Source organism: Phocoena phocoena, chromosome 18 (genome assembly GCF_963924675.1).
Source record: "Phocoena phocoena chromosome 18, mPhoPho1.1, whole genome shotgun sequence".
In the NCBI taxonomy this organism is placed as follows: Eukaryota; Metazoa; Chordata; class Mammalia; order Artiodactyla; family Phocoenidae; genus Phocoena; species Phocoena phocoena.
This window is the reverse complement of record NC_089236.1, coordinates 65360001-65504179: the sequence shown is the minus strand read 5'-3', so window position 1 is coordinate 65504179 and position 144179 is coordinate 65360001. Positions and strand designations below refer to the sequence as shown.

At 39.9% G+C, this 144179-nt stretch overlaps 2 protein-coding genes and 1 non-coding gene across 3 annotated transcripts; 1 reads left to right on the top strand and 2 right to left on the bottom strand.

Annotated features, from left to right (window-relative positions):
* Positions 1 to 64545: 64545 nt before the first annotated feature.
* On the bottom strand, positions 64546 to 90671 carry GPR180 (G protein-coupled receptor 180). The gene is made up of 9 exons (XM_065896225.1): positions 90453 to 90671; positions 87868 to 88026; positions 81327 to 81527; positions 74513 to 74693; positions 74321 to 74370; positions 71114 to 71271; positions 68006 to 68197; positions 65980 to 66057; positions 64546 to 64735 (listed from the first exon to the last, which is right to left on the bottom strand). Exons 1-9 carry the CDS (start codon positions 90595 to 90597, stop codon positions 64577 to 64579), a joined length of 1323 nt encoding a protein of 440 aa, XP_065752297.1. The 5' UTR covers positions 90598 to 90671; the 3' UTR covers positions 64546 to 64576.
* Positions 90672 to 94305: 3634 nt separating this feature from the next.
* On the top strand, positions 94306 to 111078 carry TGDS (TDP-glucose 4,6-dehydratase). The gene is made up of 12 exons (XM_065896219.1): positions 94306 to 94391; positions 96360 to 96426; positions 97386 to 97454; positions 98658 to 98748; positions 101820 to 101962; positions 104167 to 104265; positions 105231 to 105290; positions 106630 to 106673; positions 107278 to 107443; positions 108868 to 108926; positions 109680 to 109777; positions 111008 to 111078. Exons 1-12 carry the CDS (start codon positions 94306 to 94308, stop codon positions 111076 to 111078), a joined length of 1053 nt encoding a protein of 350 aa, XP_065752291.1.
* Positions 111079 to 129373: 18295 nt separating this feature from the next.
* On the bottom strand, positions 129374 to 129446 carry TRNAF-GAA (transfer RNA phenylalanine (anticodon GAA)). Its single transcript has one exon. It is a non-coding gene; the product is annotated as a tRNA-Phe (tRNA).
* Between the last annotated feature and the right edge of the window lie 14733 nt (positions 129447 to 144179).

Below are 144179 nucleotides of genomic sequence, written 5' to 3'. Positions count from 1 at the left end.
GTAATATTCCATTGTATATATGTACCACAGCTTCTTTATCCATTCGTCTGTTGATGGGCATTTAGGTTGCTTCCATGACCTAGCTATTGTAAACAGTGCTGCAATGAACATTGGGGTGCATGTGTCATTTTGAATTATGGTTTTCTCTGGGTATATGCCCAGTAGTGGGATTGCTGGGTCATATGGTAATTCTATTTTTAGTTTTTTAAGGAACCTCCATACTGTTCTCCATAGTGGCTGTATCAATTGACATTCCCACCAACAGTGCAAGAGGGTTGCCTTTTCTCCACACCCTCTCCAGCATTTGCTGTTTGAAGATTTTCTGATGATGGCCATTCTAACTGGTGTGAGGTGATACCTAATTGTAGTTTTGATTTGCAGTTCTCTAATAATTAGTGATGTTGAGCAGCTTTTCATATGCTTCTTGGCCATCTATATGTCTTCTTTGGAGAAATGTCTATTTAGGTCTTCTGCCCAGTTTTGGATTGGATTGTCTGTTTCTTTAGTATTGAGCTGCATGAGCTGTTTGTATATTTTGGAGATTAATCCCTTGTCCGTTGATTCGTTTGCAAATATCTTCTCCCATGCTGAGGGTTGTCTTTTCGTCTTGTTTATGGTTTCCTTTGCTGTGCAAAAGCTTTTAAGTTTCATTAGGTCCCATTTGTTTATTTTATTTCCATTACTCTAGGAGGTGGATCGAAAAAGACCTTGCTGTGATTTATGTCAAAGAGTGTTCTTCCTATGTTTTCCTCTAAGAGTTTTATAGTGTCTGGTCTTACATTTAGGTCATTAATCCATTTTGAGTTTATTTTTGTGTATGGTGTTAGGGAGTGTTCTAATTTCATTCTTTTACATGTAGCTGTCCAGTTTTCCCAGCACCACTTATTGAAGAGACTGTCTTCTCCATTGTATATCCTTGCCTCCTTTGTCATAGATTAGTTGACTGTAGGTGCGTGGATTTATCTCTGGGCTTTCTATCTGTTCCATTGATCTATGTTTCTGTTTTTGTGCCACTACCATATTGTCTTGATTACTGTAGCTTTGTAGTATAGTCTGAAGTCAGGGAGCCTGCTTCCTCCAGCTCCGTTTTTTTCCCTCAAGACTGCTTTGGCTATTCAGGGTCTTTTGTGTCTCCATACAAATTTTAAGATTATTTGTTCTAGTTCCGTAAAAAATGCCATTGGTAGCTTGATAGGGATTGCATTGAATCTGTAGATTGCTTTGGGTAGTATAGTCATTTTCACAATGTTGATTCTTCCAATCCAAGAAAATGGTATATCTCTCCATCTGTTGGTATCATCTTTAATTTCTTTCATCAGTGTCTTATAGTTTTCTGCATACAGGTCTTTTGTCTCCCTAGGTAGGTTTATTCCTAGGTATTTTATTCTTTTTGTTGCAGTGGTAAATGGGAGTGTTTCCTTAATCTCTCTTTCAGATTTCTCATCATTAGTGTACAGGAATGCAAGAGATTTCTGTGCATTAATTTTGTATCCTGCAACTGTACCAAATTCATTGATTAGCGCTAGTAGTTTTCTGGTGGCATCTTTAGGATTCTCTATGTATAGAGAATGCATCATGTCATATGCAAACAGTGACAGGTTTACTTCTTCTTTTCCAATTTGTATTCCTTTTATTTCTTCTTCTTTTCTGATTGCCGTGGTTAGGACTTCCAAAACTATGTTGAATAATAGTGGTGAGAGTGTTCATCCTTGTCTTGTTCCCGATCTTAGAGGAAATGCTTTCAGGTTTTCACCATTGAGAATGATGTTTGCTGTGGGTTTGTCATATATGGCCTTTATTACGTTGAGGTAGGTTCCCTCTATGCCCAATTTCTGGAGAGTTTTTATCATAAATGGGTGTTGAATTTTGGCAAAAGCTTTTTCTGCATCTATTGAGATGATCATATGGTTTTTATTCTTCAATTGGTATTCTTCAATTGGTATACACCATATTCTTAATATGGTGTATCACATTGATTGATTTGAGTATGTTGAAGAATCCTTGCATCCCTGGGATAAATCCCACTTGATCATGGTGTATGATCCTTTTAATGTGTTGATGGATTCTGTTTGCTATTGTTTTGTTGAGGATTTTTGCATGTGCATTCATCAGTGATATTGGTCTGTAATTTTCTTTTTTTGTAGTATCTTTGTCTGGTTTTGGTATCAGGGTGATGGTGGCCTCATAGAATGAGCTTGGGAGTGTTCCTTCCTCTGCAATTTTTTGGAAGAGTTGGAGAAGGATGGGTGTTAGCTCTTCTCTAAATGTTTAATAGAATTCACCTGTGAAGCCATCTGGTCCTGGACTTTTGTTTGTTGGAAGATTTTTAATCACAATTTCAATTTCATTACTTGTAATTGGTCTGTTTATATTTTCTATTACTTCCTGGTTCAGTCTTGGAAGGTTGTACCTTTCTAAGAGTTTGTCCATCTCTTCCAGGTTGTCCATTTTATTGGCATAGAGTTGCTTGTAGGAGTCTCTTAGGATGCTTTGTATTTCTGTGGTGTCCATTGTAACTTCTCCTTTTTCGTTTCTAATTTTATTGATTTGAGTCCTCTCCTTCTTTTTCTTGATGAGTCTGCCTAATGGTTTATCAATTTTGTTTATCTTCTCAAAGAACAAGCTTTTAGTTTTATTGATTTTTGCTATTGTTTTCTTTGTTTCTATTTCATTTATTTCTGCTCTGATCTTTATGATTTCTTTCCTTCTACTAACGTTGGGTTTTGTTTGTTCTTTCTCTAGTTCCTTTAGGTGTAAAGTTAGATTGTTTATTTGAGATTTTTTGTGTTTCTTGCAGTAGAATTGTATTGCTATAAACTTCCCTCTTAGAACTGCTTTTGCTGCATCCCAGTGGTTTTGGATCGTCGTTTGTTCATTGTCATTTGTCTCTGGGTACTTCTTGATTTCCTGTTTGATTTCTTCAGTGATCTCTTGGTTATTTAGTAACGTATTGTTTAGCTTCCATGTGTTTGTGTTCTTTTCCCTGTAATTGATTTCTAATCTCATAGCGTTGTGGTCGGAAAAGCTGCTTCATATGATTTCAATTTTCGTAAATTTACTGCAGCTTGATTTGTGACCCAAGATGTGATCTATCCTGGAGAATGTTCCGTGTGCACTTGAGAAGAAAGTGTGATCTGCTGTTTTTGGATGGAATGTCCTATAAATATCAGTTAAATCTATCTGGTCTATTGTGTCATTTAAAGCTTGTGTTTCCTTATTAATTTTCTTTCTGGATGATCTGTCCATTGGTGTAAGTGAGGTGTTAAAGTCCCCCATTATTATTGTGTTACTGTTGATTTCCTCTTTTGTAGCTGTTAGCAGTTGCCTTATGTATTGAACTGCTCCTAAGTTGGGTGCATATATATTTATAATTGTTATATCTTCTTCTTGGATTGATCCCTTTATCATTACGTAGTGTCCTTCCTTGTCTCTTGTAACATTCTTTATTTTAAAGTCTATTTTATCTGATATGAGTATTGCTCCTGCAGCTTTCTTTTGATTTCCATTTGCATGGAATATCTTTTTCCATCCCCTCACTTTCAGTCTGTATGTGTCCCTAGGTCTGAAGTGGGTCTCTTGTAGACAGCATATATATGGGTCTTGTTTTTGTGTCCATTCAGTGATCCTGTGTCTTTTGGTTGGAGCATTTAATCCATTCACATTTAAGGTAATTATCGATATGTTTGTTCCTATTACCATTTCTTAATTGTTATGGGTTTGTTTTTGTAGGTCGTTTTCTTCTCCTGTGCTTCCCACTTAGAAAAGTTCCTTTAGCATTTGTTGTAGAGCTGGTTTGATGGTGCTGAATTCTCTTAGCTTTTGCTTGTCTGTAAAGCTTTGGATTTCTCCATCGAATCTGAATGAAATCCTTGCCGGGTAGAGTAATCTTGGTTGTAGGTTCTTCCCTTTCCTCACTTTAAATATATCGTGCCACTCTCTTCTGTCTTTTAGAGTTTCTGCTGAGAAATCAGCTGTTAACCTTATGGGAGTTCCCTTGTATGTTATCTGTCGTTTTTCCCTTGTTGCTTTCAATAATTTTTCTTTGTCTTTGATTTTTGTCAGTTTGATTACTATGTGTCTCAGCATGTTTCTCCCTGGGTTTATCCTGCCTGGGACTCTCTGTGCTTCCTGGACTTGGGTGGCTATTTCCTTTCCCATGTTAGGGAAGTTTTCAACTATAATCTCTTCCAATATTTTCTCGGGTCCTTTCTCTCTCTCTTCGCCTTCTGGGAACTCTATAATGTGAATGTTGGTGCATTTAATGCTGTCCCAGAGGTCTCTTAGGCTGTCTTCATTTCTTTTCATTCTTTTTTCTTTATTCTGTTCTGCAGCAGTGAATTCCACCATTCTGTCTTCCAGGTCACTTATCCGTTCTTCTGCTTCAGTTATTCTGCTACTGATTCCTTCTAGTGTATTTTTCATTTCAGTTATTGTATTGCTCATCTCTGTTTATTTGTTCTTTAATTCTTCTAAGTCTTTGTTAAACATTTCTTGCATCTTCTCTGTCTTTGCCTCCTTTATTTTTCTGAGGTCCTGAGTCATCTTCACAGTCATTATTCTGAATTCCTTTTCTGGAAGGTTGCCTATCTCCACTTCATTTCGTTGTTTATCTGGGGTTTTATCTTGTTCCTTCATCTGGTACATAGTCCTCTGCCTTTTCATTTTTTCTATCTTTCTGTGAATGTGGTTTTCCTTCCACAGGCTGCAGAGCTATCGTTCTTCTTGCTTCTGCTGTCTGCCCTCTGGTGGATGAGGCTATCTAAGAGGCTTGTGCAAGCATCCTGATGGGAGGGACTGGTGGTGGGTAGAGCTGGGTCTTGCTCTGGTGGCCAGAGCTCAGTAAAATTTTAATCCGTTTGTCTGCTGATGGGTGGGGCTGGGTTCCCTCCCTGTTGGTTGTTTGGCCTGAGGCGACCCAGCACTGGAGCCTAACCAGCTCTTTGGTGGGGATAATGGCAGACTCTGGGAGGGCTCACACCAAGGAGTACTTCCCAGAACTTCTGCTGCCAGTGTCCTTGTCCCCATGGTGAGCTAGAGACACCCCTCGCCTCTGCAGGAAACCCTTCAACACTAGCAGGTAGGTCTGGTTCAGTCTCCTATGGGGTCCCTGGGTCCCAATGCGCACACTACTTCTTTGTGTGTGCCCTCAAAGAGTGGAGTCTCTGTTTCTCCCAGTCCCGTCGAAGTCCTGCAATCAAATCCCATTAGCCTTCAAAGTCTGATTCTCTAGGAATTCCTCCCCCCGTTGCCGGACCCCCAGCTTGGGAACCTGATGTGTGGCTCAGAACCTTCACTCCAGTGCGTGGACTTCTGTGGTATAAGTGTTTTCCAGTTTGTGAGTCACCCACCCAGCCGTTATGGGATTTGATTTTATTGTGATTGCGCCCCTCCTACCGTCTCACTGTGGCTTCTCCTTTGTCTTTGGATGTGGGGTATCTTTTCTGGTGAGTTCCAGTGTCTTCCTGTCGATGATTGTTCAGCAGTTAGTTGTGATCCCGGTGCTCTCGCCTGTAGTAAACTTTTATGAATTTGTCTTGGCAAATAAACAGAACACAAGTGTCTTGCCTCTCAATTCAAGTTAATTTTTAAAAATTTTCAAAAACTATATGGATGGGCTTCCCTGGTGGCACAGTGGTTGAGAGTCCGCCTGCCAATGCAGGGGACACGGGTTTGTGACCCGGTCCAGGAAGATCCCACATGCCGCGGAGCGGCTGGGCCCATGAGCCATGGCTGCTGAGCCTGTGCGTCCGGAGCATGTGCTCCGCAACGGGAGAGGCCACAACAGTGAGAGGCCCGTGTACCGCAAAAAAAAAAAAAGCAACTATATGGATGAAGACAACATGGTATGAATGGAAGAGAACAAAACTAGAAGCCAGAGATCTGGTTCCACAAATTTCCATTTATGTTACCTTGGGCAAGTCACTTGCCCTCTCAGAGTTTTTGTTTTCTTATCTATAAAATGTTGACCTTGACCTTTCACTGATCCTCAGAATAGACTAGTATTCTCTCCCCTCCCAGAAACACTTTCTTCAATTTGCCTCCAGGACTCTGCTATCTCTTGGCTTTCCTCCTGTCTACTCCTTTCTGTATCTTTTTTTTTTTTTTTTCTGGCTTTTCCTCTTTTTGCTAGCTTTAAACATTTCAGTGCCCCAGGGCTCAAGTCTTGAGCCTCTCTTGGTCTCTGTCTACACTCACTGCCTTGGTGATTATACTAGTTTTTTAAAATTACAGCATAATAAACTACCACAAACTAAATGGCTTACAAGGACACACATTTCCAGCTCAGAAGTCCAGGTATGGTGTGGCTGGGTCCTCTGCTCAAGTCTCAAAAACTGAAGTCAAGGGGTCAGTTGCTCTGAGTTCTCATCCAGAGGCTCCAGAGAAGAATATGCTTCCAAGCTCAGTCAGGTTGTTGGCAGGATTCAGTTGCATGAGACTGTGGGACTGAGGCCTGGTTCTCCTGCAAGCTGTCAGAGGGGAGCTGCTTTCAGCTCCTAGAGGCTGCTCATATTTCTTGCCACATGGCTCCGTCCTCCAACTTCAAAGCTGGCAATGGAGAATTTCTTATGCATGCAATCCCTCTTACTTCAGATTTCTCTCCTGTCTCTGCCCTCTAGAGCCAGATTCAAAGGACTTATGGGATTAGGTCAAGCCCATTTGATTATCTCCCTTGATTTAACTAAAAGTCAACTGATTAGTAACTGTTATTGACTGAATGTTTGTGCCCCACCCCTTCATATGTTGAATCCCTAACCTCTAATGTGATGATGTTTGAAGATGGGGCCCTCATGATGGTATTAGTGCCCTTATAGAAAGAGATGCTAGAGATCTTTCTCTCCCACAACCCCTCCACCTCTCTCACTGCCATGTAAGGACACAGGGGGAAGGTGGCCATCTACAAGCCAGGAAGGAGCTCTTCCCATGTCGGCACTCTGATCTCAGACTTATTTCCTCCAGGGCTTTGATAAAATTGATGAGAAAATAAATTTCTTTTGTTTAAGCCACCCAGTCCATGGTATTTTGTTATGGCAACCCAAGCAGACTAATAAAGTAACATTAATTACACTTACAAGATCCGTTTTGACATACACCATAACATAAGCACAGGAGTGAAGTCTCATTTCACAGCTTCCGTCCACAGTCAAGAGGAGGAGACTTCAAAAGGGCTATAGCATTGGGGTGATGTTAGAATTCCATTTACCACAGTAATCTCATCTAGTCTTATGGCTTTAAAAATCAGCTACATGCTCATGATTCTCAAATTTATTTCTCCAATCTAGACCTGTCCAATACTTAGACTAATCTATCTAACTACCTCCTAGACATTTCTACTTGGATGTTTACAGGCCCCTCAAACTTCACATAGATGCAACCAAACTCTCCATCCTCCCACCCAGACTTGCCCCTCCCACAATCTTTCTCATCTCAGTTAATGGCAACTCCATCCTTCCAGCTGTGCAGGCCCAAACCCTTGGAATCATCCTTGATTCCTCCCTTTCTCTAATGCCCTACGTGTCACCCATCAGGAAATCCTCTGGGATCTAGCTTCAGAAGTCCAAACCATCATCACATCTCATGTGAATTACTGCAACAACTCCTGCCTTAATTTTCTAGTGCTGCCCTAACAAATCACCCCAATGTATCAACTTAAGACAACATGCATTTATTATCTCATAGTTGCGTAGGTCAGAGGTCTCAGGGTTTGGCTGGGTTCTCTGCTCAGGGTCCCCCAAGGCTGAAATCAAGATGTCAACTGACTTGGACTCTCATCTTCCAACTCCCTTAAGATTGTTGCAGGATTCAGTTGCTTCTCATGGTTTCCCATCAACAGCAGATGATCAAGTCCATCTCATGTGCTGTATCTCCTTGACTTCTCTTTCTGCCACATTTCTCTGACTCCCACTGAAGAAAACTGCTTTTAAGGGCTCATGTATTTAGATGGGGCCCATCTGGACAGTTCAGGACAATTTCCCTATTTTAAAGTCCATAACCTCGGGACTTCCCTGGTGGTCCAGTGGGTAAGACTCTGACCTCCCAATGCAGGGTGCCCAGGTTCGATCCCTGGTCAGGGAACTAGATCCCACATGTATGCCACAACTAAAGATCCTGCATGCCTCAACGAAGATCCCATGTATCACAACTAAGATCCAGCACAGCCAAAATAAATAAATACTAAAAAAATAAAAGTTCATAACCTTAATTGCATCTGCCAAGTTCCTTTGGCCATGTAATATATATAACATATTCCCACTTTCCAGGGACTAGGGGGTGAACATGGCGGGATCCTTCTACCTGTCCTGGCTCCTAAACTTCCTGCTCATACCCTTGTTCCCTTACAGCCTGTTCTCCAGACAGTGGACAGACCTGTAATGACGTCCCCTCTCACGCAGAGCAAATCCACGTCTTCATAATGCCTCACCTGCCCTACACAGTTTGGCTCCCCATTACCTTTCTGACCTCATCTCCCTCACACCTAGCATGCTCCGCCTTCTGGGCATTTGCCCTGGGCCTTCCTCAACTGCACATTCTCTTTCCCTCAATATCTGCATGGCTCACCCTTCATCTCCTCAAAGTTAGTGCCAAGATTCAAACTTAGTGAGGTCCTTCCTGACCACCTACTTAAAACGGCAACCTCCAAATTCCCCAGGACTCTCTTATTCCCTTTCCAAGCTTTATTTTTCTTCATAGCACTTTTCACTTTTGAATGTAGTATTTTATCTATATTTGTTTATTGTAAGCACCAAAGCAAGCCCCATAAAATAGAGATTTTTTTGTCCATTTTGTTCACTGCTTTATCTCCAATGCCTAAAACAGTGCCTGACACACAGAAGTCACCCAGTAAAATTTGCCAGTTGATTGAATACAGGAGTATAAAATGAGGATAGTAGCCTGCCCTGCATAGAGGGTTGGGGACTAGGGGAAAGGGGTTGGACCTTACATGTTATGGTGTGCCCTCTGTCAGACAAAACTGTAAGCTCCATGAGGACCATGCTGGTGTCACATCTGAGGACCTGGCGCAAAGCAGATTCTCAGTAAATGTTTGCTGAATAATGTTGATGTCACTATGCTAGATTCTGCAAGTCCATTATCTCAAATGACCCGCACTCCTGTGGATTATTATTAATTTCATTTTACCACTTTAACCATCTTCATAGAGTGAGCCAAATGAGACAGTGTGAGAGTATGTTGTGAGGGGTCAAAGTATCTGGGTCATCCAGTCCACCTCTGCATCACAGGCAGGCTTCCCCTCCACAAATGTGCATATTTTTGAAAGCATTAACTGTTGAGAAGACAGCATGGCATGGTAGCAGGACTGTGGAGCCAGCCAGGGAAAGGTCTGACCACTGCCTCAGCCATTGACCACCTGTGTGAACTTGGGGTGGTTACATAACCTTGCTAAGCCTCCATTTCCACTTCTTTAAGTAGTGCTAATCATTGTACCTTGTAGGGATACTGTGAGGATTAAATGAGGTAACACAGGTGAAATACCCAGCAGAATGCCTGCTATTAAGCAGGTACACAACAACGTGAGTTTTCTTCCTTTACAAGCCCAAATCCACCTCTCTGTAACGTTTACCCTCTGACGCGAGCGCTGCCCTTGGGAGCAGTGGAGAATGAAACGGCTCTCTTCCAAATGGCTTTTGAAGGCAGTTATCATGTTCTTCCTCAATCTTCTCTTTCTAAAGGTGAAAATACTCAGTTCATTCAACCATTCCTTCTGAAAACTGGTTTTGACTTCTAAATGTGCACTAGTTTGACAATACCGCTTCTAAAATGTCCTAGGAAAGTCTAGGGAAGACTTACGTTAGAATCTAAGTTCCATGGAGGCAGGACTTTTTTTGCCTGTTTAGCTCCTGATGTACCCCCCAGCACCGGGAAAAGTGCCTGGCACACAGTAGGCCCTCAATAAATATTCATTTATTTAAATGATGGACCTCCAGAGGTGGTCTCTATGGCCCTGTTCTGGGCGTCATTCTGCTTTTAATGCCAGCTGTGCTTCTCAAGCCTCAGTGGGTTCTAAGTAAGTGGGAATCCACTTCAAGCTAGTGTCTTAAAGATCATTTCTTGGACAATACCCTCAAGGTTTATCAGTTAGAAAACGTGAAGCTTGTACCACATGATTCTCAGGGACCCTACTAATTCTACGTTTTGGTGGTGGCCTCTTTTTTAAAAATTGAAATATAATTCCCATAACATAGGATTCACCATTTAAAGTGTACAATTCAGGAGTTGTGCAACCATCACCACTATCTAATTCCAGAACATTTCCATCACCTCAAAAAGAAACCCTGTACCTATGAGCAGTCGGTGTCAGTTACCTCGTCCTTCCATCCCCTGGGCACCACTAATCTATTTTCTGTTTCTCCGGATTTGCTTATTATGTCCATTTTATATAAATGAAATCATGCAATACATGGCCTTTTGTGCCTGGCTTATTTCATCTAGCATAATGCTTTCAAGGTTCATCCCTGTCACATGTTTTCCTTTTTATGGCTCAATAATATTCCATTGTATGTATATATCATATTTTGTTTATCCACTCATCTGTTGATGGACATTTGGGTTGTTTCCACTTTGGGGCTTTATTAATAGTGCTTTTATGAACATTTATGTACAAATTTTTGTGTGGATTTATGTTTTCAATTTTCTTGGGTATCTCGGAACGGCACTGATGAGTGATAAGGTAACTAACTATATGTTTAACCTTTTGAGGAACTGTCAAAACTGTTTTCCACAGTGACTGCACCATTTTGAATTCCCACCAGCAATATATGAAGGTTCCAATTTCTCCACAGCTTTGTCAACACTTGTTACTTTCAGTTTCTTTGATTTTAGCCATCCTAGTGAGTGTGAAATGGTATCTCACTGTGACATTTGATTTGGTTTTCTCTTCTAAGTCAGAAAGTTTAAAGATGCTCCCTCCAGGGGCTTTCCTGGTGGCTCAGTGGTTAAGAATCCGCCTGCCAATGCAGGGAAGACAGGTTCAAACCCTGGTCTGGGAAGATCCCACATGCCTTGGAGCAGCTAAGCCCGTGCGCCACAACTCCTGAGCCGGCACCCTGGAGCCTGCGAGCCACCACTACTGAGCCCGCGTGCCTAGAGCCTGTGCTCCGCAACAAGACAGGCCACCGCAGTGAGAAGCCCACATACCACAATGAAGAGTAGCCCCTGCTCGCCTCAACTGGAGAAGCCCTCGCACAGCAACGAAGACCCAACACGCCAAAAATTAATTAATTAATTAATTTTAAAAATAGATTCTGATTTCAAACTCCACATGATAAAAAAAAAAAGATGCTCCCTCCAAATGTCCATATTATCCTCTTTGCCTTAATAGTAGTCACACATTTGTTCAGCAATTCTTAAAGTTAATTTATGTCTTCAACCTGCACCACTTCTTAGAGTAACAAGTTTGTTGAATGTATTCTCTGCCTAAAATAATGCTTGCTTTTGTCACTAAAAAAAAAAAAAAGAATTAGTTCAACTTTCACCAGTTATGCCTTAGTCCTAATCATACATTAGTTGAGGGTTTTATACTCAATACCTCCTTACTCGTCAAGGTTCTGGGGATATGATGTGTCCCTCTAGGGTTTGTCTACCAAGAGCTCTGAGTTTTTCAGTGCACTGTGAGCTCTGGCTGCAGGGAGAGGTTCTAGGTCAAAACTGAGATGAGAAGAGGGCAAAGAGGTGCCATTCATCCCTATATAACTTCTTTTTGTTTGTTTGTTTTTTAAACATGTTTATTGGGGTATAATTGCTTTACAATGGTGTGTTAGTTTCTGCTTTATAACAAAATGAATCAGTTATACATACACATATGTTCCCATATCTCTTTCCTGTTGCATCTCCCCCTACATAACTTCTTGTTGAGATAAAAGCCAAGCCTCAGCCAAATAATCCTGGACCACAAATTCACAGCAGGGAAAGAGCAACCAAAGACCACACACAATTAGCGTGACACGGTGGCTTTCAACTGGGACAACTTTGCCCCCCCCCGCCCCCCCCACCCCCGGGGAGCATTTGGCAATGTCTAGAGACATTTTTGGTTGTCTACTGGCATCTAGTGGGTAGAAGACAGGGATGTCGCTAAACATCCTGCAACGCACAAGTCAGCTTCGGACAACCAAGAGCTACCTGGCCCCAAAGGTCAACAGGGTAAGGTTGAGAAACCCTGGTGTAATTAATAGGATATCAAAGAGGACTTCTCCTAGCTTTGATTTTCAGCGTATTTCGCAGGCTTTGGTTGACCTATTTGGTTCAGCCTCTCTAGTTGAGGCCCCAGGTGATAGTGGAAAACAGATTTTTATACTCTTATTAACAAGCAGTACTCAAAATCCTGTCAGTAAAATTAAAAGAAAAGAAGAAAAAGAAATCCCACCAGTGACTGCAGTGAGCTCCGGCCATCTAAGAAATACATATTGATAGGCTCTACAGGGTAAGTAGAGAGGTTTACTTGTGTGTGTGTGTGTGTGTGTGTGTGTGTGTGCGCATGCTATGTAAAAATCACTATCATGTAAAGAAGTGTATCTAGACAAAAAAAGAAGGAAAAATATTATAGAGGTACACCTGGCATTTAATTAATAAAAATGTTATTTTTCTGTATTTTGTTGTGCGTGGGATTTGTCAGACTTTTAAATTTATAACTTATTTTATGATTTCTCATTCTAAATAGATATTTACATTCACACCTACTTTGTATTAACTCTGCATGATTTTTCTGGAAAAGAGCCCCCAGTGGTAGAGTCCTCAGGTCCCACAGGGATCTTCACCACCACCACGTTCTGCCTTTCCCCACCCACCGGCCACTGACTTGCTTATCATTAAACGCAATCCTCCCCTGCCCGAGCTCACTGCACACCAGCTGTCCTCCCCACTCCACAGATGCTGCTCCAAGGATTACCAACAACCTCAACCTGGCACCTCCAAGCGATGGTCAGCTGCCAGTCCTCGTGCTGCCCAACCCTCTGTGGTATATAGTACACGTTGCCCGCTCCCTCCTTCTCGACCCTCTCCTCTTGGCTTTCAGACACCACACCCTGCTGGTTTCCTTCCTCCCTCTCCATCAGCCTTGGAGGCTGCGTCTCCTCCCTCACACCTCTACTGCATCCTCTTGTCGCCTCCCTCTGCCATCCCTGTCCAGATGATGTCATCCAGTCCCATGGCTGCAGGAATCCACACAGATTCCTGCAGTCCTCAAGTCACCAGCCCTGACGTGTCCCCAGAACTTAGACTTGTTTATCCAGTGTTCTGCCCGACATTTCTCTCTCTCTGCACAGCTCATAGGCGTCTCAAGCATCATGTCCAAACCGAACCTTTGATCCCCTCTCCCACCTCGACCTGCACTTCCCTCCAGTCTTCCTCATCACAGTAAAAGAAACTACCATCAACAAGTACCTGGCTGCTCAAGCCCCAAATCCTAGGGTTCTCCCTTTCTTTTACTCTCTAGATCCAAATCCCTTAACAACTTCTCCTGACTCTTCTTCCCAAACGTATCCAGGATCTACCCACTTTTCTCTGGCTTCTCTCTCCTCTTACCTGGGTCACTGCTGCAGTCTCCGGACTAGTCTCTCTGCTTCCACTCTCCCACGCCCTGCCGCGATCCACTCTCCACACGGCACAGTCAGTGTAAATCAGATCATGGTTTCCATCATACTCAGAGTCCAATGCCCTGATCTGCCAGACACTAGCACCCCCATCTGAGGCCCAGCTTCCGCATCTGCTTGCCCACGTGCTCCAGGCGCATTGGCCCTTCTCTAAGTGGGACACACCAAACTCATTCTGCTGTAGAGTCTGTACCTGCCGTTCCCTCTGCCTGGAAAGCTCTTTCCCATGATCTTCTCATGGCTGACTTCTTCTCACTCTGGTCATCTCTTCAGAGAGGCCTTTGCCAAGCAGCCATTTGACACTCTGCCACATAAACCTATTTTAATTATCTTCAATGCACCTATTACTATCTGATACATCGTTATTTATTTGTTTATTTATTTATTTGCCTTTCTCCCTACTATAATGCAAACTCCATGAGAGCAGAGACTTTGTATGTTTTATTTACCCTGTGCCTAGAACATTCAATAAACATTTGAAAAAACCAATGAATGGGACTTCCCTGGCGACGCGGTGGTTAAGAATCCTCCTGCCAATGCAGGGGACAGGGGTTCAAACTCTGGTCTGGGAAGATCCCACATGCCGTGGAGCAACTAAGCCCGTGCGCCACAACTACTGAGTCTGCACTCTGGAGCCTGCGAGCCACAACTACTGAAGCCCGCGTGCCTAGAGCCCGTGCTCCGCAACAAGAGAAGCCACCGCAATGAGAAGCCCTCACACTGCAACGAAGAGTAAACCCCGCTTTCCGCAACTTGAGAAAGCCTGCATGCAGCCACGAAGACCCAACACAGCCAAAAATAAATAAATAAAATAAATTTATTAAAAAAAGAAAAGTGAATGAATGAATGAATCCCTGTTTTACAGATGGGAAAACTGAGGCACAGGGTTAAGTCCCAAGGTAATGGTACCACGACTATAGGGGATAGAGCCAGGGTTAGAACCCAGGCAGTCAGTCGTCAGAGTCCATGATCTTAACCACTAGAACATCCCGCTTTTCACCACCCACTAGGCTCAGACCTGGTTATAGAGACCAGGAGGGCAGGAGGACACAGGGTGGGTCTTCTGTCTTGGAACCAAGGGAGACACTTCCTGGAACACAAGGAGATGAAACAACCTATTGGGGTCTCTTCTTAAATACTAGGAAGTGGAATATGAGTGAATTTACAGAGCCATATGCAATCCACTCCTGTCCTGCTAGAACCGTAAAGCCTGCGGCTGACTTTGACAAACCTGCTCATCAAGGCTTCCCAGGGATTCCAAGCAGACATGAAAGTCACCCTCATCTTCATCAAACTCAAAGCAATATAAAGTCCACTTCACAGCAGCAGTATAAAGTCGCCTTCGGGAGCCAGCTGGGCCTGCCTAGAGGCTGCCAGTTTGGGATTTATAAGGTCCTCTCCCAAGGTGAGTGTGAGGGAGCTGGGAAGCCAGGGGCCCGTTCCTTGCTACACCGTCTGCGCCATCGTTCCCTGAGAAAGGAATTTCCTTCCCCTTCAAGCAGCACACACTTTCAGAAAGTGGTCTTAGGGTTCCTGAGTCTGAGGTAATTTGTTTTTGCTGTATTTGATGAAATGTTGTGGCCTATTCTTCCCAGTGCCTAAGTCACTTCCTGAAGTTAAATTTGCCCATGGAGCAGCTTTCTCATAGAGTTAATGTATAGAGGCACCACTGGGGAATTAACTTTTGTTAATTTAAGTACTTAACAGTATCTTCATCCCACTCCACCTCCAATGTCCCCCCCACCCCCACCCGCCCCCTGCCTGCCGGTAACTAGTTGGTTGGGGTTTTTTTTTCCTTTTTTTTTGCTGATACCTAGTAAAGTAGAATGCTTTTCATGTGTTGTAGACATTCTCCTTGTGTTTTCTGCTCAGCGTTTGACAATAGTAAGGAAGAATGAAAGGCTTATATAGATCCTTGGAATTGAGTATTTTCAAGCTCACGGCTTGGAGAGATTACCAATCATTTTAGCAAAGGTTATGTATTTGGAATCTTTTGATTTAAAGACACATTCCTCCCTTTCAGATGTAACTTCTGTGAAATGATAATAATTCAGCAGTTAGTAGAAAGAGCAGTAAAGCCATATATCAAGATCACATTCCAGCCCTCTATGATTCCTATTTCTGACATACAATAAAGGACAACATATTAATAAAAGAAATTCAGAATTTATTTTCAACCAAGAGCTACTGAAAAAAGGTTATTTTTTGACCTTTGTCTTTTTTTTTTTTTTTTTTTTTTTTTTGCTGAAGGAGAACTAAGACCAAACTATCAACCTTGGTAAACTTGAATGTCTTCTATATGTTGCTTAGGAATGATTATTAGAAAGCTAAAACACATACAGGTGTATGTACTTTAATACTGGAATTTAAAAGTCATTATTTAAATATGGAGAAAGTTAAATCTTAGGCATATCAGAAAATTTGGGATCAACTGAGTTAAATTTAAATTAAATGTGTGTGTGTGCAAGTTTCCCCTATTTTTTGAAGTTTGGAGCATCCAGCGTACATTTACTGATAAGGGCTTCCGAAAATCAAGGGCTGAGGTCATTACTGGGAGGGTCAGAGGCAGTGTTTCAGTTGAGTAGAGAGACCCACGGAATAGTGCACAATGTGTAACTATATTCATCTCAGTCAAAAGACAACATGAGATTTCAGACTTGGAAGGGCCCTTAAAAGTCATCTAATCTCACCACCTTGTATTCAAAAAGAGGCTCTACTGATAATGTGTTATCTTATGAGGGTGGAGGAAGGAGTGCCTCCCGAGCTGATCCAGTCTGGCTGGGTTGTGTGGTAAACTTCTTGATTACTTAATATTATCTGTTATCTGCCAGCGAAAAGGTCTGATCACAAATAAAGCAGAATTCCTAGATGGGATCCTTTGTTAATTGCTTCAATTTAATGCATAGAATTGAGAATTTGAGTGTTTGCTACATTCAGATGCTTCTTGAGTAAGGAGGGGTAGGGGGTGGGCAGATGGTGCGGCCATAGAGACCTCAATGTTCCCTTCCAAGTTTCCCGTGGGTCTTGGGCAGCTGAGCTCAGTTAAAAGCTCACATCGTCACTTCCCTAGTCCAACTAGAAATGACTCAAAATGCTGACAGTCTCCTGGAGCATCAGTGGAGTGTACCTCCGCACGAGGGCAGGTACAAGCTCTGCGGTGGAATCAACAGAAGTGGACAGGAGTTCAAGCTCTTTGTGGCCAGATAATAACCAGATATGGTGGTCATAACTCCCCTGATACACAAGGATCCTGCTCGTGAGATGCCCTCACGTTAAAAACACCACGGGGCTCCTAAATTCACAGATGGCAGCAGACACTTCAAATCCCCCTTTGTTAAGTCTCATGCAAGCCCTACTCAAATAAATGCATTTGTGAATTAAGAGGAGTCATTCTTCTGGACTTGGAAGCCAACTGTTTACCAGGTATCAGGTTAAAAAAAATGTTTTTCCCTTGATTTTCAGATAGTGGCTGATTTGATTGACTTGTTCAGTCCCTTGAATTTCATAGCAAAACTCAAACAATGACCACTAACGTCTGAATTGTGTGGGGAGGATTTTGGCAGCTGACTCCACACACCCAAGAGTGAAGTCCAAAGCTGTTTTATTTCCGCACTGGTCACATTTTTATCCATGACGTCCTACTTTTTAAAGGAAAGGGCCAGTTGGCATTTAGTCTGGTGGAACTCCAGGTGGCCACGTGCCATTGGTTATGTAGCACACATTAAAAGACGTGTGTGTCTCCTCTTTCTGATTCCTTTTGCCAGAAGGATGCACTTTCCTGATAAATGAAATTTGGGGACCTCTCTTCCCTCTAATTTGCATGAGAGAATTAGGCAAAGGGCCTACAAGGATCATGAGGGCTCTTGTGCCATTCATCTGGAGTCACAGAGCAGCTACAGAGCTCCACGCAGATAGCGCAATCGCCACCACGTTCGACACGGAAATTACTCTGTAATTGAACTCTATTAGACACTAAGGCTGAGCCTCCCTGAAGGAAGAAATTTGAACATTTGGGAATATTATCTGGGAAATTTAGCTTTAAAAAATATTCATTTGAAATATTGGAGTGATTTATTTAAAAGTACTTTCCCAGAAGTTTAAAATATTCAAAGGATGACCTGGATTCTTCCTTCCTGTTGATACGTAGGGACACATCTTATAATACACACATTCTATCCTAATTGCTTAGTCATTGAATTTCAGTTCTCTCTGGAGAAAGAAGTCAGCCTGCATCATAAAAGAGGAAAGTCTAGGTTCCTAGCCTGGCTGCTCTCCAGAGCCTCAGTGTTGCATCTCCACCTGCCTGCTGGACATTTGAACTTGGACGCCCTGTAGATATCGCAAGGCTTGGCTGACTCAGAGCCCCAACCTCCGCTCTGCTCCCAAATGGCTCCCCCTCCCAATTCAGTGCTCACTGCCACCTTCCTTCCTTTTGTCCTGAAGAGCCATGAGCCCCCAAGGCTCACTGGGCATTCCCTTGCACTATCTCTCACACTCCACCCTTCCTTTCAATTCCCATTGCCCCCACACCCCTGCTGCTTCAAGCCTGGATGATTATAATAGCCTCCTAACTAATCGCTTACTTGTTTCTCCCCCTCCAATTCACTGCTGCCACAGTAATCTCCCTAAAACACCACTTAATCATGCCAAACCCTTAATTAAAAATCTTCATTATCTCTTCATTACCACCAGGATAAAGTCCAAGCGCCTTAGTTTCCTTCCACTATCTGGCCTCAATCCACATTTCCAGTTTATTGCCCACTCTTTCCCCACAGTCTTCGTAGACTCAGCTAAAACCTGTCTAGTCACACCATTCATCCACCTGGAATGGTTTCTCCAGCCTGTTGCTGAGATTTCTGTTCATTCTTTGAGGCCCATGTCAAGTTCTCCTGACTTTTTTGTGAGGTTTCTTCCCTGGGCGACTGTGTCCTCCTAAGAGTTCCTAGAACACTCAATGTCCCAAGTCAGAGCCTACTATGTGTCATTATTTAGTTCTACTTTGACTATATGTGTCTTAAAATCAGGAATAGTTCCAGATACATATTTACATCTCCCTCTCATTAGAATCACCACCACCACTTACTGCCTGCCATCCCCAATAAATACCGATTATGGTGTGATCTGGGTATAAGATATTTGTAGTTTGATGGCCAAAGGAAACAACTGTTGTAGTGTGTCCATTGTGGTCCTTTATATTTGCGACAGCCCATATGGGTGACTGGCATGCCAGGTTATAAAAGGAATTTATTTGGTGTGGACGGGGCCTCAGTTAAATTCAACCAATCCCAAAGAGATACAGTAAAGAAGGAAAAACGCTGGGGAAATCATTTTCAGGGAAAGATTGCACTCCTCTCTACCTATAAGGACTAAAGAATACAATGGAGGAGACCCTCATGCACAGCTGTAGAATGGAAGAGGCTGAAGGGAGAGCAGGCACTCTGCCTGTCCTTGCATTTGTGCTATAGACTCACCGGAGGAAGGCACAGTACAGCAGGCACGGAGAAGCGTCAGGGGATTCTCCGGATTCTCTTCTGCATTCTAGTTCTGATTACAATATAGATACCTTGTCCTGAAGAGGCTTTAGTGGCTTTTTAAAAAAACAACCATATCGTGTCTTCCCTGCTCTGTGCAGCCAGGAGTGCATTTCATCTCAAGGGCCTTTCCCTCTTATGCTTCACCTCAACTCACTGTACCCCTGCAGGAGTGAAGTGCTCTCCTTGTCTCCGTGGAGTCCTGAGAATGGGCACTCAAAATCTCACATGCCGGCATCACAGGAGTGAAAATTTTCCTTAGAGTCATTTGAATAGAGAATGCCTCCTTCCTGTCTTTCCTCACTTCCCTCCCACTTTTCACAGGGAAGAACCATGGGAAAAAAAAAACCCAAAAAAACCAAAAAAAAACTTCACAAGGAAAGCAACACCAGATAGTTGAGGATGTTGGATCTTCTTTTTTCTTTTCTTTTTCTATCTCCACCCCCAGCCTTTCTTCTCTTTAAACACATTTCACTGGGGAAAAGGAATCTGGGCGACTTGGGCATTAGCATTGTTTCTGGAAGCCAGAGGCGCAAATGATCACCTCTACAATTGGCATGATCCTGTGGGCACTAGCCAGAAGCTTTCCCATGTCATCTGTGTCCCTATGGACAGCTGTCACTCAAAGGGGCCCCCAAGGATGAGTTGATGCCCTCTGATCCACTTGTCCCATGTTTCCCAAAGGGTCTTAGAACAGGCTTTTTTTGTTTCTTTGTTTCTCCTAATAAAACATCAAAAATGGTATTTCAGTCAATGAGATCTGAGGTCACATTATGTGTGCAAGAGACCCAGAAGACATCATTTTCAAGAGCTTGAAATCATTCCAAGCAAGTGAACTGACACTCTCATGACTTGTCCCCAGGTTAAGGTGACTATAAACACTTTTACAAATTACAAATACAATAAAGTATGTGGCTTATGGAAGTAACCTGTGTTAGGAGGTGTCTTAAAAGAGGTAAGTTTGAGTGAGATTTTGATGTAGATGAGAGAAAGTGGAAGAGAGTGGTGTATGAAAAGATAATGTGGTTGAGTCAGAGTAATTCCTATAAGGATGACGAGAGTTCGATTAAGACAAAATTCTGGATGAAAGTTCACTTTCTCATCAGGCTTGAAACACAGATTTAGTTGAATCTATCTTTACATCCATGGTGACCAGCACAGTGCCAGGCACAATAAATGGGCAGCAAATGTCTGGTAAATTAATGTATGAAAAATTAATTGTTGCAGGATTAAATACATGTAGTAAAAAGTTAACTAGAATATTTCTAACTTTCTTCTATCTTGGTAAAAGTTTTTTTTTCCTTCCCCTATTGCCCGCTGCTGAACTTTTTGACTTTATGACAGGGTTGAGTGGCAAACAGAAATGCCCAGATTACTATTATAAGCACATCCATAATGTTCTACTTGACTCATGGAGGGTGTGTAACCAGAATGCATAATGCACTTTGATCCCTTCATAGTAGAGAGGCTATGTTAATGCTTAAGAGAGATAATAATACCACTAAAGCATGTTTAAAAGCTTTTTGTTATTGGACGGACATTGATGTCCTCAGAGACCTTCCAGGCATCTTCCAGATCATTTATGTTCTATAGGGAACTGCTCCGTAAAAATTCAACTTAGGGACTTCCCTGGTGGCTCAGTGGATAAGAATCCGCCTGCCAATGCAGGGGACACGGGTTCGAGCTCTGGTCCGGGAAGATCCCACATGCCGTGGAACAACTAAACCCGTGCGCCACAACTACTGAGCCTGTGCTCTAGAGCCTACGAGCCACAACTCCTGAAGCCTGTGCGCCTAGAGCCCGTGTTCCGCAACAAGAGAAGCCACGCAGTGAGAAGCCCACACACCGCAACGAAGAGTAGCCCCCGCTCGCTGCAACTAGAGAAAACCTGCACGCAGCAATGAAGACCCAAAGCAGCCGAAAATAAATAAATTTTTTAAAAATTCAACTTACCCAGGGTTTTTCCCAGGTCAAAGTAACAGTTGTCATGACCCCTTCTTGTCTGGGTACAAACTTTATATAACGTAACCTCCCAGTCTAAAGAGAAAACTACAACAATTTCACTCCACTTGGAAGGTCATACATAGGGTGCAGAAAAGAAGTATGAATAGAACAATCATTCATTAGAGGGGAGACAATATGGAGGCCTTTCCCTCTGTGTGACCTTGGAGGTCTCCACAGTAACTGTGTGCTAATTGGCAAACTACATCTGCAGGTGAGGGGCGGCTGCCCCCATGACCTCCAGGAACACGAGCGCCACCTAGTGAGGAAATCCCACTTCAAAACTTTCAATCCTAACTTTATTCACTTCCCTTGAAAATGATTACTAAGTTCACACAGACAGGTATATAATTTTAAGTATTTTTAACAAAGAATCCTAACTCCGGAGTCAAAAGACTGAGAGTCAGGAAATTTAAAACTCCAACCCAACACTTTGTATCACGATTTAAGATTTCTTTTCACCCATGTATACTTTCAAAAGTGCTGATATGCTGTTTTCCAAATCTAAAGAACACTTTCAAAACTCTGGAAAAAAACAAAAGAGGCATGGATGAGTGGGTGATAATAGGGTGCTGGGTGGCAGAAACGAGGCCTTTTACTATAGACTATGTTGTTTGTTTTCAAACTACATGAATGTATTGCTAATCAACAAATTAGGTTTATAAAGAACAGTCAGTGTATATTCATGTTACAAGCAGCTGTGTAGTTTCAGCAAAAACAGTATTACTTAGTTACATTAAATTTATTTGCTAATTTGCAAAGAAAAATAATGCCTCCTCCAAAAAAAAAAATAATGCCTCCTCATGTGGTTAAAGAATTTTCTCCATGTAAAAGTACTTGCCTGCTAAATGTAGGAGGTACTCATAGAAACTTCATCTCCACACACACACACACACACACACACACACACACACACACACACCTCCTCAGAGTTTCTTACATCTTACATAAGCACACATCTCAGCTACTGATTTTTTAAAAAACACTTGTGTCAATGGTACTCAATTTTCTTGAACAAGCTCTACCAAGTACTTTACCTAACTTGATCCTTGGACATACTAACTAAAAAAGTAAATGGATGTTAAAAGTTACAAAGCAACGTTTCCCTGGTGGCGCAGTGGTTGAGAGTCCGCCTGCCGATGCAGGGGACACAGGTTCGAGCCCTGGTCTCGGAAGATCCCACATGCCGCGGAGCAGCTGGGCCCGTGAGCCACTACTGAGCCTGCGCGGCTGGAGCTTGTGCTCCGCGACAAGAGAGGCCGCGACAGTAAGAGGCCCTCGCACCGCGATGAAGAGTGGTCCCCGCTCGCCGCAACTAGAGAAAGCCCTCGCACAGAAACGAAGACCCAGCACAGCCAAAAATAAATAAATTAATTAATTAAAAAAAAAAAAGTTACAAAGCGAAGTTCAAAGGACATGTCCTTCAGGTGGCCACAACGGCTGAAAGAAGACTTCCATTTATCTCCTGCAACTTGGAGAGAAAAGACGCATGGAATCCCGAGCCCAAAGCGGCTTATTGTCATGACAAAGACGGGAACCCAGAAACATCAGGCTGGCCTTGTCAATGTTCCTGTGATACCAGGCCACCATCAGTGTGTTCAGGATGGCAGACCACTGTAATGTCTTCCATCCTGCCTCTAAAAGAATGACAGCTTACTTTGAGGTTATTTTATAAAAACCAGAACTGTCTGGTTAAAAAAATGTGAAAAATATCACATAGTCCTGAAGATGTTTTGTCTCTATTTGTGATTTAATTTTTTCTGTCTATAGACCACTTTATGATTAGGTAAAAGACCCTGGAGCCTCCACAATTGTTTCCACAAAATTAAAACAAAGCAATATACAAGCAAACTCGACAGCTTCTGCTAAGCAACTGGGTGCAATTTTTTTTTTTTTTTTTTTTTTTTTTGCGGTACGCGGGCCTCTCACTGTTGTGGCCTCTCCCGTTGCGGAACACAGGCTCCAGACCCGCAGGCTCAGCGGCCATGGCTCACGGGCCTAGCCGCTCCGCGGCATGTGGGATCCTCCCGGACCGGGGCGCGAACCCGCGTCCCCTGCATCGGCAGGCAGACTCTCAACCACTGCGCCACCAGGGAAGCCCCGGGTGCAATTTTTTCAAGCTCATTTTGGAATTCTGAACCAGATCTTCAGCGAATAAAAACCACAGAACCACTATATTTTAGTGTATTTTGCATTTTAGATGAATATTTGGGAAAAATGCATTTCTGTCCTATTTAAAGCATAATAATAGAAAATAAAAATACAGGTTTGGGATTTTGCATATTTTAACTATATGGACCACATATTGTGGCCTAAACATAATCTAATCTTTTTTCTTAAATTAATTTTTATTCGAGTATAGGTGATTTACAATGTTGTGTTAGTTTCTGCTGTACAGCAAAGTGAATCAGTTCATAATCCAATCTTAATAGCATTTGTTGGTATACCTAATGCCAAGTTTAAGTACTATCTTTATATACATATATATAAACTATAGAAAATATTAATTAACTTCAGCAATTATTATGTGGTATATGTTCACAATTTTTCCTTACTCATATTTCCTTCAGGAATTACACTAAATAGAGGCTGATAGCTACAAAAAAAAAGTTGAAGTAAAGGTGTTTGGAGATTTTAGATACACGCATTTCTGTCTTTTACTGTATAAGGTAGTGATTTTAGCAAAAACTATAAAATGGGTAGAATCAGTGATGAGGCCATTAACCTGTAAAAATGGACTAAAATGAGAGATTTTTTTTATTTAACTGAAAGTTATGGCATTATTTAAAAAAGGGAAAATATGTACAACGGCAACTGTTGAATGATATCCAATTTATAGCCCTAGTCACACGGCTACAAAGCTAAAAAGAAGTGAAACTGAACCATCTTCCAGTAAATTAAACTCATGCCAATGTCCCATGGCAACTGTTGGCCCAGCCATTCTCTTCATTCCATCTGGGTTGGTCCAGCCCGAAACCTGTCTGTTCTAAAATTGTTCTTACAGCAAGAACCGCAATCCAATATTTGGTAACGAGTCATTAAGAAGGGAAGAAAACTCACAAAACAGTCAGAACTTTTATTGGATTCTCAATTAGTAAATATTCGTCTTCTACACAGATCTACTAGAGAATGGACCTGAGGACATGGGGAGGGGGAAGGGTAAGCTGGGACGAAGTGAGAGAGAGGCATGGACATATACACATTACCAAATGTAAAACATATGGCTAGTGGGAAGCAGCCGCATAGCACAGGGAGATCAGCTCTGTGCTGTGTGACCACCTAGAGGGATGGGATAGGGAGGGTGGGAGAGAGACGCGAGAGGGAGGGGCTATGAGGATATATGTATACGCATAGTTGATTCACTTTGTTATACAGCAGAAACTAACACACCATTGTAAAGCAATTATACTCCAATAAAGACGTAAAAAAAAAAAAAGAACATATTCGTCTTCTAGAGCTATTGGCAATATGGGAAAATTTATGCTATTTTTGTATATATGTGATTTTGAAGCTATTTCTCTAAAAGTGCAAGCCATTTTGGTTACTTAGTTCTTACAGCTGAGGAGAACCTAACATTCTCCATGAAACATTACACCTAGTTTCTTTTTAAAAATTACTGTATAAGACATATTTTACCACTTAGTAGATGGGTTTACATGTCCAACTGAACGAGCCATTTGCAGCTCACTCTCCAATTAATGGATAGGAATGGTGATTGTTTCAATTTGACCATTTTAACAACTGGATTGGAGCTAATAACCTTTCTATTCAGAATTTTACCTTAAACAAACAGCAGAGCTATTACCAAGATTATCTGAATGAGATAAATCTCTGGTTCATATATAATTCTTTGAACGTCTACTTTCTAACATGTAATTACATACTATGGGATCTGAGATACTTCAACACTATTCTCAACATATTCTGTGAAAATTCCATTAACTTCCTAAAGAATCTCATTTTTCTCTGTAAACTTGTTTAAACGGTGACATTTAAATCAGCTGAAGGATGAACCTGAAGCAGCCAGGTGATGAGTGAGGTGGGATTGGCTTTTAATAAGCAACAGGTAATTTTTTAATATAAGTTTGCAATACTTGGAAAACTCTTCAACTAAGAAAGTATTTGTTGTTTCTCTGAAATATGAATTTAACTGGGCATCCTGTATTTTATCTGGCAATGCCAGGTGGGCACCTGAGCACAAAGCGGGTGGGAAGGCTGCCACCACTTGAGAGGAAGTGAGGTGGCTGACATGAGGTGATGGAAGGGGCAGAGGGTGAGTTGAGATGGGAGAGCCAGGAGCCCAAGTACTCTGTATGACCTATAGGTATCATTCTGTCATGCCTTCTATTCTGCCTAAAGCAAAGTTTTACAGCACACTAACCACAGGCTAATTTCAATTTAATATAACTTTTCAATTAATAGAAAAACCTGAGAAACATTCTCAGGAAATATATGTGCTGTAAACTCCAGAAAGATTTGCTTATTTTCTTGAAAGAAAGGTTAAATGCGGCTTCAGTGGATAAAGCATGTATATGTTCAGTCTCGGCTTTCCACTTGGCTATTTCATCCTGAACTGGCCGAGTCTGTCATGGTACATGCAGGGGGTCCTGAATGATGCTGTCTGGGGAAACCTATTGTACTGGTGGGCTGAGGTGTCCTGCAGAGGAATAGGATTCAACTCTTGTCTATTAAATGCTGTCCATTTCTGCCCCCTTAGGTATTCTCACATAAACCTCTCTTAGTAGCACATGTAATTTGGCCTTCTCAGATCTCTGAGTCAAGTAAATATGTTAGCTTCTGTTTTACAATTTCTACCTGGTGTTAGAAATTATATCATTATGTAACCTCCCCTGCCATCTTCCCCCATCCCCTCAAAAGTGTGTACAAGTGTCAAAAAGTTTGTTTATCATATATTCTACATTCGTTAACATTTAGCTGGTAGCTTTTTGTCAATATACAATTAAATAATATAACAAAGTCTTTTGCCCCAACCCTGAAATATTCTAGAAAATAAAAGAAAACTCTGCAAAGAACGAAACTGTCTCTACTCTGCAAAGAACTAAAATACAATGATGTTAACATTAGCTGCTACAAAGTCTCCTGGCTTGTCATGTGTGCATGCGTGCCTCTTCCGTAATTCATTCACTCAATATAGATAAAGCTCTCATGTGCTACACAAAGTATTTTCTGGCGCTTTCAAAAGGAAGGTCAAAGAGAGCCTTATTAAATTTACTAAATAAATCAGGCATTTTTGAGAGTCTATCAAGTTAAAAACTAAGCACAATGACAAATTCTAGGGATACTTATTGAATCACATTTAGAAAGAAAGATGAAATAATACTGGAAATTCAAAGAGTCCCTGAAGAATAGGGTTTAAATAGTTGTAAACTAAGGGTTACAAATCTCATTTCCTTTTAAGATCACCAAGAGTGCCTTTCTCCAAATACATTTAAGACCTGTAACCTCAAAACTGCCTTCAGCAAAAGAAAAAAACAAACATACATGAAGTAACCCACAAAAAGAAATCTGCATTTCATATTCCTTTTGGGAGGTATGTTAGCTTTCTAAGGCTGCTGTAACAGAGTACCACAGACCGGGTGACTCAAACAATAGAAATACATTGTCTCACGGTCTGGAGGCCAGAAGCCTGAGATCAAGGTGCTGGCAGGTTTGGTTCCTTCTGAGGCTGTGAGGGAGAATCTGTTCCAGGCCTCTCCCCTGGCTTCTAGTGGTTTGCTGGCCATCGTTGGCTTTCCTTGGCTTGTAGATGTGTCACTCCAATCCTCTGTCCTAACCTGGCATCCTTCTTGTGTCCTCACATCCTCTTCCTGCCCAAATTTCCCCCTTTTATAAGGACACAGTCATACTGGAATAAGGCCCACGCTAATGACCTCATCGTAACTTGATTATCTGCAAAGAAACTATTTCCAGATAAGGTCACATTCACAGATACTGGGTATTAGGCCTTCAGCACCTTTGCGGGGAACACAATTCAACTCAGAATAAGGGGTATTGGACAACAATCCAAATACCTCTGGGTTTAAAAAAAGGAAACCACGCTAAGCTAGTATGATTTGCTTAGCCTCAATTTTGATTCATGAACAGTTGATGTTTGGGTTCAAGAGCATCTTAATCTAGACAGTCACAGGAGGGCAAGTGGCACACCACAAGACACAACACAAGATGCTATTAGGTCAGACACCCATACGGGAGATGATTACAACTTATTTTCCTGACCCAGTGACAAAAATAAATTATCAAAAGTTTCAAAAAGATTGATTTAAAAAGCTACTAGTAAGGTCTGATTTTGACAAGTCAAGATTCCTTATAAAGACATTGCCTAGTTATGTGGTGAAAAGGGACACAGGACAAAGTAAGAGGCAGAGTTTTGCTTTCCAGTCATGGTTTCCTCAGATAGCTGGTAGCTTTAGGCAGATAATTACATTGGCCCTTGTATTTGTGGGTTCCGCATTCTTGGATTCAACCAACCATGAATAGAAAACACTCAGCAAAAAAAATTCCAGAAAGTTCCAAAAAGCAAAACTTGAATTTGCCGCTTACCAGTAACTATTTACACAGCATTTATATTGTATTAGGTATTATAAGTAATCTAGAGATGATTTAAAGTATATGGGAGGATGTGCATAGGTTATATGTAAACACTATACCATTTTCTATAAGGGACTTGGGCATCCACAGATTTTGGTATCTGCGGAGGGTGGGGTGTGGGAGGATGGAACCAATCCCCCTTGGATACGGAAGGATGACTGTAGCTTTTATTAGTCTCAGCATCCTCATGAGGGGGTTGGACAAGTGAGCCCTAAATTCCTTCGCTGACTTTTGTATCCATCACCACTGCACACTGAACGACCTGATGAGATACACCCATGCATCCCTGAGATGGGGCAAGAAGTAGCCCTTTCCAGCGCTCCAAGGTGAGATCCTCAGGCCCTAATCCATGCTGTGTGCACACTGTGTGCTCCACTGATTTAACTTTGACCTGCCAATAAATGCTATTTTCACTCCCACACACAGTGAAAGGATGGGGTGATGGAATTATCAAGGCCTTGATCACATGAAATGAAAAACATAGAGCAACTCTTACTAGGCAGCATGTCCAGGTGTTCCTCTCATCTCGTAATAACTAACTTCCTCTCCACTCGCTCACCAGCACTGGGGAGTCACTCTGTGAACAGTCCTACCAGGGAAATGGGAGCTAAGGCCTTTGCCTTTGATAGCTTGGTTGACTTATGCAGAAGGTTCAACCAGCAAAGACATCGTAAAAGGATCACGAACACATTAAAAAGTGTCCACGTAAGTACAGAGGAAGAGCCGTTCTACAGAGCGGTGAGGTCTGGGGACACTGGCCACTTTCACCAGGATGATTCAGAGATGCCTGACGGCGAGGTTGAGAGGCTGACTTCTGTCTTTTCAGAACAACAGTCCTACAGAGCAGTTGGTAGCACATGCATGTTTTTGTGACTGTGAACAGACTGATGGCGGTCATTAGCCGAATGACTGCTTTAACCGGTTTTCACAGGGATTCCAGTTCCTATCGACTGGAAAGTGTCTTGAAAGCCTCAGAAAACTACCCCAAATCTGGCTTCCCTTTGAATCCTTGAACACCTCCTCCAAAACACACAGAATAGAACTGGACCCATGGACACCTATGGATGAAGACTTGGCAAGACCCTCTCCTTTTCAACATCTTGGCGAGGCCAGTTCCAGGATTTTTGTACAATGGTCTGGAAAACTGTGTCTTTTCACTTTTATATTCCCGAACATCATTTGCCGAGGAAGGGTAAATCAGGCTTCTTGATGTCAATTACTCCAGAGAGGTGGAACCAAGTTAGGTTTGGTTTGGTGAATTTCTCTGAATTTCCAGAGGGGTGATATAAGAGCCCTCTCATATCAGAAGTAGTATTTGCTGTTGTCCTATCCAGTACCACGTGTGATGGGGTAAGGAACCTATTTCCAGATAGGAAGCTTCATAACGCTTCCAGCATTCCATGCAGGGAAATGATTCTTCTTTGCCTGGAAGTTTAGACTGACTCCTTGGTTATGAGGATGGAACAGAGATTTTTCTCCGAGAACAAGTTGTTGGTTCCTGCTGGGTGAGAACATTGGAATGGAATGTCACTACTCAAAGCAGTAAGGCTGAGATTGTCAAGTGATTCGTCCCCTCTCACTGAGATAGCACACTGATGCCTCTGTCAGGACTTTTCTGGCATATGACACATTGGAGAAATCAGAGTGGTGAGCATATGTGTATTTTTACAAAGGCACATACCATACTGTTGATAGAAAGGCACACGTTGTGGGAAAAAAAATCTGCTGGGGGGACTCAGCGCAGTTTCTACTCATTGAAAATCTTGATCAGATGCTGAGCAATCCTGTGTCAGGCGTGATTTTGGATTTACAATGCAGCTCTAGGCTTCATGGGCAGAAAACAGCCACACCAATACACACAGGAGTCCTTTATGAATCTCTGCGAATACAAATCCCTAGTCCTTTACTCCCACCAAGCTGGTGATGTGCTTCCTTCTTCAGTTGTCGTAAATGACTCTCAGCTACACGTGTGTGCGAGTTACCACCTGCACCTCCTCATTCCCTCAGCTTTTACCACAGCAGCGTCGGCCCCTGATTGCAAATGCAACTTAGGGGGTGTTTTGTACCTAGAGAGAGCAGCGCCCCAAATGTTGCTTTAGGGAGGAAGAATTCATGATCACTAATGGCAAGGCTAATAACACTGGGTATAAAGAAAAGCTGAGGTGAGGGAGGAAATAGTCCTTTATTGCCAGCTGATCTGCCCCGTCAGAGATAAGGGGATCCTTTGGGCTGGACAGTTGCATCAGTTGTCATCTTGGTTGCAGCTCACCCCTTGCCTGGTCCCATTTATCTTTCCCCTGATATTGTTCATGACTCAAAGACTCCCATCCACAATAGAGACTTCAGATAGGTGGGGAGGAGAATTAGGGGCTTGTAGACACCTGGTGATAGGCGACTTGGATTTAGGCTTAGACGTTATAGGATCTCCATTTTAAAACATCCAAATGTTCATTTTGTGCAGTTTGAAATGTGACTTTCAAAGATGACCCTAATCTCTGGGGAGTAGATAGTCCGTCCAACCGATGTGAATTTTGCTAGACAGCCCGTTTTTGCTTCCCCGTGAGGAATTAAAGTAGATATGCTAAAAGGTTGTACCTCTTTCAAAGCCGATTCTCCCTGCAAGAAAGTGCTAAACCTCAGAAGGCGATGGAAATGGCCGATAAGGCGTCTGGTCGGTGCCACCGCCTCCGTGGGTGGCTGCTCTTTTGACACATCTGAATTCAGAGCGAGAGGCTGTTGGTAACAAAGTCTTATATACAAAATATCCACTGTCAGAAAGGTTTGCGGTATAATGAACACCCTTATCATCACGCGAATCTTTACAACAGCTTGGATGACTTTCTAATTGTGGCTTAATATAGTTAATTATGGCAACCCTTCCCCATTTTCCAGGATGATGCACTAATATTACAGATCATTAACGTTACTAAATTGGCATAATGATACAGTAGATTTAACGTCCTAGTTACGTTAAGACCTGCTTTATAATTTGGCTCCTTTGTTATTTGCCTTACATAGGAAAAGTATGCAAGCAAGCCTCTTAACAGTAGGCTGCATGTAACTACTTGTGTCATTTTCCCTAATAAATTATTGATATAGAAAACCCCAAACGGAAGACTTCTTCATCTTCAGACTGTATGGGAAGCCAACATTTTCTTTCTAATATCCTCTTCATCAGTATAAAAGTTAGAAAGCTGCAGCTCTTGAGCCAGGTTTTATAATTAGACAAGACTGTATTTTACATCTGCAAAATACTCATGCTTAGTGGGGAAAAAAATGAGAAACGCGATATGTTCCATTCTGTTGCAATGGTTATACCATTTTAATCTCTTAAGTTCAATATATATCCTCTAGCAGGCTAGACTTCTAGGATTTCATTTTTAGATCCTTAAGGCTGCATATATCTGTCAAACCAACATAATGAATTTAAAGTGCTAATGCCTAGAAGACCAGAAAAACATTGAAATATATCCTTGGTTGATTAAATTACCACCTCCAGCTACTTTACATTCTTATGTCCAAATAGATTTTCTTTTTACTTACCAAGTGCTGGATCTGGAAGATGTGGAAGATGTAATTTTATGGTAAAAACATGCACATGTCTTTAGACAAGAGCGTTTTATTTAAGCATCTTTTTAAAGTCTGTAGAGTATTTCTGTGATAGGGCTTGCAATTTGATTACGGGGCCTTTCAATTATGCTCAACCTGCAGGTTAACCAGTAACTTTCAAGCATATTCTTGGAATGGAATTTATGTTAAACATCTGAAGTACTAATATTCAAATGTTCATGACAACAATATCTAAAATAATGTGAACTTGTTTTGCAAAAATATACAGCAACCATGAATACTAATCTTTATGTTAAAAAAGTTGTGTCTTCAGGAACTGCTTCGATTGACAGACTGACAACTCGAGATAGCAAAAATGACTCAGAGATATTCCCTTCTCCTAAACAGGGTGGCTTGGTCGTTTAAGTAGTCTGTCACTTAAAAAGATGAGACCGGGTGCAAAATCTTATTCCTCCTTGTAAAATGGGCAGTCAAAATCATCCTAGAAATAAAAATGCTGTGGACCTGAGTGGGGAGAAAATATTGGTTTTCCACTCAACTTTTACTGCTGGAATTTAAAGTAGAATCAAATCTGAAAGATTAGTCATGTCTTTCTATATGCCTGTACTCAGAGACTTAAGAGTAGTACACTGCCTTAACCTGTACACACTTACCACGTGGTCTGGTTCAAACACATATATGAACACACACATACACACTCAATCACACAATCACAGAACTCAAATGTACGCATATTTCAGTAATCGCCCTCACACAAAAGAAAAGTAGCAGCAAATGTAGCTGCAGGATGTGGGGCTCATGTTCTAGCGGAAGATGGCTCATTACAAGCATCCACTGTTGGACACCTTGTCCTGGCCACCAGGCTCTGGAAGGACCAATTCTGACCATACGTTCACCGTTCACACCCCTCCGAACCTGACCAAGGGGGTGAGAGAATGGTCCTGCCATTCCAAGGGGAAGTTTCTAGAACCTTGCAGTACTAACACATGGTGTAAAGACAGTGGGTATCAGTGGTTAGACATTGGGGTGCTGTGATGTCGGGGGGTGAAACTAAAGACCGAAATGAATGCAAAATAAAATGACAAGTATCAGAGGAAACAGGGGCAGGCACCAAAGGCAAGAGAGCAGATTTGTAGTGCTTTGAAATGAAACATTATAATCCCTCCGACAATCCTGTTGACTATGAGCTATAGCACTAGGAGTACAACACAGGGAAAAAGATACATTGTGGGATAAACAGCTTCTTATAAGGTAAAACTGAATGGCCAAAATAGATGAATAAGGACACACAATGGAGAGAAAAAAAAAAAAAATGAGTCAGTGGCAATACGAGGAAAAGGCAAAAGTGAACAGAGGACAGAAAGGCAGAAGAGAAAAAAAATGTAAATGAGTGAGACAAAAAAGCCAAAAGACAAAAAAGAAAAAGAGAACAAGAAGGGGAAAGAAGTAATATTTTCCTTGATAAAAATGCACAAAAGGGAAGATGAACTTTGTTCTTTCTCTCTTTCTACTCTCCTCTCTCTTTCTGCTCTTCGCCTCGCGGCACGCCAGCCTGAGCTGAGAGCTGTAATGTCATTAAATTGCAAATGCTTTCTCATTTCCGACACACACTGTTTACTTATCTGGCAAAAACATATGTTGGAAGGAATCCGTTAAATTCTGCCCATTGCCTTGGGTAAAAGTGCAATGGAAACGGACCCACCGAGCGTCCTCTTTCTTCTTCTTTAGCACTCCCCTTATCTACAAGACGGCTTCGCAGAAAACTGGCTAGTTCAATGAAAAATGAAGATACAGCGGGAGATTAGGGAAGAACACTGAGCACAAAATTCCTGGAGAGAGGGTCACTCCATTGCAAATGATTTCACTCCTCTAGATCTGCATAAATTACTATTTTTAAGGCATCTCCAAAGTCTGTATATTTTTCTCACTCTGTCAAACATTTAATTTCACGCCCCGTGTTCTGAATATGCTAAAATGCATATCTCTGATGCACCTTTAAGCCAGAAAAACGAATGCAAAATTGAAGATAAAATGATGTGATTTGCACTACAAGCCTATTACTTGAGGTATTTACATATAGTTTACCTCTGCAGTTCTGAGGATGATTTATTAAAAAAAAATCTGGATTAAGCTCATATAAATATGTATAAATCTTTGTTTAGAAAATAGATTTTGCAGCTGTTGTGTCGAAAAAGTTCTTTAAGATTCTGTGAAGAATTTTCCTTTGAGCATGCTTTGAGAGGGAAAAAAAAGGGGGACAGAATCTGACATTCTGCTTTGGTTGGGGGGAGAAAAGCGTATTCCACCATCCGGCAGTTATAAAGACTCCTTTATTGCCCTTCCTGGCCCAAAGCAGGTTGGCCCCTCCTCGGTCTTTTATTATACTTATTTAATTTTCTTTTTTTCCCCCTTTTTTGCTTGGGCCCAAATAATAGTGCCCTGGATTACTAAACTCAAATGAAATATTGGTGTTTAATGACTGAAACAATCGTGAGCCTTTAGGATCTGCCCCCTCACGCAACCTCGGCCCCTTCTCGCGCCTTTTGTTAATACGCTCTCTTCCAATGCATCCTCACTGACACCAAGCCCGGGACCTGCCGGGAGCGACTTCCAGCTACCGCTCTGAAAATGATTATTAACACACTGCAAGCAAGATCTCTTATCCGATGGGAAAGCAACTCTAAAAATACGATGACTGCTCTAAACAATCCCCACGTGTGTGTTTTTGCCCCTCTTCCTCTCTCTCTCTTTCTCCCCCTCCCCGCCAATCGCGAGTTTTGCCTCTTTGTCTGAAAAATGCTTTATTTAGTCCGGGCTCTCCCACACCCCTCTGATCCCTGTCCCTCTGTAATCGTTGTGGGGGAATTACTCTTTGCTATTTTCTTGTGAGGCTTTGGGTTTAGGAGAATTTAGATAACAAAGTTGACTAATTCAGAGCTGAACACACGTTGGACTCTGCAAATATACCTCCTGCCACGTGATAAGGGCAGGGCCAGCTTCTGGGCTGTACCTGCCGAGATGCTGTGGGAACAGCTGCTTCTGGTACTGGGTACAGGGAACAGCTATTTCTTCAAAGCCTGCATTAATCCTTTCGCAATTAAACAAGAAAGGGATGTTTACAGGCATCTGATCGCTTTCAGGGGGGAGATACGAGTTTGCTTACAAAGACTGAATTCCAGTTCTGGTGTGCGGCGCCGCTTAAAGTTGACTAATGACAATTTAAAAGAGCGAAACTGCAGTCATTTTCAAAAGTTAAGTCATTCTTTTTGCACAAAATGGCTGAACAATCCCCCCTAGTGGTCTGTTTCCTGTTACTGTGATTTATGAACACTCTCCTTTCCAAAACTGCCCACTTGGTTTGTTTATAGGTTCATAGCAAAGAAATTGGAAGAAAAAAAACAACCACCAAAGTCAGACTATTTGGAATTCAGATGAGCTTTCACTGAATTCGTCCTTTCGACACCCAGACAGAGTCGAATTTCCCACAAAGTGATGGGGCTAAACCCTACTGTAAAGCCAGCTTTCTATCTCAAGGGTTTTCTCAAAACTGACAAATAACCTCAGAGCTCTGGTGTTCACACTCCCCTCACTGAAATCAAGGAATAGACCAGGGGTGTGATGCACTCAAAGTGCTGGGTTTGGGTTTCTGAAGGGAAAAGGAGTAAATCATGGAAATGGCCTGTGCCTTTCTTTCTAGAAGGTTTGGCCCCAACTGGATTATTTCAATCCTTTAGGATAGAATTACCTTTAAATGATTAAAGAACCCTGTTTCTCAAGTGTAACTGCTAAGAAAGTGCCTGGTCATTGATACCATCCATTGTCCCATCCTTCTGTTGACTCTGTGCACGAAGGTGGGGAATCCTGCTTCCGTCAGTGTCTGCAGGCGAGATGAACTGCCTAACATCCTCCACTGCTTCCCTCTAGGCCACCCAACACACGAGGCCAGCTCTCACTGGGTTGAGGTCACCCAAGCATTTCAAGCTCTGAACACTGAGATGAGGAGACATCCCATTCCCCTGAGCGCTGGCTTCCTTTCCGTCGGCCATGTTCCCAGTCACGCTCCTTTTCCAGACTAGATAGAAATGGAATCTAGCACATCCACTGATCATGGAAGAGACTAGATCGCATTGCCCCTGGACAGCTCAGATGGGGAGAGTATCAAGATTTCTTATATTACTGGACATCTTAGTCTGTTCAGGATGCTACAACAAAATACCCCAGACCGGATGCCTTATAAAGAGCAGAAATTTACTGCCCACGGTTCTAGGGGCTCAACATCCATCACGGTAGGGTTCTGGTGAAGGTCCTCTTCAGACTGCTGACTTCTCACTCATGGTGGAAGGGGGAGGGCTCTCTCTGGAGTCTCATTAATCCCATTCATGAGGGCAGAGCCAGTCACCTCCCAAAGGCCCCCCCTCCTAATACAATCACACTAAGAGTTAGGATTTCAGCATATGAATTTGTCGGGGGGTGGGGAGGACACACATCCAGAGCACAGCAGTGGAACATGGGAGAAGAAGAATATTAAATATTTACTAAATATTCATCTAGCAAAAACAGTGCAAAATAATCCTAAAACCCTAAGCCCTGACTCCCAAGAAGCTTATGACATAAGAAAAAAGTAACATCAAAAAACAAATCCATTGCCAACCTCCTTGCACTTCAGCCTTAAAGCTTGCAGACTTTTAAGTCTGGTTTTCTCCCAAATGTCTAGACTATTTTTTTCAATAACACTTGGACTTGGCTTCATTTCCTTCCTTTCAGTTTCTTCAGTCTCTGTCCTGGTCTACAAAATCATCATTTCTTGCTAGAAACATCTCTGGGAGCCCCAAGGCCTCTTTTTATTTATTTATTAATTCATCTTAACCCCAGTTGCAAGATAAGATCTACCTAACCATGTAACTTTCCTTCTCAGAAGTGTGCTCCAGTTCCCAGCTACATCATCGTGAAACTTAATCTCCTTAGCTTTGAGGCCCCCTTAAAAGGACTGTGGCCTTTTCAATCAACCATTTAGTAACACAACTGTCACCTTCCTCTATACGTTAGACCATAATTGGATAAACCTGTTTGCTCTTCCTTGAACCACGACTTAGATTTTTACATGTACACATACCCCTCCTGTGGAGACAAATTCACTGTCAGTCTAATGAAGCTTAGGCCTCAGGGCCTATCACCTCGGTCATTTCTAAGAACTTACACCTAATTTTGCCTTTGTTTCTTAAAGAGGATCCTTCCCCACCAAATTACATAACTTTCAGGCTCCACAAAATTGGTACCTGCCCCAGCCCCTCATCATTGCACCTGGATGTGAGCATGCACTCAGTCCAGAAGCTTCTTGAGACCTACACACATGCCAGCTCATCCTCTCTCTGAATTACATGTCTCACTTGTGCATATTATCAGTTTTAGAAGGTTGAGGGCTTTTCCCTGTGATTATGTTAACTTTTCCATAAGATGATCTAGTGAACGACTCCACAGTAGAGACTATCTTTTTTTTACATTCTGTACCAGAATATCAAAGTGTTGGTTTACTATGTGTAATGTACTGAACAAACATTTGGCTGACTGTTTCTGAGGAAGTTGGAAATTGTTTATTTATAGGTATCAATATTAAAGATTATTAGAGGCTAAAATTGTAACTTCCCAATCCCAAGGTCATTCAAATCAAAATCAAAATAAGCAGGTATTTCTGGAGCATGTTCGTTGCTGCATCTTTAAACTTTGAATGGGTGGGTAAAGAATACTTCTTGAATAAGTCATACATAAGTCAGGACAGGGGTGAAGGGTGAAGACTGTTACCCATTGGCTTATCACTAAAGAAGCCAGGGGAATTTAATTGGCTTCTGGCACGGGCTAGACCCAGACATCAACCTCTTCCATCATTGGTTCCACTGTCTTCTGTGTTGGATTCACTCTCAGGCAGGTCTAACCCATGCACTAGCACGACCTTCAGAACCTCTAAGCATATATCCCATTAGCACAGAAGCCCCAGAGTAAAACAAAACAAAACAAACAAAACTCCTTTTCCCCAAAAATTTCCAACAAAAATTGTGTCACTGGGCCAACTTGAGGCACAACCTGAGTCACCTGTCCCTCCTGACCTGTGCCTGGGGAATGGGCCAGGCCTGGGCCACATATGTGTCTGGGTAGTGGGATGGGGGCCAAGCCCCCATTGTTTTTTTCATTATGATTGAAAAAACAGCAGGAGGTGGTTTCCTAACAGAAAATTGAGGAGGCCACTTTCATTTCTTTATAGAAAAACATGAAGAATAATTACGAAGTGACAGAAATCTTTATAAACTGGTGGTTGAAGTATACGTTGGCAGAACTGCTGTAAAATATAGTTTGGGATTGTCTTGTGAAGTTGAATATGTGTGTTGTCCCTGACCCAGCAGTCCTGCTGGGTCAGGGTGTGTCCCAGAGAAGTGTGTCCAGAGAAGTGCTTCCACACGCACAGGAACATCCACGGCAGCAGTACCCACATTACCCCTGAGTTGTCTGGAGTTGCTAGGTGGTGGCAGTCCACCACCCCTCATTTATGAGCCAGAATACTTGTATAAAGAGAAACGTCCCCTCATCTACTGGTACAGTTTACATAGGTAAGACAGGGTAAACATTTGATTTTTTTCCCTTTTATCAATTTTCAAAATCAAGATTTCGTTTCTTTCAACTTTTTGGTATCCTTATGAACTCACATGTTTAACTGTGTTTGATGCATTTTAACCCATTGCAGTTTCTGTTCTTAATAATATCAAATTGTTCCATCTTTGGCTGCTGGAAACCTTTTCAAGTTGGCTCCAAAGTCCATTAGATAAGATCCTGGTCATCTTTAATAGTTTCCTTTCTTTCTGGCTTGACAAGATGCTCTGACATCATCTTAGACATTCCCTGCCCCGAAGCAGCAAATTCTGCAAGAAGCCCTAGCTCCTTTGAGTGAGAAATGATATATGCAGATGGCACTAGAGGTGCTCATTGCTGCTGGGTTCACCATCGTTTCTGGGTTTTTCCAGTGGACAGTACTAGGCGTGAATATATACTAAAGATAAACTATATCAAGAGTTCATAGTGATAGTTCTAATTTAAATTCAGGGCTGCAGGGTTTTCCTTAAGCCCTTCTATATTACATTGTATCTCTCTTCTACATTGAGAATGCTGGTTCTCAAAGCACTTAATATTTGATCCAAAAAACTTGCTTTTAGTAGTTGATCATTTTTACTAACTGGACAATTTAATTGACAATGTTTCAATTGTTCTTACAGTTTTAATAGTTTACTCAAAGAAAATTATCTTAAAGATATTATTATTTTCCTACAGAAAAATTTAAATTGCAATATTTTACATTTTAACTAGTTCAAAACATTATGGGGGGCTTCCCTGGTGGCGCAGTGAGTGGGAGTCCGCACGGGTTCCTGCCCCGGTCCGGGAAGATCCCACATGCCGCGGAGCGGCTGGGCCCGTGAGCCATGGCCGCTGAGCCTGCGCGTCCGGAGCCTGTGCTCCGCAAGGGGAGAGGCCACAACAGTGAGAGGCCGGCGTACCGCAAAAAGCAAAAAAAAACATTATGCGATATCCCACTTCTCTTCTAGTAATGTTAGTGATATGTAATGTTGGCAGTGTTAGTATTTTCCTGTTTGGGGCTTGAAATTCAAAAAACATGACTTTTGACTTTTAGTCAAATTTAGTCAGATAAGTCTTCTGTTCACACATTCCACATGTCTTTCTGTGTAAAACATGTGATACTAAATTAGAGCAATGATTATTTAGTTTTGTATTAAAGAATGTCTTGTGAGAGAGCCTGGAAATGGCTTACCATGGCGTCAACACATAAAAAGACAGGCCCAAACTTTCAGTTCCTCGCTGGAACGATAAAAATTTTATCAACCCTCCCGAGCAGGTTAGTGGGGAGGTAGGCTTAAATGCCAGTCTAGGATTAAATGCCTGAAGGGTGGGTTCCTTCCTAAGCAGGCCCCTCTCCCTTCCTTCAGGAAAGTTAAGAATTTAAATGTATACAGAGTTATATCACTAAGTGATGGCAATGAAATGATCCTTGAGCTATAAGAGGCCAATGTCCACACATGTTCTTTCCACTAAGATAAACTGTTATGATTTTTAAATACGTGAACTGGGACTTCCCTGGTGGCCCAGTGGTTAAGAATCTGCCTTCCAATGCAGGGGACGCAGGTTTGAACCCTGGTTGGGGAACTAAGATCCCACATGCCACGGGGCGACTAAGCCCACGCACCACAACTACTGAGCCCACGTGCCCTGGAGCCTGCACCACAACTAGAGAGAAGCCTGTGCGCCGTGAAGAGCCAGTGCGCCGCTATGAAAGATCCCACATGCTGCAACTAAGACCTGGCGCAGCCAAATAAATAAATATTTTTTTTTAAGTAAAAAATAAAATAAAATATGTGAACTATCCACATGCCTAGCTCTCTACATACTCACATTGTATCTTGTATATATTTGCATATATATGTACACATGTGTATATGGCTATAAACTCATATATACACATATGTGAACATGTACATATATTATACATACATATATTCATATATAAATAAAATAAAGGATAAGTATGTAGGAAGTCAGGCATTTCTACAATTCATAGATATATCCAATACATATATATGGCTGACACAGCCTCTTCAGGTAATGAGTTTTTTATACTAACTACGTGTTTTAACAGCTTGTCTTTAAAGTATATGCTTATTTTAGATCATAAATCCAAGCACCAAGTTTACCTTCCAGTCTTGAACCTTGTTTAAATCTCAGCTTGTGCTCAAGAAATATTAAATTGTTACCATAATGTTACAGGAAACAGAGTGAACAATTCAAAATCAAAGGTCATACCAAGGAAAAAATTAAACTGGTCATTTATGGAAAAGCAACAGTCATTGTGATCTTAACTTTTCTAACCAAGATAGACTATTAAAAAAAAGAGCAATGTTCCAAGTAGATTACACACGAAAGGAAGTGTACTGATTTCTGAAATCCTTACTTATGTAGATGTTTAATAGTGCAAAATCTGGCCGCTGAGGCAGGGTGGGGCAACTTAATTTTAGCATTTCAACCATAACTTTAAATTTCTCACAATTCCAAAATCAATCAGGCAAAAACAAATGTTATTAAATTTTGTGTCACTTGGTGGATGTAAGGAGAGTGAACTAAACTGTATACTTCCAACACACAATTCCACAAATGTGGAATCCAATGAGTGAATACATAATAAAATGAAATGAGACATATCTGAAAAGTAGCTGCTGTACTTATGTGCTAATCACACCTCAAAGCATAACATTGTTTGTTTTTTTTAAATAACAGAAGCAATAAAATCCTATTACGGATTAATCTTGTGCCAAATTTTGTTTTTTAATCAAATCTTTTCTGAGCTAAAGAAAATTCAAAAATGCAAATGAAGGGCCTGATCCTTCAGATCTTGTGAATATGTAAAGGCTGATACACTTCAAAGATTCTTTTTTTAAACTCAAAAATTAAAGTTATCGTGAGACAGAGCAAAACATACTTATTTGTAAACATTTTAATTTTATATTCCATGTGAAATTTCACCCTAATAAAAGTCTTCAGGAGGGAGGGTTTAAAAATCCTGAAGCTAGATGTTTACTGAATAAATACTGCTCTAGTCTGATTTCTCACATATGTACCACACTTTTAGACTGCAAGTGAGAATTCTATTGTTTCACATGGCAAACCAAACCAAACAAGAAGAAAACCACATTCGAAAAGAGTCAGTGCTCTCAAATGTGCAGCCCCGTCCTCTCCGGATACACACACCACTTGAACACAAAGGGTGGGTGAGTTCATGGAAGGGTTGTTAGTGCGGCAGTCCCCTGTGTGTTCCTTCCACCGGGGATGAAATATTCATTAGTAGACCTAAACAAACTCTTCAGAACATTTTTATCTCAAAGTGAGAAAATGCTATTCACACAGGCTGTTAATGAAGCCATCCACCATCTTGTTTGATGTTGTTCTTGTAGTTAAAAGGAGCTCTGAAAGGCCTCAGGCAGTGCCTACTCTCAGTTGGCAGCTGTTTTATCCTCTGTGGGGCAACTGTGTAGCTGTAACACAGACTCTTCCCATAAAATGCCAACCCACATGCTGCAAATGCAAAATATACCAGTATTCATGGACACCAACTATATAATATCAGGTATCACATAAACTACATTTTACTGCATGAGATCACAGTCTGTAGAAGGACATAATAACATATCATTATAAGGATGCTTCTTCTTAGAATTCAAAGCATAAGAAAGAATGTGTTTTGGTGTCTGTCCTAAAGCCAGAGAACCCAGAAAATATTAGGAAATAAATGTATACTGTTGGTGTAATACATTAAACATGTGGTTTGTGCATCCATTTTTCATAAGAATATCTCACACTACTTAGAAGCAAATATATCATGGGAAAGAACTTCACGTTATTTTGAGATATGTGTATATACACATATGCACAAAACTGTAAGTAAAATGTATAAGATTGAAAATTTACATCAAGGTTGTAATGACACAGTCAAAGAAATTTTAAGATGCTCTTATCATTCACGCAACTACTACTTCTGTCCCATTGGATGGGTACAGTTATTCAGAAGATGGTTTTGCAGTATTTGTAATGGAGTGGAATGGTTGCCAAAGTCCATGGGGACTGTGGGGAAAGTCACCAAACACAGTATTCTACACCCAGGTGACACACAAGCATTTCAAACTCAATGCCTCAAATATTAGACTCAATATTTAACCCCAATAAAATTGCCCATCTTCATGTATTTTCTATTTCAATGCATGACACATTACCTGTGCTGGGCAGAATCCTAAGGTGAACCCCAATGACCCACACTCTTGAGTGTGGACAGGACCCGTGAGTATGGTGGGATAGCACTCACACTCACTGTGTGTCAAAGGTGAAGGGATTTTGCAGATGTAGTTAAAGCCCCTAACTGGTTGACTTTGAGTTAATCAAAAGGAAGATGAAACTGAATGGGCCTGATTTAATGAGGTGAGCCCTTTAAAAGAGGATCTAGAAGTCAGAGAGATTCTCCTGCTGGTTCTGAAGAAGGAAGCTACTTCAGATGTAATACATTGGGAGAGGACCACATGTAGATGGTCTCTAGGAGATGAGAGTGACCCCTGGCTGACAGCCAGCAAGAGAATAGGAACCTCAGTCTTAACAGGTGCAAGCGACTGAATCTTGCCAGCAACCACATGAGCTTAGAAGAAGACCTTGGGCTCCAGGAAGGAAGATGGCCCGGCTGCTACCATAACTGTACCTTTATAAGACTCTAGGCAGAGGACCCAGCTAAGCCATGCCTGGTCTCCCAACCCATGGAAACTGACATAATAAATGTATGTTGTTTTAGGCCACTAAGTTTGTGATAATTTGAAAATTGGAAAACTCGATACAGTATACTCAGGCAAGAACCTGTAAGCAGAAGCATAAGCGGGGAACATCTAACACAGCCTGGGAGAAGGGTGAGCCAGAGAGGCTTCCCAGAGGAGTTAACACTTAAGATGAGCCCCAAAGATCAAAAGTCAGGGGATTCTTATTAGTAAAAAAATCATTAACAAACACCTTCCTTTATTCTGTAGTTCATGAGAACCGAAATGAATGAGGGTGTGTACAGACTTAGGGGTTTCCTTCCTAAGTTCAGTGTTGGTACTTAGGGGTTCAGTACCAACACTGAACTTTTAAGGCTCCAGTGTCTAACCTTTGGCCGGTGCGAACATGTTCAATCACTAAATTCTTTCTAAAAGTCTAAACTAAATTGCTCTTACTATAGTTTTGAATTATTGCATATAATTGTCATCTGTGAAATATAAAAGAGCTATTTCCTCCATCGACTCTTTTATTCACATTGTTTATTTGTTTTTTAAGAAGCCCCTCTGCCATTTCTTGAATCTGTAACTGTCACTCATTCACATTTTCTCATAGAAACAACTACACATTGCTTTGTTTTCTACACTCTTCAATATATCCATAGTCCTCTCAAAATACTAAAATCCAATTGAACTGGTTTCAGTAACAAAATAATGCATTTCCAGCTCTTCCATGTAATGTTTCTAAACATTTAGTACATCCAGGCTTTGTAGAGTAAAATATACTCCATTGTTTAGTAATATTCAACAGTAGTCCAATATGAATTTTTCTTTTATACCCTGTGCATACTTTTTTTAAAAATTTAATTTAAAAAATTTTTGGCTGTGTTGGATCTTCGTTGCTGCGTGCAGGTTTTCTTTAGCTGAGGTGAGCGGGGGCTACTCTTCATTGCAGTGCACAGGCTTCTCATTGCAGTGGCTTCTTTGTTGCAGAGCACAGGCTCTAGGTGTGCGGGCTTCAGTAGTTGTGGCTCGCAGGCTCTATAGCACAGGCTCAGTAGTTGTGGCTCACAGGCTTAGTTGCTCCGCGGCATGTGGGATCTTCCCGGACCAGGGCTCAAACCTGTGTCTCCTGTATTGGCAGGCGGATTCTTAACCACTGCGCCACCAGGGAAGCCCCTACCCTGTGTTACTTAGTTATACCCCCATTTTATGTGAAACAACTTTGTTAGCTACATTCATAGCTATGAATACAATGGCATCTTTTAAAAATATTTTTTAGGTAAAATTTATATAGAGTAGAATGCATGGATCTTAAGTGTACAATTTGGTGAATTTTGATGTGTGTACATCCATGTAACAAACATCCAATCAAGATAAGAATATGTCTAGTACGCCATAAAGTTCTCTTTGTCCCCTTCTAATCATTTCTCACTGTTCATGTTTCTATCACCACAGATTAGTTTTGCTTGCTCTAAACTTCATATGAATGTGAGCATACTCCTTCATGTATGGCTTTTTCTTTTTTTTTTTTGCGGTACGCGGGCCTCTCACTGTTGTGGCCTCTCCCGTTGCGGAGCACAGGCTCTGGATGCGCAGGCTCAGCAGCCGTGGCTCACGGGCCAAGCCGCTCCGCGGCATGTGGGATCTTCCCGGACCGGGGCACGAACCCGTGTCCCCTGCATCGGCAGGCGGACTCTCAACCACTGCACCACCAGGGAAGCCCAGCTTTTTCTGCTTAACATAATGTTTTTGTGATTCACTTATGTTGCTGCGTATATCATAGTTCATTCCTTTTTATTGCTGAGTAATATTCTATTACATGAATATAGCACTATTTTTTAATTTCCCCTGTTTACAGATATTTGGGTTGTTTCCAGGATTTGGCCATTCTGAACATTCTTATTTAAGTCAAATGACTTGTGGACATAAGTTTTTTCCTTCTGGATAAAGACCTAGGAGTGGAATTGCTGGGTCTAGGATCAATGTTCATTTAACCATATAGGAAACAGCCAATAGGGAATTTCCTGGCGGTCCAGTGGTTAGGATTCTGTGCTTTCACTGCCGAGGGCACAGGTTCAATCCCTGGTTGGGGAACTGAGATCCCACAAGCTGCGTTGTGTGGCCAAAATAAATAAATACATAAGAAACTGCCAATAAATTTTCCAATGTGGGTGTATCAGTTTACACTCCTAACAGCAATGTATATGAGTTTGAGCTGCTCCACAGTCTTACTATTTAGAAACAGCCTTATTAATTTCAGCCATTCTACTGGGTGTGAAGTGGTATTCGGCTTTGATTTGTATTTCTCTGATGATAATGATGTTGAACATATGTCCATGTGCTTATTAATCATTCATATATCTTTTTTGTGTTCAAGATTTTTGCCCATTTTTACAAATTAGGTTGTGCTTTTCTTATTTGATTATAGGGCTTCTTTAGTCTGGATAAAGTCCTTTTTTGGATATATGCATTGTGAATATTTTCTACCAGTCTGTGTCTTACCATTCATATTTTCATGATATCTTTTGAAAAGCAAAAGTTTTTTTTTTTTTTTTTTTTTGTGTTACGCGGGCCTTTCACCGTTGCGGCCTCTCCCGCTGTGGAGCACAGGCTCCGGACACGCAGGCTCAGCGGCCATGGCTCACATGGCTCACGGGACCAGTCGCTCCGCGGCACGCAGGATCCTCCCAGACCGGGGCACGAACCCACGTCCCCTTCATCGGCAGGCGGACTCTCAACCACTGCGCCACCAGGGAAGCCCGAAAAGCAAAAGTTTTGATTTTGATGAAGATACTCTCAACTTTCTCTAAGCTTCACAAAAAGCTTAGTGCTTTTTGTGTCTGAAGAAATTTTTTGCCAACCTGAAAGTCACAAAGTTTTCTTCTAGAAGTTTTGTAATTTTAGTTTTTATATCTTAGTCCTATTATTCCTCTCAAATTAATTTTTTGGGTGTGGTATGAGGTAGGTGGTTCAAGGTTCATTAGTTCATTATTATTTACATACATCTATCCAGTCATTTCAGTACCATCTGTTGCAAAGACTTTCCTTTCCTCATTTAATTGCCTTGACATGTTTGTTGTAAAGCATTTGATTATGTAAGTGTGGGTCCGCTCTGGACTCTATATTCTGTTCCACTGATCTGTCTGTCTTTACACCAAGACCATATCATCTTGATTATTGTAAGTTTATAGTAGGTCTTAAAATCAACTCATGTGAATCCAATTTTGTTCTCATTTTTCAAGAATATTTTGATTACCTCTTTAAAATTATATACTGTTTAATACTAATAAATATAATTTTTGAAAAAAAGTCACTTTTTTTAAATGAAACATTTCAAAATGGATCTTTTGGCCAACAAAACAATAGCCAACACAGTCCCTCTCTGCCGTGAGGGTCTTGACAAGTCTGTTTAAATAGATTAGCAGTCTTATATCTTATGTTGACATGTGTACATAAAATCATTCAAGGAGAGATTTCTGCACTCCCATGTTCACAGCAGCATTATTTACAATAGCCAAGACCAGAAACAACCTGAGTGTTCATCAATAGATGAATGGAGATTTCATGTATATATACTTAGAGTATTCAGCCATAAAAAAGAAGGAAATCCTGCTATTCGCAAAACCATGGATGGACCTTGAGGGCATTATGCTAAGTGAAATAAGTCAGACAAAGACAAATACTGTATGATTTCATTTATATGTGGAATCTAAAGCAACAACATGACAACAAAACCAAACTCATAGAAAAAGAGATCAGCTTTGTGGTTACCAGAGGCAGGGGGTGGGGAGAGGCGGAATTGGATATCAAGAGGTACAAACTTCCAGTTTTAAGATACGTAAGTACTGAGGATGTAATGTACAACATGATGACCATTGTTAGCACTGCTATGTGCTATATTTGAAAATTGTTAAGAGAGTACCTCCTATGAGTTCCCATCACAAGGAAAAAATAATTTTTTTCTTTTCATTTTCTTTATTTCTTTTTTGTATCTATATGAGACGATGCGTGTTAACTAAACTTACTACGGTAACAGTAATCATTTAACAATATATGTAAGTCAAATTATTATGCTGTATACCTTAAACTCATACAGTGCTATATGTCAATTATACCTCATAAACCTGGAAAAAAATCATTCAGGAATGTGTGTGAACAGAACAAACTTTGACTCAAATTTTAGAATTTCATTTAAAAATTTTTTTAAAGAAAATGTTGCGATGACAGAGGGACATGTAAATGCTACATACTATTCCTGAAGAAAGCATTTTACAGCTCTTACCAATGACATGCCTATTTTTGAGGCCATGCTTAATACATTTTTTATGGAATGTATTTGCAAAGGGATGAAAACACGCTTAAAAATTACAATTGTTAATAATGAGATGAGTAAATACACTACATAAAACATAATAACAAAATAAAATAAAAGATTCTTATTTTCTTTAACACACCTCAAAAAAGCATAATAGTTAATAAAAATGAGCAATAATCTGGTTGATGAGAAAGATGCTATGCTACTAATAAAAATCAGCCTATGTGGCTGATTGACCTAGGAGATTCGAATGCTTTTCTTTCCCCTCCCCACAAGTACAGCACAACAGCAACAGTGAAGGACTCCTCCCAACAAATGCCCTTCCTATTCTTCTCCTGGCTGGGGCTATGAATGTTTTGGCAAGTCTGTGAAAGTATCTTCTGCAAACGTGAGAGACCCAGGATGTCCATCTTCTATGCAGTATAAAACACTTCACTTGAAGTTTGCTTTAATCAAAAGAAGGGAGTATCATGGGGCAGCTAATAAGCTTTAGAGCTTGACACACTCTCAGTTCTGTCACTTAACTGTGTAACGTTGGGTAAATTACTTAATCTATTTGAATGCATTACCTCTCAAGGTTGTTGAGAGGATTACATTATAGAAAGTACTTGGCCAATGCCTTGAACTCTGTAAGTGATAAGTCACCACTGCTGGTTTCTCTTTTAGATTTTCCCCAGAGTAGATGAAGCAAACACTTACAAAACAAATATGTCCAAATAAGCATATGATTTACAAATTCAGTGCATTTAAAATTACTTAAAAACCACAATCACCATATCCCTGAATACTGGGAATGTGTAACAGTGGGAAGTGCATATTAGACTGGGAACCTGGGCCTAGATTCCAGTCCTGAGTCTGCCTCTATGTGACCATGTGACCTTGAGCAAATTATTTACACCCCCTCGCCCCTGCCCAGAGCCTCTAGATTCCTTATCTGCAAAATGAGGGGATTGTTTTAAGAGAATCTCTAAGACTCCTTTTCAAATCTGTGATTGTAAGATTTGACTAATTAATATAATTGCCACTCTGTTCAGAGTCAAACTAGTCAAATATTTATGATAAAACGTTTCAAATCCCCTCACTCCCCTCTAGCACTTAGGGAAGATGTCAAAGCTATGGCAAAGAGGGAGCCTGAGTCATTTAACTAATTAGAAAGCTTTTGCAGAAGAACGCTTACTAGCAATAAGACTTTACACTTAATATGGCAGAAACAAATGTCTCCAGTGTCACTTCGATTGGTAGGAAGACGTGGCCTCTGATCCTTCTCAGGCTGACCTCCCACAATAATACCTTTATCACTTGGACTAGTACAGCTCTTAACAAATTATCATACAAATCCTTTCTTCACTAATCTCAGTTATAACTTCTACAAATTAGTTGTCCTCATGGTATAGAACATTTGAATATTAAAGTTTAAATCCTGGATGTATTGGAAAAGAAAGTCTCCTCATCTTTCTGTATTCTCATTTGAAGAGAAAAATGCCTGTGTTTCGATTCTAAGATGCATCTATGTTTCAAATTTTAAGATCTTGAAATTGAATGCATCTAATAGTCGATGTGTTTGGAAAGCATTGTGTCATAATTTGGTTAGCAGTAATTTGTTTCTTAGTAAAATTAACGGTGAATCTTAAAAACAATGGAATCTTAGATTCAATTACATACAGTAAAATCTCGCCAACTGAATACAGGAACTTGTGTAAGGCGCCAATGTAATAAATGGTCTTCAAAAAGTCTCGTCAATTGTCAACATAAACAATAGGGACCTACTGTATAGCACAGGGAACTATATTCAATATCGTGTGATAAACTGTAATGGAAAAGAATCTGAAAAACTGAATCACTTTGCTGTACACCTGAAGCTAACACAACATTGTAAATCAACTACACTTCAATTAAAACAATTTTTTTAAAATTGTCAATAGGAGAATGGACTGAATGTTGTCTAAAGTTCTTAGTTCCTAATGTCTACAGAAGTCCTACATGAATGCAAGGTCTTAGTATTAAATTGAATCCCTTCTGCAGAATGAGGAAATGTGCCAACACAAGCTAAGATAAAACCATACTGGCCACTATGATTTCCTCATTGGCCCAGAAATCAGATGCTGAACTCTACAGATTCTTTTTATCAGTCTTCCCCAAACTGTATTTTATTCTCAGAGATAAGTTGATGTTAAAAAGTAAACATTTTGGGGTTTCCCTGGTGGCTCAGTGGTTAAGAATCTGCCTGCCAATGCAGGGGACACAGGTTCGAGCCCTGGTCCGGGAAGATCCCACATGCTGCGGAGCAACTAAGCCTGTGCGCCACAGCTACTGAGCCTGTGTGCCACAACTACTCAGCCTGCATACTGCAACTACTGAAGCCCACACGCCTAGAGCCCATGCTCCGCAACAAGAGAAGCCATCACAATGAGAAGCCCATGCACCGCAATAAAGAGTAGTCCCTGCTCACCACAACTAGAGAAAGCCTGCACGCAGCAATGAAGACCCGATGCAGCCAAAAATAAATTAAATAAATAAAATTTAAAAAAGCAAATATTTCATAAACTTAAAATCAGTTATAATGTCTATAAAATAAACATGTATTTGTTTATAAAAATATAAGCAGCAAACAGTAAAACTTATGTATGCAAGTGCAATGTCCTCATTTACAAGCCACCTTCCCATGTCACAGACCTAATCTAATGAAAATTGTCACAGTTGAAACATTTCTCCTATTATCCTACGTACTGTTTAAAAAATAATTAAGACTAGAAATTAATCTTTTAAAAAATCTTTTAAAAAATTAAATAAGACTAGAAATTAATCTTTTTAATTTTTCTTATTATAAAGGGTAATACATGCTCCTTGTAGAGAATTTGGAAAATGCAGAAAAGAATAAATTAAATAATTTGAATTCCACCACTCTGAGATAATCATCACTAAGATTTGAATGCATTTTTTCAGCCTTTTGTATAGTTCTATATACATTAGTGTAAAGTTGGATTCAGAGGGTATTGGTATATGTGCCACATATGTGTAAAGTTTATGTCAATTTTTTTCACTTATGCTTATTTTATCATGACCATTTTCACATTAGTAAATATTCTTCAAAAACATCTTGGTAAGGTGGATTGGAACAATTTGGAAAAACAAAACATTGGATTCATACCTGACTCTTTAAACAGTGATTGTTGACTCTGTTTGCACACCGTCAATCACCTGCAGAAATTCTAAGAAAAATACAATGTCCAGACCCCACCCTCAGAAAGTCTAAATGAATTAATTAGTCTGGGATGGCATCTAGACACACAAATTTTTTTCTCATGTAATTCTAATGCGTAGCCCTGGATGAGAACTATTGTTTTACATCTAGATAAACTCCAAGTAAATTTAAAAATTGTGAAAAAAAGAAACCATGGAATTAGTGAATAAAAATGTAACTGTATATATAATCTTAGGGTACTAAAGAACTCTAAAGGCAGAAACATCAAAGGAAAATATTCATATATTTAGCTGCGTGAAAACTTTACATTTCTGAATGCCAAAAAAATCACAAACAAAATGGAAAAGCAAACCACAAACTAGTAAAAATATTTCCAATATGCATTATAGGTAAAGCTCTTAGGAAGTATAAAGGAAAAGATGAAGAACTAAATAGAAAAGGTCAGGTATAGGTAAATCACCCAAGAAAAAAAAAGTCACTACATATATGGAGATAAAGAAGCATTTCCTCTTTAAATGAAAAAAAAGCTGATCTTCACTTCAGACTATATTCCTCCTTTCCTGACTCCTCACCTGCCACTCATAACTCAGGGGCTATACAGTAGCGTTTACATTTATACCCTGAAGCTTTACCTCATTAAAGAAAACCAAACTCTAAGCAAATATATTGAAACTAAAATACGAATACATAAAGAGGAGAGTCACACTGACACATAAAGGTCTCATAAAATCAGATGCAAAGGAACATAACACCGCTTTATTACTGAGTCCAGCTCTGCACAGGTTCAACTCTCAATCAAAGGAAGTCTTTGCAATCTGCTGCAGTGCCTTTACTCTTATTAGAATGCATACTCATTAGTTTCTGATTGCTCCTCTACATAGAACATGCCATTTTTGTACCTCGGTTTCCACATCTCTTGTACAGTATTCATATTTTATCTCTAAAGATTGTAATAAATCACTTCAAATACAATAACCCATTTAAGAGTTGATTTTATAGGCTGAAAGGCACACCTTTGGTGATGTGATCGCAATCATCAGATGCTCTGATTCTCCTCAAGCCCGTATTATACGGTGTGTACATAAATGATGCAGCAAGGATAGGAGAGGTGATTATAGGCGAATGAGTCAACTCAACCCAAAGTGTACTTCCTGGTTTCAGGGTGTATCCATAGAAACCCTTTGAAATGTTTTGTTTTATTAATTTGGCTCCTTTCTATTTTTCACTTGTGCCAACACTTTCAAGATAATGCGGTTTAGACATGTCATAGCTGTTGAAAGTCATAGCGTGAGCTTGAGCTGACAGTGGTGTATCATCAAGAACTAGAAACAGCAAAATAACATTATGGTAAAGAGTATGAGAAAAAAGAAGACAAAGGGCAGGAAATATTGCCTTACCGACTTAAAGCAGAGCCCTGGGGGAAGACACCTGGTTCGGAGCACAGTGATTCTTTCAACACTGTGAAGGGGTCCTACTGGATAGAGTGAGAGAGATGGGTTCCCGGAAGCTGAAGAGCAGGCTGTGAAATGTTGCTCTCTGGAAAGGAATTTATATTTAAAAAGGTGAGAGATCCATGACCTTGAAATCTAGATATGAGCCATAATTTGTGATTTTTGATATTGTTCTTAAAGCCTGACTTTACTACATGTAGAATGCTTTCCATCTAGAATTCTCAAATTAAGCTTATGAATCACTCTATATGATTTTAGGAACAATCAAAGATAGAATTTACAGGGGCTTAAAAGGATTGTTAGTTTGGAAATAGTAAACTTTAATAACTATTGAATGCCATTTATTTCTCCAGACCCTGATATCTTTACAAAAGGAAGAAAAGAATATTATAGTTTACTAATCTGATAAGGAACTTTGGTCATAGAAATTGGTGTATCTGAGAAGAAACCACTTTCTACTTTAACACCCCCCTCCCCCCCAAAAAATCTTTTACAAACACTCTAACTCTGGATAAGTCTTAAAAGCTAATCTTCTGAAAGATCTATGAGGCTCACAGGCTAGGCAAGAGATTTTAAAGTTTATTTTGTGTGGGTGTATGTTGGAATGTAGTCACGTGTGAATTAGATAGAATCTTGAATATATTCCAGTCAAACCTACTTTCTGTTCTAACCACGTATGTACAATTATTTAAAACAAACACTTTCATCTCATGGACATTTAAATATTATCTCTATGAATGAATAGATTAGGAAGAACCTCTGGTTCGCTGAAAGTTTTGCACACAACCTTCAGGTCTATAAATAAAGAACATCGCACTGAGTAGGCACAAGCACCATCCATAATCTTTATAACAATCCTATGAGTTAGTAATATTAGAACCCATCTCTCACTTTTGGACACTCCTTACTCTATTCAGTAAGACCCCTTCTCCATGCTAAAGGAATCACTGTTTGCTCCAAAACCAGATTACACAGGAGAAAATGACTGAAAAATGGCAGAGCCAGGATTGAAATCAGTCTGCCTTGTTAAAAAGTCCCTGTTCCTTCTAGTAGGTAATACTACCTTCTAAATATGAAAGATTTTGGCACCTTTTACAACTAACCAGCTATACTCTAAAGCATCTAGTGGCAAAAACCCTGAAATATAAGTGATGCATAAAGCAAAAATTCAAAATAATACAACTGATTTTAAATGCACTTTTCAGAACACATGACTCTTGTCTTTCAAAGACATTTACAATAGCCAGGACATGGAAGCAACCTAAGTGTCCATCAACAGGTGAATGGATAAAGAAGATGTGGCACATATATACGATGGAATATTACTCAGCCATAAAAAGAAACGAAACTGAGTTATTTGTAGTGAGGTGGATGGACCTAGAGTCTGTCATACAGAGTGAAGTAAGTCAGAAAGAGAACAAATACCGTATGCTAGCACATATATATGGAATCTAAAAAAAAAATGGTTCTGAAGAACCTAGGGGCAGGACAGGAATAAAGACGCAGATGTAGAGAATGGACTTGAGGACACGGGGAGGGGGAAGGGTAAGCTGGGACGAAGTGAGAGAGTGGCATGGACATATATACATTACCAAATGTAAAATAGATAGCTAGTGGGAAACAGCCGCATAGCACAGGGAGATCAGCTCGATGCTTTGTGACCACCTGGAGAGGTGGGTTAGGGAGGATGGGAGGGAGACGCAAGAAGGAGGAGATATGGGGATATATGTATACATATAGCTGATTCACTTTGTTATACGGCAGAAACTAACACACTATTGTAAAGCAATTATACTCCAATAAAGATGTTAAAAAAAATAAGAAAAGACATTCTCAAAGAATGAGAGAAACTGAATGTTTTCATTCTCGAAACTGCTAAAGTTTATACCCTATTAACTATCCTAGTTTTTAAAAATCTCATTAGTTTGGGATGGTAAGACTTTCGAAAATATATGGTTCTTCATCAGGAAATCTGATACTACTACTCACTAGTTAATAGAACAATAGAGAAAAATCCTATCATCATATTCTTGGATGCTGAAAGGCATTAGACAACATCCAACATCCATTTTTAAACACTTATTTTATTCTCTAAATTATGACACAAAATTGATATTTTTAGTATGCAGCTTTTTGACTTTCAGCACACGCATAGATTGATGTAGCCACAAGTCAAGACACAGAAAAGTTCCAACACCTCCAAAATCTCCTTGGTGTTACCCCTTCATAGTCTTACCCTTCTCCCACCTGTAATTCCTGGCAAATACTGATCTTTTCTCCATGACTATAGTTTTTGTTTATTTGAAAATGCCATCTGAATGGAATCATGTAGTATATAATCTTTTAAGACTGACTTTTTAATTCAGCATAATGCCTTTGAGACTCATCCAAGTTGTGTGAATTAAGTTTGTTTCTTTTTATTACTGACACTATTCCTTTGCATGGATATATCATACTTTATAAATTCAGGACATGTGGGTTGTTTCCAGTTTTTTATGATTGTGAATAGAGCTGCTATAAACATTTGTGTACAGATTTTCGTGTGAACATAAGTTTTCACTCCTCTAGGGTTATGACCCAGAGGTAGGATTGCTGTGTCATATGGTCATTTATTTAACATTATAAGCAACTGCAAAACAGTTTTTCTGGAGTGGCTGTGCCATTTTGCATTCCCACCAGCAACGTAGGAGAGTTCCAGATGCTCCACACCCCTGGTAGGACTTGGTGTTTTCAGTATTTTTATTTTAGCGTTCTAATAGGGGGTATCTCACCATGATTTTAATTAACATTTCCCTAATGGCTAATTATGTTGAACATCTTTTCATGTGCTAATCTGTCATCTATATATGTTCTCTTGGTGAAGTGCCTGTTCAAGATTTGGGTCCTTTTTTTTTTTTTTTTGGCTGTATGTGCAGCTTGTGCAATCTTAGTTCCCCAACCATCAGACCCGGACCACCAGGGAATTCCCTGGTCCATTTTTTAATTGGGTTGTCTTCACACTGTAGGGTTTTAAGAGCTCTTTACACATTTTTAAGTATAGAGCACTTTATTGCATAAGTGATTTAAAATATTTTCTCCCAGACTGTAACTTGTCTATTCATTCTCTTAACTGTGTCTTTTGCAGAACAAAAGTTTTCAATTCTAATGAAGTCAAATTTATCAATATTTTCTTTTGTAGATGGTGCTTTTGGTATGTCAGAACTCTGACTAACTTTAAGTCACAAAGATTTCATCCTATGTATTCTATAAAAGTTTTAGTTTTGTAGTTTTACATTTAAATCAATGATTCATTTTGAGTTCATTTTTGTATAAGGTGTGGGGTTTATGTTGAGGTTCATTTATTTTGCATATGGATGTCCGATAGTTCCAACACTGTTTGTTGGAAAGACATTCATTTCTCCACTGAATTGCCTTGGCATCTTTCTCTCTTTCCTCTTAGATTTCTCCGGAAGGGACTGTGTAGAATGTGGTATTATTTCTTCTTTAAATGCATGGTAGAATTTACTAGTAAAACCATCTGGGCCTTGAGATTTCTATTTCAGAAGCCTTTTAAACCTTTTAAACAAGAATTCCTTAGTCATTATAGGACAATTTTGGATATTTAGTTCATCTTGAGTAGGTTTTGGTGGTTTGTGGTATTGGAAGAGGTAATCCATGAGCCCAGTGAATCCCTGCATATGCCTTTGCTGGGTATGTCAAGAATGCAAGGCTCCAAACACTCTCTGTCTTGGTCTTTCTCAGGATTGTGTCTGCAGTGAGAAAGGTGAGGTAACTTCTCCCTCTCAACACAAAGCCAGTTACAAAAGAGAGAAATTCCCCAAGTTCAGAGTTCCTTGGGGGCTACACAAATCCACTGCATGTGTAACATCCATCTAGTCTTACCAGTATTGCCCCCATGGACTTAGAGGTATGTGTAACCAATGCAAAACAGCCTGAAGCTCATGGTGCTTACTGTGTTCTGAGTAATAAAGTCCTTTGTCTCTGACCTAGGAGTCTGATGTGTTCTGCAGCCTCCATGAAGCAGTAACAGGTTAACTAGTTAGGTAGTAAGTAGGGTAAAATCTCAGACCCTTCATAGTTCTTTACATATGGTTTTCAGGAAATGATTATTTAAACTAAATTGTCATAGTAATGTCAGCAGAGATTTTGTTTTTGGTTTTGTTTTGCAGTATTTCCTTGTTAGTCTGTAAATGTCTGCCGAGTCTGATATCTCTTTTTTTCCTGATAACAGTAATTTGTGTCTCTTCTTATTTTCTTTGTCAATTTTATTAGCAGTTTATCAATTTTACTGATTCTTTTCAAAGAAGCAGTTTTGGTTTTATTGATTTTCTTCATGGTTTTTTGGTGTTCACGTTCATTGATATCTGTTCTTATCATATTATTTCCTTCCTTTTGATAGCTTTGGGGTTATTTTTCACTTCTTTATTTTCTTCAGTTGGAAGCTGAGATTATTAAGACTTTTCTTCTTTTCTATACAAGCATTATTTTTTAAGTTTTCTTTATGTCTTTTCATGCTTGATAGCTCATTTCTTTTTTAAATTTTTATTTAATTGTATTTATTTACTTTTATTATTTTGGTTGCGCTGGGTCTTAGTTGCAGCAGGTGGGCTCCTTAGTCGTGGCTCACAGTCTCCTTAGTCGCGGCTCACCGGCTCCTTAGTTGTGGCATATGTGCTCCTTAGATGTGGCATGTGAACTCTTAGTTGCGGCATGCATGTGGGATCTAGTTCCCTGACCAGGGATTGAACCCACGTCCCCTGCAATGGAAGGCGGATTCTTAACCACTGCGCCACCAGGGAAGTCCCTATACAAGCATTTGGTGCTATAAACTTCCTTCTAAGAAATACTTTTGCTTCCTCCCACAAATTTTCATATGCTGTATTTTCATTTTCTGTCAATTCAAAATATATGTGGTAAGCCATGGTTCATTTAAAAAGTGTTTGGTTTTCAAGTGTTTGTAGATTTCCCAGTTATCTTTCTGCTCCTGATTATGATCAGAGAGCATATTTTGTATAAATTCAATTCTTTTAGACTTGTTATGGTTTATGACCCAGGATATAGTCTTTTTTTTTTCAGTCTATTTTAATGAATGGTCCATGTGCACCTGAAAAGAATGTATATTTTTCTGCTGTTGGGTTGAGTGATCTGTAACTATCAACTAGATCTGGTTGATTGGTGGTGGTGTTCAATTCTATATTCTAGCTGATTTTTTACTAGTTCTGTTGATCACTAAGAGAACTCAGGTCTCCAACTATAATTATGAGTTTGTCTATTTCTTCTTTCAGTTCTGTCAGTTTTTGATGTATGTATTTTGAAGATCTATTGTTTGATGTATACATTTAGGATCGCAATGTTGTCTTACTGAATTGTCCCTTTTATCTTTTAATCCTTTCTTTATCCATGGTAATTTTCATTACTCTGAAGTCTATTTTGATCTTAATATAGTCATTCCAGCTTTTAGTTGATTATTGTCTGCATGTGTATATCTTTCCCATTATTTTATTTCAACTTACTTATATCATTATATTTGAAGTGAGCTTCTTACAGATAGCATATAGTTGGGACATTCAAAAAAATCTATTCTGACAATCTCTGTCTTTTAACTGGTGATTTAGAACACTTACAGTTAACATAATTATTGATGTGTTTGGATATACGTCTATCATTCTGTTGTTTTCTGCTTTTCTATTTTTCTCTGTTTTCAATTCCTTTGTTTCCCCTTTCCTCTTTTTCTTTTCTTTTTTGAACATTTTTTATTATTCCATTTTAATTTTCCTGTTGCATTTTCGAAAAAAAATATATAGTTTTTTTCTTAGTTCTTATTCTAGGGATTACAGTATAAATATTTAACTTTTCAAAGTCTACTTGGAACCACTTCATGTGGAATGTAGAACTCTTACCACCATGTTACCAAAACGAATTAACCTTGTTCTGGAGATACTAGCAATAAGGAGTAAAAATGAGAGGTGTAAAAGGGAAGAAGAGAAGTTAAATGGTCATTATTTGCAGATGACGTGACTGTTTATCTAGAAAGTACAAAAGAACCAACTAGAAAGTTATTACAACTGTTAGGATATTTCAGCTGGGTGATTGAAAGCAAAATTAAAATACAGAAACCAACAGTCTTCACATGTAAAACAAAAGCCATATACCACATATAATGAAAGAAAACATTAAAATATCTTAGGCATTATCAAGAAATGTATAAGTTCTATATAAAGAAGTCTTTAAAAAGTAATTGACAAACACACACTCATATTAAAAAAATAGAAAGGTATTTCATACCAGTTTCATGAATCACTATGGAAGCAACCACAGTTCAGACAGTTGATGACATGCTTGGCTAAGGAGCCAAAAGGACAAGCTACCATCTGTGAAATTAACATCCAACATGTTAAGGAAGTCAAATCCCTAAGTTGATACGGAAATTTAATACATCCCACTAAAAACAGTAAACAGGATTTGTTTTTCTTTTTTAAAAAATCAGAAAAAAAAGGATTCTAAAGCTCATATGAAAAAATTGGCAAGAATAATAAAAAAAATTATGAAAAAGGAGAGCATTAACAGGAAATTACCCCTATCAGACTGTAAGGCATATTTTAAAGCTACAATAATTAAAATAGTGTGGTATTAGACCATGACTCAACAGTTTATTGAAAAGGCTTAAAAGTCCCCAAATAGATTAGCTACAAATCAATAAATAAAAGGTGGATTATACAATATATGATGTTGCAATAAGGGGGCAACCATCTAAAAAAAATTAGGTTGTATCCCTAGTTCACATTTTACAGCAAAGCTAACTCTAGGTGGATCAAAACTTTAAACATATTAAAAAAAAAAACGACTGTTAGAAGAAAATATGAGGGGTTAAACATAATCTCCAAGAGGTAAGGCTTTTCTACCTATGACACAGGTAAAACGCAGTGGCCATTAAAAAAAAAAAACTTTTAATTCTACTTGTATTTTAAAAATCTATAAGCTCAACTGAGCTTCAGTGTGCAGAGTGTTTGTTGGGGTTTCACTACATGGGCATGATAGAGTCTCTCACTGACCACAGGGTTGAACTTAATCCCCATCCCCTTTTCCCTCCCCAGAGGTCAGGCTGATATCACTGTGATTCAAAGCCCCAACCCTCTAATCATATGCTTGGTCTTTCTGGTGTGGTCAGCTTTCATACTGAGTCATCTCATTAGCATAAACTATCAGTTTCCACCATGAATAACAAAGACACTTCTAGCACTCTGGAAATTCCAATGATTTAGATCCTAGAAAGTGGGATGGTGGGGGGGGCAAGCAGGACAGTCTGGGAGTAGGGGAAGAGGGCCAGGCAAATTTTTTATTCCAAGAGTTAAGAGGCTACCTGTAATAGCAAAAGGCTGGAAACAAAGTCTAGTAACAGAGGACTGATTTAAAAAATTAAGATTCATTCATAAAATGGAATTGTAAGCAATCGATGAAAAGATGGGGCAACTCAGTAGTTATGGATACAAAATAAACTGCTGAATGGGATGCTCCGATCTGTGTTCCACATATGTTTATATATACATGGGGCCATCTCTAGAAAAATATACAAGAAACTGGTAACAGAGGTTGAATCCAGGGGAGGGAAATAAGTGGCTGCAAGGACTTGCTTTTTTACCCTTTTCAACCTTCTAATTTTTGTACAATCAATGACATATATTACCAATTTAACAAGAATAAAACATTAACAACGCATTTGAACATTTCTATGAGGATACTGAACATAATTTATAATTTAATCTTTGAATACTAAGGGCTATTGTCATGAGCTATATTGAACAATAAAGCTCTAAGTGTCTATCGAGGCACACAGGGCTGTTTTCACCCACACTAAATGACCCCAGGCTGCTGTGATTTGAGTGTTAGGGTCATTTTTAGTTTTTCTTTCTCCCAGCTGCTTCTGACTACTGTCAACATTCCTTTCTCTAGCTACCTTAAACGTCTTTTAAATTGGTGCTTTTAGTGCGGTAGGCTAAAATGCCAGTCACATGGTCCCAATACAGTCTATTTAAAACAAAGGGAAACTGGCTCTTTGACAACTTGAGGAATCCTCTTAAAATTGATGAGTTTTAGAGGTTAGACTTTATTTAACAACTACTTGACCACTCAAGATTTTTACACATTCTCAGTTCCATATAACTTAATAAAGAACAGCAAGGCATTATTGAAGTCGCTATATAGGAGGTATTGCTAAATACATGCCTGAAACTTTTCCAGAATTGCTTTTATCCATTCATTCAAAAGTATTTTTGAGCATCTAGTGTGCACCAGAGAATGTTCTAGGTGCTAGGGATACAGCAATGAACAATACAGACCATGGCCAAACTCCCTCAGAATTTACATTCTAGTTGGGGAGAGAGGCAAGAGGCAAAGATAAAGCGGTACTATAAAGAGAAAAGAAAATACTGTAATAGAGTGATTAGGATGGGGTGCAGCATTAGACAGGATGGTGTATCTATAGGGTCTGTTCAGAAAAGGAAAACCACTAGGATCTCTCTCCCTCTCTCTCTCTCACACACACACACTCCATTTTTAATATATAAAATAAGGCATTTATTATAGGGATTCTAGGGGGCTATTCCTTTTGTGTCTGGCAAGTGAGAGGGAAGATGAACGTGACGTGGGGAAAGCAAAGATGCACTGGGACCTGCCAGGATGAGCAAAACCCATGGGAATTGGGTGGAACTCATGAGAATGGACTGCAAGTCTCCAACCTCGATAGTGGGGTTGTCCTGCACAACCCAGCACCCTTTATCATAGAGTAATACACACATCTGGCCCAGGAGTCAGAGAAGCTGAAGGAGGTGACCCAGTAGGAGCTGGTGTTCTGTGGACCTGGCTGCTGGCCCACACACCAAGAAGGTGAACCAGCAGATAAGCAATAACCTGGGTGAGCAGCAACAGTGCATGCCTTGCTTGGACCTTTCAGTTTTAAAAACAATCTGGATCTGGCTACTTTAATTCAGCCCACTAAATCTTACTCCAAACATCTCTTTGACCCATGCTATTCTGGCATTATGCAGAGGTAATTCTGAGAAACATATCTCCAGCTTAGCTACATTGGCCTCATATAAATCCACCACCGATGGTCAGAGGTCTCCGAAAGATATCTGAGCTGACAACTTGAAGGATGAGGATTCAACCATACAACCACATCAAGATTTGGAAGAGAATATTCCGGGCAGAAGAAATAGCTAGTGCAAAGGCTCTGAGGCAGTGATATAAATGAGGTATTTTTGGATGATGAGACAGGGGCATAGTGAGAGGGACAGTGGTATGAAATGAGATCAGAGATAGAGGGAGGGACAGATCACGTGGGGCCTTGTAGAACATGGTAATGAGCATGAGTCACTCTTTTCTAAGTGCAACGAGAAGCAAGTGGAAAGTTTTTAATAAGACAGCAGTAGTTTGATCTGATTTACATTTCTAAACTATTTTAAAATAATTTCAAATAGGGCTTCCTGGTGGCGCGGTGGTTGGGAGTCCACCTGCCGAGGCAGGGGACGCGGGTTCGTGCCCCGGTCTGGGAGGATCCCACATGCCGCAGAGCGGCTGGGCCCGTGAGCCATGGCCGCTGAGCCTGCGCGTCCGGAGCCTGTGCTCCGCAACGGGAGAGGCCACAACAGTGAGAGGCCCACATACCACAAAAAAAAAAAATAATAATAATTTCAAAAATAAAAGGCATCAGGTTAGCACAAAGAACTCCATCATCCAGGTGATTTCCCTTTGCTTTGTGGAGACTGGGCTGTAGTGGGCAGGACCACCCCTTCCACAACTCCAAGCTTCTTGCTCTTCTATGTAACTGTCACTCCTAGAGCACAATGTGCGTGATGCCCTTGGAGTTGTGCAGAGAAGGCACCCAAGTGTGGAAGCAGCAATATTACAGAACTACTGCACAAGTTCAGTTTTCAGATCTCATTGGAAAACCAATCTCATTATTTTAGTCTCAATTCATAAATACATGTTGGAACAAAAATTGCTATTACCTCTTCAGATCTAGTCTCAAATTTATTGGCTATATCAAATCACTTCTCAAAAACAAAGAACCTTAAAGATTTGACACCACTGAAGCTATTTAAAGTGAACGTGTCACAAATAATTCCAGATTTCCAAAGAATTTCCAGAGAATATGCATAACTGCCTAAAGGAAACATGGTGAAGGGGCCAATGTTTATGCTGATGTATAGATTCTAGTCTCCTTATGTTAGAATTGGTCTTAGACTTGTATATCTCCCATTTTCATCAGACATGGCTTATTTTCCTCGAGATCATGAAAATTTTTCCTAAAGCAAGCTCTTCTGCCTGGATTATCTCTCCCTGCTAGCAATACTGTATGGCTGAAAGCCAAGTGTTCAAATATTGAGGGTACAGATATTCAAGCTCATTTCTGATTTTCAGCACAATTCCAGGTTTAATGTTAAAAACCAACAGCTAAAATTAACTATGGATAGCCATTCATTCTCACTAAAATTTAACACAACATCTAATAGGTGCTAATTAAATCATGAGGGTAAAGTAGAAAAGTGAAGGAAAGTCAGGTGACCATGGGGAATCATTTATCCTCTCTCGTATACTCAGTTAAAGGGGAGTGTGGTTACAGCACTAGAGCTTAGGGATGAGTGTGAAGGGCCTGATGCACAGTAAGCACTCAATTAAATAGGGGCTAATATTATTATACATGTCAATAAAAATAAACACCACTATATATATACCTTCCTAAAAGAAGAAACACGATGCTTCTGGAAAAAAAAAAAAGGCTCTCAAGAGACCACTCACCTTCTTTAAGAAAAAATGTAAAAATAGCAATATATTTTAAAAAAAGCATTATCTGACAGAGAAAGAAAAGTAGAAAACTTTTGATCTTTAATTAGCGCTTGCAGTATACACTTATCTTTCTGTAATCTGTGGTGACAAATCTCCATGTAAACATTCAGAAAGAGAAAAAGAGGGGACACTGTGTCATGACTTATGAACTATGAATTTTGAGCTCGGATTACTAAGCTTTATTCACAACTGCCTTATATATTTACTAACTGTTTTTCTTCATTTAACAGTGGCTCTTAAATAACAAAATAAATTATCAGCAAGTTCAACCATAACTTAAAAAATAGAGTAAAAAAACCCCTGTTCAAGCCTCATAAATGCAAGCACAGCAATATATTTCATATATGTTGATTACAGTTTCCATGTTCTTTGTATAAATAACACAAAGATTATTCTCTTCCCACTGCTGCAAGTTCACAAAATTTATGAAAAGCCTTCACTCTTTTTCCCCAGCTCAGTTAACTGTACTTCAGTTGAACACAACAGACAATAACTGGGGTTATTAGTGAGATGTGGTAAAAGAAAAGGTCATGACCACTCAGAACAACACGTAAACCTAAGATATACCTCAGATTTTCTAGTCTCAACCTGTAGCTCTCATTTATTAAATAATTTACAAAGAACTGTTGAGGATTTAATGAGCAGGCTGAACTCTGTCACTCTGCCATTTTGCTAGTCATGAACACACGTATCTTCCCTTTAAAATGAAGCAGAATACTATTCATTTCCAATAAGACTAGATGTAAGGGAAAAACAGACAAAATCATAGAGATTTTTAAGTTGTGCTATGTTGCTTTAACTGTTTAATTTTAAAAAGGTTAATTACCAGATCAGTGCACCATCTCTTGCTTAAAAACATAATACCTTTGCAAGTAGATAAAAAAATATCTTTAAAATAAGCCAGAGGTAAAAATGTAAAGGCCTGAATGACTTGAAAAACAGAAACAGAATAATTTCTGATCAGTGACTATTAATGGGCATAGTCATTTTATACAGCAAGTAACGACAACAATTTAGCAATTTTTTAAACAGGCACTTGATAGAGTGTATACTCAATACTGGGGCATCATACGCAAAAATATGGCTTTATTACAAAGGATTCAAGATGGCAACTACTTAGAATCCAGTGCCAACACGGATTATAACAAATCCAGTGAGTATTTTGTTTTTCAATTATTCATAGAAAATTTAATCCTGATTAAGTATCCTTGGGCAGGAATTCATGGGTAGTTGATGACTGAAACCAGCATTTATATGAAATGCTTCTGTTAATTTAATCTGTGTATACAGCTTAATTATGATTGGGGATTCAGTGTAAGAGAAATGAATTATATCAGGATTAAAACTTTAGTACCATAGCACAGAGTACTTTCTCCTTCTTTCTTTTTCAACATGTAAACCAGCTTGTCCCTTCACCTAAGTGCTCAGATTTTAAAACCCTTTGTAAAACCAATGCAATGTATCTAAGTTTTTCATAAACTATGTCAAAAACGCTTTGCTAATCAAGCTAAAACCTAGCTAGAGCTAAAATAGAAGAAAATGGAGAATAACCCCACCCACAAATAAACAAAAGCTTATTCACTTAACTATGAATATATTTTATACTGATTTTCTGAAGTAACTTCATTTTCAATTTCTTTAACTCCAATACAAAATGCATAAATGCATAAAAAGAAGCAGTTTTTAACCAGTGTATTACACTGATTTCATAACTGGACTTGGTTTAGACATGTATAAGCAAGTAATCATTTAACTGATTACTTTTTATAAGACTATCAAACCTGAGTTAATTATTGATATAAGATGAGGCATTATAAGTGGTGAATCTCTTACCAAAATATCATATAATTCTTTTCATCTTTATTTCCATATGGAAATTGCATAAATGACCTTATAACAACACTCTTTCTTGAAAGTTTATTAAGTATATTTCAAAACATTTATTACCTTTTTTTCAGTTTGGTACTGCTTAAATGCAGTTGTATAAATAACATGCTCTGCTTTCTCTGTTCAATTTTTCATACCAAAAGTATGAAAAGAAAATTCACTGTATTTGAATCCTTATTGCACTCTGGTAAATAAATTTACTTTTCCTCTAAAGAAAATCAAGTATCAGAAGTGAGGCCGACTTTTGTGTCCAGATGATATGGTCAGTGGCAGTGTTACTGAGGAAAGTGAAGAAACTTCCCAGTATAGACTGTGGGATAGAAAGAGTCTGTAGAGAATCACCATGGAAACAGACTGGCAAAGGATAACGCCTACTGTAATGACCTGAAAAGAAAAGAAAGAGAATGCTTTACTGCATGCAAAAACAGAAATTATATTCATTTTATCATGGACCTATAAATACTTTATACATATATAAACTTATATATACATTATATAAATATATATAAATAAAAAACTGTATCTGTCCCATCTTTACTGTGGGTACATTTTGTAAAAGAAATTTTCAATAGGAAAATGAGACTAATGTTCAACTATAATTGTTCAAAAGTAAAATTCCTTTAACAGTTAGTTTATAGATGTCAAAATAAGACACAAAAGAATAATTTGCTAAACCATCTTCTCAGGGTGCATGCACTAAAGAAAGTAATAGGAAAAATCAGACTCCTGGCTAATCTAGTAATAGGAATAAAGCATGCCCCTACCTGAAGCCTGGAGAGTGCTCTAAAAGCCCTTTCCGAAATTCTCGAGTCACTTCTCTATTTTTGTAGACTACCTTCCTATCTATTTGCCCTTTGTAAATACCTCAGGTTCAAGAAACATTTGTGTGTTCAACTGCACACTGCATGACTTGTAAAGGGCTCCTGGCAGAACTCCACTTCGAAATGATGGAGTAATTCACCTAAGAAGGTAGGTATCAATACAACCAATACAACCAAATTCACCTAAGAAGGTAGGTATCAATACAACCAATACAACCAATAAAGGGCTCCTGGCAGAACTCCACTTCGAAATGATGGAGTAATTCACCTAAGAAGGTAGGTATCAATACAACCAATACAACCAAATTCACCTAAGAAGGTAGGTATCAATACAACCAATACAACCAATAAAGGGCTCCTGGCAGAACTCCACTTCAAAATGATGGAGTAATTCACCTAAGAAGGTAGGTATCAATACAACCAAAATGTGGCATACTTGAGCATGGCATTCCAGTCTGCAGGCTGTTAAAGCAACTAGACTGACTTTTAGAAAGCTTTCTTGATTTTTAACATTATGTAGCAAAAAGTTTTAATCATTTTTTCCTTAACTACAAAGATGAGTTATAAATTTTATAATTTAATTTATAAAACAGTATTATGAAATTGGCTAAAATAAGAATAACAAAAGCTATTTTCCATCATTCTGCTTATAAACTAAATTTAAATACTCACTGGTTCAAGATTTTGTTTCAAAGTTTTATTTTAAAGAATCCAAGAAACCACTGAATGGATAAACAGGCCTTTCCTACTTTAATAATTTCCCAATAAAGACTACAAAAAACTATTTTGATCATGTATATTATTTACCTTATCTCTTTGGTAGTCATTAAAAATGATAGAAATGCATGCAAGACCTGGATGGCACAAAAACCACAAGATACAGCCCTGAAACAAATGAAAGATAAGTCAAGTAAGCGCAGCTATGCTTTGTTTTCAGAATGTACCAGATAAATAACATTACTAGCATATTTAGGAGGTCTTGATTGATCTCAATTGGCCTGTACAGTAGGACTTGCAATAAAATGTGGAAATATATTTGCTACTGTTGTGACAATGATATTCTGTTTCTAATCAAATGGGTGTTTTTGGAGTATTTAAAATCTTACATCTTCCTCATACATATATTTTGAGGTTTTGATATATAAGTAACAAATCTGAGAAAAACAAGGTACAAATGTGTACTATTTCTATAAAAAACAAATAAGAATATACATTCATATTTGCATATAGATACACAGAGAAATTCTGTAAGAATACACAAAGACCTGATTAGCAGCGGTTACCTGTTTGAGATTTAGTACAAAAGACACAGAATTAGGCGAGTAGGAATGGGAAACTTTTGAACACTATACTTTTCAAATATATATGTTCTATTTTTCCTAGAACATGGCAACTTATCCTTTTCCAAAATTAAATTTGAAATAAAATAATAAGTTAATACTAGTAGCTGTTGAAATGCTTGGTATATTGAGGTTATAAGAAAAAAAAACAAGATATAGAAAAATGTGTTCACAATGCTACTATCTGTATAAAGGTGAAGGGAAATATATATATATATATATTTTTTGAATTTTATTTATTTTTTTATACAGCAGGTTCTTATTAGTTATCCATTTATACATATTAGTGTATATAGTAATATATTTTAAATTCTCTAAAAAATAAATCAGGAATTAATAGCAGTGATTATATGAGGAGGTGATAACTGCATAGATGGGAGAGAAGTTTGCTGCTTTTTAAATACTTTTGGATGTTTGAACCTATTCAAATAGTTATATTAAAACATATAAAAATTAAAGTTTAAGAAAAATTTTTGTACTGTTTTAAACATAGAAGAAAAGAAGAAATTTAGCTTTTAAATACCTGAAGTATATACTAACTTTTGAAACAATAAGCACTACTGTCTCTGGGAAGAATTCCAAAGTGAAATGGCATATCCTTGCCTGTTTGGTACTCAGAGGCCTGACATGGGTTCCTAGGGCTGCAGCAGCAGCTTTAAAATGCTCCACAGCTGGAATAAAGAAGGGATTTGGCCCTCCGTCTGGAATAAACAAGGAATTTGGCCCTCCTCCGTCTCAGCCTCGTTCTATTGAGACTGTCAGCTAGGGTGGGTTGACCAAACAGCTTATCAGAATGATGCTTTGAGTTGCCAAGACGATGGGTTACGGATTCTCTCAATCTGACCAAAAAAATGTAACTTTCTAGGAAGGGAGGCTTCTGTAACGTTACTGACTCAACCTGTCTCCTGATCTTTTCCTTTATTAAATGGGTACAGAAAAAAAATCCATTTGCCTTTAGATCTCACTAGCATAAGAAGGACACAACAAGGGGGAATGAAGTAAACATGATCTCATACGGATGACATGAAATGGCTGAAACATAGTATGTACTCAGCCTCCTGGCTCCCTCTGCTTATGCTGAAGGACGGCTCTTCATAGTTTGTTATAAAACATTGCATAATTCTGGGAGTAACAGTTCATAGTCCATTAATGACTGTTTTTTGAGACATGCAAACCGTATCCTAATTTTTTTATTAAAAAATTCTGATACTACAGAAAAAATGTAAAATCCCTATTGATAAAGAAATTATAATACAGGCAAAACGGACCTGCCAAAGATTACATGGAAACTACTGTTTCATGAGTTCTGCAAAATGGGGATAATATCATCTATATCTCATAAGTTGTGAAGATTAAATGATCTGAAGCACATAGAGTACCTGGCACGTAATAAAACCTTACTAAATATTAGCATATGGTTGCTCCTTAACTTCCCAAGTAAAGCAAAATGAAGTTGATAATGTGAAGAAGTCATTTTCTAACCAAACCCATACTTTGGCAAAAGTGATATAGAACTCCCTCTTGAGTGTACTTCTTTCCACTGTGATGATCTGGTAGAGTCCACAGCCTAATGACAACGCTAGGCAAATTCTTAAAACAATTAGAAGGATCCCTGCTAAGTTGTGGTGTGAATGGTGGCTGTGAGGACTGGTATCTTCAAACTGTTCCCAAAGTAGCAAAATACTCTGTAAAAAACAATATTTAGAGAAAAAAGTCATGTCTACTTACAATAAGGTACTTTTTTCAACTCTTTTCTATATCCCCTTAACCAGTATATAAACATTCCTAAGAGGCTCTAAGATTTATCAGACTATATAAGGTGTTGATTAATAAAGCACAAGCAGTTTTTCCTTCACTGATACCCTCAGCTGGAGAAAAGGGATTATAATCAAATGAGACCACATGCAAGAGATAAAAAATGCTACTGTTACAAGGATTCAAGTAAGACAGCTCTGATGATGAAAATAAGTCGAAAAGATGAAGAGAATAAACATAAAACTTTCTTCTAAATCTCTTTCTTACTTCAACACCTTATTAGGAATCAAACCGTTCTGCATTCAAGCCCACTATCTCAGGATAAACTTTCAAATATCTCAGTATCCTTTGTAATCCAGAAATTAACAAGTCAGAATTGTTGATTTCAGACCTCATTCTTTTCCCAGGGTAACTTCCCTTCAATGTCCAACATAGCATCCAGGGCACAGTTACTTATCCTTATTTGTCTGTTCACCTTTTTTACCATATTGTTACTATCCCAGTGTAAAGCTCGCAAGTTCTTCATTAAGCTGTTCTGTTTACTGCTATTCAGTAGAAATCAGTGCCCACATTCCCTCCACCTTTACCAAACAGCAATCACTTCAATTACGATAATTTTCACCATCACACATGTCAGGAGCCCTCTGTGCTCCCTTCATTTGCCAACTCAGCCTTCAGAACTGGGTCTTCAGTGGCTTCCAAAGAATTTAGGTCGAAACTCCATTATTAAATCCAATTTTAGGCTTTATGGGGTTTACCAGCAACCACTTCCTTTCCTCATTCTCAAATCTTCCACCCTAATTTTACTCCAGCTACCATTCTTGCTAGGTGAACTCTTTTCTCATCTTGCACACATAAATTTCCTTCTTGAAACAAAAATTAGATCTTTATTACAGAAATTCATTCCTCTACGCCAAATTATATCCGTCTGATTCCTTAACTTGAATTTCTAAACGTAACTCTTTACAACAAAGAAGTGCTATTAAAGAACTATCATTTCCTGCTATGTGAGGTAATGGATATGTTAACTGGCTTGATTGTGGTGAACATTTCATAATGTATAAATATATCAAAACATCAAGTTGTATACCTTAAATCTATACAATTTCTATTTTTCAATTATAACCCAATAAAGCAAAAAAACCCACAAACTACTATTTCCCATGATTCACATTTTTACATATTCATACTCCCATATTTTCACATATGTATGCTAATGCAGGACCTGTGGAATACACTGTACACATTTACGTGATCTCTTGTTGCCTGTCTCGTCCACCTAGTCTGGCTGCTGTTGAGAGTCAGGGCCGTGTCTAATAACATTCTTCACAAATGCTCACATAAACTCTAGGGTAGTGTTATAACTCAATTTGTATTTGTTTATGATAATGAATTTAAATTGCAATGAAATAATGAAAATTCAATTTTTAAAACAGTTATTGAGAAATGAGAATTTAACTTGATATTAACACTACTCTCCATAAATCCTGGATCAAAAACATTAAGTTGGCAGAACTTACCCTTATTTTAATCACCTCTAATTCAGTTCTTTCTCACTAGCCCTCCCTTCCTGGCACCATCTCCTTTTTAAATATCAATATCTGTGATATGGTCTCTTTCTAAATCAATCATGTAAATTCAATAAACCTTCACTCAGCACCTAAGGTACTAAAATAAGTACTAGAGGTAGATGGGCACAGGCCTTACCCTTCACTAGTGAGTTTTTCAATTTATTTAATGCATTAAAACTTAGATTATGATTCCTTTACAGAGCCCAGATGTATATTTCATTTTCATCTATAGCTGATGGTCACAAACTCAATACAAATTTTTATGTTTATATCTTTCTTCTTAATTTTTATAAATCCATTGTACATAGGCATATGGAGATCCTAGAATAATGTCTATAGGTCACTATAGAGAAAAACAAAAAAAAGGCATAGAGGACTCTTCTAAAAGACCAAGTTTGTTTTTACATTTGTTTTCAAAAACAAGATCCTATTCTTTTTTATTCTACATTTTGTTTTTTCTTTAATCTGATAGTCACTTGAATTCTTTCATGTATAAAGTAGATTCTGGCCAATGAATGAATCTCAAATTCATTAACTGACTCATTTAATATTGAGTACTTACTAAGTGTTAGAAAATACGAAAGAAAGCTCTTAATTAGGAAATAAGAATCTAACTGAATATTAAATATACTGCACTGAAATAATCTGATAGGAAGCTCAGATTCAGGTAAATTACAATGAAATTCTACAATATACATATATCAGCACTCAGAAAATTAACAGGTTATTTATCTATCACTCTTTTTTTCCCATTTTTTAAAAATTGAAGTATAGGTGATTTACAATGTTGTGTTAGTTTCTGATGTACAATAAAGTAATTCAGTTACACACATATATACATATTCTTTTTCAGATTCTTTTCCATTGTGGTTTATTACAGGATATTGAGTATAGTTCCCAGTGCTGTACAGTAGGACCCTGTTTATCTATTTTATATATAGTAGTGAGCATCTGCTAATCCCAAACTCCTAATTTATCCCTCCCTCTCCCTCTTTCCCCTTTGGTAACCATAAATTTGTTTTCTATGTCTGAGAGTCTGTTTCTGTTTTGTAGATAAATTCATTTGTGTCATATTTTAGATTCTACATATAACTGACATCATATGGTATTTGTCTTTCTCTTTCTCACTTACTTCATATATGATCTATCACTCTTTAAATTCATAGTTTAAAATGACACAAATTCCTCATGGGTCCCAGGTTTCTTGACATGAGATATGTTCAAATTTGCATTTCTCAATATTGCAAAGCAGAAACATTTAGTATCACTACTAACCTGTGTTATGACAATGAATACAGCAATGCCAGTGGATGCAGGAGTAGAATCCCACTGGAGAGGTCTGCTCTGAGACTTCTTCATTCTGACTATTGTCCAACCCATGCATAGACTCAGAAGTAAGTATAACATTTGAATTTGGGAAGCGATGTCAAAAACTAATGGGAAATGAAAAGCAAAGTCAACTGAGTTTTCACAATACAAAGAATTTTATCCTTTTTTTTTTGGTCACACTGCGCAGCTTGTGGGATCTTAGTTCCCTGACCAGGGATTGAACCTGCGTCCTCAGCAGTAAAAGCATGGAGTCCTAACCACTGAACCACCATGGAATTCCCAAATTTTATCCTTTTTGCATTGAGAATATAATTATTTTATTAACCACAAAAGACAGGCATTTTAAAAAAGAAACTGATGAAATTCAGTAAGAGATATTCATGTATAATAATTCTAAAGAATTAAAATTTTGCCATTAAATTTGTAAACTTTCTGAAAATAGTTAAACAATGGCAATACTCCTATTTTTAAAAATATATATGTGTCCATATCATATCTTTATTAAGGCCAACTTTAAATCTCTTTGTGTTTCTTATTCTTCTTAGTTTTTCTAATTACAATCTATAACTCACTGCTTATGAAAAGAAACAAATTTTAAATATAACTTCTGCAATGTGGAGAATACTTCTGGGTTGTTAATTTTTTTTGGTGGCTGACCTATAATATGAAGAGTATTTTCTAAACCTATTAATAAGAAATAGCATGACAATAAAACGCAGAGCTGCTGTAACATCCAATTATGTTGGCCCTAGTGTCAAGAGTCCTGAAGACGAATGAAGCGCTCCATGCATTAGTGTGATGTGCCACCCGGTGGCCATCGCTTACACTGCAGGGGAAGCTGGCTGCGGTAGAAAAGACGCAACGAAACCGCCTGCACCCAGTTCAGTGCGACAAGAAAATAACAAGCAATAATACTTCAACTGCCATGTGTATTCATTTTAGAAGTTCTATTTACTGATTTTTTAAAAAATTATTACTTTTTCATCAGAGTGTATTTTGATGTGGATTTTGGAATAAACATGTGATCACAATTCAACAAAATAAAACTTTCTTCAAATTGCCATTTATAACTTTGATGTCTATGACTTTTATTTCTTTTATATAAAGATATTCTTAGAGAAACAGATAAAACTAGCTGTAGTATCAAACTTATATTAAAAGTTACAAGCCAAAAACTTATTAATAATAGACCTTTTCAGCTTTATTTTGCCATATTTTTCTCCAGCTCTGCCACCCAAATTAAAACCGGATACTTTACATTTATGCTTATATACTTGTAATAGCGAATTCTAATACTGAACTCTCACTACACTTTAATGATATAAAGTGTCATGGCCTTTCAGAACAAGCAACAATTTTCTTACACCATAGATTTTAAGTGACTGTGATGCTAATTATTTTTATTAAATATTTCACAAATACATATTCAGTTATTTAAAGAAGTTAGACAAAGGAATATCCCTACATAAGTTGCTAATTAGCAAAAACAAATACTGGGGAGGAGGGAACACTGATTTTCTGGCTCATTTCTTTACACACTAAGTAATGCACATATTGATATAATACCATAACTGTGAGGGTAGGTAGACACTGCTTATCTGTTCTTGAAAAATAACTAATGTAGATAAAATACACAGATGACACAAAAACCCCATTCTGTGGAATTTGATTAAAAATCTTCATTAACCAAACCTGTTGTCAGAACTACCAAAAATGATCAACATTGATTTATTGCAGTTTTTTTAAAAAGACTTTTGCTTTTAACTTACCATGAAGATGCCAGACAGCCTAAAACACTGTTTTGAATACAGTAGACACTCACAAAACTTCAAAAGTCCTTGATTTTAGTAACAGCTTTGCTACTGATGGGCCTCTGTGTGCTTTGCCTCTTTGGACCACAATTTCTTCATCTAAAATGCATAAGCTAAATTATTTCTATGCTCTGTCCGGCTTTAAAACTCTAGGATTCTCTTAAACATCCTGAGTCATCTAAGAGAAAACAGGGGTTGAAACCAGGGTTCTAGTAATGTCAAAAAAGGAGAAGCAACTCTTGTTCATGCCCAAGAGGTAAACAGTATCCATCCTCTTCACAAGGAAAAGAAAAGGTTCTAGAAGTTTTAGAATCTTAAAATAGGCAGCAAGATCAGGATAAGTGGGTCCTGAGATGATTATAGAGATTACCATAAGACACCCTATTAAAGAGTGAGGAGACTAGAAGAGAAATATGGAAATATAAGGAAAGTAAATCCTAGAATGTCTTCATATTCAGAATCTGCTTTTTTAGAGCAAATCTTAACTTGTTTTTCAGGATTGAGAATGGCATATGACCTGATGTCCCTCTAAAGTTCCCTTTAAAAAGTCATGATTATAGGAATTTTTAGTTTTTCACCATCATATTTAATTGAAAAACTACTTCACAAAAGTTCCTCTTTTAAATTAAAGAACAAAGCTGAGAGGTCAGCTCAATTATAGGTATACTCTATGGCTCTGGGTTAGAAATAGAGACAAAAGAGTCACAAAAGGGGTGAAAAAGGGGAAAAAAAACTTTAGCTTTGTGGTCAGAAAATTTGGGTCTAAATCTTGGCTCTACCATTCACTAGCTGACTGACATTTGGGAATGTACTTCCTGTCACTGAGCCCAGATTCTTTATCTGCAAAATAGGGATAAGCATATCTACTCCACTGAGTTTTTACTGAGGATAAAATGAGAGAATGTGGGAATCTCCTGGTGGTCCAGTGATTAAGACTTGGCCTTCCAATGCAGGGGGTGCGGGTTTGATCCCTGGTCGGGGAGCTAGGATCCTGCATGTTTTGCAGCCAAAAAACCAAAACATAAAACAGAAGCAATATCGTGACAAATTCAATAACGACTTTAAAAATGGTCCACATGAAAAAAAAAAATGGTCCACATGAAAAAAAAAACGAGAGAATGCATATAAATATGCTCTAAAGACAATGAAGAGCTCTACACATTACCTATGACTAAGAAGAAACTAAATAGGATATGTGGAAACTAAATGTATAATCTTGTTTCCAGTTGAGCTGAATCTGACCAACCTTGGATAAAGAAACTGTATTATGACAAAAAAGGAAAACATACAAGAAGCAGACAGCAAGTTTATGTTTTAAAAAAATGCTCAGTAAGATACTCACATTCTGCCAAACTTCCCATAAAAGGTACCCCTATTCCATCTTTGGAGTAACTGAAGAATTGAAGAGGAGAATATTAGCATCAATTACAAATGTGAAAAAAATCATTCATAATCAAAGCAAGCATAATTTTGGTGGACTAATTAGGATTAATTAGACGTAACGATGAACACAGTTTTAATGGTTTTGAGTTACCTGGAGAAATGAATGTAATTAGCGAAAGCTGAACCAGCTTGTAACAGCAATGCAGTTGTCAGAACCTTTAAAACCACGTGCATGGGTCCTCCTTTCTTAATAGCCTGCCACAATGACTGTGCATAAATGCAAGCAATCACAAAGTACACTAGGACTAGGAGGAAAAAGAACTCATGTAACCCTGTGAAGAGAAGAAAGGGACAAGCCAATTATAGTGTTGGGTTTTATAGTGTTGTTTTTTAACTGAAGTCACAGCATTTACTTTTGTAAAAGAAAAAAAAGGAAAACTGTTGAAACAAATAATTTTCTACTTTAGGATACAGTCTTAACTATAAGAACACAGATTAAACTGAAGTCAATCTATAAGAAATCATATTGGTCAGGGAATAAGCCCAAAGACTAACAACAAGATCATAGTTTTGGTCGAAACAGTAAATTAAAACAATGATTTCAGCATTCAGTTAGATATGCTTTTTTACCCCCCAAAGTGGATTTCTTTTATAAGACGTTTAAAAATAGATTTAGTCAGTCAATAAGAGTTTTATATACCCTGACAATGATTCTCAAAGTGTGAGCCCTGTGCCAGCAGCACCATCAGTAGGGAAGTAGTTAGAAAGGCAGATTCTTGGGACTCAACCCATATCTACTGAATCAGAGATTCTGGGAGTGGGACCCAGCACTCTGGTTTTAATAAGTCCTTCAGTGATTCTGATACAGCTAAAGCCTAAGAACCAAGCTCTGGAATGTATCATAACCTTAAATTCCCATTTGGACAAAGCATCAAAATACCTGTCACGACCAGGCCTCCTTCTGAAGTAAATGGCATTCAGCTCTGTCAAAGAGGAAAACCTATGGAGACCATGGGACTCCACTCCACAGGTGACTGAAACTGAAACACCTGACCAAGTGGCTACCAATCCAAAGACTAGTCACTGGCCAGCAGCATCACTTGGTTCTCAAAGATACGAAGCCAGTCATGTTCTCTTGGGACATCAAGCCACAAAACATAGAAAGGATGAGGCAAGAGAAACCGGAGTTGAAAAGAGTTGATGACGGATAAGGCCAAAGGAGTCAAACCAGGCCATGATGAAATCAAAATTCTGGGCAAGCAGAAATTCTGAATGAGCAGAGGGAGCTGGTTGGTAGAGACAAGAACAGAGCATAGGAATGTGCAGATTTTATATTAAAAATGGTCCCAAAAAAAAAAAAAATGGTCCCAGTCATTAAGCAGCCTCCAGTTTCTACCAGCAGCTTTTCAGTAGTCTTCACACATCCTCAAGATAAACACCCCTTTTTCTGTGTTACCTGGAATCTTTTGACTGTGTCTTCATTTTTCGGAAATTTCAGAAAATATTATAACGAACCAGGGGCCAGCTTTGAATTTAATGGCTTACATTTACTTGGTTACATCTAAACCTAGTCCCTAATATTAGGGCTTTTATATTCTATCTAAATAACACTGGATATCGTGACAGTGGCTATAGCTGTCTCCATTGAATCTGTGGATAAACGTCTAAACTGTACTCACTTCCATTCCAACTGTGACCCCTGAAACTGCTCTGGCTTCCCATGTGGGATAAACTCCAAACAACAGGCAGAGAAGGGAATATTTACACTGTATGGAAAATAATTTTAGAAAAGTAATCCAGAAGATGCAAACAGTAGGAAAAATACTCAATAAACAGTTCAATCTCAATCATGTTTTTGGCGTTGTTACGAGAAAAAGAGAGAGAGAGAGAAAGAAGTATTTCAGCCACTGGGTGTCTCTCTTGCTCTACGTACATAAATGTTGATGGTCCACTTCTCTAGTCTAGCTGAGAAAGTATGTTGACTTCAGGAAGAGAATATCAAATAACAGAATGGGCATATTTTCTTTTAAAATTCCTGATATAGAGACGTATTCTAGCTTTAGAAATAATGGGACAGTAAACCTGGGATTGTTATAGTAATGGAACAAGGCAGAAAATAAGCTAAACATATTATAACTGTGTGTCAGTAAAAGTCTGCTATCCTGTGTTCTAAATCTGTTTTTACCTTTTCTTCTTAGTATAAAGAATTAAATATGGCATTCTATTTAAATTTTTATTTATTTATAATACCTTACAAAATATTCATTACAAGATAAGGTTTCAGACTCTATTAGCTTAGAAATGCACCATGAAAAGAAAATCCCAGACTATTTATTGAGAACCAGAATAATATAGGAGGAAGAGACTTTTGAAAATAAGACACATGTCACTAGCAAAAAATGTTTTAGGATTATTCAAGATTAAATGTATCTTACATAAAAAGCTAACACGGTAACCAAAAGCTTATTTCATTGAGATAATATATTAAATAACTTGAACTAGGACATTTGTCCTACGCTTTGCTCATTGCATTTTGCATAAATTATTCCCTTGACCCTGATACTTTAAAGATAAAACTCTGGGTCTGCACTCAAGTGTTCTTTTAAATAAACCACCTCTAGGGAAAAAAGTCTGTTTTTTTTTTTTCTCTTCAATCAACTTTTACTTTTGTTCTGCCACCATCCTTCACAGGAAAGTAATCTACGTTCACCTTGAAATTAAAATCTAATTTTAAAACAGGTGGAGGGCTTCCCTGGTGGTGCAGTGGTTGAGAGTCCGCCTGCCAATGCAGGGGACACGGGTTCACGCCCTGGTCTGGGAAGATCCCACATGCCATGGAGCGGCTGGGCCCGTGAGCCATGGCCGCTGAGCCTGCGCGTCCAGAGCCTTGCTCCACAACGGGAGAGGCCACAGCAGTGAGAGGCCTGCGTATCGCAAAAAAAAAACAAAAAACACAAAAAAAACCAGGTGGATACTAGATATTAAAACTTACCTATACACAAAAGAAGAAAAACACTCTTAAATGAGCATGCAATAGGTGAAAAACACTTATGTTATAAGGGAATGAGCAGATTTTAAGGCAAACTTAACTGGAAGCACTGGCAAAATTCAGTAGGAAGAAAACTTCCAGGACAGCTTTAAAAAAATTCAGTTCCGGCTAAATGATGGGAGATGGGAGAAAATAGATTAAGAAAAGGAGAGAGTCAATGGGTCATGGGGCAGCCCCTGGAACACTCTTGCCTACCTGTGCTGCTTGCTGTCTCAGAACCCCAATGTCCATCCCACCCTCAAGGGTCTCAAGATAAATCCTGATTAGTCTAAACCAATTAGAGAAATTCCAATATTCCCCTTTCCCAAAGAGGTAAACCTAACCCTTTACTTCGACATGTTGGTTTACCCTTATCACCTTTCTGATACCTTCACTTACATTTCTCTTATGATGTTAGACAACAAGGTCACGTGTCGAGTTCTGGCCAATGAAATAAGGGAGCTTCTGGGAAAGGTTTCCTTGCTCTTAAAAAAGAGACATTGAATTTTGCAACTGCCTAGATGTACGGCCCAGACTGCTGCAGTTAACTTTGAATATGAGGGAGCTGACAGTCAGAGGATAGCAGGGTAGGATAGTGTTAAATAAACTACCCTGAAGAAGGCTCAGAAATTATTGTTATGTAAGAGAATTAATTTCCTTATTGTCTATACCACTTGCATTAGAGTTTTCTGTTACTTTAAGTTACAGAGCCAAAGGTTAAGATCCAACCCATTATCTTTCAGGACAACGGAGGAGAAAAGGGAACAAGAGAAAATAATAAACATATCTGGAATCTTCAGAACAGTGAGATGGCAGGTGTGACAGAGCCTGTAATACCATTCCAATGAAAACCAGTCTACTTCAGACAATAATGCTTTAATTCTCAGGATTCTGAGTACTTCTTCTTTTGGTCTCTACCAATCACAAATACAGTTAACAAGTATTCTAATTTTTTAGGAGGTAGCTTTATTTTATTCTACCTTGAAGCATGATATTCCTATGTAGTATTCTGTCCAGTAGCATCAAACTTGCCTTAGTCTACATTCAAAAAAACCCACCAAAACAAAAAAACCTAAGTCTGTAAAATACAGGACTAACTAAAGTCTCGTAGATATAAAATACATAGTTGGTTTGAAAGAAAACAAACTGTAAGATTTAACCAGAGTAGCATGTAACATTAATTGTAGCTTTCTGCACCAGGTTATTCTAATTCAAACCTCTAAGATACATGCTTTAGCAGTCAATTCTCAGTAAAAAGCATAGCAAATCAATTTTCTCTACTTAGGGCAGAAAATTAGTCAAATGAGGAAAAGTTTCTAAAATGAACTAACTGGGAATTATTCCCTGGAAACAAATTCTATACCTGAGGCTACAGAATAGGAAGAATCCCTCTTAAGGCTCTACGTTGAAACCAACACATTACCAAAACAATGTGGAATATGGACTTTTAGCTAAGTGGCTCTGCACATTAGAATCAACTTCAGAGCTTTGACCAACTACAAGGGCCTGGCTTCCACTCCAAAACCAACTCTATCTCTCAGTCTCTGGGGGTGGACATCTGTATTTTTTCCAAAGCTCTCCATATGCATACACAGTGACAGGTTGAGAACCACCGATTTAGACTTCAATGTAGAATTAATCATATTTTAAGGCATTTAAATAATAAAATGATGTGATCCTTGGAAATTATGCCAGACATCTAGCAATGAATACTTTTGAGTACTTATGGCACTTTTTAATAATCAATCCCTACAGATTAGCCTTGCACAGAATCCCATGCTTAATGAAAATCCATGTTATAGTGAAATTTTTTCCCTCATTTAAATACTCTTGGTGACATGACCAAAGTAACTCTCCCCATTCTAGTATAAGAAAGACAGATTTTAGACATACTATAAGTATCAAATCAAAATCAGTCACAGGAGAAGACAGGTCAAAAGGAGTCAGGACTAAGAACTGAGTCTGAATGGTTAGTGGGAGCCCTAAAGAAAAAGCTAGCCATAATTCAGGGTGTTGAAAAAAACACTAGAAGATATGGGCAAGGTTCAGGATGAGCCAGGGTAAGGATGACTGACATTCAGTAGTCCAAGCACCACACAGGGCACACATGTCATTGCTTTATGGCCTATGGTCAAAGTTCAGATATCAAACTGGGAATGAGGAAAGAGTCCAGAAATGAGAGCCTAGATAAGGAGGCAAGAAAAAGAGTATCAGGATCCAGCAAGTCTCATGGATCCATACAATAAATAAAACAACCTGGAGCCTCCACCCTCCTGCCTGAAGGCAGGAGGGGGAAGGGCTACCAGATGTGGACTCCACTAGAGGCAGTAGGGTTTGCATGTACAGTGACTACAGAAGAGCATTACTTCCTGCTGAAGCCTGACCAGTCCTAGAGATAAGTGTCATATGAAATAATAAAGCCTTATGGTTAAAAGAAACCTTAGGGCTTCCCTGGTGGCGCAGTGGTTGGGGGTCCGCCTGCCGATGCAGGGGACGCGGGTTCGTGCCCCGGTCCGGGAGGATCCCGCGTGCCGTGGAGCGGCTGGGCCCGTGAGCCATGGCCGCTGGACCTGCGCGTCCAGAGCCTGTGCTCCGCAGCGGGAGAGGCCACAGCGGTGAGAGGCCCGCGTACCGCAAAAAAAAAAAAAGAAACCTTAAAAGCAAGTTAATCCAACCACCCATCCAATGCTATCACTAGACCTGGGTTTCATCAATGCCTTTCCAAACTATGTAAAATAAATGTCAATATTTCTTACTAAGATAAAAGAAATGGTAGGACAAAATTAACTTTCAGTAATGATCTACATTGATCCAAAATAGTATCAAGTGAAATTTAACCTTTACATTCATTTGCACTCAAAAACAATTATGTCATTTCCTTCACAGTAAAGACTTTTAGAATGAATTATTTTTAAATGTTTAGGACCCCATTCTGTCACTATGTAAGTATTTTCTCACACTAAAGGATATTTTTTAAAAAGTTTCTTTCTTCATACATTAAGTTACTTGTGACTTATTGTTTATAACACAAGCTCCTTGAGTTGCTTTTCTAGCTGTGGCAATTTACACTTTGAGCTTAACAACTGGTTTAGTCTAATGTGGCCTCAACTCCTGGCCTACCTCCACCCACTCACCTTGATGGCAAATGTAATGCAATGGGATTGAACTTTTCTCTAAGCAGACTGACTCTTCCAAGTGGGTAATGAACTCATGAAGAGGTAAACACCTAACCCTTTTCTTTGACAGATGGCCTAGAGATTTTAGTTTTCATTCTGACATGTTAATTTACAAATCCATAATATTTTATAGCATGTCCACCATTAATCACAAGAAGTCATTCATTTCTGTTTGGGCTAGGAATTCACTTCAGTAGGGCAGAACATAAAATTTTGTCAACCTAAAATTTTGATGAAATATTTTATGGGAGTAGATTTAATTTTGGAAAGTTTTATCAATTTTGATCATTTCAAAAATGGTTGCAATCTCCAATAAAGGCAACCCCTAAATATGTTCAAACAACCTAGTAAAGGACAGCTATACAAAGTAGTGGAGTTTCTATCTCACTTAATCATTGGGTTACTAATTTAGACTGCTCAGTTTCTTAACATTTTTCTGTTTATAAAAATAAAGCTAGCTTATCATAAAAACAAAAAGATTTAGAATGTAGAAACTGAAAATTATCCATAATTCTACCACCCAAAATATGGAAACAATCTGTTACTATTCTTGTACTTCTGTTTATTCTCCGCATTTTTTAACACACTTGAAACCATACAATACAAAATTTCCAGTTCTGCTTTAAAACTTAATAGTACAGCTGTTACAATTCTGTAAGATTTATTTAACCATTTGTCTACTGTTGGACACAAGTTGTTTTTAATTTTCAGTATTCTAAAAACACAACATGAAGATACTTGTTTTAAATACATATTCTTACCAGATTCTCCAGCACTGAAATGATCAAATGGATTCCCTTCAGCATCCGGGTTTAGTAACATCATTTCAAATGGGATATCTTCCCCCTGAGAATTCTCATTGTCCTCTTTGCACGTATACTTGTCTGCATAGAACACGTGCCACATTTGTGGATATGGAATCTGAGACACTGTCAGATTATGTTCAGTCTGATTCATGGCTACTTTAAAGAGAAAAAAAATAGCACTTTCAAAGCAAAATTCTCAAATGTATTCATTGTTTTAGTCACACAATCAATTTGAAATGAGAATTCTTTTGTTTAGTTCTTATTGTCTCAGTAGTCCAAGCCCTGATGTAGTATTGGAATAAGTTCTGTAAGTCATAAAGCAGGTAAAAATAATGTATTTTAACCAACCAAAGGAATCACTATAAAAGTTCTATGAGATACCACAAATGACTAGAATAGTTTCACTGAAACTCTGAATTTCAATTTTAAGTATTTTCAAAGTTTTCAAGTGAGTTAGCAATACTAAAAATTTTTTTGTTGTGGTGGTAAAATGTACACAATAAAAAGTTACCATTTTAACCATTTTTAAGTGTACAGTTCTGTATTAAGTATATGCACAGTGCTGTGTAGCCATCACAGTAACATTTCCGAAAATTACTTGAGTTAAATTTAAAATGGAGCATTCAACTTTGGAAATTATTATATCTAAAAACCATGACTGACAAACACCTTCAAAAGATTTCCCAAAATCTCTTCCTGATTGGTTAGTCTTTAAAAAGGTACTAAAAGTCGAAAAATAGAAGTTATAGGAATATGAGTTGTTATACTGGGTCACATCTATATAGTGTGTTGGGCTGGGGTGGGAACTCATGAATGTTGGCCTCACACAGACCTGTGCTTGCATCCTGGCTCCAATACTTACCTTCTATATGACTTTGGGCAAGTTACATAAGCAATGACACTCACTTTCTTCATCTGTAAAATGAAGGTAATACAGCAAAGAGCTGATGCAAGGACTAAGTTATATGAGTCACTTAACATGGTATCTGTCATATAGTAGTTGCTTAATAAAGGTTAATTGTCCTTTTCCTTTCTTTAAAATATGGTGATTATACCAATAAGTGGTTCTCAATCGAGGGTAATGCTACTCCTCTGCAGGGCATTTGAAAATGTGTAGGGACAGTTCTGTTGTCACAGCAATTGTTCTCAACTTCAAGATACTTGAAGCGGGGCTGTGCTAAACCTCATACAATCCAAGCTTACGTGACAAAGACCCGTTCTGCCCAAAATGCCAGTAGCACCCCCTTTGAGAAACACTAAATGATGTCTAAGATCCCTTCTCGATCTAAAACTATGATTCTGACCTAAGAGAAACTCACTACTACCCTGAATGTTGTATGAAAGTGGCGTCTCAAACACTATGTGTAATAAAGACAATGGAAGAGTTAGAGAAGCAAGTCTTACGAATCATATTCATTACTTAACCTCTCTAAATTTCTTTCTTCAGTAGTAAACTTAAGATACTTGCCCTATCTGACTCACAGTTCTTGTGAGGAGCAAATGAGACAGTATATGAAAGTCCTGTGTGGAGAGTCTGATTCTCTATAAAGTAGAGTATTCTTAAAATATATGATTATGTTGGGTGCAATTCCCAAGTCTAGATTGCCCCCACTGCATGCCAGTCAGTCTTGATCTTTTCCTCAACTGAAAAAATGAAAGTTTTTAATAAATAAAATACATTTCTTGAGATAACTGTGGAAATTTGTATATGGAAGAGATTTTAGAGGTTACTATGGAATTATTCATTTTCTTAGATGCAGTAATGGTATTGTTATGGTAATGGTAATGGTTATGGAGAAGAATGTCCTTACTCTTATAAGATGTATGCTGAAATACGGTGAACTGCTCAAGGCACCCACAGCTTACTTTCATTTCAGTTAAAAACAAAAATCACACACATACAAACATAAAGCAAATGTAACAAAATATTGATAAACTTATTAAATCTAAGCCAAGGATATACAGCTATTGGTTGTACTATGCTTTCAACTTGTATGTATAATTGAAAATTTTCCTAATAAAAGGCTGGAGAAACATTATTTATACGTTGTCTTTATAAATGAGATACAGATTTATCTTGTCAGAATTCAAATTTTGAGGACTTAAACTTTACATTTGGGAATTTCATTAATAGTAGTTAAACTGGACAAGATGATTTTAAGAATACCACAACATCGTTTTTTTGGATAGCTTAGCTTAGCTGACATTTATACTGTTTTTCTTACTGCACCGCTTCTAGAAAAAAGTAGCAAAGACTCTAGTTTCTCTAGTTTCTGTTAAATTGATGACCTTTAATAAGAATTCAATATATGATCAATAGCAGCTCAGAAATAAGGCTTTTGAAATGTGCAGGTCGAAATTCTGTAATCTGGACTTCATTATATAAAGGCTTCGCTGTGTTGAGGTTTTATCACTTGCACTTTTTCTCTTAGATAAAACAATATAAAAATTTAACCATTACATTTTCACCAATACACTTTTTGATGTTTCATTTTAAATTAGGCAGATCTACATCAGATAAAAACAGAAGTGTGCTTCATAAAGGGATATTGGCCTCAGTTTTTGTCTTGCTGCCTTTTTCAGTGCGCCTAGGAAATAAGCCTCTTGACAAAACTGCATGTTCATTGTTTTTGAAACAAAACGCTACAGCACAGCACGCTTATTGTATGCTGATGTAATGAGTACATCAAACATTAACAAAACTTGAATTGCAGAGAATGGTGTTGAAAGGCTAATCGCCCAATAATATTATAGAGGAAATGAATACTGTTAACAAAATTACCCAGAATAAACCTTTAAGCGATTTATACAATATACCAAATGTACAAGAGGAAATATATGCATATGATGTAAAAAAATAATACTGAAAATGTTTTATATACAAAGTTACATTTAATTCTTATAATTTGACAGCAAATTTTTTTGCATATAAACTCATCATTTTCTGTGCATTTAAATATCTTCTTTGTTTGCTTTAAAAACCTACAAAATAGTTTTTATCGTTTAAAAAAATCTGATGTTTTATGAATTACTGAAAGAGAAAAAAGCAAAAAGTAAGACTGAAAAATAATTTCTCAAACACTGATTTGGGAGAATGTATAATCACAAGCAACATTCAACACTGAGATTTTTCAAATCTACTAATCTTTTCATAGTTTACAGCAGCAATAAGGTTTTACATAGGAGTTAGGCATAGTTAATGGGCTCATCACCAAGTAGGTGGAAGGCTATTAATTCTTAAAAGTCTCATTAATGGTCAGGAAATGAGAATTATTTCTATAAGGAATTATTTTCAAATACGTGATACTACTACACTGTCATGAATTTAAGGATATGCTTTTTGTTTCAATGCATCAAAGCTTCTAAATAACAATATACTATAAATATGAAAATAATATATAAAAGTTGGAGAATACAGATTTTGTTAAGACTTGGCTTTTGTTAAGGGAAAAAGAACTGATTACATATGTAGAAAGTGATATATATGTCATTAGTACTCAATTTATTTCAGACCTCCAAATTTAACAAAAAATCTTCATTCCTCAAAAATTCCAGTTTTCTGAGATCTTCCGTTCCAACAATTCCAAAGAACACCCTTGCACTTAAGAGTAGGGAAGAGGAAGGGAAAACAGAAAAAGAAACGACAGCAAGAGGTTTTATAAATTATAGCTCTCTACATATCCAACTCCACCTAAAGAGTCATAATTAGAATCACAGCATTTCAGGACTTTTAGGAAGCTTAGAGAAAACTAGTCCAACTTCCTTGTTATACAGATAGGTGAAGTGCGGCTCAAAGATAACAAGGTCTTATTACAAGTTACTAGCAGTGATTCTCAAGTTTAGCTGTCGTTGCAATGTAGCAAGTCTCTCTATATACGTAAGTTCTGTGACTGAAGGTATTTGACCGATAAAAAAAATTATGCTTTTGCAAGTGTATATAGTATATGGTATAATACTGATCATGTAATATAAGAAAACAAATCGACTCCTATAGCTCAAAGCTTTCAACTGTCTGATAAGTTACTATTTCATTTAACTTCACTTTATTTTATTTGGCTGTGCCGGGTCTTAGTTGCGGCACTTGGGATCTTCCTTGACACACGTGGGATCTTTAGTTGCTGTGTGCAGGCTTCGATCTAGGTGTGGCCTGTGGGTTTTCCTTCTCTAGTTGTGGTGCGCAGCCTCAAGAGCACGTGGGCTCTGTAGTTGAGGCACGCGAGCCTCTAGTTGAGGCGCTCGGGCTCGGTAGTTGTGGCGTGCGGGCTTAGTTGCCCCGCAGCATGTGGGATCTTAGTTCCCTGACCAGGGATCGGACCCACGTCCCCTGCATTGGAAGGTGGATTCTTTACCGCTGGACCACCAGGGAAGTCCCTGATAAGTTTTTAATAGAGAAAGAAAAAGACTTTGAGGTGCGAAGTACAAAGCAAATGACCTACTAACCAAAAACCCCTCAATCACTAAGTTCCATGACAATTCATCCTACAAATACTTAGTCAATGCTTAACTGAGCACTAGTGTATCATAAATTCTCACTCATAGTACCATGTAACTAACATTCATAGTCCTTATCCAATAGCAGTTTCACATTTATTCACAGTGAACTTATTTATACCCTCAGCAGCCTTAAGGACTGTGAGAGTGTCAGTATTTTGGTTCCTTGATGTATCACTAGTGCCTAGCATAGTACTGGAAGTGCTGTGAATGAATGAATGAATGAATGAATAGACCAAAAGAGCCCTGCTGCTCTCACTGATTGATTTTATAACAAATAAATAAAATGTAAACTTGTAACTAAAATAAATGCTGTGGAGGAGAACAACAGGCTCTAAAAACTCAAGTGTTAACTTAGTGGATGGACGAGCCAAAGAGGGGAAGGAAGAAAAAGCGGAGGAAAAGCCTGTGCAAAGGCCCAGGGTGGCACTGAAAGAACACCTGCACTACAAATAAAATGAGGCCCAACGGGGCAGTGCTGTGAGATGAAGCTGGGGTCGGGGGTAAGCAACAGCCAGACTCGGACGGCTCTGCTGATCAGATTAAGGAGGGCCGCCTTTGTCCCAGAGCCGTAGGAACCCACTGAAGCACTGAAGGGCATGGTGAGGATGCCAATGTGACATGATCAAACCTGTCATTCAGAAAAATCACTCTGATTCCAGAGGGGGACCAGCATAGCTGCAGTGGCCAGGTAGGAGCTACTGCAATAGTACAGGCGAGAGATTACGGCAGCCTAGAATAACATGGTGGGGTTAGAGATGAAGAAAAGTAGATGAATTCAAGAGATACTGAGAGGTAACTTACGAAACAAGAAGGGGATAACTGGGAACAGAAGGCTAGAACATTTTATACATATGTGGAACACCTAGATGATTAAATTGGTGTAGAAAGGAAAAGAGAATTGATAATGAGCATTTGTATGAATTTCCCAGATAAGTTCTAAAATTCAGAGTTGAGGTAAATAACTTTATGTAACTGTCTCTTTGATATCTGAATCCAGTCATTCAGGCTTCTTCAGCATACTGTCAATGTCATCTCACAAACCTAGACAAAAGATCCCCACAATGGGTGGCAATGACTGGGGACTTGTACTCTTATCCCTATTCAGGTTATGAGGGAACCAGACAGCTGCTAAGACTAAGAAGACTGGATGTTTAGAAATGGCAGTGCTTTACTGACTAGACTGAAAGAGGAGTCAGAGACTCATCATTATGCAGAACATGGTAGGGGAAATACAGGGGGGAAAGGGGAGAGGGATAATTCCTATTTTTTTCTCATGGATGTCTCATATTCCTAATTAACAACCAGTTAAGTTCCAAGGGGTAAAATGGGTAGCATGGCATATGCTCTTCATTTCTATATTAAAAAGATCTGCACTCACTCTGGATGGCAAACACCCTAATGCATGGGACAGCGTTGATGAGAATGGAACAGCTCAAGAATTCAGGCAACTAGAATAATAAAAGTAGAGCCTCTCCAGAGGCAAACCTAGAGGTTTACAAATGATGTGGGGCTGCTATATTCTAAAATGACACATTGTGTCACCATATGACTTGGTCCTGAGTCCCAATAACATGTTGCAAAACAGCATCACTTGGGCTAAATTATACAATTAACTGAGATAATGCAAGCTTAGTGTTTAGCTCAGTGCTACCAGATAATAAGCATTCAACAAATGTTATCATTCACTCCATACTGCCACTTGGTCAAAATGTATCTGCCATATTGGTATGAATCATGTGACCTGTGAGAAGTCTGAATGTAGGAACGTACACCTTTATACATTATCTGGATATTTTTTCAAATATTTTGAATAAGATGGGGAAAAGGCATTCTATCTTTTGATCAAGGAAAAGATTAGTTTCCTTAAACTTTAGCTTAAAATGTACTCAACAGAGTGTGATATGTGCTGTGCCACGGAACATCTAGATATGTAAATACTATACTCCCGACGTTAAGGAAAAAAAAATATACATAACGATCAAAGAAAAAAGGATATACTCACATGTCAACTGAGCTTTGGATAATTTTTCGCTACAACTATAACCGTGACCGCTTTCCTGCAGCTTTAGCCATTCCTGGGCTTGGAACAGGTAGAGTTTAGCTTCCTTTCCAATGGCTACTGCTATGTCATTGATTCTGACACAGAGAAGAGCATGGTCACCTGGACATTAGAACAAAAATTATCAACTAGTTTGGTCTTATATGGAACTGAGACGGTAGGACAATTCAATACCTCTAGGTATCAAAATGGGAATTAAAAGAGCACAGTTTTTCTTAAATCTCATTTTAGCTAGGTAGGTCACATTAGAATGACCATCCCATTCAGATGCAAGTCAAGAGATTATTCACATTAATTATTCAAAACAATGTGTGGTGTTTCCTTATACTTCAGCTGATAACGCATGGTTTTTCACTGAATAAACAGCCACTTCTGTATGTAGACATTCACTGTGATAGAATTTTGCCTCATTTTACAACCACTCTACATCTTTAACACTTGCCTATAAACTATCCATAGAAATTTCCTGCCAAAGTTTCTTTTGTTTTTTAAACATAATATGTATGTTAATATTTAATTATTTTTTAACATAAAAAACAAAAACATCTTATAGCAAGAAAGGTTAAATAAATGAGTTTTAGGGTAGACCTGATACAAAATTTGACATCTGTGACTTTTACAAAGGAATTTTCAGAACGATATACGTTGTAAGACAACTATAGAATGAGCCTTGTTGCTCACAGCAACTACATTTAAGGCCCAGGAGAGAAAGAGCAAAAAGTAGTTGCCTCTAGGGAAAGGGACTCTGGGTGAGGAGAAGGGAAACAGAGCTGTTTTTTCATCTGAAGATCTTTTTATTCTCCTGTTTCTGTTGTTTTTACTATTATCACTTTGACTAAACATTTTAAATAAATTTAAAGTTATAGTATGTATCAAAAACTGTCTAAGTCTCTGATATAAACTAATTACGTTATAAATTATCAACAGCCTTAAAAGTGACTCTAAGGCCCTATTAACATCTTAAATCACATTCTGAATTAGAGTTCATATTTCAGTACTATGTGGTCTTAGTATTATTATTTTCCTGAATTCGAATTCACTGAAAATTGGTAATAGTAAAATACACACACACAAAAGATAGAAGGTGTGTATGTTAATATACTTGGAACACTCTATTCCTCAATCTTACCTGAGAAATCTGGATTTACTACATGTTTCTCCTCTATGTTTATCAGGTAATCACCATGAAATATCAGGGTTGTCTAAACCTGTCTGGGAGTCACGAGTAACAAGCCGCGTCACAGCTCCCATACATGCCAGATTTTCTGGAAGTGTCCAGACTGTACCATTTATTGTAGTGACATTACCATCACTGTCAATAGTCAAAGTATAGTTACAGCCAGTTGATTAAGTAACTGAAAATGTTACCTAAAAAAATAATAAAACCCTCGAGTTTCTTCTTCATTCACCCAAGGTCTACTCCACAATAGATTTTGTTAAATGGATTGCATCTCCTTTTCTGTTATTTTTAAAACTTCAGATTAAAAATAATAAAGTTTCCCTTCCCTTCACATCAACAATTCTGTAATTCAATACTTTCAATTTCTTTCCCAACCAATTAGCTTCCTGTTTTTATTATCTTCTTCTAAGAATCCTCTCTAGGACAGTATTGTGATCTTGCATCTTTTAATGCTAAAGACTCTATGAATCAAGGATCCTAACCTCATCAAAGCAAATAATTATTTGAGATATAGTAGTAGTCAAATTAAGTAGTATATACCAAGAAAAACATTCAAATTTTGAGAGTGCAAATAAATAAGGCAAAAATTAGAAGGAATGCAGATTCATTCATTGAAGAATTATGGATTTTTGAGGGAGACCAGAAGGGAAGAATCGAATGTAATCTCATTTCAGAAGGGCCACAGAGGATACAAATTATGAAGCTTCCAGGATACACTTGCACACATTTCTGTAAAGTTAATTCTAGCCCTCGTGGTCTACAGTAAAGCTACTCCTTTCGTAGGGAGGTAACCAAACTGTCCCAGCAATTGTGACAACTAGATTATCAGGTGCTTTTGGGGGAGGGGTCGGTGATTCCAAAACCTCTCTGCTGCAAGGAGGTTTTAGCAAACTGATCTTAAGACAAAAAGAACAAAACCCAGGAAATCTAAGTTCTGGGACTTCACGAATTACGGTGCCTTAGTGTATACAATCAGGCTGAGAACGGAGCGAGCAAAGGATGCTTCTTTAAGCGAAGGATCTCGAAACTGGCAGCAAGAGAGTCATCAGCACATTCGTTAGGACGGGGAGGATTGGGGAAACGGTCTTTTAGGTGCAGAATACAGCCACTAACCGGGGGAGGTACAAGGATCTGGGGAGCAGCAACACAGGGGCTGGCCATAAACGCATCCCACGATTCCGGGAAGCTGCGATGGGGGAGGCTGCCGGCCACGCGGTAAGCGCAGGTGAGCTGGGTGAAGTCCCCAGCCTTGCCGCCGCCGGCTCCCGGCTCCCAACGCGAGGCGGGGAGGGAGGGGCCGCGGGATGGGCCCACGAGCCTTCATCCCTCTCCCCGCCCCCACACCTACCGTGGAATTCGAAGTGCCCGATGCTCTGGCCCTGAGCGTCTCGGGCCGCGGCGCTGCTGAAGCTGCCTCGCAGCGTCTTACCCTGGCTGCCGGGTGGCCACCAGCAGCAAGTGAAGGCCACCGCCAGCAGCCGCAGCCCCCCCATCCCCGCCTCCTGCTCGGCACTCACACCCCTGGCCCTAACCGCCTGTGACCGCGACCCCACGTCTACAGCTTGAGATGGGGAGGTGAGGGGAGAGGGACCGGCGTCGCGGGCCCGCCCCCGGGGATCTAACAGCCAATGAGGGGGCCCCTCCACCACGAGCCAAGGATACTCACCAATCAGAGGCTGAAACGGGCGGGACTTCAGGTCTGCAAGTCCCATCACTCCCCGGCCTTTTGGCTAGTTCCCGCCTTTTTTATGGAGACTCAGGAGGATGTTGCTTCAGGTTACGGAAAAATTATTGCCCTCCTCTCCTCCGCGTGCGTGGTGCCATTGCGCATGCGCGGGCACGCGGAACGGGCCCGAAAGGTTTGCAGGGATGTGTGGGATACGAAAAGGACTAAGAAACGCATAACAGCAACGTTTCTGGTGAGGCGAGGAATACTCCAGCAAAGAAAGCCCTACGTGCCCATGTAACGTACTGGACGTTTCCAATTTAATGTCTCAAAAGCACCTAACTGCCCCTGTCCATTTAACGCCTGGCCTCTCGGCACCTTCAACCGACTTTTACCTCCTAGGTTTCCTGTCTTCTTGAGCTATGCCATCATCCAACAGGCCAGACAGCTGAAAATTACAGCGACACCGCCCCCCCCCCTTACCACCACCCCTCATACCTCTACATCCAATCAATTCAATGAAACAAGTTTATTAGTGCCTCTTCTGGACGGTTAGGTTAGGAAGTGCCAGCCACTATTCTATGCAGGCCACCATCTTACCATTATTTACTTGGCCTATGGCAACTAACCTGGCAACAGTCTATTTTCTCGAAGTGGTTACACACAGTCTATCTCTAGCCTAGTACCACAGAAAGCTTTGGGAAGCGCACACAGAAAGCTTTGGGAAGCGCAGTATGACTGTATCGCTTTCCTTCAAAGTCTCTCAGTTGCCTTAGGACATAACCCAAACTCTTCAGAATATGACTTTCAAGTCTCTCGAATTTGCATCTCTCAACAGTTGATGTCCATCCTTACTGAGCCACTGTCAGTTTGCTAAACACACTCCAAGTTCTCCCTTCTGGGCCTATAGCACTTGCAGATTCCTCCTGCTGGAATACTTCACACATTCTACCATTCAGCCTCCACTTCATCTCCTTTTCCTACTTTACTTTCCCAAGGCACGGTAAGAAGCCTTTCTCAAACCCTCACATCTGTGTTAGATACCCCTGGTACCAGAATCCCTTACTGCCCTACCAGGGCAGTTACCACAGTATTTTGTAAATGTCTATTGATTTATCTGAATCCCTTACTATATGGTAAGCGCCAGCTGGTCAGTGACTATGTCTGTCTTGATGAGAGTAGAAGCTCAAAAATCATTTCATGAATAAATGTATATAAATTATTTTCACTTGACAACAAGCTTTTATTACATATAATCAAGTTCTCACAACAGACCTCATCATTTAGAAAAAGAAATCTTGAGGGAACATTTCATATATACCCAGCGTTTTCTATATCTCTGGATGACCAGGAATAAACTGGAGATATTAATATGAGATTTTTATTTATTAAAATATTTATTAAAATATTTTATTTATTTTTAATTATGAAAGTAATTATGCAGCTTAGAAAAAAATTCAGTCAGAAAAGTACGAGGAAAAAAAAGTATGAAGTAAAAATTGAAGTCCTCATTTCCTTCTTTCCCTGCTCATACGGATACCCAAAGGTAACTCCTTGTTATTAGTTTAGGGTGGATCCTTTAAGATGTGCATTTACAAATTATGTGGTGTTTGCAAATCAAGGACAGGAATAAAATTGGTCCTGAAAAAAGTCTGAACATTGGCCTTGAATACTGTGAATATTTCTTCTTCACTTTCTTCTCTTCATAATCAACTTTGTTTTTCTCTCTCACTGAAGACAGGCTTCTTCTTTTTTTTTTTTTTTTTTTTTGCGGTACGCGGGCCTCTCACTGTTGTGGCCTCTCCCGCTGCGAAGCACAGGCTCCGGACACTCAGGCCCAGCGGCCATGGCGCACAGGCCCAGTTGCTCCGCGGCATGTGGGATCTTCCCGGATCGGGGCACGAACCCGTGTCCCCTGCATCGGCAGGCGGACTCTCAACCACTGTGCCACCAGGGGAGCCCCCAAAACAGGCTTCTTGATTCGTTTCATTTGAATGAGTATAGCTACCAACAAGTTGCAAGTTTTTATCGGTCCTCAGAGTTCAAGAAGAGCAACCGCACTATGCTAAAACCTCAGTCCAATTCCAAATCCCAGGAAGAGGATTCAGCTAGCCTATGGTGAGTCAGATGTACATCCTGTGGTCTGCCTGGGTGCGTCAACTTGGGGAGATGATAAAGGGTAGGGAAGTCTGGTCAGATAGAACAGTAAGTATTCACTACAATATATTTTGGTCCTCATTCCATGTTGGTACATTATTTTTAAAGGCTATATATCAGCCCATTGCATTGAAGAAGTGAGACAATACTAGTAGGCATTTAGATTGTATCCAGTTTTTCATTATAGCAATGAACATACTTATGTTTTTCTGCAATTATCTATATTATACATCATGAAATTTGGGGATCATAGAGTGGTGTGTACATTTGAACTTTTCATTATGTTACCACTTGGCACCCCAAAATGGCTGTAACAAATGACACATCCACATATACTGGGTATTCCCATTCTTCTTAGACTTCACCAGCACATTATGTGGAAAACAAAAACAAAAAACCAAGATATTTATCATCTGAATAAACAGTATTTACTGATGGTTTATTCTGTACCTGGCCTGGTCCTGAAGCCTTGGGATTATAGCAGGAAACAAAACAAAGGCCCTACCTTCATGGAACAGTAACAATGAGCAATTCAACATAAATGTTGAAGATGGCTATGGAGAAAAATAAAGAAGGGTAAAGTGGCTCGGCAGGGCTCGGGTACAGCTTGCTATTTTAACTGCAGTGATCAAGGAGGGACTCTCCACTAGGGTGGCATTCAAGCTGATACCTGAGGGTAAAAACTAGGCAGACATCTGAGGAAAGTGCACCCAAGCCCAAGAGAAGAAGCATGCCTGGGAAATGCAAGGAAGACCAAAGGAGGGCAGGGAGGCTGAGGCAGGGTGGGCAGTAGGGAGAGAACAGTAGGAAAGGATCTAAGTATGGGATCTAGGGAACATCTTTACCACGACTGCAAGCGGCCTGCACTGTCTGTAAATGGTGCCGACGAGAAAGTAAAAGGCCATTTTGCAATTCCAACCTCCCATCTCCACAGTTTGCAAGAGAACTAAGAGAACTGGAGTTCTCAGCTCAACCGGTGAGTAATCTGTGGAGATCGCTGTAGTTCAAGAATGAAAAGAAGGTAATCATTCCTAACGCCGACCACATGTGTAGCTAAGTAAAGCCTAATCCACAGTGGTGTCATCTGCCCCGGAACCTTTAAGACCCTACTTTCCCAGCTACCCCAGTCACTCCAGTCCTCCGAGGTGTTGGCAGAGAAGAGCTGCGCCTGCGCAGTGGCGCTGCGCGGACCGCACACCCGGAGGCCCCGCCCAGCCGTCAGTGGGCGGGGACAAGTCAGCCCGAGCTCCGGAAGCGACCGCTGCCTGCCCCGTTAACGTGTCGGGGGAGGGAGACGCGTCGCAAAAAGTCGTAGTGGAACTTCCCTACGATCTACAAACGTGGTGTTTTACGGTTCCAGTCCCTGCTGAGCTGGGAGATGTCGGCTGCGGGACGGCCCGAGCCCTTGCGTCCTCCCAACGGCTTTGCGAAGCGGGTCCTGGTGACCGGGGGTGCTGGTTTCATGTAGGTAACGGCGCCGCTGGCAGAGTAGTGGCTCCCCAGAAACCCCAACCTTTCCCTGCGCCTCCGTTTGCCCTTGGCAATTTGGGATCAGCTTCGGGGATCTGATTGACAGGGGGAGGGTCTTAACGCACGACTAGGATCATCCCACTTTCTCTCCACTTCCCGGCCTGTGAAGACGTGCGTGGCTCCTTTGAAACGACTTCTTTTAAACGCCTCCCAAACTAAGCAAAAGTGCCGTGGTACTGTCCACCTTTCTGCCTGGCCCGAGAGGTACCTGTCACTCTATTGAGTGCGCCCCCTTTGCAGTAAGCTTCTCACCAACTGCCCCAACCCGAGCCAAGGGCCCACGATACACAGGCCTTGGACGTATAGGCTCCATGAACCGGTTTTGGGATTATGATAAGGGTTTCATTTATTTAGCAGACTTAAAAAAATCCTCTGTCGGTGTTTTGACCTGTACTAGTCGTGTGAAGCCTCTTTCCCTCTCACACCCATATTTAATCAGCAAGTCTTCTCTCACTCCTTCCAAAGAGACCACTTCTCATCCTCCTCCCCTGTTCTACCCTAGCCCCTGTTAATGTCTGCTTTTGCCTAGACTGCTACTGTAGCCTCCTGATTGGTCACACTGCTTCTACTCTTGTTCCCTTAAAGCCTGTTCTCACGCACAAATCAGTGTTTATTAAGTAAATAAGTGCGTAATTTCACTCCAAAGATTCCTGTCGGACTTAGAATAAAATGTAAACTCTTTACCATATCTGGAAGACTCTCAGGTGTCAAAGCTCAAACCGGATCTCCTATCCTTCCACCTCTTGCTTTTCTGGGCCTCTTGCAGTTCCTGGCACCCAGGAGGCTAGTTTCCCCTATTTTGAGGCCTTGGAAATTGCTTCCTCTTTGCTTAGGCTGTTTGCATCACTCAGTTCAGATGTTTACGCAGAGGTCACCTCCCCCCGGCCTTAGCTGAGCACCCTATCTAAAATAGCCCCTCTCCCAACTAACACACTTATCACTACCTGAAACTATATTGCATATTTGTGTTTACTTGCTTATTGCCTGCATCCCAACCCTAGGATGTAAACCGAGTGAGGGCAGAGACTGTGGTTCCCTCAACACCTGGAAGAATGCTTCCCCCCCACCATTAGTATATTAGATCACCTCTTCCAATCTGACAGTGGTTTGGAGGAGGGTACCAGGCAAGTTTCATTTAATGAAAAGGGGAGCATGGCCATAAAAGGGTGGAACAGTGCTGGTCCAGGAAAGGTACGTCCTAGAAAGTTCTGTGAAAGGGCTGTCAAGTACAAACTCTGAATTTATAATTTGTTCCTAGGAGCCCAACGTTTTGGTGTATATGATAAAAATCTGGTGGATCATCTCACTGAGCGATGCCTCTGGCTCCATTTCAGGGTCCTCTAAAACCCACTGTGCCACTAACTTCAGGATGGTTTCAGCAGTTCTTAGCCTTGGAAACCTAGGTTTACCACCTTACACCACCAAATTCTTATACCAAGAAATAGCAATTGCAATAGGCTACTGTGAACATGGACAACTCCTATGCTCATAACAGCTTAACTTTTACATAGTTATACCTGCAGTCTCTGAAAAGGCACATTGTCGTTTAAGTCCATCTGCAGTGAACACCACCCACTGTATTTATGATACTGCTTTACTACCACGCTCAAAGTATGCATGGACAGCATCATTTGGTTAATTATTTTCTTATACCCAGGACCAGTAAATTCTCTCTTCACCATAGTGTAAAGGGAGTGGAAGACTGTATATCAGTACTGTTGAGAAGATTAATGAAAAGTGTGGATGTGTATATATTCAGCATAGTTATATCATTTCTGTTATCTTGCAACAATTTGAAGGTATCTTTGAATAGATTCCTAATATTCAACAACTTAGGATAACGTTTGAGAATTTAAGGAAAAGGTTAAATTTTCTGCTAACAAGATACGCTTTTCTCTATAGTGCATCACATGTGATTGTCTCCTTAGTAGAAGATTATCCAAACTATATGATCATAAATCTAGACAAGGTAAGCTTTATAAAAATGAGCTCTGTGTTTAAAAGAAAAAAAAAGAGCCCTGTGTGCTGGAACTTATTTATATTTTTAAATATAAATCTTTAAAGTCTTGAAACTTTTAAATTTGTTATGATAGCCCATAACGTAAAGGTTTTAAGTGCAGTATTTTTACTAAAAGAAAATCTTCACTCTGAATTCAGTATTTAGTGTAATCTTGTGATTATTAACATTTTTTGGCATTGAGATATTCTGATTATTTTATTATATGATTTTATAACTGCCACCTCCTGAAAATTATATATTTATTTTAAAAACTAAAGTGCACGTAAATTAATTTAGTTTTGAGAATTTTTCTGTAATAATTGGAAGTTCCCTGGAGATTCTGAAGGCCATGATTGGTAATCACTGTGTTGTTGACTTTAAACACAAGATACAATTAGTTACCTTAATTTTATAAAACATAATAGTAAAAAATAGAGAGAGAGAGACAAAAAGTAATCTGTAAATCTTAATAATTTTTGCCTGCCATAATATCATGGACAGTAATTTTTTCCTCCATCTGTATACACTGATTTACCAACAGTTAACTCAGGAAAAAGCATAATGAGTCACAATATGTGTAACACAGGTGTAATTGTATTCAATCACTAATTCCTTTTCAGGAAGGAATGGTGAACTCTTACAGCCTCCAGTGGCTGAGGGCAAATCTGGGCAGGAAAATTTTTTAAAGGAGAGGCTTATAAAAATTAATTTTTTTGTATTTTGAAAAGGTAACAAAATTACATATTTTTGTTTGGTTTTTACTTTTAAGATATCAGAAACTTCTAAAAACACTGAGCGCAAACACTTTAAGAAGACACGTTTTTGTGTTATGATCAGAAATCTATAGTATTTTAAATAAATTGATATTTTATAGGAAAAGCTGTTATCACTTTTTGTGTTGTTTTTCCCCCATCCTTACTTATTTTAAGCTGGATTACTGTGCAAGCCTGAAGAATCTTGAAACCATTTCTAATAAACAAAATTACAAATTTATACAGGTATGGAAGTATTCTTATAGTTATATAATTATTTTATACTGTGCCTCTTTAGTCATTTAGACATTATATCTTTCTACTTTGTAAACTTGTGTAATATGGGCTTGGAAGCATGCTTATTAAAGACCTTTTTAATTTCCAGAAGTAACGTGCTATAGAGAATACTACTTGTAGATTGATACTGCATATAAAGCTACATGTTATTTTTAGTGCCTTGGCAGATCTGTGAGTAGCTGACTGAAATTCCATGGTGTGTGATTTTTAGGTCCTCACTAGCCTTCTTCATAAGGCCTTGCTGGTATTTAAAGAGATTGGTATAAAGTAGGGTATTACTCGGGCCAGTCAGTAGTCAAAAACCCCACCATACAAGCCCATGGTAGTCCAAAGTATAAACCAAGCAGCCAGGTCGCGGTACGCGGGCCTCTCACTGTTGTGGCCTCCCCCGTTGCAGAGCACAGGCTCAGCGGCCATGGCTCACGGGCCCAGCTGCTCCGCGGCATGTGGGATCTTCCCGGACCAGGGCACAAACCCGTGTCCCCTGCATCGGCAGGCGGACTCTCAACCACTGCGCCACCAGGGAAGACCTGATTTATGTTTTTTAAAGTGATTCTATAAACTCTCTTTTTAACCACAAATCTTAAAGAATATACTAAGCAAACATTTCATAATCTTTTTCTTCTATCTCAAAGTGTCTCCTTTAGTCACTGAAGAATTGTTGAGAATACGTATTTTTAGAACTAACGTACATATAACATGAAAAATACTCATAAGTTTACTTAGTTGTGGTGAAATCCATCATTCCAGTCGTTATACTTACTTTGAATATATTTCAATAGTGGTTATCTCAAACTTTTAAAAGTATGTTTAAATTTTTTCCTGTTAACATAGTTACCTTAGGTTGGCAAGAATGTTAAGAAAAAAAGCTGGCACAGTCCACAGAAGTAGTTGGTGCTCAAAAAAATACTGTTTTAGACACTTATTTGCAAAAACATATTTTGAATTGAATATCTGGTATCCTAGGATGCTGAAGAAATACCTCATTACTGTATTTGACCCCTCAGTTGAATTTTCAAGATATTCTCTTTTATACCTGGGGGAGGGGATTAATTTTTTTTCTTATCATGTTTTTGTTCATGAAGTAAAATGGGTATTATGGTTGGGAGTGCTCAATGAAACTTAGTTTTTTCATGTTTTTTTTTTATATAGGGTGACATATGTGATTCTCACTTGGTGAAACTACTTTTTGAAACAGAGAAAATAGACATAGTACTACATTTTGCCGCACAAACACATGTAGGTAAGCATTGTTTAACGATGGGCAGATGTTTTTTTCCAGTGGCTAACTAGCCAAAATCAAGGTCCAATAACGGGGTTAAACAAGTAGGTACTTAATGTATGTGAAAGAACATATACCATGTTTTACCAGAAAAGCCCATAGTCACTCTGTCATCTAGATACTTGGTGCTATTCAGATCCCTTGTGTTAGTGTAGGGTAAAATGTAACCTTGAATGTTAGCTTAAAACTGAGTTTAGCCAAATCCAGAATTAGTGATTACTTCTGGGGAAATGGGCCTTCAGCTATATTTTTATGTTGTTTTTCTTAAGGTGGGGGGTAGATACACAATTGAACATTATATTGTTATCTGTACTGTTTTGTCCTAAGATATCTTCTAATAATTTGTCTAACATTTTATATTGTGAAATGTAATATATATTCAGAAGAATTTAGAAGTAAGGTTAAATGAATAATGTGAATACTCATGTAGCCATCACCTAAACAAAAGAATGTTGCTGAACCCTCTTTAGTAGTAGTATTACTACTGCCTTATTACCTGATTTTTAAGTTATAATTTCCCTTGGTGTTCTCTGCAGTTTTACCGTCTCTGTATTTATCTCTAAACAGTATAGGTTAGTTTTGCCTGTTTTTAGATTTTATAGAAATGCATATATAAAATAACATGAAGCGTTTTTGGTCTTGCTTTTTCATCCTTGGAGATTCATCCATGCAGTTGGGTGTAGGTATAATTCGTTCCTTGTCAGTGACATACAATATTCCATTCTAAGTATACACCACAATTCCTGTGTCTGTTTTACTCTTGGTGGACATTTGGACTGTTTGCACATTGGAGCAGTTTTGAACCATACTACCATGAGCATTCTTACACATGCATCTTGGTACACATAAATACACATTTCTCTCAGTATATAACTGGAATTGTAAGATCTGCACACTTCAACATGGAGATAATTTCCAACTGTATTCCAAAGCAGTTATACCAGTTTCTTCTCCTGCAGGAGTATATGAGGCCTTCTGTTACTCTAGATCTCACCAAAGCTTAGTTGTGTCAGTCTTTTCCATTTTTGTCAATCTGAGTAGTGTGTAGAGTGGCATCTGATTGTGCTTTTAATTTGTGTGTATTTCCCTGATTACTGATGAAGCTGTGTACTTTTTATATGTTTATTAATAATTTCAGTTTCTTCTTTTGTGAAATGCTGTTGAAATCTTTTGCCCATTTAAAAATTTTTAAATCAGTTCTCATTGATTTGTTGGAATATATATATATGTGTGTGTATATATATATATATGTGTGTGTGTGTATATATACACACACACACACACTGGATACTAGTCCTTTGTTATGTGTATTATATATATATCTTCTCCCACTCTGTGGCTTATTTTTTCATCATTTTGCTAGTGTGTTTTGATGAACAGATGTTCTTATATAAATTCTCAGTGAATTTATATATCTTTTATGGTATGGAGAATGCTTTTTGGGTCTTAAGAAATTCTCTTTTACCCCAAGGTCATGAAGGTATTCTTCTGTGTTATCTTTGAAAAGCTTTATAGTTTTGCCTTTCACATTTAGATTTGTAATCCATCTGAAACTCATTTTTATATGCAGTATTAGATAAGAATCCAGTTTCATTTTTTTCTATTTGAATGCCAATTGGACCTCTACCACTTATGGGAAAGTTCACCAGTTTCACTGCTCTGTCATGTATCAAGCATCTATATGAGTATCTGTTTCTCCACTCCCCATTTGTCTTATCTGTCTGTGCCTGTGCTGATCACACAGTATATTGACTAATGTAGTGTTTTCATATCTGGTAGAAAAATCCTTTTACTTGGTTAACGATAAAGTGGTTTTCCTTCTAACAATTTATGAGATGCTTACCAGTACTTCCTGTTGTCAATCTTTGGTGGTTTTATTATATTTTTCCCTGATTATGAACGATGTTAAAAACCTTTGCATTTGTTTACTGGATTATCCCCTTTCCTATTTGTATATCTCTTTAGAAGGTTTCTGTGTAAGTCTGTTTACCATTTTCAAGTGGGTTGTCAGTTTTTTCCTTACAGATTTTTATAAGTCCTTTATATATTCTGAATTCAAACCGTTTCCACTACCTTTTTTCCAATCTGTGATTTGCCTTTTCACTTCCTTTCTATTTTATTTTATCTCATCTCACCTCACCGCACCTCAGCTCATGTCACCTCACCTCACGTCACCTCACCTCACCTCACCTCAGCTGCGTTGTGTGATCTGAGTTCCCCAACCAGGGATTGAACCCAGGCCTTTGGCAGTGAGAATGCTAAGTCCTAACCAGCAGACTGCCAGGAATTTCCCTGCCTTTTCACTTTCTTAATGGTATCTTTTGATGATTTGAAATTCTTCATTTCAGTGTAGTCCAGTTTATCAGCCTTTTCCTTTATGGTCAGTGCTCTTTGCGTTCTGTGTAAGAACTCTTTTCCCACCTCCAAGGTCATGCAGATATTCTCTTATATTCTCTTCATAAAAGTTATTGTTTTGCCTTCTACATTCAGATATTTTCCCCATATGAATATTAGTTTGACCCAGCACCATTTATTGAAAGAATCAACCTTTCCCCATTGCCACCTTTGTTGGAGATCAAGTACCCATATATGCATGGTTCTGTTTCTGGGCTCCTGTTCTGTTCCATTGGTCTTTGTCTATCCTTATGCCATGACCACACTGTAATTACTGTAACTTTATAATAATTCTTGATACCAGCAAAGCAAACCCTCCTACATTTTAGTTCCAAAATTTTTTAAAATTTAAAAGCATTTTAAATTTTAGATGTATCATTTCTTTTTTGAATTAAAAAAAAGTGTTTCCTGCAATATAGCACTGATAGTTTTCTGGGTTCTGAGAATTCACATGTACTGTGTAATTTGGGTTTAAAGAAATCAGAAGTAGCAATGCACCTTATGTTATTTTTAACACCATTGCAGTTGTGGTGAATGAAGAAAAGTGAATAGAGCTTTCCTTAAGCCTGAGTCTACTGTCTAATATTTGCTTTGTCCCTTGAGTGGAATTCTTCTAGCTTTTTCTTCTTTTTTTTTAGATCTTTCATTTGTCCGTGCCTTTGAGTTTACGTATGTTAATGTTTACGGCACTCACGTTTTGCTAAGTGCTGCTCATGAAGCCAGAGTGGAGAAATTTATTTATGTCAGCACAGATGAGGTCTATGGAGGCAGTCTTGATAAGGTGAGCTTAGAAAATGACTGTTTCGGACTTCCCTGGTGGCGCAGTGGTTAGGAGTCCGCCTGCCAATGTAGGGGACATGGGTTCGGGCCCTGGTCCGGCAAGATCCCACATGCCGCAGAGCAGCTAAGCCCGTGTGCCACAACTACTGAGCCCATGTGCCACAACTACTTTTTTTTTTTTAAATAATTTTTAATATTTATTTATTTATGGCTGCATTGGGTCTTTGTTGCTGCACACGGACTTTCTCTAGTTGTGGCGAGCGGGGGCTACTCTTCATTGCGGTGCGCAGGCTTCTCATTGCAGTGGCTTCTCTTGTTGCAGAGCACGGGCTCTAGGCGCGTGGGCGTCAGTAGTTGCAGCACGTGGGCTCAGTAGTTGTGGCTTACGGGCTCTAGAGCACAGGCTCAGTAACTGCAGAGCATGGACTTAGTTGCTCCGCAGCATATGGGATCTTCCCAGACCAGGGCTCGAACCCATGTCCCCTGCACTGGCAGGATTCTTAACCACTGAGCCACTAGGGAAGCCCTGTGCCACAACTACTGAAGCCTGCACACCTAGAGCCCTTGCTCCGCAACAAGAGAAGCCACCGCAATGAGATGCCTGCGCACCGCAGTGAAGAGTAGACCCCGCTCACCGCAACTAGAGAAAGCCCGCGCGCAGCAACGAAGACCCAACGCAGCCAAAAATAAATAAAATAAATCAAGCAGATATTATAAAAAGAAAATGACTGTTTCACCTACTTACCCCATACCACCATACAAACCTGTCTTATGAAAACCCACTCTGGCCTTTTTTCATCTTCTGATTATATACACTTACGGGATTCCCCAGAATATTATTCCGTTGTGTCTTCTGTTCAAATCAAATAGTACCACCCCAAATGGGGAACGAGAGCCTAGTCTGGTACAGATTTATATATGTAATTTGACCGACATATTTTGCTAGCGAGCAGCAGCTTTTCCCTGATCACCCAGTCTTACATCATGAATGTCATTCCCATGGGCCAAAGCATGTGTAAGTTACACTGCAGCATAAGGCCTGTCTCCCTTCTCTTCCACTCAGCAAAGCATATTGTACTGTCAAGGAGTGAGTGTGAAATTGTTGTAGAAACTGGAATCTGTTCTCCTTTGTTAATCATTTGTAAACATTTTACTTTTTATGCAAAGAGAGGCTCCATTCTCCAGTCTGTATTTTTCATAGTCAGTGTTTACAATGACCTCATTTTGTTTTGTTTTATTTTTTAAATGCATTTATTTACCAAAACACGTACATAGTGGAAAAAAAACCAAGTAGTTTGAAAAGACTTATAATGAGTAAAAGCAGACCCTGACCACTTCTCCTCAGTGCCCAATCCCACTTCTGAGGAACAGCCATTTGCAAACTCTCTTTGCAGTTTTTATCAGGTAAGCTTGTACTCCTGTCAGCCTACATCAGATCTGACACAGTAGCCAGAATGCTTTTTAAAATATAAGTCAGATCATGATATTACTGTCATCAAAACCCATCAGTGTTTTGACAGTGGCCTTCAAGGTTCCACATGCTCTGGCCTCTGGCTTTCAGACCTCATCTCACATTTCTCTTCCCTCACACTAGCCTCCTTGTAGTTCCATTGGACACAGTCTGTCTCAGGGCCTTTGCACTTGCTGTTCTGTCTGCCTGCCTTACAGGGTTGTTATGAACTTTAAAGAAGTTACTGCATGTAAAGTGCTTAGAAAAATGCCAGGCACATAGTTGGGTTTCAATAAATTTTTTTTTTTTTTTTTTTTTTTTGGCTGCGTTGGGTCTTTGTTGCTCTGCGGGCTTTCTCTAGTTGCGGCAAGTGGGGGCTACTCTTCCTTGCGGTACGTGGGCTTCTCAGTGCGATGGCTTCTCTTGTTGCGGAGCGTGGGCTCTAGGTGCGCAGGCCTCAGTAGTTGCAGCGCGTGGGCTCAGTAGTTGTGGCTCGCGGGATCTAGAGCGCAGGCTCAGTAGTCATGGCGCACTGGCTTAGTTGCTCCACGACATGTGGGATCTTCCTGGACCAGGGATCAAACCCGTATCCCCTGCATTGGCAGGATTCTTAACCACTACACCACCAGGGACGTCCTCAATAAATGTTTTTTAAATGTACTGATTTACATTTCAAGTTTGTAATATGTTCTCCGATTTTTCTACTTAGAAAGTATACCTTATACTTATTTTTTAATATGTCTTTTTAAAATTAGGAATTTGATGAATCTTCTCCCAAACAACCTACAAATCCTTATGCATCATCTAAAGCAGCTGCTGAGTGTTTTGTACAGTCTTACTGGGAACGATACAGGGTAAGAACTGACCTCAGAAACTCCAGAATCACTTTTCTTTCGACTTAGGTGTTAAAACTCCAAGTTACCATTAGCAACATTTCATTTTTAGGATGGCAGACATAGATGAAGAAAAGTTATATATTAAGGAATTTTAAAAACTGATTTCCAATATTGTGTGGACAGAGCAGGGACCTGCTTCTTCTTATCCAGTTCATCATTTAAAGGAATAGTTTATGTATATATTTTTTTCTGCTTCACTAATAGGTAGAGTGTTACAGCTAGAGTGAAAAGCCCTGTTGGAATGTCCTGATTCCCAGGAGTCCTCTGAGTGAAGGAAGACAGTGGGAGGGCAGATTCCCTTACCAGCCACTGCTCCTCTCGGCCCCTCATGAAAGGGACATAGATTTACCCCAGTGGCTGTGTCAGTGTCCGTGCAGGAGCCTTGCCCACTATGAATCATCAGCTGGAACCCCTGCACTTGGCTTCCCACTGATCTTCCAGAGTTATTAGGGACTGGGTCAGAAAGGCGAACCAAGGGATTGCTTCAGCTTCTCTAGCCTTTTGTGTTCCAGTAGCACTGGTCTTTTCCCTCCACGGGCGCTCTTTTTATTTGTAAGGGTTGGCCCAACAGAGAAAACCAACTTGAAGTTTAACATCTCAGGTGGTCTCTGAAAGAATCAGGTAGAAATGTCCTTAATTTCCTGCTATCAGACCTACAAACCCGCCTCCATCTGTATTCATCCTTCCCTTGTCTCAGTGAAGACACTATTCCTCTTCTTCCTTTTGGAACCTCTGCCTTTATCTGAATCCCGTCCTCTCCTGTCTTTTCAGGAACCTTACATTAGAAAAAAAATCCCTTTGCTTCTGTCCTTAAGGTGTGTGGAGTTATTCAGTCAAAAGTGCCCATATGTTAAAACTGCTTATCTTTAGATAATCATTATTATTGGACCCTTCCATTACCTTAATGTCGAACTCTCTTTAAGTTTCCAGTTGTCATCACACGAAGCAGTAATGTTTATGGACCACATCAATATCCAGAAAAGGTACGTTTTACTTTTGAATTCCTGATGTGTTTTAGTGATTGTAACTTCTCATTATTTAAAATAATCCCTCTTCAGTTATTTGTCCAAAGAATTTATGTTGCAATTAGCCGTAATTATAAATACTTTATAGGCCACATACAAATCTCATCATGTTTAGAGTTTGAAAGCTTGAGTTTAAGTCTCAACTTGATACTCACCAGCTGGGATGACCTTAGGTCCTTTGAGCATTGTCTTTAAATCGACGGGTAATGATAATACTTAGGAAGGATTTTGAAGAGTCCAGTGAGATGATGTATGTGAAAATGCCTTGTACTTTGCAGGATTCTAAAACACTATAGAGTACTCCCATCACTACTGTCACACCAGTGAAGACTCCTTCCTAGTATGCAGTCAGACCATATGTCAGGCTGTACAGAAACGTAGACACTAGTTAGAGAGTGATGCAGGAAGCTTGTACATGTCTTAAAGGCAGCCGATTAGCTGTTCCCCAACTCCTCTGTATTGTTGCAGGCCTGAATGTCATCCAGAAAGTAGTTTAGCAAATAAAGAAATGTAGTTAAAAGGCGGAAAATGTGTGTGGTTGATTCTGTATCATTAAGCCCAATGTTAAGTAACTACTAGTCTCACTGCCTAAATTTACTTATTTATTTATTTATTAAAATTTGTATCGGAGTATAGTTGATTTACAATGTTGTGTTAGTTTCAGGTGTACAGCAGAGTGAATCAGTTATACATATATCTCACTGCCTAAATTTACAGCTGGGTTTTCTCACTTCTTAGCCACTGGTTGCCTTGATCTGTCTGCCCAAAGGAAAGGGCCAGATCGTGATCTGCTGATATTAATATATATTTGGCTTAATTTTTTAACACTTATTATAAATTTAATAATTTCTTATCTCACCATGTTTGACACAAATTTTCTTTGAATCCAGTGGCACTGGAATTACTCTTTATTAATTTCACAAGCACTTATTGAGTAAGTACTATATGTAAAGTAAAAAGTATATGATTCCTGCTCGTATGAAATCAACACAGAAGTGAGCTTGCAGCGAGAGAAAACTGTTCAGGAAGATTTCTTCTGAACTTTTTCACTATTTATATCATTTTATCTTCATTTTTATCTAGCAAATAACTCGTATTTGTGAAATAGGAAATGATCTTACAGTTCTTTTACTTATCAAAATTATGATAAGTGTTTCTTGAACTCCTGAAAAGAATTAGAATTTGCCCATAAGTGTATTTCTTAACAATCATAATCTTTTAATCTTATGATGAGTTCAGGTTTATATTAATGAATGAATTTCCGAAGTCTGAAATGATAATTTAAATATTCTTTTAGGTTATTCCAAAATTTATATCTTTACTTCAACACAACAGGAAATGGTATGTTATTTACCTTTGTACCCATGTTTTTCTGGTATGCTAGAGTATTTAGTGTCAGTGTTTCTTGAAAATCATAAAGTGTTAGAGTTGGAGGCCTTAGGATTTAATGTCCCAACAAATTTAAGGATTCCTTCTACAGTCAGTGTAATAGTTTAAACAATAATTGTAAAGTATAATTCATCTTTATAATTTGATTACTAAGATAATTTTAATTCTTAAATAATCCATCCTAAAACTTTGAGTTATAGCATTAAAATTTGTCATCTGTCTTTATATAATTTTACTTTTTCAAAAGATTTAACTGAACTATAGATAGTCTTCAAAGTGAACTTAATGTATAAAATTGATGAATAAATATTTCTGTAGGGGTCACTTAATTGTTTGCCGCTTTCCTAGTGAGCACCCACAGTGGGTTTGGAGGTCAGTTAAGAATTATGGATAAAATCTGGAAGTCATGAGAATTTGTATTTTCAGTAAGAGATGTCTAGGATCCTCATGGGAATTGCCTTCTCTGGAATTGTACCCAATCATTGCCTTACCCTGGTTTGGGAGAGCTTACTTTTTTTTTTACACTTTATGATTCCCTTTCATTTCACCTTTTTAGCTGCATTCATGGATCAGGGCTTCAAACAAGAAACTTCCTTTATGCTACTGATGTAGTAGAAGCATTTCTCACTGTCCTCAAAAAGGGAAAACCCGGTGAAATTTATAACATTGGAACCAATTTTGAAATGTCAGTTCTCCAGCTTGCCAAAGAACTAATACAACTGGTATGTATATATTATAAAAGGGTAGTATTTTCAAAATTGTCACTAAATTACTGGCAGTAATCACTAATTTTGTCAAAATCAACAATTTACACCTTTGAAAAGTGAACCGGTAAAAAAAAGAACTTCATAATTCCATATGTATGCAGAGATGTGTCATTATTTGAAACTGCATCACTCATTTAGTCGCAGCTTTTCAGGAAAACAATTCCACAACGTTAAATGTGCATACCCATTGTAAGACATATTCAATTTCAGAAAATCGAATGTTAAATTGTGTGTCCTAGAATCAAGGAACATTGATATATAGATAATAGTTAGGAGTATTTTTATGTACTAGTGAGCATCGATTATAAATCTCAGGATTCAGTAAAAAGAGCGACTGAACGAATGGAAAAAACTTGTTTTCCTTTACACTACTCACAGAACACTCTGTCCTCCAAACGTGTGAGTTTTCCACGCCCAGCAATTCTCAGACACCAGCTCGGTGTCCTACTATTTAACTCAGTTCTGACATTATCTATTTGGAGATGGTGTCAGATCCCACAGGTTAAGGGCTCAGCCTCACAAGACTGCCCTCACTTCACATGTCAACCCCAAGACCTGGCTGTCACCTGTGCTTTTGATCAACGAGGTATAAGTCTGACGTAATTTGCAACAGGGCCTCACAGAACTTAGGAAAACAGTTTACCCACTAGATTACCAGTTTATTACAAAGGATGGAGGAGATGCATAGGGCAAGATATGAGGGAAAGGGTGTGGAGCTTCCTGCCCTCTCCGGTGTGCCACCGTCCCAGCACCTCCGTGTGTTCAGCATCCTGGAAGCTCTCCTCTTGGGTTTTTATGGAGGCTTCGTTAAGTAGGCATGATTGATTGAATCATGGCCACTGATGATTAGTTCCACTTCCGGTCCCCTTCCCCTCCCTGGAGGTGGGGGCAGGGAGGCTGAGTTCCATCTCTCCAGTCACATGGTTGGTTCCCTTGGCAAGCAGTCTTCATCCTTAGGTGCTTTCCAAAAATCACGTATTAACTTGAACTCTGGTGTGGTTGAAAGGAACTTATGAACAGCAAAAGACACCTTTATCTCTCATCACCAGGAAATTCCAAAGGTTTTAGGAACTCTGTGCCAGGAGCAGGGATGAACACCAAATATATATTTCTTATTTTAAATCGCAGTATCACACTGAGTAATAACCAAAAGCCAAAAAAATTCATTTTCTCCTATAGTTTATATAATGTGTATTCTCTCTGAGCTTCAGATGGAATTCAGGTTATAAAGTATGGAAAGTGTTAATAAAATGCTATTGGTCTTAGCTGTCTTCCCCACTTGGAGGAGGTTGCTTTTCTTGTCTTTTGAATCAGTTGTTGAATACCATTTTCTGGTCTCACTTTATAATTTGACTCGAAGGTCTTCTCCATTTTGACAGATCAAAGAGACCAATTCAGAGTCTGAAATGGAAAACTGGGTTGATTATGTTAATGATAGGTGAGTAACAAGTTAAAATATTGGGGAAAGGTTGTGAAATCTTAGGTACTTATAAGATTTTAAAATGTGTGGACTTAGCCAGAAAAGTTTACCTTTTTTGAGTTTTCTGCTAGAATGTTTTTTCCTGATAATAAATGTCATAACAATAAACTGTAGCATTATTATTAGCTGTGTGACTTAAAGAAAGTTATTGACCCTTTCCAAGTCTGAGATTTCCTTGAGTGTGAAATAGGGATAATAATATCTTGCCTATGGAAGTATTTTAAAATTTAATTTATAATGTATATAAACTACCAGACCCAGGGCATGGAAAATGAGTCCTAACAAGTTTATGTGTATTTATTCATTCATTCATCAAACATTTAGGTATGAGACATTGCATTCATACCTAGATTGTGGTTGAAATGAGAAAAGGGTAAGCCACAGAGAGGGTTAGCCTTCTGGGTTATAGAGGATTTTTAACATATACTTTATTTTACAAATATATAAGTGTGTCAGCAGAGAGAATTCTTTGAGAGAAAATTTGAATTATGGACACACATTATTTCTCTCAATATTTAAATTTGTAAATAGGGAATTTCCTGGTGGTCCAGTGGTTAGGACTCCACGCTTTCACTGCCGAGGGCCTGAGTTCAATCCCTAGTCTGGGAACGAAGATCCCTCAAGCCATGCAGCAGGGCCAAAAATAAATAAATAAATACATTTGTAAATTTATATCCACAGTATCATTTTAAATCTGTTTTGTTTTCCAAGACCTACCAATGACGTGAGATATCCAATGAAATCAGAAAAAATACATGGCTTAGGATGGAGACCTAAAGTGCCTTGGAAAGAAGGAATAAAGAAAACAAGTATGTTATGAATTGATCATTTGCAGGGAGGGGGAGAATCAGAAAAATTTTAAGGCACTAATTTATTTTAGGACGCTACAGACGGTGTTGTGGTGAATCACTTTCACTTTTCAAAATTTTACATTTAATGTATTTCTGACGTTAGTGGTTAAGTATCCTGAATTTCATAGACTAACTTCCAATTAGGCGTCCTTTGTCTTGCTAGCATTTATCAGATGCCTATTTCATTGATTCTCAGATGCACATTTTTTCACATCCTTGAGAGGTATGTGTTTTACAATCGCTAGTGTCTTATAATTATTATTTCACCTTTTTTTCTTTCTTACTAATATGTAAAGTAATGGTCCATCTTAAGATCAGGCATCTGAGATTTGGTGAAATAGAGACAGTTGCCGTCTTTGAGCGTCTTGAGTCTTTTTATAGTGAAACAAATAGGAAGCAAATTTAGTATGTGCAGAAATAGCTATTAAAATAAGTGTATATATAGTCTGTGCATATATGTTAAATTCTGTTTAGAAATGTACTCAAGAGAAAAGATACCCAAGTGTAGGAAAAAGTCTCAGTTCAGAGCTTGACATACAAAATATTTGTGTTGAATTTGAAAAAGCAAATTCAGGGACTTCCCTGGTGGTCCAGTGGTTAGGACTCCGTGCTTTCACTGCTGTGGGCCCCGGTAAGGAAACTAAGACTTTGTAAGCTGTGCACACAGCGCAGCCAAAAAAATAAAAGCAAATTCAAAGATAATTTATTATTTTTCAACTAAAAAAACTTTATTAATAGGATAGCAGCATAAAATAATTTTACATATTAACAAAAGGAAGTTGACATCATCTCACTGTGCCTATCATGCAGTATTGTGATGTTTACATGAACAAAATACTACACTTTTTTCCCTATGACTTTAAACTCAGTACAAGTGACTTATCTCCCTTTCCCCCTGAATTCCCTAAAATTCGAATGTTTTAATACTTGTACCAGCAAATTCAGTATTGAAGGACTTTTGAAGTTAAAAAGAAAAAAATTGTTGATTTTTAAATCTACGTTTTCAGGTGATGAAATAGCTTCGATTAACATCATTGGTCAGTTCAAAATCAAATTGTTTTCGTCATTAGGCAATAATACTTGCCTACACATTAGCTGACGGGCAGGGCTTTTCTTACTTAGCAGGGACTCAGTAAATATTGGTTAACTGATGTTTAGTTTTTTATTTTTGTCTTTTTGTTTTATCAGTTGAGTGGTACACAGAGAATTTTCACAACTGGAAGAATGCAGAAAAGGCATTAGAACCCTTTCCAGTATAACCACCGTGTGTATAGTCGGGACAGTTTTCAGAGAAAGAAGAAACTTATCCTACCTCAACAAATGATATGAAATCAAGCGACCAAATGAAGTGTCCTCTTTTCATTTGGAATTAGATTATGACTTTTTGTATAAAATTCAAATGTAAAATGCCTCAGTCTTTAGAAGAGGTTCAGTATTAGCATAGGATTTAAATATCAAAATTCTCTCAGAAACCTTTTCTCCTAAAAAGTAGGAACCAGTAAGCATAGAAAGACTCTTCTGTAGGTGTGGCCAGGAAGGAGGAATCTCCTGGTTCTGAGAACAAGGACAGGTAATAGCTCTGGGCAGATGACAGCCTTCGCTGGCACTGAACTCAGCTTCCCATCCTTTCCCACTGCCTAGACAGTCTCTGAAGTTTTTTAGGCAGTATAGGATGAGCCTTTTGCCCTAATTTTATCTTTTTAAGGTCTGATGTGCTACAATTGCTTTAAAAACGGAACAAATGGAAGCATATCTAGCACTTTTTATTTGATAATTTTGTACAATTAAGTTAAATATTTTTTAAAAGAAGGATGTCGTTTTTATATTTTCAAAATTGGTCATTGAACTATGTAAGTAATCTTGTGTCAGAGAAATTTTATCATGTATTTACTGTTTAAAATGATTTTATTTATAAAATTCTCAATACTTTATTAATGTATTATGTGGCTTTTTTAAAAATAATGTATGTTTTTGTTTTGCTGTAAAAAAGTTTTTTAAATACTTGATTATCATGTATTTTTAGTTCCTCTCTTCCCTAAAGACTTTAAGATGATTTGAAAAGGTAACTGATTGGATATTACATTCAGAAAAGGGAAAGGGTCAAAGACTATGCCCAGCTTCCTGGCCTCAGTGTGTGACTGGTGCCTTGTTTTCTCTGTGGAGTAGGAAGCAAGGTTATTAACTCAGAGGTGGCTGAAGGAGGGCGATAGGAGTGGCATAAGGGCCTGGGGCATGTGGAGCCTGGGAAAAGTGTAGTAAGCAGATTGAAAATTAGTAAGGGGATTTGCCAAACAGGAGTGAAACACAAACTGAGGCCAAACACTGTAATTGCAGAATTCTGCTATGTGTCGAAATAGATTGAGCCAGAGCTGGGCTCAGTGTGAGGCCCAGGGACTAGAGTTGAGTGACATTGACTGAAATGATGCTCCCCTGGTCTTAGGTGTGTAGGGAAGAAATGCTTCTTGGAGGTAGTCTGTAGCTCTGGAGAAAAATGGAGAGGGGAGAGGGCCGAAGGGAGTAGGGGTACGATCTCAGGGAGGCAACTGTAGGAAGTTACAGGCAGAAAATGGGACCAACTGAGAGCAAATAGTCTTTGGTGAAGTTTGGTCATTGAGGGTAGCTGACAAAATAAAAACACTTGTTCTGTGTCATTTGTTCTTGCACATATTTTTGTGATCCTTCAGGCAGTGAAAATACTCTGTATGATAATATGATGATGTCCATATGTCAATTTACATTTATCCAAACCCACAGAGTGTATATATAACACCAAGAGTGAAGCCTAAGAAAAACTGTGTCCTTGGGGTGATTATGGTATGTCAATTTGGATTCATCCTTGGTTAAAAAAAAAAACAACACCATTCTGGTGAATGATGCTGATAACGAGGGAGACTATGCATATGTCGGGACAAGGGAGGCCATGAGAAATCTCTGTACCTCCCTCTCAATTTTGTGATAAACCTAAAACTCTAAAAAAATTGTCTTACAATTAAAAAAAAAAAAAAGAACCACCTTAGAAAAGAAATCAGCTAAGTTGAAAGCTTTTGGTCTCCAAGAGCCCTCTGAAAGCTGCCCCTTCCTCCCTGCTCTACACTCAACTTGCCTCCATCTGCTTCCATCCCGCCTCCGCTGCAAGAGTTATCCCTGTCGTCGCCAGCCTCAGAAACCCTCCTGAGAAATGCCATCTACTCTCATCGCTTTAATCACCATCTTTTTTTTTTTCCTTTTTCCAATTTCAATTCCTTATCTCTAGGCCAGGATCTCTTTTCTGAGCTTCTGATCTCCCGTTTGAAATCGGTTTGATAGGGCCTCAAAAATTTAAACATAGAATTACCATATGATCCAGCAATTCTCCTCCTAGGTATATATTCCAAAGAATCGAAAGCCGTATCTCAAACAGGTATACTTGTACACCAACGTTCACTGCAGCATTATTCACAACAGCCAGGTGGAAAGTACCCGTATGTACATCTACAGATGAATGGATAAATAAGATGTGGTCTATAAAAACAGTGGAATAGTATGATTCCACTTGTATGAAGGACCTAGAGTAGGCAAATTCATAGACACAGGAAGGATAACAGAGGTTTACCGGGGCCTGGGGGAGAGGGGGAAAGTGGGGAGTTACTGTTTAATGGGTACAGGCTTTCTGTTTGGGATGATGAAAAAGTTCTGAAAGTGGATAATGGTGATGGTTGCACAACACTGAATGCACTTTAATGCCACAGAATTGTACACTTAAAAATAGTTAACATGGTACATTTTTTTAATGTATGTTTTAGCATAATAATTTTTAAAAATGTGTACCTAGACCAACAGCATTTTTATCAGTTGCTAGAGCTGCAAGTTCCTGGACTCCATCCCAGACTTAGAGAATCAGAAACTTTGGGGAGAGGGCCCAGTGATTCTGATGCGCCCTAATGTTTGAGAACCCTGCTCTATAATATGGGGAGATGAAGCCGGAGAGAAATGTGGTGGCCCAGTCATGGATGACCTTGTCTGCCATGAAAAAAGTGCTTGGACCTCATTCTGCCAGCAAAGAGTTATTTTGGGATCTTAAGGAAGAAATGGACATCGTTAGATTTGTGAGATTTATCTAATTCCTATCTTCAAAACCAATAACGTGCTCACTACAGAACACTTGGAAAATTAAATCAATAAAAAACGCACACCAGCCGTTGTCTACCACTGGAGGATAACCCCTGCTAGTGTTCAGATGTATGTTCTTCATTTCATTTCTTGGAACATATATATACATTTTAAAAAACCAAAATGGGATCTTAATGGACGTACTGTCTGGGAGCCTGCTCTTTTTCACTAAGCAGTGTATCAGGAACATTTTTACATATTATGAGATCTTTTGCCATTTTTTTTGACTGCAGAATTTTACGTGTTTGATAGCTCATTCTGGCAACAGTATGAAAGATAAATTTAAAGGAAGGCAAGATTGAACTCCTGCAGGGATCCAAGTTATGAAGTTATTGCAGTAAATCAGGCTGGTGATGATAAGGCCGGAAGCACAGCACTGCAAACAGGTAGCATCGGCGACAGACGTGGGAACTCTTCAGATTAAAAAAACTCGTTGATTGATGATACGTGGGAGGTGCACTTTCTTGGGGGGTATTTTAAGGTTTTGAATATCGAATTGGAAAGAGTGGAGAATGGTAAATCACATTTGGGAGATGGTGAGCTTTAGGGATCTGTGGGATATCCAAATGGAAGTGTTTAGCAAACAAACTCATGAATCTGATGTTCAAATTGGTGGGCAGGGTTTGAGATCTACAGATACATATTTGGGAGTTAAATGGCAATTAAAACCCTAAGAGGGGTTTAAATCACCCGAAAGAGAACATACAAAATGACAAAGTTGATGGTGGGCGGCATGATTCATAGGCAAGCCATGAGAAATACCAAGGTTTTAATTGCAGGCAAGGAAGCCAGGGAGAAGATTAAGAGGAAATCGTTTTTAAAAAATAAATAAAAATAGAGGAGTAGAAGAGAACAGGAGGAAATAACACCACACAAGCCAGTGGGACAGACATATAATAACAAGCAGGTGTCCAATTGAAGTTCAGTAAGGCAAAGACTTGAAAAGCACCCACTTGCTCCAGCCACGCTGCAGGCAAATTTTCTAGGGTCGTTTTAGTGGAGTGTGGGGTGAGGGAGAGGGAGAGCATCTGGATAATAAAGAATTGAGTAGTGATTAGGATGGAGGAATGGAGAAATGGAATTCAGACCAGTCTCTGCCCTCTCTCTATTTGCTTAAAAGCAGGACATAAAGTTGTAAAGATGTCCCCCCTTCCCTCCCTACCAGGAAGGACAGAAGTTAATCCCCAGAGACAACTGTACACCCTGATCAGCCCACAAATGGCACCAGAGGAATCTACATAACAAACTTTACTAACCAGTTTTTTTTTAATTTGTTTTTTTAAATTTATTTTTGGCTGTGTTGGGTCTTCGTTGCTGCACGTGGGCTTTCTCTAGTTGCTGTGAGCGGGGGCTACTCTTCATTGCAGTGCAACGGGTCTCTTGTTGCGGAGCATGGGCCCTAGGCACGCAGGCTTCAGTAGTTGCGGCACGCGGACTCAGTAGTTGTGGCTCACGGGCTCTAGAGCACACGCTCAGTAGTTGCGGCACACGGGCTTAGTTGCTCCGCAGCATGTGGGATCTTCCCAGACCAGGGCTCAAACCCGTGTCCCCTGCACTGGCAGGCGGATTCTTAACCACTGCGCCACCGGAGAAGTCCACTAACCCGTCTTATCTATTAAGATAAGTTCCCCTTATCCATTAGTTTCCCTATCTATATATTTACCTTCCCACAATTTGCTACCCTAGAAACTTGGTGTTTTTCTTTTGTCTTGTTACTTCTCTACAAATTTATTGTTCTTTTGTAAGATATAAGCCCCAGTTCCAACCACCTTTTTGAGTTACTCATCACTGGGTACTTCCATGAGTATATGCAATGCACAGGTTAATAAACTGTTTGCTTTTCTCTTGTTAATCTGTCTTTTGTTAGAATAATTTTCCATCCAGGGAACCTAAAATAATGGGTAAAGGGAAAACAGATTTTTTTCCCCTCTACATCCCCAAAATTCTCTTTATAGGTTGTTTTTTCTTTGTTTTGTTTTGTTTTGTTTTCCCTGTACCAGGCTCCAATAAAGGTCCACACATTACTTTTGGTTATGTCTTTTTAGTCTCTTAAATATAGGGCTCTATCCCCATCTTTTTGATTTTGTTTTTCATAACATTGGTATGTTAAAGATAGCAGGTCAGATGTCTTAGAGAACGTCTCATACTCTAGATTTGTCTAGTTATTTTTTCATGGTGTCATCTAACTTATTTCACCATTTTCTGAATTTCTTATAAACTGGAAGTTAGGTCTACCTAGAAGCCTGAGTAGTTTCAGGGCAAACAGTTTGTGGCAAGAAGCCTTCGTAGGTGATTCCATGCATGTTGTATTATAGGACTAGGAGGCCCATAAAAACTGGCTGCAGGACTTCTATTTACACTGACGTATAAATGATTCCTAGCAGGCCCTTTTCTGAACCCAGAGTTTTATCAGGAGACAGTGAATTGAAAGCAATTAGGCCTCAAGATTCTCAGAGTAACATTGGCATAAGATTTCTTCCTGTGCTGGGGGAATGGGCCAGGTTAGTGTAAGTAGCAAGATTTCGCATTAAGGTCAAGAAGACCATTTGCCTCAAAACCCAACATCCCCAAAGTGCATGTGGACCATAGATTTAAAAGAACTGCCGTATTTCAATAAAGCTGGTCGAATATAGGGACAAGCATGGTGCATTGTGACAGCCCTGGCCTGGGGGCTCTGAACAGGGGTCTGGTCCCACCTCTGTCACCAAATGACTGTGTGACACTGGGAATCATTAGCCTCTCTGGGCTTTTATCGACTCACACATAGGATAGAGGCTGCTGGTCCCAGGTGATCAAAATGAGGTCATTTTGTAACTATTACATAAGCACCGATGTGATTGCATGGCAGTGTTTATTTCTTGTGGAGACAAGAAAAAAACACTTTGACTTTACTTCTCACATTCCTTACGGGGCAAGCAGGGGAGACTCAGTCACTCCCAAGTCAAAGCATTCTTCTTTTTCCAATCATCCAATCGTTATTAAAGGGCAATAGATTAACAGTCTGAACAGAACGATTCTGTGTGTGGTGCGGTGGGTTCCTTCCCATCTCTCAGGGAAGCTCTGGACACCAGACCATCTATGTGAGAACACATGGAGCTTCAGCGCCTTCTGAATCCTATGCAACCTTGTGTCGTCGGGGAAAACTGGGTGTAGTCAATTTTCCAATTGCTAATTATGGAAAGGGGCTGGATAGTTGAGTGGGAGAATCTGGGGTCAGGGCCCTGCTTACTGTCCCTGTAACCTAGGAGAGCCCTGGAGACGTGCCCTGACAGCTCCACTTGCAGGACAGAGGAGACATGTCCCAGGAGGCCTCCCACTGGGGGATCCTGAGCACAGGAAGCAGCAAAACTCAGCTCTCCCTCTCACTGCATCCCTCCTGCCCACAAACGTTCTCCAGAGAAACTCAGGCCTGTGTGTGCAAGGAAGACAGGGGAGAAGGGTAGAGAAGAGCTGACTTGTCGCCAAGCGTCCCGAGTAAGGTGCGTCAGGAAGTGGCCAATGCTGGGACACGGAGTTGAGGGTGTAAGGATACAACAAACAGGACTAGAGAAGTGGATGGAAGCAGGGGAGAGTCAAGAGTGCGAGGCACCTGGGAGGTTGGAGGGCCACAGGACCAAATAGCACAGGTGCCTCTGTGGCCTCCTTTTCTGTGGCCTCCTTTTCTGGTCACTTAACACCACCTTGTGCATCTTCAGTGGGGCAGAGGGAGAGACTGATGTACTTCTTGGTTCTGGCTTTTTTTTTTTTAATTAACGGATTTAGGAAAGTCCTGACTTAAGTTTATTCTGCCTTATTTCTTTGGGTGAATAACCAGGCCTTACCCCTTAATCACTGGATAGGGGTTGGGGGGGGGAAGATGGAGCAGGGATGCAGTTGGGAGGCTGGCCCAGTTCATCCAAAACGAGAGACAGGGCTTCCCTGGTGGCGCAGTGGTTGAGAGTCCTCCTGCCAATGCAGGGGACACGGGTTCGTGCCCCAGTCCGGGAAAATCCCACATGCCGCAGAGCGGCTGGGCCCGTGAGCCATGGCCGCTGAGCCTGCGCATCCAGAGCCTGTGCTCCGCAACGGGAGAGGCCACAACATTGAGAGGTCGGCATACCGCAAAACAAACAAACGAAAAAAACAAAACAAAAAAAACGAGAGACAAGCAATTAAGCCGACAGGTATTTAAAGAATGCCCAAACCTCTGAAACTCAAGCTCTAGAGTCCAAGTTTCCTGGCCTTTAGGGCATTGTTGAAAATCCACAGGGTTAGTTAGGCGTTTGCTTGATGGATGTGGGAGGATTGGATTAGCACATAGGAAAAGCTCTGTAGGTTGTTCTTGAGTATAATTTACTTAATTGTTTCTGGCCTTGTAAGTATACCCGGAGGCTTAATATTGATGTCTGCGATTCAGCAAAAACAAAAACCAATAAGGTCTTTATCGACTTGTGGTTTAATGGCTTTAAATAAATTAACTTCTTTTGGATCAATTCAGTATTCGGATGATATTTACAATCTATTACCTTTTTTACACTTCTCCCCTAAGTTATAACTTTAATATATATGTTTTGGAGAAACCACTTTCTATCCATCAAGATAGAAATTATTTCTATACGCAGAGAACTTCAAAAGGCATAAACATGCCCATAAAAAAGCATGTATAGTGTAGGTCTTCCCTGGTGGCGCAGTGGTTGAGAGTCCGCCCGCCGATGCAGGGGACACGGGTTCGTGCCTCGGTCCGGGAAGATCCCACATGCCGCGGAGCGGCTGGACCCGTGAGCCATGGCCGCTGAGCCTGCGCGTCCGGAGCCTGTGCTCCGCAACGGGAGAGGCCACAACCGTAAGAGGCCCGCGTACCACAAAAAAAAAAAAAAAAAAGGGGACCTCCCAAGCACACCTACTGAAGGCCAACACTTGCACAGCCTCATAACTCACAAGAATGAATGAGCTCATAATTGGTGGATTAAGTAAAACGTTTCCATTATTAAGACATGTTTCTATTTGTTTGGACTGTTTGTTTTCTTTATATCTCTCAGAACACAAAACCTTTATTTAGCTCTTAATCTGTTACATCTGGAAGGTTTTCTAAAACCTGTTTATCTAGAAAGTTATGTAAATCTTCCACTTAAGAATAGCAGTCAGAACATCTTAAGGGACTTGAAAGATGAAGAGAATGTTATTGTTGTTGTTAAGACATTTATTGAATGTCAACCATGTAATGCGTGACTGTGATCCCAGCTCATGGGTTTATGACCTGCATTAATGCGGGTTAGTGCCCTGGCGGATCCTGGTCCCAAAATGCTTCAACTTGTCTCCGTTAGGCTAAGACAACCCCGTTCTCTTTCTGGAGCACTCACTCAGAGGTCCAGCTTCCTGCTCTCCTATGTTGAAGGAGGTTTAGAGCCCTTTTTTTCATCCTTTTTTAAATAATGCCAGACGAAAAAAAATTTTAATACATGAACAGAAAAGAAAACACTAAAAATCATCCAGAATTTTAAATTAACTACAAACTCTTTTTAGCCCTTCTGAAAGAGTTGCTTATTGACAAATCAATAGATGTCAAGAAGCATTTCTTGAGAACCCAAAACGTTTCTGGCACAGGGCTGGATGATATAAGGCATAGAAAAGGAACAGGAATCTCAGTCCAGACCCTCAAAATAGTTCATTCTCTTGTTAGCGAACATAATAAAAACAAGTATAGTCAGAGGCTATGACAGTGGTGATGAGTCACCACTGAGAGGATGAAAAGGGAGGTGTATTATCATTCATTGGATAAACATGCATTGAGCACCTACTGTGCGCTCTCTGCTTTGCACATGGGTAGTTTTCTTTTTTTAATTGGGGTATAGTTGCTTTACAATGTTGTGTTAGTTTCTGCTGTACAGTGGAGTGGATCAGCTCTATGTATACATAGAATGGATGGAGACCTTAAGGAGGTGACAGCAGCCAGTCGGGAAATATAGATGGATAAACAGATAAGGTGCGGGAAGTACCAAGTGGAAAGAACACGGAAGATTTCCTAGGGAGCCAGGAAAAGCTGATGCTTGAACCCATTCCTGAAGGAAGAGAGCGGCCCGCAGGGGGCGCTAACTGAGCACGAAGTCTATGCCTTGTGCCACAGGCTGAGCACTGTACGTGGATCACCTCATTTAATTCTCACAAGAGCCCTATAATAGAAGTAATTTTTTACCCCCCTCTATTGTACAGACGGGGAAGCTGAAACCTCAGGGTTCTAGAACCTATGAACATTACACAGCCAACAGATGGAGTCGGAGCTCAGGCCCAGGCAGCCTGCATGCAGGGGCTGTGCTCTTGGCCACCGCCACGCCACGTGCGTACACAGAGCAGCGGCCCGCGCCGCGGTTTCAGCCTTCTTCTCCGCCTCCTGCTGGACCACGTTCCTCCCCACAGCAGAGGAAAAAGCACATGGCTTTGGTGCACCATCCGTCTGCTTTTACAATGTGAGAGTTCAAGGCTATACACCAGAAACTGTTGCAGTGACTCTCAATTCAGATCCTTCAGCCGCGTTGGTTGAGGGTGACGGGCGCTCCACTGCTACCACGAACACGATGGAGAAGTCAGATTTGAAAGGATAAAGCTGCATTCAGGCCCTCCTGACGTTTCTCTCGAGGTCTGGGATAAAAGCCGTCTTCTTAGGATTCCCCGCCTTCAGGGGCGAGATCAACTGTCCCAGCTGCCCGTCCGCCCTCCACCGTCACTCCCACTGCCACTGGGGGGAGGATTTGACATCCCCTACTCCAGCCTGCCTGGTCTTCTCTGTCTTTGCCCTTTTCCTTTTGTTCGGCGAGCCCAGCACTCCTACACCCTGTCCGGGAATCAATTCACATCCCTCCAGCCATTCCCGGTCGCATGACTTCTTTCAGAGCCCACTCCTCGGTAATACTCACATGTTCCCGCTGGAACATGGAGACTCTGAAGTATCTCTTCCTGCCGTCCAAACCACCTTTTCTGAGGAGGTGGCATTGTGCCATAAGGAAATGAGCACACGTTCAAAACAGGTAATGAAAGATGGGACAGAATCCCATGCCCAGTGAGTGCAGAGTGCACTGGGCGGTCAAAATGGGGAGATCAACAGTAACTCAATCTGCGGGGAAAGGTTTCAAGAGGGAGCAAAGCTTGAGAGAGAACTCGAAAGATGGCCATGAACTGAGGAGACACTAACAAAATAAGATGTGGAATAAACAGGCACCTGATTATATTTTTCTCCGAGCAATTTACCAACTTGACCTAAGAAAATGCTTACAAGGGAGATGTTTCTATGCTGTGCGTACCGGTACTTCGGTCTTGCCTACTCAACAGCTGAAACTACTCAACAAATCAGGCCTTCATTTTGTAAAAGGAACAAAACCAAATTTTTCTGTTAATGTTTGTTCCTAGCATAAGAGATCAGACCATTCAAATCCAGATACAGTTTATGGATTTAATATTAAAATCCCTTAGAGTTCGACTCAATTAGGGAATGTAAACATCACTGCTATTGGGTGAGATTATCTGGAATACTTTATAGGATATTAAATATGGTTTAAAAGTTCAGCTCAGCTTTACAGTCGTTTGAGGAAAAAAGAAAAAGAAGAAAGGAAAGTGTGGTGTTATGTGAAAAGGAGAAGTAATGTGCATCTTTAGAAAACAGCTTTACAATTGTGTGCATAATGATACTGTTTGTGTAAAATGAGATACAGACATACGTGCTTGTATATACAAAAATTATTTACTGAAGGATACACTAGAAGCTACTAATAGTGGTCTCTGCAGAGGGGACTAGGCACAGAGCTAAACCCGAGATGTACTTTTCATTGTGTACCTCCTTTTTTGTTTCAATTCCTCACCACTGACTTCAACAATCAATTCTTTAAAAAAACTAAATTTTTAAAAACATTTTCTCAAATTCCCAACTTTTAAATATGAGAATAGACTCTCTGAGTTGGGAGAGAGATTGAAAAAGAAGATAGGATGGGAAAGCAAAAAGGAAGAAGTTGTAGAATAGATGCTGTGCTCCGGAAGGGAAGGGAAGCAGAAAGAGAACAAACTTTTGTTCACGTTGTCCTCGTGTCTGAAAGACATTTTTCTTGGGACTGGGCTCCCCAGTTAGGAGACCACTAGAAAAGTGGAGTTAACGATATATAGACTTTATGAAGATAAGAAAGACTATGGGAGGATGGGTTTTGAAGAACCACACGAATGTGAAGAGAATGGGGCTCTGCCCTGTCTGCACACCGGAAGGTATGCTAGAGGCAGATCTCTAGACTTTAGAAAATCACCAACCTCATCATTTGCCTTCACACAAGTAAATGTATATAACTATATGAAGATTCATCTCCTAGATAATTAACATCGGGGACTACTGCTTACCTATCAAATTTCCCTCCAGGCAGTCATGAAACTTACTTGAAAGAGACTGGCAGGATACAGGCCCCCCACCCCTCTTTAACAGGGCACCTCAAGGTCATTTAAGTGTGTGCCTTACTATGTAAGCACTTGACACAATAAGACAGGTCTTCACAATGACCACGAATTCTTGGGCGCTCCAGCTTTACATTGTCCTGTTCCCTTTATTCAAAGCCATCAAGAATGGGATGGCAATTTTCTTTTCTGAACGCTCACCTCTTACACTTTCGTGCTTCTTGCATTCACCTCCCCATGTTTCGATTTGCCTGAAACTCTATTGAGTTGTTTTTATTTTCTGTTCTAACATTGCTCTGAGAAAAGCATTTAGAGGAAAAGAAAATTAGTTTACTTGCTAAGAAGTTAAATAAGGAAATCCAAGTTTTTAAAAGACAAGCTTAAAGAGAAAACAGAAACAAACAAGAAACTCTGAAATAAACCCAAAAAACATCAAAACACACCCGCATCTATATACAAGATGAGCAGTGTTACCAAGTTCATAGTCTGTTCATAGTGGGAAAACAGTGATTTTGTCAGAGTATTTTATCTACAGAGGCCACCACATACCTTCAGACATCAATACTGAGATTGTCATGGATAAAATTATCTTTGATGCGAGTCAATAACTTTCAGGAAAGGCTCATGGTTTCATTTATTATGAAGACTCTAAACAGACGGTAATTCTCTGGGCAGCTGTCTACCACAGGATGCAAAGTACTTTTTAAAATTTTGAGGCAGGGACAGGTATTTCTTCTAGACATACTTAGGGTTAAGAGATACGAGCCATCCCATTGAGGCCACCACACTTTTTATCGTCTCTGCCAGCAATGTCCACACCTCATTCCACTCCACCCTCTTCCTTCCTGAACTCAGCAGCAACAATAACAACAAAGAAACCACATCTCAGGAGATTTCTTTTTTAGTAGATGTTTTTTGAAATGCCTGAAGGATAGCAGAATATGCCACCTCAAGTATGCCACTTTGGTAAAAGGATTATTTTGAGCTAAAGGCAATTGAGAAGAAGCAGATACAAGAAAAGTTCTCTGCCCTCCTCCCTATTTGCCTAAAAGCAGGATATAAATTTGTAAAGATGTCCCTCCTTCCCCCTCTACCAGGAAGGCCAGAAGTTAATCCCCAGAGACAACTGTACACCCTGATCAGCCCACAACTGGCACCCAAAGAACCTATGTAACAAACTTTACTAACTTGTTTTACTTACCGTTAGTTTCCCCGTATATTTACCTTCCTGCAGTTTGCCACCCTGGAAACTTAGCCTTCTTCCTTCATCTTTTACTTCTCTACAAATTCATTGTTCTTTGCCATATACGCCCAAGTTCTAGCCACTCTTTTGAGTTACTCATCACTGGGTACTTCCACATGTATGCACAATACACATGTTAATAATCAGTTTGTTTTTCTCTTGTAAATCTTTTTTCAATCTTATATACAGGTCCCCAGCCCAGAACCTAGGAGGGTAGTGAGGAAAAGTTTTTTTCCTCCCCTACATCCCAAGACTTGGCTAGTAGTCCTCTTAAACGCTGACAAATCTATTCAACAGCAGTTCTCTAGGTTAACCAATCTTGGTCAGACAATTTTCTATCACAAAACTAGATCAAGTATCTTATCACAATTCCTTTTATCTAACAGATATCTCTCCCACCTTCATCTAAACCCATTTCTTCTTCTGGCATCTCCCTGGAAATTATATATTCGGGAAGAACAATGATGTGAAGATAGTAATCAAGTTACCCTCAGCTTTTCTATCTTGGCAAATCTAATTCATATCCTTTTATTTTCGTTTTTGAAAGAAATCTCCTCTTCCTTAATCATGTTTTTGTTCTTCGTTAACCCTTTCCTCTTAAACTGAGTTAATCAAAACGGAACAAAATGCTCTAACACAGATCTCAGTAACACAATGTATAAACGAACTACTCGTTTATTATGGCTCATGTTCCATTTTAATACATCTCAGAATTATGCTGGCTTTTCAAACTGCGCTACTATGTAACTTCTAAAAAAATTCACATTCAACTATGCCTCCTACCCGGAAGAGTTATTGACAGGTTTGGTGGGATTATGTATAAAGTGTGCTCATCCAGAATGCCTGGCACATAGACAGCACTCCAGAAATGGCAACTCTGGTCATTCTTTATACTCTGGACTAGAGAGTGAGTGAAGTATGTAGGGGCAGGGGTTGCCCCAAATGTACTGTAGAATATAGTTAGGTAGTGAATGGTCAAATATTTGCACAGCCTGCTTTAAGACAACCCATTATATGAAGTTTTCAATTTATGGAACTCATATGAGACCTGGATGTCTGTTATGAAGAGCCTTGCCCCTCAGCAAACTGCCCTGCTTCATTCCCCAGGCTGCATGCTGACCCTCTCCCAAACATTATACTCCAAAAGCTAGGGACTGCAAACAACCCTCCAAGAGTTCCAGTTAGATAAGTGAGCTACGCTTAAACAAAGTATTCCTTTCCGATATCACCTATTAAGGATGACTGTGCAGGATTCATATATTCCTGGAATTGGAGGTAAATCCAGCAGGAGTTATATTTCTGACCAACATCAGATAAGTCTGAGATGTGACAAATAATATAACATGAAACTAAACAACTATAAACCACTATACATGTGAACAAGTAGAAATATGACCTAAGACTAATAAAATGGGCATTAATAAACATACACATTGATTATACAAAAGGCCCCAATAAATTATGAAATGCTCATCTAGCATTATATTGTATATAACAATTGTAACAGCTTCATTATATCCTAGGTCTGACCTAAAATGAATATAGTATCCGGAATAATTAAGAGATAAACAGGCATTTAGCAATATGCTTGCATGTCACCTTCGAAATTTGTCAGATGAGCCAGAGGTCCCAGGTTTCTTTCCAAAGGCTCACCAAGGAGACTTGAGCAGATGCCTTCCCCCTGCCACTCAGGATAAATGGCTGGAAGTAAGAGGAGATATTCACAACCTCTCTGCTGACAGTAGAGAGCTGGGTTGAGCATTAACTCTTATCAATGTTTAATGTTGATAAGGTTCTTTCCACTGAAAGCATTTCTTTTCTAAGGTAAAGGCTGACTCCACACTTTACTCTTCACCCTTTATACCCCTCTTGGTTATAAAGAGCTAAACACCCCATCTAAATGATAAAGAGCCGTCCTGGAGCTGCCCGCATCAGAGGGTTCCTAGGAGACAATGCACGTTCAGTCTTTCTCAGCCTTCACTCCTGGAGACTGACAGCATTTGACATCCATCAGAGCATGTCACAAGTCAGTGATAGGCAATAAACATGATCAGATTACACCTTTAGACTTTACATCTTAAGGTTAAAAAATTACATATACATGTATATGTGTAATTATTTTTTAAATAAAATATATGTGTATATGTAATTATTTTTTAAATAAAAAATATATATATATATATTTTAAATGCTGCCTACCTTCTTCCTAATCATTCCTCCCACCCACATAGTCAGCAAAACCCTTTACGAACACAGGTCCAGTGGAGGTCTGCCCAAACTATCCCCTTCCTCTTCCCCTTGGTTGAGTTAATGCTCAACCCAGCTACGAAAGAGATACCAGGCCCAAAATGGAGTCACTTGTGCTAGGCCCCCCATCACCTAACTGAGACTTGTGCTAGGCCCCCCATCACCTAACTGAGACTTAATACCTAACCTAATTGCAGCTTCAGTCTCTCCCAGGAACATAATCTTCCAATCAGTCTGCCATTACTTGGCCAGCAATAGTGAGGTGCTGGGGCCCAGGGCAGGCCACCCCAAAATGTGCCTCAATGGCTTATTGATTATTTTGAAGTCACTTTAGAAATAGCTGATGCTAGAGGGACTCTGACCGTCCTAAATCTCCCTGAAGCAGGAAAAAAAAAATCTCTCCTGTAAAAGGTGCCCTCCCTGCATCTGGAAGTAGAAGGACACCCTTATCACCAGAGAGAGGGAATTTGACCAAGAAGCCTATATGAACAAACCTTGTTACTTCTTTAATTTACTACCCCAAGCCCAAACTCCACTTAGGTTCTTCTCTAATTAAGTGCCCAAAGCCTCAGTTTCTTTGTCCTGTCAATTCCTCACAAACGTATTGTGTCTTTGTCTAAAAAATATAAAAGTCACCTGCTTTGGCCACTTCTTAGGTCCCGTTTCTATGGGACCTCTATGAGCATGTATTAAAACTTGTTTCTTTTTCTCCTGTTAATGTGTCTTGTGCCAATCTTATTATTAGTCCAGCCACAAGAACTCAATGGGGGTAGGGGGGAAATTCCCGCCCCCCCCAACAGAGGTAATTCTCCTGATAGACCCCTCTTGCCCCCCAAAGGAAGGTGGCCTTGCCTGAAACAATCAGCTCTCTGCTAGAATCAGGGGTCCCCAACCCCCAGGCTGCAGACTGTTACCAGTCCACAACCAGTTAGGGACCGGGCTGACAGCAGGAGGTGAGCGGCTTCATCTGCCACTCCCCATCACTCACATTACCACCTGAAACGTCCCCCGCTCCCCTCCCCATCCGTGGAAAAAGTGTCTTCCACGAAACTGATCCCTGGTGCCAAAAAGGTTGCGGAGCGCTGGCTGGAATAACTTCCTTGTCTTGCCTCCTTCTGCCTCTAAAAGTCTTTTGCACAGCCCCTCAGAGCCCCTTTATATTTCCTAAATGGGATGCCACTCGATTCCTGAATCTTTGAAGAAAACCAATACAATCTTTAACATTTACTCAGTTAAAATTTGTTTTTTAACACCTCTTCAGACATCTAACCAGGTGTGTGCCTCTAGCCTCCCCCCATACAAATGTCCCTATTCCTATAGCAAATACATGGTCTTCTTGTGTCTGCCCACGGGGTAGTCAGGCCTCAGGCTGCCTGATGAACAGTCACTCTCACTGCCGGCACCCACACCATTCCCCTCCCATTTAAACACGTGGATGGGGCTTCCCTGGGGGCGCAGTGGTTAAGAATCCGCCTGCCGATGCAGGGCACACGGGTTCCAGCCCTGGTCGGGGAAGATCCCACATGCCACCGAGCAACTAAGCCCACGTGCCACAACTACTGAGCCTGCGCTCTAGGGCCCGTGAGGCACAACTACCAAGCCTACGTGCTGCAACTACTGAAGCCCGCGCACCTAGAGCCTGTGCGCCGCAACAAGAGAAGCCACCACCATGAGAAGCCCGCGCACCGCAATGAAGAGTAGCCCCCGCTCGCCGCAACTAGAGAAAGCCTGCGTGCAACGAAAACCCAACGCAGCCAAAAGTAAATAAATTAATTGAAAAAAAACCCAAGACACGTGGATGGCTGGTTGCACTCCAGTTTGGTTTTTCCCTTGCCAAGAAATCTTCCTCAGAGGGCCCAATCAAGACCTTCTTGCCCATAGAGCCTTTTCTGATTCACCAGCAAAAGCTTTTATTTCCTCCTAAAACTATTCTCCTTTTTATGCACACAAACATCCCAATAACTATTAACTTTTCATAACATTTAGGACGGGGTGGAAGTTAGATGCCTGACATGTTTAAATACTTGCGTTCCTACAAGGACTATTATGTGTAAAATGAAGATGCTAATAATAGGTAACTTCATAGGGTAGTTACAAAGATCACATAATGCCTGGCACATAGCAGGAGGCACATAACTGAGGTCTGATTGACGAGTGAATTAATACCCTGAGGGCACACGAGACTTCATAAATGTGAGCGGCCTTCCCTTTCAAACCAACAGAAGCAGAACATATGCAAGATTTAATGCATAAATCCCACAAGTGACTCTCATCTGCTGACCAGCAACTCATCACCTCACTAAACTAAATCTTCCCTTTTCTAGTGACTCCAAAATAGACTGAAATTTCTTCCTTCTTTAATTCAATTCAATTCAATTTAAATTAAATTTAATCCTTCAATTTCTACCTCTGGGTCCTGGCTCAGCTCCCAGGAGCCAACACAATACATAATCAGGCCCCTGGGCTCCATTTTCTTTACTCCACAGCGCCTAGGTTAGCCTTGGGGTGGGTCCTATAGATAGCTACCAGAGTCGATGCCCCAGCACATCCCACCACCAACACACACACCATGAAAGCAAAAATTTTCAGAAAAATTAATTCCGAGCACGTACCAAAGTTTTATTTCAGACTTGCAGGACAAAAGACTGCACAAGGGCAAAGCTTGTTCACAAAAAAGGTCTTAGGAAAAGGCTCTTTTAAACATTGAAAGGAATGTCTATAGATAAGTGGCTCTCAAACTTTGACTGCTTCAGAAACCCCTGAAGACTTGTTAGAACACCGAAGGCTGGGCCCACCGCAGAGTTTCCCATTCAGTAGGTGTGAAGCTCGGGCGGGAATTTGCATTTCCAAGTAGTTCCCAGGTGAAGCCGTGACTGCTGGTGGTCCTGGGACCACACTTTGCGAACCACTGATCTGGACTCTAATTAAAGTTGTTGCGATGAAGACTAATTTTACAGAGCTGTAAAGCTGCCATGCCTTTACCCACTGTCTAAGTAACCCTGGCTATGCCACCCCCGGGGCCGCGCTCCGGGCGCTTCTAACCAAAAATACCTAGTTGCCCGGTTCCCTCCTCGGGCGAGGTCAGAGGGGGACCATTCGATTAAACAGCAGGGTTTTGCTTTTCAAATTGGGATGCTTTGGGAATGAGATTTGGGACGAAGTTTTGTTTCTCGCCCTCCGACACAGACCTGTTCCTTTGGCACCAGCGCGCTGCACCCTCTCACCACTGGCCGTGAGCCCGGTAGCCCGCACTTCCGGATCTCCAGCAGGGCGTCTCTGGCTCCGCCCCCACCCCCACGCTTCCCACTGCGCACGCGCAGCAGCGCCTCCGACGTAGGCGCCTCGGAAGTAGCCGTGAGTAGCGGCCACATTTCCCAGGGGTGACTGAGAACGGCTGTTTCCACTTCTCGCTCGCCCTTCAAGTCCCAGTTTTTACCTGGGGTGGAATTAATGAGCCAGGTTACTCTAAACGGGTGATCCTACGAGAAATTCCAATCGAAAAAGAAAGACCCTGCCGAAACCCGGGATCGAACCAGGGACCTTTAGATCTTCAGTCTAACGCTCTCCCAACTGAGCTATTTCGGCGCCTGCTTCGTTGCGTTTGGAGTAAGCTATCACTGAACTATTCGCGTCCGCCCCTTCCGTCTTTTCCTAGTAATCACTTACAGCGTTTCTTCCTTGTCCTATTAAATGGTTATATGTTAAAAAGAAAAGAAAAAAACATATAAATGGTTATCCGTATCAACATTCTTCTGCCTGCTTCTTACAAGCCATGACTAACTGCACTGTACGTTGCTTACGTTTTTCAGTATAATCCAAACCTTTGGTTTAATCATCGACAGCAGGCGTCGTGAACGACCCGGTGTCCCCGCTGCGGGATTCGGGGGGCAGGGGTTGGGCTGGCCCGCAGCCCGGCGGAGCAGAGTCAAAAGCAGCGACGGCGGCAGCGCGTCGGGGCGACGCCTGCGCGCCCCTAGCTCACCACTCCCTGCCCCCAGGGCTCCGCGGCTCCTCAGCGCGTGGATTCGTCTTGCCCTAGCTGGTCCCCGCGAGCCCCGTGCAGGGTGGTCCCTTTGGCTTGCCCTCTGCCCATGGAGTCGGCCCTTCCCGCTCTGACCTCTCACTTTTCACGATTAAGGTGGACAAGAAGTGGACCAGGGCATGGAGGCAGGACTGCAGTCTCCCTGTGTTCGTGGGTCCTCGAAATGCTCCCTTTCCCACCACCACTTCGCACAGAGCCAGATAGGCACACCGTAAAAGCTTGGCGAGCTCACTGAGGACGATCATCCAATGTCAATACTACTTCCTACGCCAGTTGACGAATGTTTCTGAAGCACCAACTACCTGCCAAGCACAGACATTCTGCAATGTCCGAACATCCTATTGTCTGTCTGTTGTTGTTTTTCCCTCTCCAATTAAGTTGTAATTCTCTGAAGGCAGGGGTGTTAATCTCACCTACCTTTCACCCAAGTAAGTGGAAGTTTCACAGCCAGTTTTGAGGGATGGATGGATGCATGCGTACGAATATGAAAGAAAAAGAAAAAAGTTTTGAACGTGGGAAGTGTTTGCAATCTCTAAGGTGTAGAGTCACTTTCTGAATTCCTTTGTTGCGTCATAACCAAACAGAAGAGCTTGAGATTTAAAAGAAGTCATTGGTTAAGAAAGGAAAAGGGACCAAAGAGAGCTTGGGGATGAACAAAGTCCTGTGTAGGCTTGGGGGCAGGGGGGTTGGAGTGGAAGAAGAAGAAACTTGGAGCGGCTGCCTTGTGCGGGTCAAACATAAAGAGATGGGGAAAGAGGGGGCTTTTACAGCCTTTCTTGTGTGTCGTGAATGTAACTACCTTTCACATTCTCAAAATACCGCAGGCAAGGCTTGAACCTGGGTGACTAGGAAAGTTAAGTTTTGATGGGATTTGGGGTACGGGTAGGGGTGAGGAAAAGGTCCAGGGTCTGAAGGGAAATGGAAGGAAGAGGACTGGAGAGATAAGAGAAGGAAGAGCACAACCAATAAACGTCTTTTATCAGAATTTAATGTAAGGTCCTTCAGCAAATTACAAGATAAGAGAAACTACATTGTAATAGTGACCATTCATTGACTAAAAGTGGATTTCAGAATATAAGTGTTATGACGTATGTCATGAATTAACTGGGTGGTCACACAGCCCGGTTTGCCCAGGACAGTCCCTGTTTACCTCCTAGAATCCTGTCATGGTAGCACCCCTTTCACTCTTAAAATTATCCTAGAATGAAGGGAAAATCAATGATGTGATCACCCAACTTATAAACTATGAAAAAGAGTCACAGCTTGGGGCTACATAATGAACTCTACCAGTTTCACTACAAGAGAAAAGATTTTTAACAATCAACTCAATATTTGTCATTGGCGTTTTACAAAGGGGACTGAAAGTTTTCAGGACTTAGGGTCATAGTTTCTGTTCTGTTCAGGAAAGCAACCTGGGACGCTGCAGTGGCTTCACAGGGGTGCAGAATATTTTAGATTTTTGAGGGAAACGCAGTGATACTGGACATCTGTGGGACACTGCACAAACTGCTAGGTAGTTCATAGTTTCAACAATAGATCACTCTACAGTTCTTTCAGTGATGTCATCTCTTTGCAAAGCTAGGTTTTCAGCAGTTGTGATAAAAAGCAAGTGCACGTGAAAATAAATGTGTAACAGGAAATGAGAGTAGTGGTGTCCAATCTGCTTCCAAGGCTGGAGAAACTGTGCACTCCCCAACAGGTACACACAGCCCATTGGTAAGCAATGTTGGTTGTTTAAGAATGAAATAAAAATATACCTTTCTTTTCTTTTATGTGTATAAGTTTTTCCAAACAAAGTCATTGGACATGAATACTTAATAAATTGTTTGGGCCTGAGTACTTCATAAAAGGAACTGTTCGGTATTTCTTTTGGCCTGGGAGCGTTGGAAAAGCTTACTGAGACACTGAGAGCATTATGAACAGAGAAGGTTTGGAAACCTCTAGCTTAGCACCTTAGTGTTGACAGCAGGAATGAAAATTATTACTGAGTTTGGGAGAAAATCTTCTTTGTTCAGCAAGATTACAGAGGCAAGAAGAGCCATCAGAACTTCCACAGAGACCAAATGCCAAGGGCTAAAGTGAAGTGAAAAATCTATGAACACTCTCACAGTTGGAAGGAACAGATGATAAAGAAATTGGCATTCAAATCAGGGAAAGGATGTTGAAGAAGGACTCCATGTTGAAAAGAAGCCTTGGCTGTAGTCCTGTCATCCAAATTAGTCCAAGGATTCTGGCCAACTCCAGTCTAATTACCTATGATAACCACGGAGACTAATTATGAGAACTAACTAGAAGATCTAAGAATAACAAAACTGAAGAGAATATGTTGTATGTAGTTGTAGTAACTAATAGATTTTTGAACATCTATAAATTGATTATCTATCCTGAACTTTGCTCCTGGGACCCCACAGTCCAAAAAAGTAGCACTTATTTTTATTTGCCTTTGATTTCAATCAGTATTTCTCAGAAGTGTTAAAAAGGTGGGAATATATCAAAAAGACATAGGAGCCAGTTTAAAGGGGCTCTTACTGGCCAAATCTATGGTAATCCCAGTATCAAAATGAATAAGAAAAGTAATAGATTATTTACTCCTTGAATAAAATAAAAATCCATGAGTACAATAATGGGGAGAGAATGAGATTGAGGGTTCTGGCTTACAGGTGGTAACTGTCATCAACTGATACATGTGGAAGGAGTGGTTGCATTGGAAATAGCCATTTTCCAAGCATCATAGTAAAGGCTGGTTCGGTCAAGACTCATCAATGGATGCTAAGTATGAAGGGAAGGTTGTATAATGAGGAGGATCATTGCATGGTCTCAAAGTATCTCTCCACAGATTGCTCAATAGTTTCAAGGGGGAAATTGAAACTATACATGGGGAAACTGGACAAATCCTTGATCTGGTCACCAAGATGAACCTCACCAATGAAGGACACTGAGACATCATGGGCCTCCTAATGTCTGGGCCTCCTAACAGTCTGGAAGGAAATCATCTTGTCCTGGTATAAAGGGGGAGGGGTCAGCTCATTTTGCTGAATTTAAATCCACAGATGGATTCCAACCCCCTTTTTTCCCTCCCTCTCCGCTTCTCCCAAAGTGGTTTCCAGCTTTTGTATACACATCCATACGCATTAGAGTTGGGTCCATGAATGGTTAGTGTTAACAAGTGACTTTGATTTGGGCTTTGGGGAAATGAAAAATGATTTTAAAAAATGAAGTTTTTAGAACATTTTCTGAAAACTAAAATAATTTGAGGTCATTTCTGCCTAGTCAAAGGGGTGGGAAAATTTACAAAAGAGGAAGGAGTAGGCTATCATACGTGTTTGCAGCAAAGCTTAGGGGGTTCAACTGGGGGTGTAAATACAGAAGAAGGAACAGATCCCTCCGCCGTGAGGCCAGGGCAAATACGTGTCTGCTCACAATGGGGCTGCTTAGAAATGGCCTAGTTGTAAAACCTCAGATAGGGGCCTGGCCAGGGGGATATGACGATGGAACACTTAACAGAGGGGCCATTGTTTTGCTTCCTCAAGGAATGGGTCAACCCCTGTAGAAGCTGTGATACATTCAGTTTGAAGTTGGAAAGCTAAAAGTTGGAAAGCTAAGGTCCTCCACCCCTGGCCATGTGGTCGCTGGTGACTGCACTTGGGGGGCAAATAGAGTTCATGGAGAAGATCTTTTATCTCCTCTCCACTCCCTCCACGGCACAAAAAGTGTGTCCTAGGCTGTGGACCATTCACACACCCCTCGCCGTGGGACAGGTTGACGCTCACTGCAGCTCAGCTGTATGAGGAAAAACAGGGACTCTGTTCAGAAGGTCTGAATTTGAGTCCCAGCTCTTCTGGTAACTGCGTGGGGACGTAATCTTTGCTAAGATGCTTGATTTCTTTGGGCTCATCTATAAAATGGAAAACAATGCCTGCCGCCCAGGATTGTTGTGAGCTGCAGATAAAATCGCTCCTGTTCAAATGAAATCATGTGTGTCAGCACACCCTGCCAGAGAGAAAGCTCCTCTGTATGGGTGATTGTTGGTACTATGTGTTATGATGCTTTTATTATTTAGCACTGAATTTACAATTACTCTATCAAGGAATAATAGCAACGGGTAAGCGAAATGTAGTATATCCATGCAAGAGAATATCATTCAGCCATAAAAAGAAATGAAATCCTTATATACGCTATAGCATGAATGAACCTTGATAACATGCTAAGTGAAAGCAGTCATTCACAGAAAGACTAGATATTACAGTAAGTCCCCTATATACGGACCTTCGAGTTGTGAACTTTCGAAGATGCAAACGTGGACCTTACTAATGAAGACCTGATGGAATTGGAGGCCTAGAGAAAGGACGAAGAGAAACAAGAAGAAGAAGAACAATTAACTGAAGAACTGAGGAGACTCACGATGCAGGAAATGGCAAGGGGACTTTATTTGAGGCGGCACTGTTAGATTTTGAGGCACAGGACCGGAACGTAGGACGGTACACGAAGGTTGCAGCAGCCGTTCAGAATGCGATCCAGTGCTACCGTATCATCTATGATGAGAAAAAAAAGAGCTACTACCCAGACATCACTGGATCCTTTTTTCAAGAGGGTAGATAGAATTGAATCCAGCAAGGAGCCAGCACCTGTGCCATCAGCGTCAGGCGTGAGCGACATTGCAGCTTGCCCTCCGTCTCCTGTTGCTGACGATCCTTCAGCTCTACCGTCTCCCCCCTCCTCTCCCTCCTCCAGTCAGTAACTCTTCTTGCCTGTTCCCTCGATGCCAGCCCCTGCATGCCAGCTGTTGTACTGGACTACCGTACTTTTCAAGGTACTGTGCTGTAAGATTAAAAATGTTTTCTTTATTTTTTGTGTTTATTTTTTATGTAGTATTTGTGTGAAAAGTATTATAAACCTATTGCAGTACAGTACTATATAGCCGATTGTTAGTTGGGTACCCAGGATAACTTTGTTGGACTTACGAACAGATTGGACTTACGAACTCGATCTCGGAATGGAACTCGTTCGTACGTAGGGGACTTACTGTATATGATTCAATTCATATGACATATTCAAAATAGGCAAGTCTATAAAGACAGAAAGTAGATTAGTGGTTTCTTAAGGCTAGGAGGAAAGGACGAATTGGGGCGTGATAGCCAATGGCTATGGGGGTTTGTATAGTAAAGAAAATGTCCTAAAGTTGATTGTGGTGATGGTTGCACAGCTCTGTGAATATGCTTAAAAACCATGGAAATGGACACTTTCAGTGGGTTCATTGAATGGCACGTGAATTGTGTCTCAATAAAGCTGTTACCTGAAAAACAAACAGCAGCAGTTGGAATCACCCAAGGGTTCTGAACATGAAAGAGTATCTTTCTCTTTATGTACTCATTAAAGGTATCTGGGTTCCTCTACCAACAATAGTAGCAGCTAACCTTGATAAGCACTGTGAAGTGCCAGGCTCTCTGTTTCATCCTCACAACACAAGTTTTGGTCCCCAGTTTAGAAATATGTAACAAAAGCTCAGAGAGGTGAAGCAGCTTGCCCTAGACCACACAGCTAGTGGGTCGCCATGCTGGGGTTTGAAAGCAGGCAGATGGACTCCACTGCCTCCATCCTGCCCCTCACCTCCTCATATCTTCATTGAGAGCATATGTTGAAAGGTTTGGGACTCCATGAACTTTCCACTAAACTTAGATGGTTTGGGCTAGTCCTATTTAAATATTTACCATGTAATTTGCCATCTGGGAGGAAAAAAAAGCAGAGTCTAACTCTTTCGGGGAATAGTTATTCTAGAAAGGCATAAACTCAGTACCAGTGACTCCATCTGACTTTACTGCCGGGCATATATTTGATCTTGAGATCATGCCAGGAAGGTGTGTGTTTGTTTCTCAGCCTTTTCTTCCACCTTCCTAGAAAGCCAGAGCTTCAGATATTATTAAAATAATATCAGATATTATTTTTCAGAGAAAAATAAAAAAGCGCGGGGTTGGGGGTTAGGTCAATTAACTGGGGAATCGTTTAACATTTTGGTAAGATTTGGGGGCCCAATATGGTTTTGTGATCTACTCTGTCGTGAACCCGGAAGGCTATCGGCGAGGCGTCTGCCATTCCCCACACGCTCCAGATGACTTTCCCCTTTGACGCAGGGTCGGAGGCTGTTTCCCAGCACTGTGGCAGCCCTTGCCACTAGAATAGATTAATTTTGTCATTACCCTTTCTCAATTTCTGCCTTTGACCAGAAAAAAAGAGGTTAATTGTGTGCCATTTCTCAGGAGAATGAGGTATCTGCATTTCAATTCCTGATATGTTGTGAATTGTGGGTAGCTAATTAAAACTTAAAGATTAGAGGAGCTATTTTGGCTGAGGCCTTTTGCAGGATTGTGAAATGGAGAGAACAAAGGGTTGTCTTTTCTTTTTATTCGGACAGCTTAAATGAAACTTCAGGCTGGAATAGAGCCTTGAATTGTTTTACCAACTGAGTATTCATTGTATTGATTCTAATTTTAATTTGCAGCCAGTGGTGTGGTATCTGAAAGCTGTTGAGGGGTGAACGCTGAGATTACTGGGAATGTGAAACAGCAGGATTTGTGTTTGGAGGTATCGTCTGATCCTTCTTGACTTCTGAGAGACATCTTAAAGTCAGATAGGAACCACTTACAGATTCTATTAGATGTCCTTAATTGCCGTCTCAGAACTCAATAGGAATTCAGATCTCTTCTGTTGTGCCTCCCAGTTAACTGTTTGAGTTGCTCCATGGTTGATTAATGGATCTGCCACAAGCATTGGAGTTTTATTGGTTCCTTTACTCCCTGGTTGGCTTCCAGGCTATTCCATTTGTTTGGATACCACCAACATCACCGAAAACCTACATCTCCGGCGTGTGAATCAAGGAAGCCCCCAGCCCCTGCCCTGCTTTGTGCAAATTAGGAAGGGCACATCTTCAGCTGATGCAGTCCCTGCAGACACGTAGCTTGGAAAGTCAAGTGTGGCTGGATTTTAGCTCCTACCCACCTCCTGACTATGTTCCCTTGAGCTGGGCAGAACGCACACAACAGATGACAGTGGCCATGAGTCAAAGGACTCTTTCCGTCTTAAATTTCTTAGCCATGTGTCTCAATATGCTTCTTGATGTAAAAGAATTTCTTCTCTTTGAAATGAGATTAGGTTAGATGTGATTGAACAGGTGTGTCCAGATGCGAACTCCTTAGATGCAAAACCGGGCTGTGCTCATTTTTCATATCCCCGACCTTCTCGTTTTTTCCTTCTATCCAAATTGAATAAGCAGCTACTAGGGCCAAGAAATAACCAGATAGGGGGAGGGAGTGACGATGGGGCAAAGGAGAAAGGACTTTCCGTCCAATCAGAAGAGTGTGGGCAAAGACTCTGAAGCTGGAAGGAATTTGGTGCCTTCTAGGAATTGAAATAAGACCAGCAAAACTGAAGCTTGGAGATCAGGGAGAAGAACGAGGCAAGAAGAAACTGCAGGGAGGGGAAGAGGACAAATCATGGGGGGGCTTTGAGTCCGTGCTAAAGATTTGGGACTTGTATCCTATGAGGAACTGGAATCTATCCAGATACTCAGTTTTAAGCACAGACATAAGCTGGTCAAACTTGTCTTTTAAACAATAACTCTGGTCATGAAAAAGGAACCACCTGGAAGGGAGCAGGGAGATCTGTGCAGAGGTCATGACCCCAGGTCAGGCAACAGACCCTGGTGAGTTGAACGTGGCACTGGTGGAAAGTAGGGGAAAGGGAACAGTTTTAAGAAACCTTGAGAAATTAAAATCAACACGATTTGGTGATGGATTGACCAAGAGCACTAGAGGAGAAAAGTGCCAAGGGTGACCCCCTGGTTTCGGCATGGGTGACTGGACAGTATTACTGCCACATCTTGAACTGTGGGACCCTGAGAAGTAGGTTTGGAGAGTGAGATCCTGAGACGGGTTTTGGATGCGTTGGATTTAAAGTCCCTGTGTGTCCTCCAGGTTGAGCTGGCAGCTAAATACATACACTCTGGCACGTGACTGAGGGTAGGTAGTGTGGAAGGCCCGGTTGAGGCTCACACCAACAATTTTTGGTGGCATCAGTCTGCCTGGTTGAATCATCGTTTAACAGTTGCTCAGGTGCTGGCGCGGAGATGGCCAATGGTTAGGTTGATCTAGGGTGGAGAGTAAGTCAGCTGGTTATGGAAAGGGAATTATGAGCATCTGCATTGTTATAATGATGGAAAATGGAATTTAGGATGGATGAAGAGGGAAGAGAAGACAAAAAGGAAAGTGAAGAGGGAGGGAGAAGGCCAGTGAGCCAAGGGTCTGGCAGTCCCATAGACTAATGTATCATCAGGTGACAAATAAAGGTTAACAAACATAAATAAGATGACGTCTATGGGTTCCAGGGCTTAGAACCTGTTATCTTTGGGGGGCATTACTCAGCATACTACAGAGTACTTGAGCAAGGAAGCAGGAAAGATGGGAGGTTGTGATCACAGGATTGGGTATTTACATGTTTTCAGGACTTCACCTCCAAAATTACACAGAGTTGTCATTTTTGGAAGTGACACAGTTTCAAGTGATACTAAAGGCAAGAACAGGACCATGAGGGTGGTGTCTAAGCTAGAGGAGAGGAGGAATATTGGAGATGAGGTCAAGGAGATGAGAGCCCGGATACCAGACGGGCATTCACACAGACCTTGAAGTCACATTGGATGATGGCAGAAATGGCAGTGGTCAATTGTCAAGGTCCTCAGAGAATGAGGAAACGCTATTATAAGTCAGAAGAAGACAGAAAAGGAGGAGATGTTGGCAGGTGGAATAAAGCTAAAAGAGCAGAAGAGAAATTGTCTGGAAGCTATTTCCAACCTATATCATTCCCCTCGATCCCCTATTTCACCACTTATCCTCTTGTGATTTAGCAAATGATCACATTTTGGGGGGAAACTTTAGAAACTATGTAATTAGCATGCCTCGACATTTATTTGTAACAGCGAATCTTTGTATAAACTTTGCTTTTTTGGACACACTTTTGATATTGGTTTATTTTGTCTTTCTTTGAATGAGCTCATAAATTACTTGGTATTAACACGGATCTCTTCTAAAGATTTATTCTTTTGAAAAGTTTTTTTGTTCCCTCCACTGCAAATGACACAAACCATGAAATCTTGAGCACAAAGAAGCATTGCTTAGTTCCCTTAGCTTGAATCATGTGGTTTTCATCAGACATGTTTCTCTTCTGGGCAGCAGTTTTAGGAGGGTTTAGATTTAATGTAGAAAATAGTCAACCCAGCTTGTACCTCAAGCCCTAACTCTGCCAGTTTTCCTCTTCACCCACCCACACTTGACTGTCATCTCTTCCTCCTTGGAGCTAAGCCAGGCTCACAGTACCTGGCAGGAATGCTAAATCAGCACATCCCTTCCCATACACAGGCCTGGTTAATAGGAGGCTTGGGAGCTACTGGGACCAATGGAATCTGGTTCCTTAGTCCTGCTGTGTGAGCTGAAGGTGTTCCTGTGGTTAGGGTGGGTGGACAGCATCCGAGAGCTTGGGTCACTGCGTATCACTGCCTTGTATTCCAGCCACTGTGGTTGTTGCCCTGTTTCTCATTTTCCTCTCTACAGTCTCTCTCGGAAAGGTCACTTTTCAGCCCTACAACTCTCAAATCTGTCCTTTAGTTCAGAGCTTGTTCTTGTGGTCTGGACGCATAGACCAAACATCCCACCAGGAGACCACACAGCACACACCAACTCAACCTTTCCTTCCCCAGCCAAGCTCCCAGATGAGCACCTACTACCACACACTCTGGCTGTGCAGCTGCAGGCCACTTCCTGGGCATGACCTGCACCGCTGCTGCAAGCTGAGGCCCAGGCTCTCCCGAAGTTCTCTAATCCATTTTGAGTTTATTTTTGTGTATGGTGTTAGGAACTGTTCTAATTTCATGCTTTTACATGTAGCTGTCCAGTTTTCCCAGCACCACTTACTGAAGAGGCTGTCTTTTCTCCATTGTATATTCTTGCCTCCTTTATCAAAGATAAGGTAACCATATGCGTGTGGGGTTATCTCTGGGCTTTCTATCCTGTTCCATTGGTCTACATTTCTGTTTTTGTGCCAGTACCATACTGTCTTGATTACTGTAGCTTTGTAATATAGTCTGAAGTCAGGGAGCCTGATTCCTCCAGCTCCGTTTTTCTTTCTCAAGATTGCATTGGCTATTCGGGGTCTTTTGTGTTTCCATACAAATTGTGAAATTTTTTGTTCTAGTTCTGTGAAAAATGCCATTTGTAGCTTGATAGGGATTGCATTGAATCTGTAGATTGCTTTGGGTAGTAACATTGGGTGATCAACATTTTCGCCATGTTGATTCTTCCAATCCAAGAACATGATATATCTCTCTGTCTGTTTGCATCATCTTTAATTTCTTTCATCAGTGGTTCTGACAATTTTTGAATCTTCCCCAGTGGAGAAAGAAGGAGATGGGAAGAGAGAGTTGGGGAGGGGGGAGAGCGAGCGAGAGAGAGAGAGAGAGAGAGAGAGAGACCGAAATTTAAAGGAATTGGTTTACATCATCATGGAGGCTGACAAGTGTAAAGTTTGCAGGGTGGGCCAGCAGGCTGGAGACCCAGGGAAGAGGTGATGTTGAAGTTCAAGTCCGAAGGCCATCTGCTGGCAGAATTCCTTCTTGCTCATGGGAGACCAGTCTTTGTTCTGTTACGGTCTCCAACTGATTGAATGAGGTCCATTCACACTATGGAGGATAATCTACTTTGCTCCAAGCTCACCGATTTAAATGTTAGTCTCATCCAAAAAACACCTTCACAGAAATACATGGAATAACTTTTGATTGAATATCTGGGCACCCAGCCGAGTTGACACAAAAAATTAACCATCACAGCAAGTTTTCCAGGGACCAGACTGAAGAGCATTTATTAACTGGTCCCACACTTTGTGTGTTCCTGTGCGTCTCGAAGGAGGCCCAGGACTTGGCTGTCTTCTTCAGCCCACGGGGCTGACTTTCACATAACTTGCAGAAACCCTTTGATCCATCTTGCTCTGAAGCCCTGACATCCAGAAGTGCACTGAAGCCTGCAATTTTTTTTGGTTTTCCCACAGTGAGCATGCAGGCTGGCCTTTTCTACCCGCATGATGCGCTGATCTGCTTCTGAGGCTCACCTGTGTGTTCGTGAAACGCAAGGCTTCACAGGGCAGGAGCTGCCATAGAAAGGACAGGATATTGTCTGAAGGAAGATGCATTTGCCTCAAGCTCCTGCAGGGAAGCCAACTGATAATCTCACCACATTGAAGGAATTGTAGACATAGAAGGTGATCCTCAGTCCTAGGGGTTAAATATTTTCATGAGATAACCCAAAGATTGCCGATTTCACGGTGGAAAAAATGATGGATAATCTCAATATCATAAAATAAAAGACTATAAATGCCACCTCGGCCTACTCTGAGAAAACAATGTGTACATAGTAATAGAATGCCTAATGTATGGGGGAGCTAAATGTATCATGGCAAAGAGAAATGCATTGTTTGTCAAAGACTTTGAGAACTAGATGCTTCACAAGACTGGGATATTGTCTGCAAAACTACTGGTACATTATATGATAGTCTTAGAAATTTCCCACACGATGTTCATCAAAAGCCAAGTCCTTAGTCTTTTGCAGAAGAACACATTGTACTTCGTATGGGTATAGCTCAAGGGATTCTGTCACTTGGGTGAGGAAAGGCAAAATACGGGCATAGCTCAGAGATACTGCAGGTTTGGTTCCAGACCACAGCAATAGAGTAAATACTGCAATAAAGCCAGTCACACAATTTTTTTGGTTTCCCAGTGCATTGAAAGTTGTTTCCACTATACTGTAGTCTGTTAAGTGTGCAATACCATTATGCCCAAAAAAACAATGTAGCTCCTTAATTAAAAATACTTTTTGCTGTTGCACAGCAAAGGAAACCACTGACAAAATGAAAAGAATGGGAGAAAATATTTGCAAATGATATGACCTGTAAGGGGTTAATATCCAAAATCTATAAACAACTCAATATCGAGAAAAAAAATTTTTTTAAATGGCAGAAGACCTGAATAGACATTTTTCCAAAGAGGATATACAGATGGCCAAGAGGCACCTGAAAATAAGTTCAACATCGATCGATAATCATCAGAGGAATGCAAATCAAAGCCACAATGAGATATCACCTCACACCTGTCAGAATGGCTATTGTCAAAAAGACCACAAATAAGAAATGTTGAGGATTTGGAGAAAAGGGAACCTTCGTACACTGTTGGTGGGAATCTAAACTGATGCAGCCACTGTGGAGAACAGTATGGAGCTTCCTCAAAAAACTGAAAATAGAGCCACCATATCATCCAGCAATTCCTGGATATATATATATCCGAAGGGGAAAAAAAACCCCACTAATTTGAAAAGACACACGCACCCAATGTTCACAGCAGCGTTATTAGCCAAGATATGAAAGCAACCTAATTGTCCATCAACAGATGAATGGATAAAAGAAAATATGGTGTGTGTGTGTGTGTGTGTGCGCGCGCGCGTGTATATGTGTGTGTGTATATATATATATAAAATGGAATGTTACTTATAAAAAAGTATGAAATTTGCAGCAACATGGATGGGCCTACAGGGTATTATGCTTAGTGAAATACTATGTGTTTTCACTTATATATGGAATCTAAAAAATAAAACAGACGAATGAATGTAACAGAACAGAAGCAGACTCACAGATATAGAGAACAAACTAGTGGTTACCAGCGGAGAGAGGGAAGGGGGCAGGGACAAGATAGGGATAGGGGATTAAGAGGTACAAACTACTATGTACCAATATATAGTAAATAAGCTACAAGGGTATATTGTACAGCCAATGAATATAGCCATAGTTTATAATAAAAAATACTTTATTGCTAAAAAATACTAACCATCATCTGACAAGCAAGGTTGTCACAAACCTTAAATCTGTAAAACACAATATCTGTGAAGTGCACTAAAACAAAGTGTGCCTGGGAAGAAATTTGTAAATGATACTTTAATTCTAAATTTAGCCTGAGACGTCTGCTTGCAATGGGGGTAAAGTAAGCATTTTTCCCTGAATTAACCTGATTCAATATTCACTTCTGATTGGCTATTTCAAACAAACCTTAATGCCATGAATCTCAGGCAGAGACACGAGGGGATAAATAGCAAAACATGGGCGGTTGTTCCCCCTCCTCTGGGCTCCCATAGCCCTTCTTATGTGCTTCTACTTGAGGGTCTTGCTATCTCACTTTTGTACTGTTATGTGTTTTTCTCTCTTATCAGACCCATCACGGTGTCTGGCACATACCAGACTCTCTGTATGTGTTAGTTGACTGAATAAATGAGTGAATAGCCAGTATATTAGGGTCTCCTGATTCTCTTTAAACATCACCAAGGGAGAAGATGGGTATAGTCAGGAGAAAATTACTCAGGAGACATTTTATTAGAAAGGTATTGAGAAGGAAACAGTTGAACGAAAGAAAAAGGCAGGCAATGTGCAAGTCCAGCTGGCTCCGTTCCTGAGCTCCTTCTCATTCTGAATGATTTTCTTGGGGGCTGGCCTGGCTCTGGTCTTTTCTTCTCTCTTCATCAGATCTTCTAACACCTCTGCAAGGTGGACTACTTCCAAGGAAGCTTGGGAATTTTTCTTTGTAAAATTTGGGGATCTAGCTCTAACTATAATCTGAAGGGTCCACCTACGTTTTGGCAAACAGCATGCCAACATTTGGCACGGTGGTTTTGGAGCCTGGCTGGCTGGCCCAGGGCCCTCGGTATCATGGTGATCTGGGGTTGTTGGGAAACCATCCTGAGTTAGTTTGGCTGGTATACAACCAGTCATTCTACTGAATTGGTGACCTTTGGAAATCTCTGAGCAATTGTAGGGAGTAGTAAGTTCTATTTTTTTGTTTGTTTGTTGGTTTGTTTGTTTGCAGTACGCGGGCCTCTCACTGTTGTGGCCTCTCCCGTTGCGGAGCACAGGCTCCGGACGCGCAGGCTCAGCGGCCATGGCTCACGGGCCCAGCTACTCCGCAGCATGTGGGATCTTGCCGGACCGGGGCACGAACCCGTGTCCCCTGCATCGGCAGGCGGACTCTCAACCACTGCGCCACCAGGGAAGCCCAGTAGGTTCTATTTCGATCATTGAAAGCCAACCTGATTTCACACGTTGTAATCTTAGTGCTTTAGCAGGTAAAAGGGATGCTCAGCGTATCAAAATATAACACACAAAATATTTTTTCTCCTTCACATCTATGCCTTAGCACATCCAAA

Coding starts and splice junctions, on each gene's coding strand:
- TGDS (XM_065896219.1), top strand. CDS start 94,306: ATGTCGGCTGCGGGACGGCCCGAGCCCTTGCGTCCTCCCAACGGCTTT. Junction 96,427..97,385: donor TGATCATAAATCTAGACAAG/GTAAGCTTTATA, acceptor ACTTATTTTAAG/CTGGATTACTGTGCAAGCCT. Junction 106,674..107,277: donor CTTCAACACAACAGGAAATG/GTATGTTATTTA, acceptor TCACCTTTTTAG/CTGCATTCATGGATCAGGGC.
- GPR180 (XM_065896225.1), bottom strand. CDS start 90,597: ATGGGGGGGCTGCGGCTGCTGGCGGTGGCCTTCACTTGCTGCTGGTGG. Junction 81,528..87,867: donor ATCCAAAGCTCAGTTGACAT/GTGAGTATATCC, acceptor TTCTCTTTAAAG/TAGCCATGAATCAGACTGAA. Junction 68,198..71,113: donor TATTCATTGTCATAACACAG/GTTAGTAGTGAT, acceptor TGTTTTTTACAG/AGTATTTTGCTACTTTGGGA.